This window comes from Watersipora subatra, chromosome 1 (genome assembly GCF_963576615.1).
Source record: "Watersipora subatra chromosome 1, tzWatSuba1.1, whole genome shotgun sequence".
Taxonomy (NCBI): domain Eukaryota; kingdom Metazoa; phylum Bryozoa; class Gymnolaemata; order Cheilostomatida; family Watersiporidae; genus Watersipora; species Watersipora subatra.
The window spans coordinates 47,323,214-47,467,392 of NC_088708.1; the positions used below are offsets into that span (position 1 = coordinate 47,323,214).

At 36.2% G+C, this 144,179-nt stretch overlaps 5 protein-coding genes across 6 annotated transcripts; 2 read left to right on the top strand and 3 right to left on the bottom strand.

Annotated features, from left to right (window-relative positions):
• The first annotated feature begins 3,006 nt into the window (after positions 1–3,006).
• Positions 3,007–8,231, top strand: LOC137404545 (uncharacterized). The gene is made up of 5 exons (XM_068090774.1): positions 3,007–3,368; positions 3,581–3,653; positions 4,141–4,271; positions 4,457–4,682; positions 7,814–8,231. The coding sequence occupies exons 1-5, from the start codon at positions 3,333–3,335 to the stop codon at positions 8,029–8,031; spliced, it is 684 nt and encodes a 227-aa protein (XP_067946875.1). The 5' UTR covers positions 3,007–3,332; the 3' UTR covers positions 8,032–8,231.
• A 502-nt stretch (positions 8,232–8,733) lies between these two features.
• Positions 8,734–22,366, bottom strand: LOC137386732 (actin-related protein 2/3 complex subunit 2-like). The gene is made up of 8 exons (XM_068072858.1): positions 22,246–22,366; positions 16,551–16,698; positions 16,412–16,457; positions 15,881–16,067; positions 15,034–15,127; positions 14,435–14,561; positions 12,038–12,138; positions 8,734–9,092 (listed from the first exon to the last, which is right to left on the bottom strand). The coding sequence occupies exons 1-8, from the start codon at positions 22,317–22,319 to the stop codon at positions 8,967–8,969; spliced, it is 903 nt and encodes a 300-aa protein (XP_067928959.1). The 5' UTR covers positions 22,320–22,366; the 3' UTR covers positions 8,734–8,966.
• A 796-nt stretch (positions 22,367–23,162) lies between these two features.
• Positions 23,163–33,130, bottom strand: LOC137404927 (uncharacterized). Its single transcript, XM_068091156.1, has 5 exons — positions 33,007–33,130; positions 29,063–29,157; positions 28,544–28,732; positions 25,262–25,405; positions 23,163–23,509 (listed from the first exon to the last, which is right to left on the bottom strand). The coding sequence occupies exons 2-5, from the start codon at positions 29,138–29,140 to the stop codon at positions 23,399–23,401; spliced, it is 522 nt and encodes a 173-aa protein (XP_067947257.1). The 5' UTR covers positions 29,141–29,157; positions 33,007–33,130; the 3' UTR covers positions 23,163–23,398.
• Positions 33,131–33,351: 221 nt separating this feature from the next.
• On the top strand, positions 33,352–75,421 carry LOC137397300 (ATP-dependent RNA helicase DDX50-like). 2 transcript variants are annotated; one of them, XM_068083591.1, is made up of 16 exons: positions 33,352–33,480; positions 34,250–34,391; positions 37,333–37,440; positions 41,824–42,016; positions 42,243–42,346; positions 44,378–44,452; positions 47,324–47,438; positions 57,143–57,328; positions 59,600–59,748; positions 60,845–61,051; positions 61,862–61,972; positions 64,714–64,833; positions 65,002–65,075; positions 66,676–66,835; positions 74,636–74,767; positions 74,980–75,421. In XM_068083591.1, the coding sequence occupies exons 2-16, from the start codon at positions 34,299–34,301 to the stop codon at positions 75,235–75,237; spliced, it is 2,085 nt and encodes a 694-aa protein (XP_067939692.1). In that variant the 5' UTR covers positions 33,352–33,480; positions 34,250–34,298; the 3' UTR covers positions 75,238–75,421. The 2 variants fall into 2 exon arrangements, with proteins under 2 accessions (XP_067939692.1, XP_067939697.1); XM_068083596.1 differs by having other exon boundaries at positions 41,827–42,016.
• Positions 75,422–95,124: 19,703 nt separating this feature from the next.
• On the bottom strand, positions 95,125–108,520 carry LOC137410559 (interferon regulatory factor 1-like). The gene is made up of 7 exons (XM_068095995.1): positions 108,118–108,520; positions 105,930–106,118; positions 104,238–104,311; positions 100,175–100,451; positions 98,990–99,159; positions 95,789–95,900; positions 95,125–95,455 (listed from the first exon to the last, which is right to left on the bottom strand). The coding sequence occupies exons 1-7, from the start codon at positions 108,290–108,292 to the stop codon at positions 95,418–95,420; spliced, it is 1,035 nt and encodes a 344-aa protein (XP_067952096.1). The 5' UTR covers positions 108,293–108,520; the 3' UTR covers positions 95,125–95,417.
• Positions 108,521–144,179: the final 35,659 nt, after the last annotated feature.

The following is a 144,179-nucleotide window of genomic DNA, read 5'->3' on the forward strand; positions in this document are numbered from 1 at the left end:
TCCTTTCCACGGCAGTTAACGTTGTTGTTTAGTGAACTGGTTTTTAGAAATTGATACTGTGGTTTGGTAGTCAATTTCCCATTAGTAAATGCTGCCTATAGGTGTTGATTAGCAGCCACTTCCTTAATAGCTGATGCTGCATTTTTGTAGTCGCATTGATTAATTATTTGGTAAGTATTATTTGAAAGTTGATATTCTGATTTGTAATAATTTTGTTGGTAGTTTACTAGCATTAGCAGCGCTACTACCATGACCTTTGTGACCTCAGTCGGAGTAGAGATGGCATCTTAAAACTTTTGATGCGATCAGACATACAGCATGGCCTTTTAACTTCCATAAAATTAATTAAGTAGATGATGTTTCTAAGTAACTTTAGACAGAAATCATGTAACCTCAGCAAAGCAGTTACTTTGAAAACGTTATAGTGTATTTCCTTTGGTGATCATTTCCTAATCTTCAAAATTAGAGTCAGATTGTTTCAACAATGTTCTTTACCATTGTCAGCCTGGTAAGTCCAGCCAGCATTGTATCTGGACTGGCTTTCAACTCGGTTTGACCCAGTACATGTACGGCCAAACTTTTGACAAGGAGACAAAGGAATCCAACTCGGGTGAATCGGCAAAGGCGAATCCTACTTGTGACGTTCGTACATAAGGAGGCAGACGCAGAAGACCCGACTGAGCACCATAGCACCTTGCTTACTCGTACGGAGTGTCGTGTATTATTATATGCAAATCTATATACAAGTATATATTTCTCAAAGTTTGTGTATATATGTGTGTCTAGCAATAGCTATTAAGAGTCCACGTTCGGATGGATGTGAACTCACGGAGAGTGCTACTGCAAGCTTACAATTCGAAGGCTCTACCCCTTAGCCATACAAAGTGTAACGATTCAAGACCTATCATATCAGTATGCACTCGCAAATTTTTTAGCACTGCGCCAACATGCTACAATTCCCCTGTTAAGAAATATTTTCGTAAGGTTCATTTGCTGTATATGGGTCAAGGCCAATTCTTCTCACGCTTTCAATTATAGGAAGAACCGCAACATTCTCTTTGTCATACTATCTTTGTCTGTCAGACAAAGCCAGTACGATATCTCATTTTTAGGCTACATTTGTACCAGTATCGATAGGTACCAGCATCATCGTATTCAACGTTTTGATGGATAGCTTCTGGTAGAACAGTAATCTTTTTTATACACACGCACTTTTATGCAAGAATTGTTATTATTAATTCAACATATTCAGGATTTTCATGTCGTTTTTTCAATTCGTATTAACTGTATCATTACCGACTCATGTTTTACTGTAATCGTAGCAAAACAACTTAATTTAGCTATTACTTGCTAATTATTTCACATCTAAACCCTTTTGTAGTTTTTTAAAAATTTATTTGACCTGCACAAAACATTTCCCTCATGATATAAAGTTTGAAAGTTACAGTTGTTTGGACAAAGTTTGAAAACCTTCACAGTTGTTTTTATTTTCTCTTAAATTATTTCAACTGCACAAAACACTTTTCTCATGAAATGTAGTTTGAAAGGTAGTATGGCAAATGCTGTTATATGTTAAATACAAATAAGTTTTCTGTGTGAAGACTTTTTTATTCTCGGGGCAACGCCGGGTAGTACAGCTAGTACACATATATAGATAAAGTTATCTTGAACACAACTTTGTAGAAGATCAGGAATTGATGTGGTAAATACTTGACGAATCTTCCCAGCTTCCCTTACAATTCTCCGTTGTAAATGTTATTTCACGTAAACAATTAATTAGTTGCTCCTAAAATTCTCACACAGCATATTACCAACTACTTTTCTTACAATCAGTGGTAAACGAGTTTATAACTAATTGTAAGTATTTATAAACTAACTTACAACTGTAAGTTCATTATAACTACTTATAAATTAAGATATAAGTAGTTATAATGATTCTTTACAATTCATCAAGTTAGGCTCACTCATACCTTTAACAGCATTAGTCTAAAGAGTCAACTGTAGTAGCGCATGAGAATCACTCAATGAACGATTGAGTAATGTTAAATGTACCATTTAAAGCATGTTTATGACCAACAAAGTTATTAAAATTTTATTTTATAGGTTTTCCATTATTTTAACGAGTTACAAACATCACATAAGAGAGATAGTGTCAATAGCACAACATTTATAAAGTCATTAAAATGACCTCAAAGAAACATATATGATATATATTTATTCCTTTTACCAATGAGTTTTTACTTATGGCTATTTGCAATTTATTATACATTGTCAACATGAGAATAACTTTATATGCAATTATTGCTCCAGCTGTGTATAGCTGTAGGGGCTATAGGCAAAAATGAGCACTAATGATGTAGTCAATGCATTTAAAATACAACCAGTGTATTTTAAAAACTGTTTGGGAATTTTATATCAGCGTTTGAAAATATGCCACTACTGTCTTAATTTTTGTATCTTTCCTATGATGCTCAAGAATAAAGCAATATTTTTTCGATGTGACAGTTAGGGCTACAGTGGTTGCTAGGTAGATGATTGTACGAGCAAAATAAAGCTAGAGCTTTATAGTTCTTTAAATTATATTATTCGAGGCAGTAGCTTATAATAATTTTCATCTTTCTAGATTTGTAACTATGAATGGATTGAATGATCCATGTTATATAGCCTAAAGCTCTAAATGTATTTATTACATTGTACCATTGACGTTTGGTGCTACCTTGACACCCCAGGGACTTGACACCGGAAGACTCGCGTTCTAAAGGTTGACATACCGGGGTTGTCTCCCCCCGTCAAAAGTCGATGCCATGCCCATCCAACCGAGAGTTTTTCACAAGTCGCCGACACATCACGAAGACAGTTTGCTAATTAGTAAATTTGCGACCGTTCCCATTTTGATCGGTCACACCGAAGCGAACAACGACCGGGTTGAAACACGTTGTTATAATTTTGACGTTCGTTCTGAAAAGTGTAGACGCTCGATCCATCAACGCTGCTCCGCTTGTGTGTGTAAGTTTCAGTTTCCCTTGATGAAGCCAACTCGCGGACACGTATGTGAATGAACTCGACTGAAGGATCGGCATTAAAATTGACTGTTCTTGTTCGGTTCTACATTTGCAGCAGATTTATAGCTGCAGCATTACCGTTTGCGATTTACCCTATTCTAGACTATTGGTGTATCATTCCAAATATTGCCAGTGAGCCCAAGCTTTCACTTCTAGTATTTACTATCCTTGTAGAGAAGGAAAACTCTCGTTATGCACGGCACTTCTTTTTTGTTGAGATAATTGTGATGTTTCGTTCGGTTTTATGACATTTTTCAAGGAAAAACAGCAATGGTGCAGAAATACTGCCCAACATGCAAAGATTTGGTAAGTCATGCAAGGTAGTTAATATTAGTAGACATACATACGCACTTTAAGTGTAATTATTATTCTTGTTTTTTATGCTTTGGTATTATAATTAAATTTAGGCGTTTTTGCATGAAAGCTATTGTACACATACTGTTTCCCCACTGTTTCACGTATCTTGTCAAAGCCTCTGTCTTTGGTATGGAAGTTTTTGAACAAATTTATTTTTGAAGATACCGGTTGCTTGCAAGTCATGTCCTTGTGGCCACAAGTTTGTCAAAACAGTGTTAGAGCCAGACAAATCAGGTTAGTCATATTTTTTAAAACATGTGGTGTTAACCTATTTTGTATAGCATAAACAATATATTGTATGATCATAATTTCCCTGCTCTTTTCATCTTTTTTATAGTTACACACATACCTGCCAACTCTCACGCATTGGGCGTGAGACTCACGCAATCACCCCAAAGAAAAAATGAAAATGCGTGAGATTTTTGCCCCAATTTCCACAATTTTATATATACTATCATTGATACATCAATTGCCCCAAAACCAAATCTCACGCATTGCCCCACTCTTGGGTTGGCAGGTCTGGTTACTCAGAACCATCATTTAATTTTTGTAAATACTAAATAGCTATTTGAACTGATGCAATTTTGGAAGATATGAATTGCTCAGTGATAAAAGGCTTTTACAATATCTGATGGCTTTTTTACTCCTTCAGCACAGTTTTTTTAATCTTTGTTCCGTTCTGATTTATATAACAAACTTATATTGACTGATGAACTTGCAGAACAACCTAGAACGCTAAATGATTCGCCTCTTGGAAGAGAAGCAAGTGGTCGTCCGAGGAGACGGTCGGCCATGAACAGTCTGTACTACCATAGCTCTCTTAACCTTTCCAGTTATACACCGAGCAAGCTGGTAAGAGAGTGCATATGTTTAGGTCTCCATTTTTACACTACACACAAGCTACAGTTGTATATGAAACAAATTTTGATATAAAATAATGCGAAGCATGCAAAAGAGTTTTAGGTAGTTGGACTGAATAGTGATTACTGTCGTTACAAGTATCATACGGTCAATTCAATTGATCTTTTTTGTACTAGGCAAAAAAAGAGGCCACGAGCGGAACTGATTCAACAGGAACACAGCAGACAGAGAATGGATCAGATATTGTCGCCAATCCCGTGAGAGTTAAACGCCGGCGTGGTCGACCACGGCTTACTCCTCTTCCCAAGTTAGAGCACAAGGAGGAGAAAGAAGAGGCGGAGGAAGTTGAAACTAAGCCTAAGGAGGCAGTCTATCCCGCTCTTCAGCAGAGACGGACCGGGTGTAAGTTTTGAGAAATCTTATGTGTGGTAAACTGTAGATATAAGCTGGAGTTCCTTTAACAAAGAACGTTTTAAGGTTGGTTAAAACTAATTATTCTTTGAAGTTGTTTTAATAATTCTAGCTGCTAAAAGGTTAAAAAGTTGGTATTGCCTTTTAACTATAAACTAGTTTGTTAAACTAGGCTGGTCATCAGCGAGAAGTTGCTTAGCAAGCAAGAGCATTACTGCAGGCTGGTCATAAAAACTCTCAAAATAAGCCATGTTGATAGTATTCGAAATATTAGATGGAAAGCTTGCCCATAGTTATACATTTTATTTAGCATCTGTTGAGATTATTAAAATTATATGAAATTGTCGGCTGACTATGTGGAACAACCTAAAAGATTAACATCACAGGAAGTCATTACAGTAAAAGTAGGTAGACCCCTTGCTGAAAATTTAATGAATAAAGAAATATCAACATGTAAAGTAGGGCTGTGCCAACTGCTAGAAGTTATGCTAGAATTAATTTAAGAAAAGTCTCTCTATGAATATATCAATTTGGTAACTCTTTTATGATACATTGGTAGTTGTTGTTTGACATCAAAGTCGTCGTTGTCAATTGTGACAGCATTTGTGAATAACTTGAGTTCTCAAAGGAACTTTATTGACAAATAAAACTAATAATGGTGGGAATTTATGCTGACCTTTCCTAAACATGTCTAAATAAGACTAAAGAATTAGTTTGGTTTTTCTACAAACTGCATATTTTTAAGTTTTCACACCTTGACTTAATTTGAAGACGTTTCTGATAGTTTAGTGTTTGTGTTTTAAATTGAAGTATGTAGGAGTTGTACTGGCTAATAACTCTCCCTGTATCATACAGATAAGACTGCCTGGCCTCACGCTATCCGAGTCACACTTGCTAATTGAATTCCCCTGCTGAAATGTTTTTCTAATCAGTATACATGCCATTGAAATGTGTACATGAGTTAATTAAAAACATTTACGACTTTTCAGTGTCTTGAATATCTGATTTCTGCATTCTGTCATCCAATCAGTTTGCCACGCATACATAGTAGAGTCTTTGACTGTTTCAGTAACTTCCTCATTTGCTTCATATAAACTGACATCAAGTGCCAGCTCCCATCATATTCGTAGTTGTCTAGCTAGCCTGACCAGGGCAAGTGTCAGTTACGGTAACCTACATGGAACTTGCAATAAAGATACTTACTTATAAATTTGCTTTGTATTTAATTACTGCATAAATGCCATACGGCATTGTCATCGATGTGAGATTCTATAATTTTATCACAAAGAGCTCAGAAGTTATGAAGATGTGTATTAAAAAAAAGTTCTAGATTAGGAGCAACAATTTATTTACAAAAAAGTATTTGTAAGTTGTTTCTGTCGCTGGATTGTTTTATAGTTGCCTCTGAGCCCTATTTCTTGGTGTCTCTGTAAATAACTTAGCCTCTCTCCTGCTTTTTGTAATGCTATAAATAAAATCTGGCACAAACTCGATGCCATTCAAATGGAGTGCTGACGCAAAACTGGCAAAAGGGAAATTGGACATGAACATAATAGACACGCATCTGCTGTGTGGTGCAACCACGGTTGGCTGCTCGTTGGCTGTTTGCATGTTGGGAATGTTTGGCTTAGTCAAATTTGTCTGCTACGACCGGTGTCTAGTACCATTTATAGGTGAAATTACATTTTATTTCCTAAATTAAAATGAATCTTTAAATATTCCACAAAGTCGAGGATATATTTATAACAAGTTACCAACATCCTAGCTATTATATTTTCGGTATAGCAACTTTCAATTGATTATGCAAGCATGTTGTTATCAGTTAAAATTCACGGGAAACATACTTGAAAGTCTTTCTGTCATTGAACCTGTAGCTGAGTATATTGAATAATACCGTTCATGCAGCTGTCTATTTGCCAGAAAAGCAATTAGAACATACATTTACATTACTATCTACAGTAAATGTTGTAAATGTATGTTCTATTTGCAATGATTATAAAGTTAAAAAATAAGTTATTGCTGTGACCTTCACCTCCACGAAAGCTGCACAAAACATGTTGGTTTGGCTGAGGTGAGGATTTTCGCCTAAACTAGTTGCGAAAAAGGCTTGTCTATTTAGAAATAACATCCTGCAGCCATAGATGAGAATTTAATCTGGATCGGGTTTTAATGGTATCGATAGTTCATACAAGGATGAAAGTTTATAACCTCGCTAATGCGTGTACGCATTTGGGTACTCAACATATCTAATATCATCATGATGGATGAGAGGGTTCATTGCACATTTTTGTATGGCTGCGTAAGAGAACATATTTCAGTTGTATCTATTGTGTATACACATTTGTATATCCATTTAGTTATACACATTTCTATAATAGGTTCAGGATAATTGGTATTGCCCAACCATCATTGTGTTAAATTGAAAAGCAAAATTGCTGTTTTATTGTTTAGCAACACTTATTAGTTTCACTTTATCATTTGAGGTCCTACAGAGATTGTTTAGCAACACCTATCAGTTTCACTTTATCCTTTGAGGGCAAAAAGGCTGGTACACACTTTGCCACAGTATATTAGCTCTGTCCCCTTTTCTTGGTAATTAGTTGTCGACTATGTGCGCCATAGACCGATACGATCGGAAAGGAGCCGCAGATATGTTGGTAAACAAGCTACTGATATTGCATCACCATCCATGACATGCTGTGCAATGTGCGCCACTTCGGTAATGGGAATTGGCTGTCATGCATTGCTTGATCTATAGATTCCTTCATGATAGCTTCTGCAGGTCTGGTATTTTATCGTTTCACCAACCGTATTGTCTAATGAGAACGCTATGACTCGGAATAATCGCTGATGTAAATGCAGATGGGTCCGTGAGTGTGTGAACAATGTTAGCACAAACGATTGCTGTATTTTGTTTGATTAATGTCGACATATTACATACTGCCATACAGTGTGTACCAGCCCTATGTAAACTCCGTGCTTATTAGTTACATTTTATCCTTTGTTAACTTAAGTAAACTCAACACGTATTAGTTTCACTTCATCCTTTGTGACCATAAGCGAACCAAACACTACACTCGTGCCAGACAACCAGCGGTTCAGCGAAGATTATCGGTTTTTAGTGATATACAATAGACTGAGGTCTGCGAGTGCCCTTTACCACTCATCTCACTCCACAAGTGATAATTCCAAGTTGTCCAAGTCCAACAGAGCAGTCAATGAGTCTGAAAGCTACACCAAGCTTTACCAATCACTTAGTCCAGAGAAAAAGACCCACTTTGCCCATATTCTTACTGATATTAACTTGAAGTTTATGAAAAACTCAAATTTTCCATTATAGCTCATCTTTATCTTATGCACAGCTTTATTTGTATGAATTTTATAATTTTTTATATTCTTGCATTGCCATTCCAGAGTCTGGGACAACTTCCACGCTGTTGAATAATTGTTAGCATTACTAGACTTTTCAAGTGATTCACACTGATCATGCTGGTCTTCCATCTTCCATCAAATACATATATATGTGAAATATATGATTGCTAGAACAATGTACAGGTTTATATCGGATACGAGGATAGCACCATTTATGTTGTGTTTGTACCTGGTGTTGTGAGTTTGCAGCAGCTCAGTCATCATATGAAATAGTCTCATTAAACATTCAAGGTTGCTACTACCTCTTGTTTCTAAAACCACTGAGAAATGTTATTGTTATCTTACTGTATTGTATCTTGATTCTCACTGAGCATAATAGTGGCAACAGAAACATTAGGGTATTTACACACAAACAGGATGGAGAATTGAAATCACCATTTTCCCCTATCAGATGGCCAGATATGTGACAAGCACAAGCAGTGGTGTTTGTTTTTCACAACAGGATCTGTTAGTCTGTTCCACGCAATCAATATTAATGGTCAGCACCAGTGAGAAGGAAAATCATTAATTCATGACATTTGATAACTCCTGCATTGAAACCTTCGATGTCTGGAAACCATACGATACTTAGGAGTCTTTATATGCCTGAGAATTGAATACGCATGTAAAGTACTTTGTTATAATTTATATATTTTAATGAAAATAAAAAAGTAACAACTTGCTGCAGACAATAATTTACAAGCAAGCAACCAGTATTAGTAGAAAAGTATTGTAAGCAAGAGGTGGCTAAACTCTGAGCTGACTGCCACAAAAGCTAATAGAATTTTCAATCAGTGCCTACAGGAATAGCAATGTCTAATCAAGTCAATCGATGTGAAACTACCAGGTGAGTGAGATCTTTAACTATTGGGGGGTCATCGTTTTACCGCTGTAAGTTTTCTTTTCTGTCTTGGGTGGTTCAGGCCGAGCTCTATTTAGAACTTTGAGAAAGTCCGAGGTTTTCACACGCATACATTGGTGAATGTAAGCCTGCAAATATGTGAATAGATGCAATGACATAACAGATGAGTCAGCTAATAGACTGCTCCAGGGTGGTACAAGAATATAGGCCAGCACCATGTGACTGTCGCAGCAGATAGGATGTAATATGGTTTGCAAATGACAAGCTGTTATACTCTGTACAACCTCAGTTTGCGAATGTATCCCAACTCAATAAATTTAGGTTCAAGCAAAAAATTGAGACTTGCTTTGGCTGCCGAACAAAATTGCAGAACTTGAACACCCCCAACTTGAGAGGAAAAGTTTGTTGCCAACAGACACCCTCCCTCATTATCTTTAGCAATCGGTTGATGTATGCAGACATGTTCGCGGTATTTTTAGTTTAAGGTAGAGTATTCAGATTTTATTTCTATCTTTTTTTTAGAATAAGACAGGCTATTTCTACAATTTAATATCAAGAAAATTGAGGAAATTAAGATAGGCTACGAGTTGCTAAAGATACGACAGGGAGAGATGTTCAGTATGTTTTATGCATATGTAACCAGCTCGCTCGATAAAATCATTCTGGTATAAAATAGTATGCAAATGCTTTAAAAAATTATTTCTGAGTCTTAACATGGATTAGAATTATCCACTTTATCAACTATTGGAAAACTCATTTTGGAATTGAACATATTACTTTTTGATCAGTCATATGCGACTGATTGTGGTTATACCTACATCTGCATAATAGTTTGGTTTAAAGAATCTTATTTCCTAATTTAATAATATTACCAGCACCCTGTTTTACAGCTTAGACTTGTTTAATGCACCTTTAGCTTTTTGGAACGGCTAAAAGGCAGCATTGTGTAGGTTCTTCATTCTCGAGATGCTGCCTCTACAGATTGCCTATTCCTAATCATCAACTAGTTGTAACGACAACTCCTATTAGACACTACGCACTCGGTTATGCTAATCGTAAAAAATAACCCATAAGGAATGTGTAACCACCAGATATTACAGAGACAAAAATTAAAGCACCTAAAAATCAACTTTACTGTAATCTGAAAATAGCCTTAATCCTAAGTACCCTAGGACACTTATGTATTCGCGGCATCTAACTTTCGCGTTTTCGCGGCAACAGCCTCTCGCGAAAATTTCATGAGCGAAACTAAACTATCATAACGAACGAGCGAGTGCTATAAATACTTAAATTCTAATATTGGTACAACATCAGTCACTGCGGCAGGGACCTAGACGTCATTGATAGTCCAGGAGACAAACTGCAGCAAGCGATCAAATTGCATTATTGATCTCGCCTACACATTTGTACCTGCGGTTCACAAATACAAACTACCGTACTTTTCGGACGATTAGCCGCTACTTTTTTCTGATGATTTGAGCCATGCGGCTTATAGGTAGGCCTACAAGGGTGCGGCTAATCACTGTGGCTTATTCTTTCACCGCTAGGGCGCACTAACGGGAATCTCCAATTATTGCACTTCTAGCTGTGAAAAACAACGAAACAATGCCTCACGGTACTGTCCCGTTAGGCACTAAGTTAAAAAGCGTCGGATAATACGAAACTGTGCCGTTCTGTACTGTTCCGTTTTAAATGGCAAAGTTGCTACCACGTTAAAAAGCACAGTCCTTAGTTTTGCGGCCTATAGTAAGGTGCAGCTTATGTATTGTTTTATTATCGTTTTTTGGAAAATAAAGCACATGCAGCTTATATAGAGGTGCAGTTTATAGTCCAAACAGTACGGTAGTCCCAAACTGAAAAATATTTCGTACCAGTGAACTGGACCTGAGGAATCTAATGTTTGTTCCACTGCATTTATTTTCACATCACTATATTTTCGCACTCATCAGAGCTGCAAAATTAAACCATAACTGCCACGAACAACTTTTATCGTATTTACTAGGTAAATCAGACACGCTGATTCCGATTTTGTAATCAAAATAAAGATTAGGCCACTAACTTTCAGAGTAATGAAGGATTTTTTATAGCGTTTTAATATCGGTCTCGAAAACAACACGATCGGCATAACAAGCTCCGCCGATAAATACTTGACGTAACCTAGCTTTTTAGGAACAGAAGTTACGTAGGGATGTTTAGACCGATTTAGAATAATAGAGATGGGTGTTTTAAAATCCATTAATATCTAAATTCAGCCTTAAAAATAATATCAGTCTTTTCTGAAAGGTAAATAAGCTATTTAGCATTGCATATTTAAAAAGCGCGATAACAACGCTAGCTCGTGATAAAACCGCGCTTTTTGAGCTAATCTTTCTCGGCGTCCAGCCCATTTAAACGTCATGTAATAAGCTGCGAGCAATTTTAAATAGTTTATATCCCTTTCATAAAAAACTGAAACTATTTTACAGGCTGGATTTAGATAATATTGGGTTTTAAGACACCCATCTCTATTATTCTAAATCGGACTAAACATTCCTAACTTCCGTTTCTGAAAAAGCTAGGTTTCGTCACATATTTATGGGCGGAGCTTGTAATGCCGATTGTGTTGTTTTCGAAACGGATATTGAAACGCTTTAAAAAAGCCTAAATGACTTTGAAGGTTAGTGGACTAATCTTTATTTTGAGTACAAAATCGGAATCAGCGTATCTGATTTACCTAGTAAATACGATAAAAGTTGTTCGTGACAGTTATGGTTTAAGTTCCAGCGAAATTTTACTTTGTATGCTACTCACGAAACTAAATACTAGCGAAATATAAGTGTCCTAGGGTAGCAAAATCTTGAGACACCATTCAGCAAATAAATAAAAACCAGAACAGGCTTTTAGCAGGCATCTAGCTCATATGGGTGTTTGGTGCATACATCTTCTTTCACTGCATGGGGCTCATGCTATCTTAGAGTACTTGATATGATAGTCAACATACCTTAGAACACTTGATGTGATAGTCAACATACATTAGAGCACTTGATGCGATTGTCAACATACATTAGAGCACTTGATGGGATTGTCAACATACCTTAGAGCACTTGATGTGGTAGTGCAAGTAGTTTCTAAGGGTGTGGATGAGGTTGATGGTGTTGTCCTGTGCCTGCTCACTAATGTGTCTTGGGTAAAGAACTGTAAGATCAACAGCAAGAGAATATAAAGCTCTTCCATCCAAGTATTGGTTATACAATACAGTATGACCACATACTGCCATAAGAGCATATGTCATATGCATATATGACCGCATACTGCCATAAAACCATATGTCATATGCATATATGACCACATACTGACACAAAAGCTGCGCAATTTCTCCAAAGGGCCTGTTTCATAACATTTGTACGAATTCATACAACAAAATTAACTAGGTGAAACATGAAAATGTGCTAGTTTAAAATCCAATAGTATTCTTTAGTTAACTATCTGAAGATTTTAAGATTATTTGAACATACAAAATACATGAATCTAAAGCTTCTGCTATAGCGTATATTCTTTTTAAGAACAGATCTATGAAGAATTCCTTCATGCTCGTAATTGCTAATATTAGAAGATTTTAACATCTACAAGACGTGTCCTAGTTACAATCTAGGTGAAGAATCGTAGACAGCATAGCTGTCATTCAGATCAGTTTGGCTGTCATTCAGATCAGTTTAGCTGTCATTCAGATCAGTATAGCTGTCATTCAAATCAGTATAGCTGTCATTCAGATCAGTTTAGCTGTCATTCAGATCAGTTTAGCTGTCATTCATATCAGTTTAGCTGTCATTCAAATCAGTTTAGTTGTCATTCAAATCAGTTTAGCTGTCATTCATATCAGTTTAGCTGTCATTCAAATCAGTTCATTGTCATTCAAATCAGTTTAGATGTCATTCAGATCAGTTTAGCTATCATTCAAATCAGTATAGCCGTCATTCAATTCAGTATAGCTGTCATTCAAATCAGTACAGCTGTCATTCAAATCAGTATAGCTGTCATTCAGATCAGTTTAGCTGTCATTCAAATCAGTTTAGCTGTCATGCAAATCAGTTTAGCTGTCATTCAAATCAGTATAGCTGTCATTCAGATCAGTATAGCTGTCATTCAAATCAGTACAGCTGTCATTAAAATCAGTATAGCTGTCATTCAGATCAGTTTAGCTGTCATTCAGATCAGTTTAGCTGTCATTCAAATCAGTACAGCTGTCATTCAGATCAGTTTAGCTGTCATTTAGACCAGTTTAGCTGTCATTCAGATCAGTTTAGCTGTCATTCAGATCAGTTTAGCTGTCATTCAGATCAGTTAAGCTGTTATTCAAATCAGTTTAGCTGTCATTCAAATCAGTATAGCTGTCATTCAGATCAGTTTAGCTGTCATTCAAATCAGTTTAGCCGTCATTCAGATCAGTTTAGCTGTCATTCAAATCAGTATAGCTGTCATTCAGATCAGTATAGCTGGCATTCAAATCAGTATAGCTGTCATTCAGATCAGTTTAGCTGTCATTCAGATCAGTTTAGCTGTCATTCATATCAGTACAGCTGTCATTTAGACCAGTTTAGCTGTCATTCAGATCAGTTTAGCTGTCATTCAGATCAGTTTAGCTGTCATTCAGATCAGTTTAGATGTCATTCAAATCAGTACAGCTGTCATTCAATTCAGTATAGCTGTCATTCAAATCAGTACAGCTGTCATTCAAATCAGTATAGCTGTCATTCAGATCAGTTTAGCTGTCATTCAAATCAGTTTAGCCGTCATTCAGATCAGTTTAGCTGTCATTCAAATCAGTATAACTGTCATTCAGATCAGTATAGCTGGCATTCAAATCAGTATAGCTGTCATTCAGATCAGTTTAGCTGTCATTCAGATCAGTTTAGCTGTCATTCATATCAGTACAGCTGTCATTTAGACCAGTTTAGCTGTCATTCAGATCAGTTTAGCTGTCATTCAGATCAGTTTAGCTGTCATTCAGATCAGTTTAGCTGTTATTCGGATCAGTATAGCTGTCATTCAGATCAGTTTGATATCAAACATTTCATCCAACAAAATTTTAATGTAAGAATAAATGCATACACAGCTAAGTAGTTAGATGTAAATAACCTAGAGAACCAATCCGTGATGGCAAAGATTACGTTGCTTCACATGAGTACTTCACAAATTCTCAGCCTGTGGACCCTTCCTGTCTTTGCTATGCCGATGCTTATCAAGTTGAGAAATATGGACTACACTGGCTCTTCTCTGATTGTATGAAAATCCTACATACACTTTTTAAAACGCACAAAACCTTGTGACAGCTATGTTAGAACCAATGTGATTGCGGGTTGCAATTACGAGTTGAAACATCACATCAAAAAATTGGACAGGTTTGAATGTGTTCTGAGCATAGACCTATTAACTATACCTATTAACTGTATAGTTAATAGGTCTATGGTTCTGAGAGTGAAGTTTATCTCACCAAATGTGATATAGCCAATATTGTCACCAACAGCAGCATCTGTAGAGGCCAGCTCTGTTGGAGGATCTTTTTGACTAAAGAGAACTTGGGGAGCCTGTTGGAATTGTCGCCTCACCTCCTTGAATTCCTAAAACATTCTCAGACAGTCAATACTCGAATAACTAGACTGGCTGTAACGATGGGGACCAGTTATGCTCTCATCCAAGCTATCACTGTCCTCACCCGATCCGCTTCATTCCTAGTAATATTCTGACAGCATAACTTAATAGTTGCTACATGTTCAATCATACATCACACACCTCATGACTGTTGTGACGGATTCTACCACAAGCAACGACTGCATTAATCAGCACAACAAGATTCTCCAACAAACATTTGAAAAATTTCAGTCTTCTTTTTTGAAACAAAATGTGAAGGAGGCTCGATAATGCCTTCAGTATGTTTTAAACCAACTAAGACCAACTTGCACACAGTAATAAACGAAGAGAGACAGTGACTCAATTTTGCGAGCCCTACCATATGCTGCTGGTGAGCATGACAATCAGGGCCATGTTAGCTATGCATTAATGCAATGTCACACAGACAATTATAAGAATTACCTGCATAAAGACTTTGCCTATGGTCACATCATCAGAATCCTTGAAGACAGTGCTGAATATGACGGTAACACGATCCTTTTGAGCCCTCACATACCTGTGTGAAAGACATAATATCAATTACATAACATATGTGCTTACATACCCATATTCACTATGTATCCATGATGTGGATTTGAATTACGGTGTGATAACTGCTTCAATGGACATAATCCGCGTAATCCGCAACACGCAGGCACTTTGGTAAAAAGGATAAGGAATTCTAGGCCAGGCGTCACAGCGATGCATTCAGAACTACTCAAATTGAAACAAGAACGACTCAAGTGTGAAAAATGTTTAAAATGGAATAGCTTGTGATGCATTTTGTATGCATCATTCGCAAATGCAGTTTCATCTGTCGCAAGTGTGAAACATTCGATCAAAATCTGCGAGTAACAATACTCGCTTCACTTGTAGATTTTTGCAGCTTCCATCTTGTAGTTGCCACAAACTTATGGATTGAAAACATGGTGACTGCCAGTGACAATGTATCAAGGCTGATGACAACTAAAGCTATTTTTAGCGATAAGAAGTCAAAATCAAAAGAAGTCAAAAGGTAGACAAGAAGTCAAACTAGTATTGTGAATGTCATAAAGACATCATACTTTGTGAATTTGTCATCAGGTTAGCTCCTAATACAGACTATATCAGAAATTTAATGGTCTGGGTGTAGCAACAAAGGTACTTAAGCTAAACTGGTTATATTGCCATAGTCACACTGGCTACACCGCCTTCACCCCTCTTCGGTTATAATACATGCATATTCTGACTGGTTATATATTTCTATTTATAACCTGCTAGCGACACTCACATGGTCTCATCATCCCTGTAGTGAATCACAGCCATTGCTTTACCAGCTTCTTCATTCCGTTGAAATTTGAAATATTTTTCAAAAACAGAAGCGAAACAGTTGCGCTTTAAAAGAGCAGCTTTCTTAGCGACTTGTTCATAGTCATCCGGAACATTCTCCAGGTCGTACACGAGGCTAACATCAAATCCTGTGAGAACACAGACAATCGATGTATCTTTGAAAAGTACAAACAGTGAATTGAAGCTAAAAAAGTACATAAGTTATATAATATCAGACCGCCTTTATTATTGAGCAAAAAAATTATGTTCAATAATAATCTGCTCAATAACATCTATCTGAAGCCTCGCTTAGAGCATTAGGAAAAACTCTTTGCACAGGAATTGAACTTTGATAATCAGCTTGATGGACTAACGCGCTAACCACTGAATAATTATACTCATAGCTATTACATGTAATGGTCTCACACAGGACTGCCAGCGTACTAGTATCATTAGAAACTGGAGATGGAGTCTGAAAGAGTGGATAACTTACCATCCTCGGGCGAGGTCAGGTATTCTGAGTACTCTCTCTTGATCAACTAAAAAAATTTTGTAGAACACATTGTACAGAGAAACTAGCTAACAATAAACTTCGTTAAGTAGGAAATCATCAGTTAGTATTGTGATCTTACCTCATCAGCACCATGGTCCTGCAGCTCCTTGTAAAACTTTAAAGAAATACTAACAAGAAGTTTTGATTTATCTCCGCCTGGATTAGATATATGAAATTTTACTCCATCAAAGTCCGCAACAGTCACATTGACAGCGTCTGGTTTGTTACTACAAACATAGTCATAACTTGACAAGGCTTGGGCCTAAAGAGCAAAAAACTCTCTGTAAAGCCAACTACTGTAGACCTTTTATTTTAAATATTTATAAAAAAGTATTGCTTTACTCTTTACAAAACTTTAAACAATACAAACATCAGACCTTTACGAAAGATCTATCAAGCAATTGTTGGTTAAAAAACTCTAGATTTTGTGTGCAATGTTTATGTCGTGTATAATTTGAACACCAAAAAGTTTTAGTTAGAATTGATAAAATTGATTTATCTGAATTATTTCTCCCATTAATACAGCTATCAATAGTACAGTTAAAACCCAACTTAAAACCACCTTCACATACATACCTAACTAATTCAATCATAAACAATATATAATAAATAATATATAAACCAATATATAATGAATAATATATAATAAAGTTAATAATAATCATAACTAGCTGCATTTATCCATCCCAAAATATGACAAACATCGCTTTCCATTTTGTGACACAAAAATACTACATCCACCATTGTACAGTTTATAAACTTTTTGCTATTACAGCCTGCAATTCCCTATCTCGGCTCCTCTGCAACACCGTTAGATTACCAAGTTTTAAAACACCTGTTCAACTCACAATAGCAACAATTAACGATTTTTGTCTTTGACATAATTCATTATTTTGTTGATGATTGCTAATACAAATAAAACGTTATATATAAACCAACGCAAGTTTCTCAAAGCATTGGACGTAATGTAAATCATTACATAAATCCAGTAGATAGTCTGGCTCAAGTTCGCTCCGATAATTCTAAACAATGCTTCACGTTTTCTTTTGTTTTAAAATAATAGATCCACAGAAGACTAGCACAACTGATAACAGTTGTGACAAAAACAAAAAGCAAAGCTCTTCTACGAATTACAACTACAAATAAAAACCCTGAGTGAATACTTCGTCTTAATTTTTTTTAAAGAATCTCCAAGTAAGTAGTTATCGTGAAGAATAAGTGACACAAAAATTCAAAAAAAGTCGAGAGGCTCATTATGATAGTTGAATATATAATTTTTATAATATAAGTTCAAATATTTTACAAAGTTTACATAGTTTAAGTTTGACTAGTTGGGTATCTCTATGATAAGGTATACCTACGCACCAGCCGTCTTGTGTAGTGCCAAGGCTGCACCTCGAATAATCTGTCTATAATGTAAAGGTGATCTGACATAAAACGTGTTTATATTGAGTGTTGCTTTAATTTCTTACATACATAGTTCTGTACATAGCCGTACATGATAAATTTGTACAGATGCTATATTTATTTAACTGAATAATTTGTTACACTTTGTTGCTGTATAATTGGGTTGGTGGGCCCCAGGCTATGCTAATGTTTGAGATCACGGCAGTTATAGGTAGTGAGAGAAGTTAACCGGTAAATCGGTGACGTAGTGGTGACGAAGTAGAGGGAAGGTTATAAAAGCAAGTGCAAGACGGGAAAAGTTCCTTCTTTGCTTCAGTTCATGTAAGTTTATTCATTTATACAACATGGCACAGTTGACAAAACTCTAAATTTTCTTTGTAGTTATCATTGGCAAAAAATTTCTGGTGGTGTTATAAGTTTAACGGTTGACGGTACCCTTTCATGGGCGTGCAGGTGAAGGCTGGTTCACACTATATCGCCGTATCTCGGCGTTTCCCTTTCGGCGTTCATCGTCGATTATTTGAACCGTGAATTGATGGCATCGATGAAGCGTCGCGGACACGTCGGGAAAGTTTGCAGCTGTCAAACTTTCCCGATAGTTCGCGGAGCATCGACGACAGCACGTGTAATGTGAACCATTTCGGTGAAGACAATTCGCGATCGCGGATGGCGTGGTTTCTGTTTATGATAGTTGCTGCGGGACTATACGCCAATCGTTGGACTAGCAGGAACCAGACACACGACAAATTTTTTTTATACTAACTCGTTGTGTTTATGATGAGTGTATGATAATATTCTTGTAAGGCCTATGTATATTTACTCACCAAAAAAACATTTCACGGTCTTCATTGCGCAATGTATAATAGAGTGCGTTAAATTGTCCTTGATTTCTTCTCTTCCAGGCTGAACGCATCCACCATCCTTTTGTATTCCTTCTTCAGGCGTGAAGCTCTGCTGCTTGCTGCTGTTGTCTAAGTCGGTTTCTTCGCCTGAGCAATGTTAAGACAAGTACTTTTCTTAGTTTTAATTTTCTATCCATCTTTAACAAAACAATCACTCAATGCACGCGGTACTAGCTTTTGCTACTAAACCAAAACACGAATGTTCACGCGCGTCCCAATGGTCTGTTATTAATTAGGCCACGCCCATCGCTGACGCTTCGGTGACCGCGTTATATATGGGAACGTAATGTCGACGACTGTTCCCTGATACAAACGCGAACGGATTTGTGCTAGTGTGAACATTGTCATCATCGACAATCACCGAAGTATTGTGGCATCAACGCCGAGATACGGCGACATAGTGTGAACCAGCCTTTAGGTGACGTGGGGTGGTGTTGTGCAGGCGAGTTGTCGTAGCTGTGAATTGTCGAAGCTGTGAGGTGCCGTGATTAAATATATAAGAAAGAGGTGTTTACATTTATTATTTGCGAAAGGGGAGTGAATTAAAAATAAGAAGAGAGGTGTGAGTGGGTTGGTGGCGTAAACTAGATTTTATTGTGACTTGATGGAGCTCGGTTATCCAAAACTGGTGTTTGGTGAGCACAGTGATGGTTCGTGGGAGATATTTGTAGAAGAAATGAAGTTGTGTATTGAAAGTGCAGTTGAGAGAAAATGTTATGAAAATGACGATGGTGACAGATTGCCTATTATGAGAAGTAGAGCTGAGTTAGTGCCGCTATTGAGAGCTATTGGGCACAGTGGTAGAGAAGTACTAAGAGGTGCAGGGTTTGATGTAGATGGTGCAATTTCTACTTATGAAGAGGCAGAAAAATTTTGCAGGAATATTATGGTTGACAGGAGAGTATGTTTGTGAAAGGGCATAAGTTCTTGACGGCTAAACAGGTACTTGCTGAAAGTGATATACAGCTCTTGCAACGAGTTGAGCGTTTGAGCAGATATGCTGAGGTAGCGAATAATGCTGATAAGTAAGGTTTGCTCTTATAGTGGCAGTTAACAGGTTGAGAGATAGAGAAGTGAGTAGAGACTTGATGAAGAATTCCAATTTGACTTGGGATATGTTGAATGGGGCATTGAGGGCTCGTGAGACAGCAAATAATTCAAACAGGTTCTTGAGAGCAGATAGTAGTGGTAGGGACATAAAAAGTGAGATTAAAAAGGAGGTAGCAAGGGTATCAGAGTACAACAGCCGTGCGCAGTACCGGAGTGGTGGTGGTAAAGGATACGATCCAGAATGTAGATATTCTCCTACAAGTAGTCCTAGAAGTGGTAGTAGCCCTTGGAGTGGTAGAAAGTATTATGGGGATAGTAGTGATGAACATGATGTTAGTAGGTATGGGGCAAGAAATCGAGAGTATAACAAGGACAGTAGGAAGTATAGAGACAATAGCAAGGTGAGGTATGTCTTTAGATATGGCGCAAATAGTAGAGAAGGTAGTGGAGATAAAATGTAGTACAATTGCAAGCATAGTGGCCATGGGAAGCGGAGTTGTCTCCCCATTAAATGTTCTTCTTGTGAGAAACGAGGACATGTATCCCAGTATTGCAGAGATAAGGGTAGAGATGGTATGGCAGTCGAGATAGCAGTAGGGAGAGTATTGGTACAGAGACAGTCCTCATGATGTAAGGGATAAGTGGAGTAGACCCAAAGATTACAGTATGAACGGGTATGAGAGAGACAGTTGGTATGAGAAGCGAGAGATGGATAGGCATACTGAAAGGTACAGTGACAGTAGCAGGGGTGGAAGTACAAAATTTTCTGGCCCTAGAAATAAATATGGTGAAGATCAATGACTAGGCCGGGAACTGTGCCGTATTTAGAAGTTAATGCAGTGAATGTTTAGTTTATGTTCGATACTGGGGCTGAGGTGTCAATAGTGACCGAGGCAACAGCCAATAAGTTGAACATACGGTTAAAGAAGCCATCAACAGTTTAAAAAAATGCTGATGGTAGTGAGTAGAAAGTGGTTGGAATTGTGGTATTTCATTTGGAAAGTAAACACAGGATTATGAATGCTGAAGTTTAGGTGGTGAAAGGATTGAGAACGCGCTTTTTGGGCATAACCGAGCTGAAGCAGCTAGAATTATTTGCTGTTGTAAATGTATTATGAGGGAGCAAGTTTGAGCCTGTTAAGGAGTGTAGAGGTATTAAGCCAGTTGGGCCGTCTTTGTTGAAAACTATTACTGGTGGGTTATGTTGTCATGTTTCAGATGAGGTCAAGTTGCAAAACCTGAGAAATAAGTCTGCGAAGAAGAACAGTGCTTCCCGGTATTGCCCGGGTATTAAAAATAGCTTATAAACAATGATGTAATGAGAGTTGCCTGCCACTTGCTATTAGCCTGGCACATTGCCAATGGAAAAATTGTGTACGCTTAATAATGAGAGCTATCAGCTTCTCATGATGTTATGCTATGACCCTGCGTAGTACACAAAGCCGTTGGGTATTAGCTTCCATATAGCGACATATATCAGCTAGCGAACTAATAAATCTCTGTGGCCTAATTGGTACGGCGCCGGATTTGCAAACGGGAGGGCTCAAGATCAAATTTTCTTCAAGCCAACTCTTTATTCCACGATTTTAATAGCCATAGCCGGAATACAGACAAACTTACGACATACATACTTTGAGAAATATATATATATATATTGATGCAACACTTTTTGGGCCAAGAGAAAAATTATTATTACTCAAACGACGGTCTAGGCATATGGCCCATATATATGTAGCAAATAGCGAAACAGAATTACGATGTAGATAGAGGTTTGACAGTACTACAAGCACCCATGCACCTCCCTTCAAAACAGCCAGGTAGATAAGTATTTCATCTTTTAAATATTGTGACAACAACGCTCTTAGTAAAGCTTACATTACCTTCAAAACTTGCTATTTTAGGTGAAATTCAGCAAGCCCGTGTTGAATAAGTTGTAGAAGTACATAGACAGGACGTTTAAATGAACATCAAGGAGATATTCAATGATTGGTCGGCGGTCCATTATACGAACAATAGTTTTATATGCAAAATGGTGCATGAGCATACTAAAAATTCATTTATGAACATATGTAAGCATTTTCGTGCCATATTGTCGTTAATTTCCGTCAACTTTCATTCAAATGCAGTGTATAAACCAATGATACAGTATCGAATGAACCTGCCTGAATTGTAAATCGTCGAAGTGTGGAATTAGCAACCTTAGAAAAATTCTTAAAACAGCTTAATCATTCTTCTATAAACTACCCATACAAATTTCAAGATAAGTGAACAAAAATACCGGTCAAACAAATCCGCGATATTCTTGAACTGTGGTCGTGAAAGTAACGCTGTTCTACACATTTATTATAGGAAACTATACAGATTAGTGAGTGATCACGATTTACAATGTAAAAATACTAAAGCTGGCTTAATTACCCGTTTTTCACATTGGCAAACTTGTTGGTGAGTGTCTCTTCGACAATAAGATTTCTGAATTCCAGCAGAATCATTTTAAAAACCGACAAGGATCTTACGCCAAAGAATAAAACCTGCGACCAACAGGATGTTCCGGGTTTAACTTTTGAGCATATTTATTGTGTTCCGAAGCGCTCTCTACCCCTTCGATAGCGAGATAAAATTTAGCCGCTGTACAGCCATCTAGCAACAAACCGGATACCGACGCATTCTAGTTTTGCTTCCGTTACGCTTCCTGAACGCCTACTTTCTCTATTCATTTGACTCGCATAATGAACGTCGATCACGAAATAACCCTTTTAAAAGAAGAGATAAGGCGTTTAGGGACTCCTAGTAAGTTTTATTTATTCTAATTTTTGCTATACCCATCTAACTAATTTAATTTCTAAGATACTCTACGATTGATTGAAGCAGGATGATTTTTTTTATTCGCCTCCTGACAATGCGAATATTTTTTAGCCGCTAGTTACCTGTAAAGCTAGTCAGTGGAGTTTTACATTTAAAACTGTTGCACAAAAATATATGAATATACATGTATGCACTAATCTAAATGTACATATATTCACAAAATTTAGCCTCTAATCCCTGTTCAACACATTCAACTTGAAAAGCCAACATTGTCAACGTTTCTGCGACACTTAACAAAGGTTAAGATATTGAATGTTTTTGTAGATGCAGATAGCAAATATGTCGTGAAGTTTGGAGTGCTGTTTTCGGACGACAGATGCGCTAACATATTTGAGGCTTTGGTTGGCACTTTGAAAGCAGCCAAAAAACGAAAGATTGTTAGTTACGATGGAGAGCTATTGCTACAAGGTGTCCATGACAATGTTGAAATAACATTGTTAATAGATCACAGTTCATAACAACTTCAGATCTCTGTCATTTAACATATGTATTTCTAAAGAGATTCCAAAAATAAGATCTAGCTTCATGAATTTTTATAAGTATACCTGGCATAGCTCTATTAAAAAATATATTTTGAATGACCAAAAAATATCATAAATTGATGTCTGGACAAGTTTCTACAGAATACATCTCGCAATCTATAATCATAAGTTTAAATAGGCGAGTATTCTTGGCTTGTATTTAGTTTCATTGTCTGACTCATCATTTACTTGCCAGCCTTAGAATTAGGTTTAGACTTTCCTCCATTTCTCAGGCGAGCCAGGCTGAGCTGTATGACATGCATGAGATAGTACAGCATAGCCAATGTAACGAATACCTAAAACAGAATCAATACACTAGCGTAATGTCCTTCATTCCTGCTTACTTGGATGTAAGGAAATGATGATTGCTGTAGGTAGCCAACCTTGCCTCAGTAAACAAGTTCATTTAGTAATGCATTTGTTGATTAATTCATCATAAACTGAATAAGAAACTGTAATCGACATCAGTTCCATCTTCGATTTATGTACATACTAGATGAATGCCCCGCGTTGCCCGGGTAATAAAAAAAGTTTGAACAGAAAATTTATTTGTTTTTAACATATACCAACATTTGCCATTCAAACTTAATATCATGAGAAAAGTGTTTTGTGTAGTTGAAATAAATTAAGAGAGAAAATAAAAACAAGTGTAATGGTTTTCAAATTTTGTAAAACAACTGTAACTTTCAAACTTCATATCATGAGGAAAAGGTTTTGTGAGGGTCAAATAAATTTAAAAAAAATAAAACCACTGTAAAAGGGTTCACATGTAAATGTGAAATAATTAGCAAGTAATAGCTAAATTAAGTCTGCTTTGCTATGATAATAATAAAAGATGACTCGGTAAATGGTAATGAAACAATTAATACGAACTGAGAAAACAAAATAAAAATTTTGAATATGTAGAATTAATAATAACAATTCTTGCATAGAATTGTGCGTGTATAAAAAAGGTTACTGTTCCACCAGAAGCTATCCATCAAAACTTGGAATACGACGATACTGGTACAAATGTAAAAATCAGATATCATGCTGTCTTTTTCTGACCAAACGGAAAGAGAATGTTGAGACTCTTTCTACGAACATAGATACAATGGTCTGCGTGAAAAGAATTGACCTTGACCGCGGATATAGCAAATGAACTGGAAATAAAAGTTACTACTGGAATAAAGTTAATAAAAGTTACTACTGGAAAAAAGCATCATGTTTCATAGAGTTAGTAGCTGTTCATAGAGTTTCAAATAATACATCATTTAGCGTGTGCATACGCCATAGGGTATATGATAATGCCTTTGATCAATACACCTTGTATAGCTCAGTGGTAGAGCGCGTGGATTTAAAACTTGCGGTTACAATCTCCGTGAGTTCAAATCCATCAGAAAATGGAATTTTAAATCCAAGATTCTAATAGGTAACTATAGCTGGACAAACAGGAACACACACAAACTGAGAAATATATATATGGATAACAAAAACCTGGACAAATAATCAATATAGATCTACAGATAATAGGGTTGAAGTAGAATTTCGGTGTGTCTCTAATACTCTCTATCATCACTGCGTTCCAGTACATAGACCTCTACTCAACAGTACATAGACCTCTACCCAGCAGTGCATAGACCTCTACTCAACAATACATAGACCTCTACTCAACAGTACATAGACCTCTACTCAACAGTACATAGACCTCTACCCAACAGTACATAGACCTCTACTCAACAATACATAGATCTCTACCCAACAGTACATAGACCTCTACTCAACAGTACATAGACCTCTACTCAACAGTACATAGACCTCTACTCAACAGTACATAGACCTCTACTCAACAGTACATAGACCTCTACTCAACAGTACATAGACCTCTACTCAACAGTACATAGACCTCTACTCAACAGTACATAGACCTCTACTCAACAGTACATAGACCTCTACTCAACAGTACATAAACCTCTACCCAACAGTATTTATTCTAGGCTTGTTTATTAAATAGATCAACTGTTTCCAAGCTATTACTTGCCACGATGGAGCAAGCCTCAAATACTCACAGCTGTAACAGTGATGGGGGAACTTTCCACCAACCTCTTACGGCCATCTTCTTGGTCATAGATGTACATCCGAGAGCTCCCCAATATGGCGACTATGAGAGAAATGATGAGCAGCACCAGTCCACAGATATATCCAATCCACTCCTGCAAAAACAATCTGATGCTCATGTAGCCTCAAATCTAAAATCTAATCTCAATTGCTTTAGTCTTATAAACTTATCAAAGTGGACAGCTTATAGCTAAGAACTAAGGCACCTTATCTATAGAGGTTTTAAAAAGGAGTGCCTACAGTTAAGGAACAAGGCATTCTGCCTATAGCTAAGGACAAGGCATTCCATCCATAAAGGTATTAAAGAGAACTGCCTATAGCTAAGAACAAGGCATTCCATCCATAAAGGTATTAAAGAGAATTGCCTATAGCTAAGAACAAGGCATTCCATCCATAGAGGTATTAAAGAGAACTGTGTATGGCTAAGAACCATGGCATCCCATCAATAAAGATTTTAAAGTTCTTAGCTTATTGCTGAGAACTAAGGCATCCCGTCCATAGAGGCTTGATACGGTTGTGCTTGCACTTGCAGCTTGCACAAAACTAAACAGATTGATAATGGAAACTTATTCATCATTGCTAGCGTTTTATGTAACACCTTAACAAACTCTACTAGAGCAGGGAAGTCTGCAAGATAAATATAAGCATACTAAGTGAATAATTTGGCAGACAATTAACCTACACTTTGGGATACTAAAGACATAGCAGAGGAAGCCTGCAGCTGCGTTAGCTTGTCAAACAGGCAGCCAATAGACAGACTAGGCAGCGTGTAGCAGACATTAAGAATTTTACAGACATTCGTTAGACGAATCATTACAAGACAGAAATCCAACAACCTTCAGCCTTAAACCTATTCAACTCATGAGCTGGAGAAACAGAAGATAAGAGCTAGTCAGCGCTCCTCGATACTGTCTTAGTGAGAAGAGGCCGGTATCTCTCTGTTGGGGGAGTTTAGAACTTTAGACCACTCAACAAACTTCAGACACTTTATAATATACGCATAGGTGTAAAATGCAAACAATACACAATCTATATTAGTAAATCACACTGTGTGTGCATCTGTCTGTTAGTCCAAGTAAATGTTACGCATTTCAACATTTTTAGGCTGATTTCATCCGAACTTCACACGCCTTCTGCCAGATCACTAAGAATATTTGGTTTCAAAACTTTCGTTCTATGGAACCTCTTAAACACCCACCTGTCTATCGGATTCAAAATGAAAAATCGACTGCATCATCAGGTTACTGCTAATATCTTGATAAAGCATGCCATTATTAACACCCTTAACATTATTAACACCCTTAACATTATTAACACCCTTAACATTATTAACACCCTACTTTTATGACTGTGTGATCATCTGGCATGATGAAATTCGGGAGAAACAAGAAAGCTGAAGTATATGTATATATATACTTTCACCACAATCAATTTTTTTAACTGTTAATAATATGGTGCCACAAACAAATAAATAAACAAGGTAATGTCATGTGGTGTCATAGCGGAACCACAAAAGAATTATACAAGGAAGACTTGAACTAAGCTCATGTACCTAAATTTATATGTACATTATTCCGTGAATAAAACAGATGGCAAAGTTTGCTAGGATATATGTTGATTTTGGATTTGTTGTCAAAGCTATATCTTTGTATTCTGTTACAAATGGAGAGCTATAATTGATGATGTGATAAGAATGTATCAAGTCTAAAGATCTCCACACATCAAACCTTCGTGTACCAAATTTAAAATAAAAAAACAAATATTATATTAACAAGAGTTGCTATTAGTTTATGTCATATCAAAGGCAATCATGAAAATAACATATTCTGGTTTATACCTAAACCTACCATTTTAATAGCAAGAATTATGTAACACAAACCCTAACCAATAGAGGGGCTACTCCAACAACGCTTCTATAGCCAATTTAATTTGAATGGTTAAAAGGAACATAAGTTGGGTGGAAGATTAAAAACTGACAAAACTGAACAATTTAGTAAAAAACTAAGTATTTTGATCAGAAAAAATACATATCTAATGCCCAAGAGAGTTACGATGTCTTAATGAGCATTAGCAGTGAAAATCCCAGCTAAAAAAACCTGTTTATAAAAGCTATACTGGATTTCAATGAAAAACATAAAATATCTTACTGTGTAATATTACAAAGTCACTGATGCGGAAGTATGTTTATGAACAAAGAATGCTGCTGGTATTAGGTAAAGGAAGGGTCATAAAATAGGATGATTTAGAGTGAAGATTTCACTAAGAGAAGGTTTATGGTGAAGTCTTCTGTGTCTCAATAAGTTAAGAAGAAAACATTTGATACAATTAAGTTTAATTGTGACAACTATTGGAATAAGTGTTAACCAATTCTATAGAATCCTCGAGTAGGGTGTTACTGTTAATGGTTAGGGTGGTTAATTAATAGGTGGTCAATAATTAGGCAAAACTGATGGGAAAAAACTGCTGTCAGAGGTCTGAATTGCGCATTTCAGGTGTTCATAACATTAGATTAGTTCACATTACTTGATGTGAACTATTGTGATGTGAACTTGATTGTGAACAAAGCAGATAGCTTTGTTCAGACAAACTTGAAACATTAAGAGATGCAGGGTTTGACACTTTGTAATTTTTTTTAAAGAAGAGTGTTATGCTTCACTTTGATTAACACTTTGGTCCAACACAGAGCTGAAGTGATTTGTATCTTTGGCCCCTTTTTGAGCTATGATTGGATGATTGTCTAGTTACACCAACTTTAGCACAAGCCTCCACATACTATCTGTTGGTGAGTATTGGATCAATTGCTAAATTTTTCTTGGATTTTAATCACAGCCAAAGAACAGTAAGAGTAATAAAAATCCATCTTTGATGGTCAAAATTGGTACCTAATCGGTGCCTACCTGGTTATAACGGCAATGATACGCATACACAGAGGAAATGGTAGAACTATTAAGCATGTTTGATGTGGTGACATGTAGAAGTTTAAAAAACTACATTCTTTTGTGGCATCATTTAACGGAGTAACTCCTAAAACAATTTATAAAATCACTAAAAGCATCGTTTTTATGACAGTGTAATTAAAACTTAACACAACGAGTGCTTATATGGAATTTAAAACAACGAAAGTCTTAACATGATGATGGAGAAAGCCTAAAGCTCGCAAGTAAGTGAAAAAACATCCTTTTTTGCTAGAGGTGATTTTAAATATTAGACTACATGTTATACCAGGTACACACCGCATTTGGAAGTTTTTCTGCCAGTTGTGGTTGGATCCAGTCCTTCTTTTCTTGGATGAGGTGTATAACCATAAACCCGGTAGAAAATATAAAGCAGCAGATAAGAGTAAAAGCAACAAACCCACCGCCGGCTTCAGTCAGCCACACTTGATTTAAAAGACAGCATATTAAACCAACTGTGGTGCTAATCTGCAAATAAAACATATAAAATCAGTGCAGTCACATCAGTGAGATCAAGACAGCAAACATGTTGCCATGTGTTAAGACAGTAAATGTAGTGTCACATGGAACATTAAAAGGTTTAAATAAATACCTATTTGTCTGTATTTGTATACATTTTTATCGTTACTAATGAATGAACATGTTGGTACCACTCTGGGAAAAAGAGGTTTTTACAAGATAGCCGCTATGTTTCAGCATTATATTGAGCCACAGGAGTAACGTAAGGCCTGATGCCCATTCTAACATACTGTAGTGGGACTCCAACCACTGACCTGACGCTTGCAAAGTATTACTTACCATTTCAAGGATTTGTACACAGCCATGGAGAGTGCAGGGGTGGCTAACAGGCCCGTCACCAATGGGCTCTACTTTCATGCTTCGCTCATGAGAACCTACAGTATAACACTACGAATAAACCTATTGTACTATTATAGTACTTTCATGCTTGACTCATGAGAACCTACCGTGTAACACTACGAATAAACCTATTGTACCATTATAGTACTTTCATGCTTGACTCATGGGAACCTACAATGTAACACTATGAATAAACCTATTGTACCATTATAGTACTTTCATGCTTGACTCATGAGAACCTACAGTGTAACACTACGAATAAATCTATTGTACTATTATAGTACTTTCATGCTTGACTCATGTGAACCTACAGTGTAACACTACGAATAAACCTATTGTACCATTATAGTACTTTCATGCTTGACTCATGGGAACCTACAATGTAACACTACGAATAAACCTATTGTACCATTATAGTACTTTCATGCTTGACTCATGAGAACCTACAATGTAACACTATGAATAAACCTATTGTACCATTATAGTACTTTCATGCTTGACTCATGTGAACCTACAGTGTAACACTACGAATAAACCTATTGTACCATTATAGTACTTTCATGCTTGACTCATGAGAACCTACCGTGTAACACTATGAATAAACCTATTGTACTATTATAGTACTTTCATGCTTGACTCATGGGAACCTACAGTGTAACACTATGAATAAACCTATTGTACCATTATAGTACTTTCATGCTTGACTCATGAGAACCTACAGTATAACACTACGAATAAACCTATTGTACTATTATAGTACTTTCATGCTTGACTCATGGGAACCTACAATGTAACACTACTAATAAACCTATTGTACTATTATAGTACTTTCATGCTTGACTCATGAGAACCTACCGTGTAACACTACGAATAAACCTATTGTACCATTATAGTACTTTCATGCTTGACTCATGAGAACCTACAGTGTAACACTACGAATAAACCTATTGTACTATTATAGTGCTTTCATGCTTGACTCATGGGAACCTACAGTGTAACACTACGAATAAACCTATTGTACCATTATTATAATAGTACTTTCATGCTTCGCTCATGAGAACCTACAGTGTAACACTACGAATAAACCTATTGTACCATTATAGTACTTTCATGCTTGACTCATGAGAACCTACAGTGTAACACTACGAATAAACCTATTGTACCATTATAGTACTTTCATGCTTGACTCATGAGAACCTACAGTGTAACACTACGAATAAACCTATTGTACTATTATAGTACTTTCATGCTTGACTCATGAGAACCTACAATGTAACACTACGAATAAACCTATTGTACTATTATAGTACTTTCATGCTTGACTCATGAGAACCTACCGTGTAACACTACGAATAAAGTCAATAAACCTATTGTACTATACTCATGTAACTTCAAGTTGCGGATTTCTTTTTTGCGGAGACTGGCTACTAAATCAGTGAAGTTTTTACTTGGTAATTCTGAATTCATTTATATATTCTAGTATCCTTTATCGGTAGTTGTGTCTTACTTAAAGCAATGATGTTTTATAACTTCTTGCTTTTTGTACCCATAATTAAACATCCTAGACCCGCTACTGCACTACTACACATTTATATGAACACAAAAACTGCCAAGCATTAGCACACAAACAGAAATGGTCAGTTAAATACGTTCAAAAACACTTGACGTTCTTTAACTCGCAAGAAAAAATATCACACAAGCTTTCTCAGAAGCAATCAAGATCACCTTTTTGCATTCGTACCTGGTGCAGCTTGAAATTATTTTTACTAAATACATCTCCCTCAGATAAAATACAATCAAACTTCAACTTATGATTACATCTACATTTTAGCAAATATTTGGTCAGTATGCGAAGTAATTTCAAACATAAAAATCTCTTGAACTAGTATAAGTTTGTAATTGACCTTAACAAGCTGATGGGGTTAAAAACAAAACGTAAATAATAAAAACTGGATTAATTCAGGTAACTTATCTTGTGTCTATAAAATAAAGTAACTATAAAACATCTTTTTACCAATTAATATTTCACCAATCGTTATTTTACCTATAATTTTTTTTACATTTAGCTTTTTACATAATCAATGTACGGTATAACAAAAGTATTTTAATGGAAGTGTGTTAGATGACAAACTTTGTTATGACCTGAGGATAAAATTAAGCTCGCCCTGAACCTGGATTGAAATGAAGAAAATAATGAGATTGAGAGAGTTAATGTAGAGATTAAGAGATTGAATTTAGGCAATGCTAAGATTAAGAGATTAATAAATTTAGACAATGCTGAAGTTAGGAGATTGAACTTCGACAATACTGAGATAAGGAAATTGAATTTAGACAATGCTGAGATTAAGTTTAAACAATGCAAAAATTAGGAGGATTTTAACTCAGCTAAACATTACCTATGTTTCTATACATTGCAAAGACTATATATATAACTTTATTTGACAAATACTTTCATTCGAAGTCAATAGGAACAAAGTTTATTGATGAGGCACTTTATTGACATTAGCTACTTCATTGAGGTTTGCTGAAATTACAAAAAGTTGATGTCAGTAAAACACCTACACAGGACATTAGAAAATTATGCCGATATGAGTCAGTTACAAATGCTAATTTGGAAACAGTTTAGGGCTTAGAGTAGAGCATAACCAAGCTACCGAGCTGAGCACAATGGCTAGGCTGAACAATTGTTCAGTCAATTGTATGGCTCATTGGTCATGTTTCAGCAGAGCACAATGGCTCAGTTGGAACATGTTTCACAACATGTTGTAAACAATAAGTTGTCACGTATTGTCCTATTTGAGAACCAAAAATTTGTTTACCAAATTTTAATGTTTTTTATATTTTATGACAAAAGGTCATTATAGCAATAATGACAGTAATAATAATAATAACAAAATGGCACAAGACTAATGGTTGCTAATTAATTGAATGTGAATCATTGATATGTAAAAAATTTTTAAATTCACTCAATGTTAACAATGATTTATTATCCTTTTTTAACCTTTAGATTGCTGAAACAAAACTGCCATTCAAATAATTGTAATTAGCTTCTGTAGCATCCAGTTCTAAAGAATTATTAAAACTCATCGAGTAAGCAATAAAAAAAATTCTTCCAGCTAAAGAGGTAGCTCCATAGGCCTAAATATCTTTTTCACAAATATTTTCTTATCGCATTGTGAACTATCAATGATAATTGTTGAATAGTTGCACACAACTATGTTTGTTAATTTTGACGATTTGATACATTTTAAAACTGAGAACGCCTAGCTAGTGGTCTGATAGAGTCATAACAAATAGGTAGGAAGCCGATGCAAGCATTTGATAGAGATAAGTAATATAAGTTTGTACTTTAAATAGATATGTATAATATATTTATGCCATGATGCAAAATATAGTAGCTAACACCAAAAACAAAAACTGCAATAAATCTTCAAAATTGCACATTCTGAACTCATATCATGCAGCGGGTCAGACTGACTCTGGTAAAAAATAGAGCTGACATCGGTTATAAAAAATATTTCATCAAGATTAAAGCTTTGAGCAGTAACATTTGTTACACTGTACTTTTTTAATTACTGGAAGCAAAAACAAAATTAAATGTAAAACTGCGCTGAATGTTTTGGACTAGCATTACTTTGCACAAAACTATGTGGTACACACTTGTAGGAACAGGATTTAAATTAATCCTGTTCCTTCCACAATCCACATTCAACAGTTTATTATTTAGAAAAACATACGTCCATATTGTTAATCAATAAGCAACACAACGACCTTATCAAAATACAAGCTAACACATGCTTCAACTTGATGCTTTTTTCAGGGCTATCTTCCGGAGATATTTTCTAGAAACTTGATCGACTCCAACCATCCGCATGTTTGCCTACCCAGTATCAATAATATACATCAAATTCAGCCGCTAGCTCTATGAAATGTTTAAACTGTTACGTAAAGTTCAAGATCAGAAAATTCTCTCAAACATAGGTATGCTTCTAATTTTGCTATGACATTATGACCTACAGGCGGATACTAGCACACAAACGGGTTAACCTGAATGGTTACAACAGATCGCTGAGATCGAACCGCTGATTTTCGAGTCAAACTTTCTCAATGATTTTCATTAAACTCGGGCTACTTCTTGAGCCAGACATGATCTTGCATTAGAGCTTCCTTTTATCGCCGCACGACAGTTTTTCGGCGATCTACATATGACTTGTATACCTGGATCGCATGTCCAACCCACGTGGATTGATTAATCATACTCACCGCGTTAGCTTTATCCAACGTTTTGTTAGGTTAATCATTTTGTGTCGCCCGGTATTAATGTTAATTTTGTTGTAATACACAAGTTTGAAGTTTATGTGAGCTATATGAAATTTAATTGTTTGTATAATCATCTAATTCACTATTTGAATTAATATTCTTGTAACTGCAATTCAATTTAATCTCCACCGATAAACATCTTAATCAATTTTTTTCTTGCAGCTATTATTGTTTCTACTGTTCTACCAATTGTTTTGGAATATCTTGTTAATATTTTATAGTTGCACGGATATTTTGTGTCGTATATTCTTAGTGAGGATTAAATTTGAAGTACCTTTTTTTCAGGACAGATCCTGAGATCGTCAAAACCTACAACCTAATATTTTAGCGTTGTTTCAAAGCTTATACACACACTAATATTTATTAATATTCTCTTTTTTGAATAATAATCGTACTCGTCATTGCTAATCTCAGCATTTCCCAGTACATCACATTGTATAATTTTTATGTTACAATCTTGGGTCCTTTTAATTGTTTATCAATTGTTCTATAGCTGTTTATGTTCTACACTTGATCACTAACGAAAACCAATTTACGATGATTACTTGCATCAATTAACCACCAACTGAATGGCACCAGTTGGCTACACCTTGTATTGTTATTTATTGAATGTTTATTTTTGTTAAGAAACTTGAGCATTTGTTGCTGGGCCTTACATGCGGTTTTGCAGAGGACGTAAAAGCCTGATATGTTTGAGCAAATTAGTTGAAAACTTTAAAAAAGGTTGTTTATAATAGTTTGGCTAAAGATCGTTTATGGTATCCATGGATTTCTGTAATCGCTAATCATAGGCCTACCAAATTGCAGATTACTTTGCCTGCCAAGTTCTACAGCTAGACATTCTAGTACCTTCAAGATGAAATTGACACAAGCCATCCCAGATGCGAGTGTTGTTTCTGTTAAAGCTGTCAAATCCAAAAAAGTGAAGTCTTCAGCAAAATCAAGTTCTGTGGGTATACAGTAGAAATTCATCACCATTAGTTATTAGGCATTGTTTTTGTCAAGCCTCTGTATGCCTCACATTGATATATCACCAGTTAGCATTGCAATACGAGTAGAATTATTTTTTTAAAGTACCTGACTACACTTTTCAAAATTAGTATTTTATGCAATTGTGAACATGCGATCGTTACCACACATCTGCATATGGCAGTACTGTTAGAACTAGCAAGGTAAGACAAGTATTGCAACTATTTATACTTTTTGCAATCATTCGAGTATCAACTGTAGGGGAGAAGTGGGTAATATGGACAGTTTTTGTTACAGTTACCACTATTCTATTCACTTTAGAATACTCTAAATTATATATTTAGCTTGCAGAGTTTGTTGGCTCTCTTTTCTGAATTGCATGTTTTGTAACACAAGCAATATTTTTTCTAGAATCCATCATATCGTAAACCACAAAATTGTCCACATTACCCACCATCGGTGGTAATGTGGACAGGTGCACTGAGTAATGTGAACATGTCATTTTTTTAATTAAAGTAAAAGTTTTTCAGATATTTAAATAACTACAAGTAATATATTCATTTGGTTATATTCAATTTATCGTAAACTGTACAGGAATAATTCAAATCTGACAATATAAAATAATAATTCTACTAAGTCATGGTAATAAATCAGATTGTCTTTTAGTGTTGTTGGTATAACAAATTATGTCTATCTTAAATTGAATGCTGATGGCTTAAAACCAAATAGGAGTCCACTTCTGGTTCTTTCTGTATTTCCCTGTGACAGCGGTTTAGGTAAGACTAATTCGAGTTCACTGCGACTCACACATTTACAATCTGGTAGGTCTGGCTTGAAAAACTTTCCACTCCTGTACCGGTAAAAGCCTACTTCCAACTCTTCAGAGGCAATAGTTTTATTTAAAATTTAAGGCAGGTAATTTAACATTCATTTTCTAATTACAACATTTAAAAAAAACTCATGTCTACTTATCACAGTCAATAGATGGTGCAAAACAACATTCACTTTTGCATTCATTGTTATTGGCAAATAATTGTTGGACTGAGAAATTTACATGTATCTATATTAGTAAATTTACTAGTAAGCCTAGTAGCAGTAGTAACAATTTAGACTTAGCATTGAAATTAGCAAATTAAGCAGTTTATATCATATGCCTTGCAGCACAGGGTAATTTGGGCATGGCATAAGGGTAATGTGGACATGTCTACATTACCCTTATGGTAATAATATATATAAGATGGGGTAATGTGGACATGTCCACATTACCCCATCTTATATATTATTACAAATTTTGATAAACCTCAGTAAAAGTCAGGAGTTGCCTTCTGACAATCAATAGAGATAAACAGCACAATATGCTTTGTTTGTGCACATATTGCCCCAAAAGTTCCAACAACATTTACACTACGTAACCCAGGTAGTAAAATTCAATTAAAAGTTACAATTTGTATGATAAATATTAAAATGCTTACAGATTGATGTATGATGGATAGAGACTTACAAATGAGCATGTGGCTTCTTCTAACATGAAAAGGAAATATTTTATAATATGAAACAAGTGGAATTGGTTATAAACTTTAGCTAATAATTTACCTGTCCACATTACCCAGCTGTCCTCATTACCCACTTCTCCCCTACAATAAAATCAGGCCACTGGCGTATCGGCTTGGTAAGATCATCTGAGATAATAAATGATAAGATCACCTGAGATAATAAATGGATCTCAGGTGATCTATTATAAATATTAATTACATCTTCTCATTTGTATTAATCATGAAGAAATTTTTTTCACTTGGCAGCAATGAAGGTTTCTGTCAATTAACTATGGCAGAGTCATAGTCCGTGGTACAAGTCCAAAGGTTTTGTCAGCTCTCAGTCTTTTGTCTGGTCTTGACCTAGCTCATTAGTTCACAAAGTTTTCCTGTTATTCTACTAGGTAACACGACTCCGTTTCTCTTTATTTTGTTCTGGTGCATGTTAAAGTTTGATTGTATGGTAGCAAAAATTTCTAAATAGCAATACTGAAAGGCTAGTAAAACAGTGCTAAGTGGTCGATGCACAGTGAATATTATGGAGTATTGGTGTCATCACTCATCAATTACAGGCCAAAAGGGTTGATTACATAATACTAAAATACATTGGAATGCAGCAATCTAAATCTGAGATGTAAAATGGTATCTTTTATTTTCTTTTCATCTACTTAGTGTTTCATTTACTTCAGTGTTCTCTCAGTCTTTTCGGCTAATCAAGGCCGGCGCTTTCGCAATAAGTGAAAGTACGTGAAATAGAAATTAAAAAACACATCTAATAAAATAACTTTTTCATTGATCGTAATGTGTTTTCTCTTGTAATGGACAATTTTAAAGACCGTGAGCATTTGAGAAACACGTTAAAGGGTGTCACAAGCCCGTTGTATTTTTACATTTCAAAAAACGTTTTTACTTTTCACCCTAGGCCTTGCTGTCTGAAAAAGATGTGACAAAAATTATTCTAAATTGAAAGTGCATGCGTGCTTTTCACCTAACTTATCATGAGATTACCAATCGTTGAACATGAACCAAGTGTAAGTAATACAAGAAAAGTTGCCGATACAATCCAATAATACTACAGTTACTGTACAGTCATTACATTAGAAAGTTTAGTATTTTCTTTTTTGAAGTACCAAAGATGTGAGTTTGGGAAGATTTTAGAACGGATAAGGCAATTTAATGTAAACGTATTCAATCGTTTGTATAACGTAAGATCCCTACAAGTAAACATTCTCAGAACGGATTATTTACATTGTAGGAGCGTCTACTGTAGTTTATTGCATGTACAATGTACACGTATGTAGATAACGTTTCTCAATTCGCTGTGGCTAGTATCAATGATAGAGAATTTGTGTCTTTCATAAATTGCACTCATCTGATTTCCTTATATAGGAATCTGATGAGAGAGCAGCTCGTCTTGCTGAGGTACTGAAGAAACCACGGACTAGAGCTGTCAGTCTGACTCTTAGCGAGAATGGCATCAATGAGGAGGAACCGGATGTAAATGCTTATCTCTGTTTGTATTCTGCTGCCTTCCCTGTATACTTAGCTATGCTAGTACTTCTTATATGGGTTGTTGTGGCATTGTAATTTTCATCAACTCCTTCACTGTACCATTAACTCCTTCACATTACAATCACATCTCGCTATATGAGCTTAATGCGTTCCGGAACTTAGCTCATCTGTTTATTCTCTGGCATCGTAAATCAATTTTCCTATATAAAATAACTAAAACGTTAATCTTTCCCAGCTTATGAAATACCCCCTAAATACAGGATAGTACAATTAAAAAAGACATATTTTTAATTGTTTTAATTCTCCACCTATACACCAAAAGTAACAAATACCTATATATTGATTATGATCTTCAATAAAAAGTAACATTATTACGTACAGTACTGCATAGAGTTCTTATCTTCTAGACAGACTGTAGCGACTAACGACGGTGTGAAGGGGACTTGATAGCAACACATTTGGTCACATAGCTAAACTTGTGTCACCCAACATATCATGAATTTTATATTTAACTTAAATGAACTTAGCTTACTTACTCAATTGGAACAAAGTTTTTATCCTATGTTACACTCAATGTAATTCTAACTAGGTTTTCATTCTCAATTTTGCATTTTCTTCTTCGTGTTTGGCTCATTTGACTTGCTTTTTTTACCTGCACTGTTAGCTGACCTTTTTAATACTTATTCAAACTGATCTGACGCGAAAGACTAAGCGATGCTGTTCTCGTGAGCAGCCTCTCGCATAATCGACCGCCCAGCGGCCACATCGAGAACCGTCTTGTCTGCTCACGTATCTCAAAGCAAGACTTTGCTTGGAATTTTCCTCGCATCTCAAATTTCTCGTATGTTGAGGTATTATGACTGTAGTAGCAAAACAACATCTCACTTTACAATTTTCGGCAGGGAAAGGGACAATTTTACATTCAATTGAGTAATATATTAAATGATAATCATAAAGCTGGTAATATTAGCAAATAGTTTTGAAAGGTTCAATGACAACTTGACTACACTCCTTTATAACAGTATGTATTTTGTTTGTAGTATACGCTGTATTACTAAACTGCAACAAAATTTTGCAGGAAAGTTTTTAAAGCATATTCGTTACATGCTTTTAATGATTCACGCGGTATTGCAGTGTTGTATGGGTTCCAAAATTTGAGCTTTGTGTACGGCATATCTTATAGCCATCTGTAATAAAAAATATATTCATTTTTTACTATATGGTAGATAAGGATAAAGTTAAACTGTCTGCGTGTGTGCACGTGTGTATCCTGCATAATGTGGTAATGTAGTTCAAATTATTGTTCAAATTACTCCTCAAGCGTCCGTAATGGGGAGCTAACTCCATAAAAATACTAAATATGTGTTGGTCCACAGCCATTGTTATTTAGGGATTTATTAAGCTTATGTAAGTATGTCTGACATCCCTAAGTCGGATCAACTTTATGAATGATTGTGAAAAAGCTTTATTTTAATCTGTAATAGTTTTCTCATGGTTTTCAGTTGTTCAATTTGCGCACTTATGACAGCCTTAATAGAGAGATATTAACAGCCTTAATAGAGAGATATTAACAGCCTTAATAGAGAGATATTAACAGCCTTAATAGAGAGATATTAACAGCCTTAATAGAGAGATATTAACAGCCTTAATAGAGAGATATTAACAGCCTTAATAGAGAGATATTAACAGCCTTAATAGAGAGATATTAACAGCCTTAATAGAGAGATATTAACAGCCTTAATAGAGAGATATTAACAGCCTTAATAGAGAGATATTAACAGCCTTAATAGAGAGATATTAACAGCCTTAATAGAGAGATATTAACAGCCTTAATAGAGAGATATTAACAGCCTTAATAGAGAGATATTAACAGCCTTAATAGAGAGATATTAACAGCCTTAATAGAGAGATATTAACAGCCTTAATAGAGAGATATTAACAGCCTTAATAGAGAGATATTAACAGCCTTAATAGAGAGATATTAACAGCCTTAATAGAGAGATATTAACAGCCTTAATAGAGAGATATTAACAGCCTTAATAGAGAGATATTAACAGCCTTAATAGAGAGATATTAACAGCCTTAATAGAGAGATATTAACAGCCTTAATAGAGAGATATTAACAGCCTTAATAGAGAGATATTAACAGCCTTAATAGAGAGATATTAACAGCCTTAATAGAGAGATATTAACAGCCTTAATAGAGGGATATTAACAGCCTTAATAGAGAGATATTAACAGCCTTAATAGAGAGATATTAACAGCCTTAATAGAGAGATATTAACAGCCTTAATAGAGAGATATTAACAGCCTTAATAGAGAGATATTAACAGCCTTAATAGAGAGATATTAACTTTATTTATACAGTTCAAAACTGTTTAAAGCAAAGTAGACCATGAAACAAAAAAAACCGAAAAATGGGAAAGTCAATTATGTGTATTTAGTGAAAAAGTTTTTTGCATAACACATATCATGTAAATAGGTAAGGTGTTAGAGTGTCTGGTATAAGGTATATCATGTACCAATCATTGTTATGGCTCTGTAAGTCAATTATCAGCTCCACTAACTGGAAACCATGCGATTGGAGATGTGCTGTGGTGTTATCATAATCTGCTAATCTCAGCTAAAGTAACAGCTACGTAGCACATTGTTTAAGGTAAATACTAGTTGAGAATTCAAATCCAACCGCCAGCATCAGTTCAATTTTCTTAAATACAGATTGCTTAGGAGTATAGTTCTATTATGTCCAACTGTTCACCATCACGAGCCATGTTATATGATTAGTGTAATTTATCACTATTAATTTTTAACCAAGTTTTTACCAAACTTGCCTAAAATAACCTTAAAAAAAACCTCCTATTTTTATTTACACTGGGTGTATGTATGAAAACTGTCAGACTGTTGCTATATATGCAACAGTCACTATGTAATAAATGCAACATGCAATACAGTAATACTTCAACTTACGAGTGCTCCAACGTACTAGAAACTTGAGATACGAGCCAGCTTTCAAGCAAGTTTTAGCACTGACATACGAGCCATGTTTGAGATACGAGCACTTGAGTCAGTTGCCAAGCATGCCGGAGGTGTTTTATGAGAACAGCATCACTCTGTATTTTTCAACTGCTCAGGTTATACTGTTGTACCGTGTTTTTTTTGTGCACGATTTTCTGTGCAGAATTATGTGAATTAAACATACTGAGCGTAGACCAAAAGTTTGCCAGTAAAATGAAAGACAATACAAAGAAAAAGCAAATGATAACAATTGATATTAAACGGAAAAATATTGAAAAATATGCAAAATGTGTATGCGTGATTGAGCTAGCTCGGCAATATGACAGAAATACATTCATAATTATCAAACAGAAGGATTATATTCAGGGCATTTCATTCGCAAAAGGACTAACCATAGTTTCTAAATGGTGCAGCAATCTTCACGACGCTGATGGCATTGGACAAACAATTGGCAGGTGACAGCGTAACTGAAACGATGCTATGTGAAAAGGCCGATGCTATCTATCCAAACTGTTTAATAGACATTCGGACAAGCTGGCTAGTGGTCGTGCATTAACCATTTGTGACGACACCTGTGTTCGTCCTAATCGCAACATGTTGCAAGGATGACAAAGGCAAACGTCCTTAGATAGGTTTATCTTAAAACGGCCGGCTAGTTGTAAAAGCGAAAAAAAGGAAAAATTTCTCGCTAACCTGCGAGAAACTTCAAACTATGAACGCCGAAGAAATTTTAATTACGTTTAGTTGAAAATGAAAGTTTGCTTTTAGGTTTGCTTCTGAGTTTGTCTTTTGACACTTTGATAAAATCCAAATTTATCAAAGTCAAATGTTGTAACGAAGGATAACTTATATCTCCCTCCCTGGCAAATGCGAGTGTTAACTGCTATTGTATGTATTTAATTTTACATTTTAATTAATCACATTTCCTTGCATTATTTTTTATTTGTTGCTTTTTGAAAGCATCTAGTACGTAAGGACAATAGCCAACATGTTCTTTCTGTTACAATATCTTGTTTTGAATGTTTTATTTGCTTTTTTAGAGTATGGAAACCAATCAATATATATTTAATTGTTCTATATATAAATAAATTGCACCAACATGCGAGTAAATTGACATACGAGCTCAGTGTCGGAACGCATTAAGCTCGTAAGTTGAAGTATGACTGTACTGATATATATGAACAGTTGCATAAACATCAGTATATATAGTGTTTCGTATCGCCATACCGAGTAAATGCAGGCATGTTCAGATTTTTGTTTTAACCTGCTGTGCAGAACAGAATATGGTAAAGTTATACAAATTTGTAACACTTCTATGTCACAGATTAAACAGCTACATGTGTTTCCTTTCAGCAGCAAATATCAGCAGTAGCTGGTGAACAGAAGAAGAAAAAAAAGACTAAAAAGTTAGACAAAGTAAAATTAGAAAAAACAGTTGAGGAGGTTGAGGAAAGTAAGGTGGAGGAGGATGGAGTACCAGCAGAGCATTCGGAAGGAAGGTTCTCCAATTTTCCCATTCGAGAAAAGACCATCACGAAACTTAAAGGTTACCAAAATTAGGAGCATCATATAGTCTTTGCTATAGATCTCTCCTTCACAATGATTTTCGTTTGGCATGCGATCTCACAACTACGGTAGAAATCAGCCCTGGTTCATGCGTAGAAACTGCTCTATTACCACCCTATATCTGTAGCCTTATATGGCTGGCTTTGGGCGACATTCATGTGGGTGTTTTAGGAGATAGTAGTGCATTTGTTACGCTTGTTTTACAGCTAAAGGTATCCACTACTTGTTCCCTGTGCAGGTGCAGACATTTAAAGTAGTCCTCGAGGGAAAGGATGTGATCGCCAAGGCCAGGACTGGCACCGGGAAAACGGTAGAGTAACTAAGCATCAGTGCATCTATCTATTCCTATCCAGCCAAGTCTGCACGTATTACTATCTTTCTCTGGTGGTGGGACACAGCGGAATTTTATACTTACAGGCTTTTTGAGTTTTCACTGTAAGCATTCATACACCAACATTAAAGATGAACTTTCACTAAATTTTAGTATATTTTATTAGAAAGTATCTGTATTTTTCTATCATTTGCGATTGTTGCTGATGTGTGAGATGATCTGACTGCCAGGATGTTTCAAGATTAAAATCGAGAAAACTAGATCGTGGTTAAAATACTCAGATCAAGCAAAAGTACGATTATGACATCTGCAGTTGTAAAGAGACTGACAGAATAGAGAAGTGTAACGCTGCAACCTGAACTCATTAGCTTATATTATCAATAGAAACAATAGCAACTAGTGATGTCATTACTCATGTATTTTTCTTCTGAGTATTTTAACCGCGCTCAAGTTTTATGCATTTCAATCTTAAAACATCCTGGCAGTCAGATCGCCTCATGTATCAAAAACAATCGCAAATGGTAGAAACATACGGATACTTTCTGATAAATTTTACCAAAATTTCGTCTTAAGTTCATCTTTAAGAGTTCGCATTTTGCGCAACATTACTGCTGCGTTTTACACTTTTTTGAGGACTTTTTCATAGAGGTCAGCTTGCAATGGTCTATATTAATAAATATCTTCAATATGGATGGTGTGTTGGTCGACTCCCTCTGTTTAATTGGACACATCCGGAGCTTTTTTAATGTTTATTCACTCTGGTTGGTTGTAAGCTTGCATTAGAGCTTCGCACATGTTCACAGATCTTGCAATGAAAGCTATCATTGACTAGATCAGACAATCAACTATTAGTCTATATAAATTTATCAGTTATAAAACAAACTGGATTTTTAAAAACTTTTGGTTACTAGCAGCAAACTTGGCATTGCTTGGAATTTTTCATTTTCAGTGCAAATTCTTACACTGCTTTAACGACAACACTCCATGAACTCGTTTATTGAGAACAATTGTACTTACTTCATATGAAGGGGCGTTCTTGAGTTTCTAATCACATTGATGTGCGCAATTTATTTGGCAAATGACATTTCTAAGATTGCCAGTCGAGCGCAGCATACATACATGTATATTTGCATATAAAATAGGCCGTAGGTAACATATGGAGCTCTGACTATTTATTCTTATAACTCTTCCCTCACACGAGAATGGTTTAATGTCACGGAACACCACTCTTATTATAGTAAGTATGTATGTACGTGTGTATATATGTATGTATGTATATACGTATGTATGTACGTATGTATAACATTTTAATGGCATTAGTAATCAACAAAAGGATGTTTTTCGTTATGTGCCAAAAACAAAAATTGGTTAAATATGGTAAAGATTATTCTGCAATTCTGGATGGCAGTTGAATTGGTGCAGTTGGTAGGGTAATCAAAGCTGAATGTTATGAGTTTGAGTCTGGCACAATTTTCATGTTCATAGCTCGCTTTGCAGCGGCTTGCTGGAAATTCCCATTCTATAGTTTGAGTCAGAGCCGTATAGCTTCACAGAGTCCCGCGACCAAAACCGGAAACAACTCTTTTTTCCAAACTAACCCGATCGACATACTGATCTCTAATGGAATATTCATACCTCGCTCTCAATATCTCTCTTGTTTGCATTTACTTTACATTTTTACAAAAAAGTTATTGGTAGCTTCTTGTAGGGAATTTTGTCCTCTTTCAAATGGTGTATAGTACAACAATTAATTTCAGAACGACTGCCAATGGGAGTAATTTTTGTTGGTTAATGTTGCGGCTTCTCCATTATAACTTATATAAAAATAGTGGGAGTGGCCTGTTTGTTTGGAAACAAGCGAGCTCCCATATACGGTATCGTTGGTCGCGGGACTCTCTGAAGCTATACCGCTATGGTTTGAGCCAACTGTTGTGACTCTAAGGCAAGTAGCTGGTAGGCTGGGTGATAAGTGCATGTCAGTAGTTTTTAAATTGAAGCTCGTTTTTTTAGCTGGCATTTGCTCTGCCGCTCATCGAGAAGCTTGAACGGGAAAAGCCTGCGGTTATGAGAGGACGACCTCCAAGGGTGAGTTTTGGTCCAGCCTAGATTTCAATTTGATATTTGTAGTTACTAGTAAAGCTTTATTTAAACTCAACTTCTAATAAAACGCCACTTTAGGAGGGAAGATGGAAAATACAGCATCGCCCTTTAATTGAACGCTGCCACTTGGACATTCTTTGATCTTTATGAACCCAATATAGAAAGTGATCAGTAAAAAGTATCCACAAAATAGTACTAATAATAACAATACTTGCAATACTTATAACAACACTTACAATACTTATAACAATACTTACAATAATTATAATAACACTTACAATAATTATAACAACACTTACAATAATTATAACAATACTTACAATAATTATAACAACACTTACAATAATTATAACAATACTTACAATAATTATAATAACACTTACAATAATTATAACAACACTTACAATAATTATAACAATACTTACAATAATTATAACAACACTTACAGTAATTATAACAACACTTACAATAATTATAACAATACTTACAATAATTATAACAATACTAATGATCTTACATCAATAACAATTAATTCTTTTGTTGTTGCTGTATTAGTTGTCATGATTTTAGTGATGTTGTACCTGAGCAGATTGATTGTCACAATCATCTGAACTACACTCTGATTCGAAGTCGCTAAGATCTAAATCCAATCCATCGTTTTCATATTCATCCATAACGTCGCTTACAATCTGACCTGAAATTTATAAGCGTTTTAATGAACAATGAGAAGACTGTTCAGGAACACCGTGTGACGAACTAGTAGCTGTTGTCTATATCTATTGCACCTAATAGCAACGATCAAATGTAGGCAGACTTTTATTTTATATCTATATTTAACAATGTTGCAAAAAGCTCATTGCACTCATTGATATGTTTATTACAGTTTGCTGCCACAACTGACTTTATATATGCCATACAAGAGGAGTTATGAGCGTCGATCCATCGTAACCTTTGTATAACCACAATGATGCTATCAAATAAGCTATAAACCTGCAAACATATCACTTACGCAATGATAATATACTTATACAATATGTGTCATGATCACGGAAACCATGGTTAAGTCGAGATTATAAGATTTAGAGTTATATGCATTAACAGAAGGAGAAAATTCTCACAATTATTTTGCAAAAAAAATTTTGATTCTAGCTTAATTACAACAGATTTTATGGTCAATAAACTGAATGCATGTTTACCATCAGTGCGAAAACCTAGTTCCGAGAAAACTGGTGTTAAAGTCTGAGAAACGAAAACCGATGCACAGTTTTGTTTGCATTTCAAAACGTCATAGCAACCAATATTAAGAGGTTGTGATATTTATCTAGATTTCTGTATTTATATCAAAAAAATTATGCTGAATTTAAAAATCTAAACAGATTTTGGCTGGTTGTCATAGAAATGGCTGTATATTTATAAGAAAATGTATTACCTAGTTTTGCAGATATTAAAAGTGGCTTGGCAGTGCCGCGATATTGAGCACAACCGTAGTATGATCAACAAAATGTTAAAAAATAATAATAGCAGTAACATATTGCACATCATTGGTCACTCTATACTTTGATCTTGCAAATTCGAATAATTTTTTTTATAATCAAATCTTATAAAATCGAATAATTATTCTTATAATTAAATATTGTAAAAATCTTATATGAATGGTTAAGAATATATCATGGTCATTCCATTTACTTACACTGCTTTTGGCATCAGTTGGAATACCAAAGTACTCATTATAAGTGTCCAAAATGTCAGAATTATCCCTCAAATCGGCAAAAAAGAAACGATTACGTTTTTCGGACGCCATTTATCAGTACTTCCTGTTTAGCATAGCAACGGTTTTAAGGGGTTTTTCCGAGGTTTTAAGACATTTATTATCTAAACTGACTTCAGATTCAGAAAGATCACTCTTTGATTAGTCCAGAAGCATGTGTTATCAAAATCCTTACCAAAATTATAAATTCAGTTAGTGGAACTTTAAAGTCGAATAACTCAACTTCGTGATTTGCGACTTAACCATGGTTTCTGTGACCGCGACCCATATGTCAAATGATACAAATATGTATTCAAAAATATGTGACAGTAAACAAACAATATTTATAATACATGCAGAAACAAAAATTAACATTTTTGAAACAAAAATATTTGCATCGTATGCTCGGCCAGCTGCGTTGTGATTGTTGCTTTTGTCTAAACTGTTCTCTTTTTTTTTGGCATTTCAATACCTCCTACAGTGTCTTCTGACCGCAACTCTTCTTTTACCCTACTGAACTAGTCGGTATTTTTCATGCAATTAAAGATAAACTTTCAGCCATGTGTACAGCATGTGTACAAATCTTAGGCTCAAATAGTAGCACAGATTCTATCGCAATTACTCAGGCCACTAATCGAAGTCCGTTCTGTAACTCCAAAGCTTTACAGCTTTTTAACTTTGAAAACAACATTGAAATACTCAACAACTTCATCCGGCTACTGTCTTACATCGTTTCCCCTGTGAAAGGGTTAAATTTATTTTCCTAAAATTCTGATGAGCTATTCGGCAAATATAAAGCCGCCATCTATTTAAATGTCACCTCTAATACAATGCCACTATAGGGAAGATTTGAAAAATAGAGTGCCATGGCAGTCAAATAGAGGTTTTACAGTAATCAGTTTTCAGTTATGAATATGTCACACAACATATTATTTTTGTTCAACAGTTGTGCCTGTCACATAGTAAGTGGTTCGGCAGCATACCACTGTATAATAGTACAAACACATTTTTATATGCCGAACGATGTCAAGAGAGGGAGGGAGAGAGAGAGAGCTGGTGAAGTTGTATTACTTTTTTCTTTGTTTTATTGCATAAAATTTTGTTTGCAGGTACTAGTATTGGCTCCAACACGAGAACTGGTCAATCAGGTTGCAAAAGACTTCCATTCTCTTTCGTATTTAAGCATACATGCCTTCTATGGCGGTGTGAGCATGCACACTCAAGGTTAGTCAGCAAATAGCATTCATTTTGGAAAATGGAGGTAGCTTTGTGGCACATGCGCTGCGATGACTAGCTTTTGATGAATTGGAAAATAGAAAAACTGTACAAAGACTAATTTTAGACAGATTTTACAGTGTCAAATTCAATTTTGGAGTTATCAGCTCTTACAATGTGACCTACTCATTAACCATGGCGTAAACCTTTTGGGATGGCTTTAAAAAATATTTTTGATTCTCATTGATTACTGTCCCGCAATTGTATTGTAAAAAACGTGACTACATTTGATATCTGTAACACTGATGATTTTTCACATGTACAGTCATACTTCGACCTACGAGCTTAATGCGTTCCGAGACTGAGCTCGTATGTCAATTTACTCGCATGTTGGTGCAATTTATTTATATATAGAGCATTTAGATATATTTTGATTGGTTTCCATACTCTAAAAAGTGCAAATAAAACACTCAAAACAAGATATTGTAACAGAAAGAACATGTTGGTTATTGTCCTAACTTACCACATACTTTCAAAAAGCAACAAATGAAAAATAATGCAAGGAAATGTGATAAATTAAAATGTAAAATTAAATACATACAATAGTAGCTAACGCTAGCATTTTCCAGAGAGGGAGATATAAGTTATCTTTCATTACAACAGTTGACTTTGATAAATTTGGATTTTATCAAAGTCTTAAACTACAAACTTAGAAGCAAATCTAAAAGCAAACTTTCATTTTTAACTTAACGTAATTAAAATTTCTTCGGCGTTCATAGATTGAAGTTTCTCGCTGGTTAGCTAACCTTTCCTTTGTTTCGCTTTCATGACTAGCCAGCCGTTTTAAGATGAACCTATCTAAGGACGTTTGCCTTTGTCGCCCTTTAAACATGTTGCGATTAGGACGAACACAGGTGTCGTCACAAAGGGTTAATGCACGACCACTAGCCAACTTGTCCGAATGTCTATTTTTATAGTTTTGATAGAGAGCACCGGCCTTTTCAAATAGCGTCGTTTCAGTTACGCTGTCACCGGCCAACTGTTAATCTTTTGTTTAATGCCTGAGTGGTCTCTCCATCAGCGGTCGTGAAGATTTCTGTGCCATTTAGAAACTATGGTTAGTCCTTTTGCGAGCTAAATGCCCTGAATGTAATCCTTCTGTTTGATAATTGTGGATGTATTTCTGTCATACTGCTGAGCTAGCTCAATCACGCATACACATTTCGCATATTTTTCAATAATTTTCCGTTTAATATCAATTGTTATCATTTGCTTTTTCTTTGCATTATTTTCATTTTACTGGCAAACTTTCGGTCTATGCACAGTACTTTTAATCCACATAATTCTGCACTGAAAAGCGCGCACAAAAACACGGTACAAAAGTATAACCTGAGCAGTTGAAAAATACAGAGTGGTGCTGTTCTCATAAAACACCTTTGGCATACTTGGCAACTGACTCACGTGCTCGTATCTCAAACATGGCTCGTATGTTAGTGCTAAAACTTGCTTAAAAGCTGGCTCGTATCTCAAGTTTCTCGTACGTTGGAGCACTCGTAAGTTGAAGTATTACTGTATAACCTTAATACAATACCTTATACGTAATACCTTATAACACGCAACAAAATATTGGTGAGAGTTGAATAACGCTTTGTGCGAAATAATTACGAGGGAAATTACATCAGTGAATTACATCAAAAACAGCAATCGGACATTCTCAAATTAATAGGGACTTAAGGACAAGTTTTGAGAAACCATCAGGTGAGTTGTACAAGACATGATTTGAAACTCGGCATATTTTGACATGATGGGTGGTTCTGTCGATTGGTTTAGTTTTTGTGTGTGCTGCTCATCGGATTGGTGAGATATATGGATACATACTTTTGGTTTTGCTCATAACTACGTTGACCTTTGTTGTTTTTGTGTGTGTGTAGCCTATGGCTCGGCTTCAGCAATATCCCACTAAAAGACACCTTTGTTTTTGACTAAATTGTCACAAAACAAGTGCTAACAAGTATTTGTTCTTCAAGCATGTATTATTTGCCAGACCAAATTACAATAGCCACTTGTACCTGTCTTTGCATATCTGTTTGGAGAGGTTTATGACTGCACTACTGAGATATGCACGTTCAGAGTACCATTATTATACATGAGAGCCTAGGAGTGTATTAAAGGACATCTTACACCAAATTTTAGTAGATTTCATCAGAAAGCACCGGTATTTATCTATCATTTGCGATTGTTTTTGATGTTTGTAGTGGTCTGATTGCCAGTATGTTTCAGGATTGAAACTGAATAAAACTTGATCGCTAGTAAAATGCTCAGATCAAGCGAAAGTGCAATAATGACGTATGTAGTTGCAAAGATACTGACAGAATAGAGACACATAATGCTGTAACTTGAACGTAATAGCCGATATCAACAATAACTAGTGATGTCATTTTGCAAGTATTTTTCTTCTGAGCCTTTCAATCGCTATCAAGTTGTGTCGATTTTAATCTTGAAACATCCTGGCAATCAGATATCACTTCAAACATCAAAAACAATCACAAAGGAAAGAAACGTATCGGTACTTTTTGATTAGATCTACTAAGATTTTGTGTGAATTCATCTTCATGTTGTTATCTGTCAAGGTCACACATCGCTTTATGAGCTTCCATTTTGATTAGCGCGACATAACAATTCCTTGCCTAGCCTTTTAGCCACTCCAATTTTTGCCTCAACTTTTAGTAGCGCTGCAAACCTCCCACTGCAATATCTTTTTGTTATTGAAAAGCAATATTTCTGTGAATTTTAACTTGAGGTTCTTTTCTGGCTGAGTGGTACTCCCTCTGATACATTGAAATTAATGTCAGCGCTACATTGTCTGAGAGTATTATATCATCATTAGACTTTATCTGTGCAAATTCTAGGTAATAAAATAATTATATGTTTAAAACACAAAAGTTTCATTCCCCATAAGATTAACAGTCAATTCCAGTAGCTGAATGAGTGTCACGCTATGTTTTTTATCGAAGTAGAAAGATTATGTTTAGTGTCTGGCCTACTTTAAGGGCAAGTTGATACCACTGTGCATTTTCGGATTCTTCCCAGTTCTCCCATCTGACAAGTTGCTATAGAAGTTTTTTCATTAGGGCTTTATGAATTATCACGCATATATGACCACAAATTGAAATAACTACATTCATCGAGAGTTATCTGCTGCCTGAATATTAGCCATAGTTATTATTTTATATAAATAACTAGTCTAATTACTCTATTGAGTGAGTTGTGGTAATCGTTCACTTTCAAAATTAGTGCATATATTTTTGTTTTTGTCTTCTAAATAGTTCATCTTGTGGAAACTCGATAGCATTATGTTCGCGCTAGTGGTTGCATTGATATCTATCGATAAGTATTTGATTATACAATAAGCATCGACCTTTTCTAAAATAGGGATCCATATTCAAACTATTAGTGTAAAATTGAAAGCTTGGAGTGCATAATGCATACTGGCAACTTTAAAGATTAAATAACAGCAATGAAGCAGGCGCCAGCTTTCGCTGACTCAACACTGCTTTTGTAGCATTTACATGTACACTACCACTAGCCAGATTCACCCCTATAGTTGCAAGTTTGCCTTTGCATTATCGAGAGTTGGCATGAGATATTGAGGCTGAAATAACAGTTCAATCTAAAAATAGCTGAAAACAATGAACGTTATTCGGTATGACTAAATTCTCATCCATGTCAAGATAACTCCCACTACTTCCTATTCTCTCATAATTAAACGAATAACTAGTTGTCTTTCCTGTTATATAAGAAACATGATGAACGCGTTAGTCATTTCTCCAATGTACTTGTAGCTAGCAGTTGTCCAAGGTGGTTGCGTATTATAAACAATTCGGTTTAATCTAGATCGGCATTAAAATTCTGCCTGATCTCTGTCCACTGCCATTACAGTGCACCCTCGGGTTACGATGAACATGTTATATGATTTTTTCGGTTTACCAAGTGGAACACGAGGATTTTTCGTCCTCACCATACGAATCCTTTTTCGTCAGACGAATTCAATAAAAAAAATTGGTCGGTTTTTAAATTTGGCTGTCAGTGTGCTTATTATGTCAAAATAACACAGATGCCAATATTCTGTTCACCGAAAACCTTCTCACAACGCCTGAAAGAGATACGATGACTGATTCCTCTCAGTTCTGCATTCCTCGTGTGAAGAAAAGTAGTGCATAATATTTCCTTTTAAAACTAGTAGTATAATTGGAGTTGCGATTCCTTCGAAAAGATGATAAGGGATCAAACAACTTCCCTTAATACGCTAACAAAATCCACTTCATTCCAAGAACAGCATCGTTTGGGCTTGTTTGATTAAGCTGAAAAAGGTGTTAATGAGGTCGGCTAAGAATTATCGTAAAAAGGAGCCGGAAACTAATAAGTAATAACATTTTAGCTATGAAAAAGTTGAAGTTCAGTAAAATAATGGAAAAAATGTACATATTTACTAAAACTTACGTTTAAGCGTGTGTGTTTAGTAAGCTAAATTCATTTTAAGTTACTAATTTTTAATATGTATAGTATTTATATCTATATAAAATTTTCATGATTTTACCAGAGGATGCTTGCATTATATAATTGCTATGGGTTTCCTATACTCTCACAATACAACATTTTCGCTATATGCCAACCCTGAAACAAATTAAAATCGTATAGTCAGGTGTAAATCTCGATTTGCCGTGGGAATATAACTAATTTTATTTATGGATAGTGGTTCAGCAAAATATTAAGTAACCTGATTGAATAATAACTCCTGAAATAGGATTAATTTCTACTGCAGACCACTGCCTGCTTATGTACAGAAACAAAACATAGAAAATTTCTTAATGAACTTGTGCATTCCTCTTCAATTGCGCGAATCATGAGAAATGCATGAGTCATACACTATGTTTCCATGATGCGCAGTACTCCGATGCAGCCCCCTCCGAAGTCGAGGGGATTGTACATTTACATGCTGCGAAGTGGTTTTCAGCACATTAGCCAGAGAAGAGAAATTGTATAAATCGAATCGCTGGATAGAGACATGGAATCGATCGCGGATACCGAACGTCAAAAACGGTCTTTTTATGCTTTTGTCGTCATTATACTTTTATTTACAATACACATTCACAATGTTTTACAAACCTCAGCACAATTTTTACAAAATAATATATTAATGAATATTTATTCAAGTAATATATTATTTAAATGTTACTTTAGGACTTGCCACTTATTTTTCGAAAAGTGTTGGTATTGATAACAAAGTCCAGGAAAGTAATCTCCTCATCATCCTCGTAGGTGCCGACCATAATTAAATTTAAGTGAAAGAAGATCGGAAGAATAGCAAAAACAGGATAAGCAGGATGGATAACTTTTGTACTAGTTTATGGCGATCGAAGAATCTGTCTCCACGGCATGAGAGCTATGCGCAGCCACTGCGCAGTTGCTGTTTCCTTGCTGCGAATTTGCACTGGCTTCGCACCGATCAGTGCGCAGTTATCTCAGGGCGAAGACGCCGTTTCCATGATTCGGAAAGAGCGCAACTCCGAAGTACTGCGCGTCATGGAAACATAATGATTGAGTGGTCATGTACAGAGAATGCATGGTGAGTCATACATTGGTCATGTACAGAGAATGCATGAGTCATGCAGTGGTCATGTTCAGAGAAATGCATGAGTCATGCAGTGGTCATGTTCAGAGAAATGCATGAGTCATGCAGTGGTCATGTACAGATAATATTCGAATAAACTACACTAGCCACAGTAAACCGTGCTATATGTTTACAAACAACACAAAATGGTAGTCGCACACAATAATATTATCAGAAACACAAACAAAAGTGGGTAATAATAAAACTACTTGTACATGTACTATACATGTACAGCTAAGCCTCAAATTTGTGACAACACTTTTTATTGATAAATAGCTACAAATGCTGCAGATACATTGTACCTATTTGCGTTTATTCATTGACTTCTTTGTATACGCACTGCACAAAAATAACAGGCATGTGCTTAGCGGTTGTGAAGGGATGCTAGCATCTGATTTTATAAGCAATTATAAAAATTAACCTATTAAAAAGTAAGGTTTCAATTTTTACCAGTAAAATAAAAGATATGCTAAACAGTTTTAAAATTAGTTTCACACTAAAAATCTCATTCCATTTTTAACAAAGCAATAATTACTTGAGTAAGCTATTCATTATGTCCTTGACTTATTGCTAGTACAGTAGTGCTTCAACACTTCCTGTGAGAAGCAATGGATGTGCGTGATAGCCATTGAGATGCTGTCCATCAGCAAGTCTAATTGGTAAGAGGCCGACACAATAAATATAGCCATTAACTGAGATAGTGTCAGCAAAGAGCGATAGAACTTCAGCCAAAGTAAATTTAAAGTTCGTTTTACGGAAAAATTGTCGTTAGTGAGTCTAAAAAGAGCCAAAATGTAGTCAGTGTCACAAATCAATAAATGTTACTGTTATAAAGTTATAAAATTAATATCACAAAAGTTTTTGTAATTGTAAAACTAAAAAATAGAAGAGCAAAGTAGAACGAATTTTTGAAATTGTGCTATCTATGCTACTGAGCTTGACACCACTCTTGCATGACTGTTACAGTTGTTACTTCAGCTCTCACCAATGTTTATACAGGAACATCATAATCTTATCAAAGTTGATCTTTTGATACGTTCCCAACTAATAGACCAACATCGCTAATATACTTCTAACATGAATTAGGTTATTGTTGTCTTCGTTAGTCACAGTGAACGGGAAACATCTTCATTCAATTTGCCAAAAGTTTTATTGTGGTTTCGGTAGACTTGTGCAGTTCCTAAATAGTAAGAGAGTCATAGTGTCTCACAGTTATTCACTCCGTTACTCTAGGAAACGACAGGGGGACAATTATGCATTTGTATATCATATCGCACCCTATGCAAGGGGGACAATTATGCATTTGTATATCATATCGCACCCTATGCAAACAAATATATGCAAACAAATATATGCAAACAAATATATGCAAACAAATAGAAACACTCAGCCATTGCTTTGTATTTTGCTTCACGTTATCTTGAGTCACCTCTATTGACCAGCCACTGTTCCATAAGCATCAACGCATTCGCTTTCACTGCGTAATCTAAGTAATAGGGTCAACGACCTCACTTTTTATTGTACGTTAGCTTGTTTTGTGCTCGTTCCCTTAAAAATTGGCTTAGACTAATTTTTTTCAATAGCTTTATTAGAGAGATTGGCCAGCAAGTAGTGATGGTGTTTCTATACAGTTATTTTCAATGCATGAACAATATTAGTAGTCTGTATCAACGCACTAGTTACCAGCTGTTTTACGTTTTAAAGATGGAATTGTCTGCTCCACCTCAAGTGGATGTAGAGAATTATTTTACTTGCAACTTAAATTTACAAATGCATTTTTTGAAACACCTTTCACTAGAGCGGTGAGCTGATTAGTTACTGCCAATGAGTTTATATGATAACACACATCTTAGAGGTATCATGTACATTCTAGGTATGTCTGAAAGTCTGATAAGAAAATGTTAATAAAACAATTGGCTGTTATGATATTTTTAGCCCAGCGAAAAATTGGAGATTTTTCATTCGTTTTTTTGTAATATTTAATTATGTCTGATGAAACAAAACAAAAATAGGGCTAATATTGAGACTAGCTAACTTTCAACTTACTGTTTGCAATGAGGATATATAATACTCATATCAATAGGCGGTGGCACTGATTACTAGGTTTAAATTCTTCAGATCTGAAGAATTTAACTTGTAGAACTAAGTGAGATGGCAATTCCTCATAATAATATCAACTAAGTGGTTTCTTTTTGTGATGAATATTAGGCTTTTTCAACAAAGCTTTTCAAAAGCCTTGACCAACAGTAAACTATTTGCTAAAAATGTTGAAGCTCTGTTCTGCTACCATGTTTGGGAAAAATAGACTCTCTCGCTGCCTTGTACCATTTAAAGTGAGCTTCATTAGAGAATTGACTTGTGGAAACAAGTATCACTAACATCTTAAAGGCCCATCCATCATACCTTTGATGTATTTGCTGTTATGATTTCACCAAAATTATAATGCTGTAAAGCCCAGTTCATGTTGAACAGCGTTCTAGTACAGAAATTGGACAAAACTGAGCATAAACATCGGTTTAATAGACGAATTATTGCTTATTGAACAATGTGAGCTCGTGTTGGTCAAGGCCATTTTAATTAACTTTAACAATATTTGCCTTGGTGGCCTTTCAGTTGACGGAGTCACTTTATATCAGCATTGGTAATCATGAACAAAATGATGTTTTCAGTTGCATGCCAGAAAAAATGAACAGACCGAAATCGGGAACTATTAAATGACTTGAACGAAAGAAGTGTTTTTAAAGTTGGTAATCTAACAGTATTGCGGAGGAACCGGGATAGTAAATTGTAGGTTGTAGTAACAGAAAGTTCATGAACTGAAACATTCGCTGGGTAGATGTACTATGTTAGCTTCAAGGAATAGAAAGCGATGTTTGTCATGCGTGGAAGCAAGTTTGGAATAAGGCAATATGTTCAAAGATTTTGTTTGTTAGGTGATTGGTAGAAAAGTGGCAAGCTGGAATATGGGATCTGTAGTACACAAGTCCTAATATAGATTTATTTTCTGTGATAGGAATATCTTTTTCTGCTGTTGGTTTGGTGAGACGGTGTTTACTATTAAACATTCTATATGTTTTAAGGTATATTCTAATAAATAGTTATCAACGGTTTAACAATAGATTTTTGTTCTACATGTTTTAGGATGTGATCTAATGATAAGTTAGATGATGATGATATCAAAACTCGACTGATTAAGCGAAAAGTTTGAAGACAATGTACTGTGCGTAAAGGAATATAGCTATTTAAAATCAATGTTTAAATCGAAGTCATGCATATGCCTGGAAAACCACTTTATCATTGTCGTTTGCACGGGGCTCAGCAATTTGAATCATACCTTGATGCAACTATGGGTTCTTTCATTAATGTCTCACCGCACAATGTAGATGTAAGTTATCAAAGCGAAAGAAAAATCTGTGAAAACGAATCACTATGATGATGACCTTAAACTAGTAACAAGCATGCGCTGAACCTGTTGCAACAGGCGCAGTACTAGGGCCAAGCAAAACTCAAGGCCATTGAAGGTATAGGCGATCTCGTAAATGCTCCTATACAAACAATGTAGATGGCTTTATTATAATCCTGATAAGGCTCAGTGTAGTCACACGCCTACTATGGCTGTCATCTAATAGAAAGCCATAGTTTAATGTTTGTAATATATCCTAGTCTGGCTGGAGTATCCACAATGCTTGGCAATCACTTTTTGCATAGATAAAACACCAAATAATCAATTTGGGCAGCGACTATCTCTAAAAGGTCGGATCCAAGTGGCTAGTAATGGCTTTCGCCGAAGGAAAGTTAGGAACTTCCGGCTTTGCTCTGCTCTGACCATCAAGCTTGTTCAAAAAGCTACAAAGCGTTACTTCCTGTTATCATCTAATGTGAATAAAATGGACATTTTTCTTTCTACCTCGAAGTGGTTGATTAACGGTTGATCCTTGGTGGTTACCATTGCTAGAGTCGGAACCATCTGGATGTGAAAAGACGCCATGACATCCAAGCATCTTCATTTTAAACTCGTTACACATTGCATTCTGTTTGGCAGGAACAGCACTGCGGTCTGGGATAGACATCCTTGTGGGCACTCCTGGCAGACTGCTTGACTGGATTGGCCGTGGACAGCTGGATGTATCCAAACTGGAGCACGTAGTGCTGGATGAGGTTGACCAGATGCTTGATATGGGCTTTGCAGAGGATGTAGAGAACATTATCTCCCATTCATATAACAGAGGTTTGTCTTCTATCTCTATTTGAATCGTCAACTCCTACTTAGCACGAATTGAGTTCATGTGTTTCTGTCTCTGTGAATTGTGGCTATGTGCTAAGGTACTTTTGATTTTGACTTTTATGGCTTTTGGAAGCCCAGAATATAAATTCATAGAGGGCCGTAGATAGAATTATGCGTCTGTTTCGGTTGCTAGCTTCCTTTCAAATCAAATTGTCAGCTTATATATTCTGTGCACGCACACAAAATATTCAAGAAATATTTAATATGGAATTTTTGGGTACAGATTACGCATTCGATTAATCGTACGCAGATTTATCAACTTGGAGCTATCTTCTTTATGCTATCTTCTTTATGCTCAGTTTCAGTGATACATGACGGGCAACAGCACTCTATTAGTTATTGTTTACCATCATGTACTCTACTCAAAGCAAAAACTGCTGGATTTCACCAACATGTACTCCACTCCAGACAAAAACTACTGTATTTTACCAACATGTACTCCAATCAAAGCAAAAACTACTGTATTTTACCAGCATGTACTCCACTCCAGACGAAAACTACTGTATTTTACCAACATGTACTCCAATCAAAGCAAAAACTACTGTATTTTACCAGCATGTACTCCACTCCAGACGAAAATTACTGTATTTTACCAACATGTACTCAAATCAAAGCAAAAACTACTGTATTTTACCAACATGTACTCCACTCCAGACGAAAACTACTGTATTTTACCAACATGTACTCCAATCAAAGCAAAAACTACTGTATTTTACCATCATGTACTCTACTCAAAGCAAAAACTACTGTATTTTACCAACATGTACTCCAATCAAGACAAAAACTACTGTATTTTACCAACATGTACTCCAATCAAGAAAAAACTACTAAATTTCTCTTAAAATGGTGCAAGAAATGTGATTGAAATCTAAGTGACTCACCTGGATCCAAGTCGCGTAGCCCCACTAGCAGGGAATTTGGAAGCTGCCTACGCGATGAGAGAAGTTCAACATTCTGATTGTCACCGCTGGCCTCTGTAAGGTGGTCATTATGCCCTGGCTGTAGTGTTATTGTGCAGAGGAGCTTAGAACAAATCAAATTTATTGTTATGGTTTTTTGCATGCCAGCTCGGAAGTGCCCAAACATGAAACTTGGCCCACTTTGCAAGTGATAGTAAAGTGAACAGTATTATGCAGGAATACAACAATGGCCAACCCAATTGATCATAAATACTTGAAGGCGATCGATTGGTGCAGATGTTCAAGTATCAGTCTACCAATCTGAATATCACAAGTCGGAGTATTGTCGAAAGTTATCTTTTATCCTAACATTGACCCCTGCTACAGATAGACGACGAACAAGCAAACGCCGCTCTTTTTATTAAAAATTATTTTTTCTGCACATCTTAAGTATTTGTTTTATTTTGCAGAATAGACTTTGCTATCTAGAAAAAAATAAGCAAATCGTTGTAGATGAATATCAAAAATATGAGTCCCCATCAACTTATTGTAAAATTACCGCAATCATAGTCTATAAATATAAAGCCAGGGAAATTGACCAAAGAAAGAAAAAGTTGTCGATGCAAACTAATAATACTACAGCTACGGTACAGCCCACAAATTAAAAAGTTATGTCTAGTTTTTATGCAATTTACATGTATTTCACTGTTCGCATAATGTAAACTCCTATGACGTTCCTGGAACTAATTGTTTACGTTGTAGGAATGTCTACTGTAAAACGCTGTAGCATGAGGCTCATCAACTCGTATTCACATAAAACTGTCATCTGTGATCCTTCGGTTGCTATTGAAAGTCAAGGCCATTGCTGTTTGGTTCTGATAACCGCCAACCCTCCACTACTCAGTGCTTTTTGGAAGGTTGCGTTTGTGGTTTGCTGGTGAAAATTGAATAGTGTTCAACTTTTGCAATTACCAGTGGCAGCTAACGACTGTACTCGGAGCATCGGTTCCCATTTCATCACAATAGTCCAACAAGCTTGTCGTCTGCGTTTGTCGCCTATATGGAAGTTACCCTTGAGCGCTGCCTGACTTGTCAGGAAGCTTGTTCAACTCTGTTTAGCTAACATCACTGGTAACTCTATTCTACAAGGTATAGAAGAGCTTTCAAGCATTGAATAGATTCTTCTATATTTGATTAGCTGTATTTCTATCGGCAACAACATTGAGTAGCACATCATGGTCTGTGTCTGTCACCTAAAAGTCGATGTCTGTGAGTATTTCACAACCTACTGCTAGAATAGTGGAATTGTTTGCAGGTGCACTTAATCCCAACCCACAAACGTTGCTGTTCTCTGCCACGCTGCCACCCTGGGTAAAAGCTACTGCCGCCAAGTATATGGAGACGATGCCACCTGTGATAGATCTTGTAGGAAACTCACTCAACCAGACATCCACCAATGTGACAGTGAGTTAATGAGCTCAACTTCCGTTTTCGGCATTTTCTTCTAGCAATTGTAGATCATCTCTCAGAATAAGTCACTGATCTGAGAATTTTTAGATCCTTTTCGATCGAAAAATTCAATCATGTTTTGTATGTAAAATCATCTTTGATTTTGAGAAATTCTTAAAGTTGGCCTTTGGTTCCTGTCTTAGCCCTATAGACTGTTTCTTTGCACCCTTGTGCAGTATTTACCTCTATGGATCCTCTATTTATCTCCATGTATCTGTATACAGACGGTTCCCTACTTACGAACATTCGAGTTACGAACAACCCGAACATACGAACAGGTCTGCGCGTATGTCCGCCGCTAATACCGACGGTATTACCGACGTATTAGCGGCGGAAATAGGCACTACTCAGAAGCCCAATCCAGCATCCACCTTTCTCTGCCCAGTTCGTTGCAGCGCACAAGTGCGTGAACGTATCTCCAGTGCGCAAAGAACTTTTTTATTTTTACTGTACGTATTGTAAAGGAATTTGCCGGCCTTTACTTTATTGGTTACCCTACTAATATAGCACTGAAGCAACTTACGAACAAATTCACCTTACGAACAATCGTTCGGAACGTAACTCGTTCGTAGGTTGGGAACCGTCTGTAATCATTAACGGATGTATAACTTATTGGAATTATTTAGCTTCTGCTTTAGTTATATTAGCATTAACCTGACTTGCATTAGTTGTACATCAATCGTTCGTTCAGATCTAATCAATGAGTATGATTTGTTTAATAAATTATTTATTGTCTTTCCTATTATTAAATTATTGTTGGTTTTAAAATTTATAAAGTTATTTCTATTATTACGGATCGACCATCTCTGACATCAAGAGGTCGGAGAGTTAACCAATGTTTGTGCTACTTGTTTAAACTCCTCAGCTCCTCATTTGACATGGTGGATGAACAATGTGCATCATCTTATCTAATCGCCTCATACTGCTCCTCGTTCAGTATGAGTTTATGACGAATTTTGAGATCGCCGGATTTTATATTCTTGATCTACTCATACTATTTTGAACCCGAAACGTCGACGTAGTTGCTTTAGAATTGCTTTCTTCGTTGAAGCATCTGGCAGTTCGGTCTCATCCAGCTGATCATGCTGAACATATCAGCCGTCTCATCCAGTTCTACAGCGGAGATACTGGTCGTGCTATGGTCTTCTGCCCAACAAAGAAAGATGTTGACAGCCTCTCTCGTTGCCCCGAAATCAAGCAAAACAAGGATAAACTACACGGCGATGTGAAGCAAAGTTCACGGGAGAGCGTACTAGAGGTGAGATGGGTAAAATACCTTTGCCTGATATGTCACGGCGTGTGATGTGTCATAGCGTGTGATGTGTCATAGCGTGTGATGTGTCGTAGCCTGTGATGCGTCGTAGCCTGTAATGTGTCGTAGCCGGTGATGTGTCATAGCCTGTGATGTGTCGTAGCGTGTGATATGTCGTAGCGTGTGATGTGTCATAGCGTGTGATGTGTCATAGCGTGTGATGTGTCATAGCGTGTGACGTGTCATAACGTGTGATGTGTCTTAGCGTGAGATATGTCATAGCGTGAGATATGATATGGCATGTGATATGTCATGGCATTCGATCCTTTACACTTTACAGTGTATCCTATGTCACGTCATTTGAAGTCACGTGGGTCCATCATTCAATTTATTATTCGGTATTAATTTTTTGATTTATTTGAAAATTCTTTAGCAAGGTTGTGTGTATTTGTCATAAACTTGAGGTCATTATCTGTTTTATGACACCAGTTTTTGTCAGTTCTAATAACACAGGTTTGGCAGAATTGTTATAGTCTGGCATGATGTAATAACACAGTTAATTTCTCACCAGCCATCATCGCTCCTTTTTCTTATTATTCATGTTACCTGGCATAGTTTCATGTGCCTGCTTTCATGAGGTTCCAGTGTCTCGTTTCTTTTTCAGAATTCAACGCCGATGTAGCCATTCCAATGTTGATTCCTTGTAGCCTTTGTTGACAGTTGATCGCTTATGCTATTGTAAAGAGCATAAGCATCATAGACGAGCAGTATTTATATATGTAGGTGTCAGTTTACATTATGTATGAACTTTTGCAGCTGTTTCGGCAAGGCCAGCTCAAGGTTTTGGTAACAACAAATGTAGCCGCTCGGGGAATTGACATTCCAGAAGTGGATTTGGTCATTCAAACCTATCCTCCACCTCGTTCGGTGAGTTAGGCATGTCTGTAGTTTCCACCTCGTACAGTGAGTTGGGCAGTCTTTAGCCTTCACCTCGTACGGTGAGTTGGACATGTCTGTAGTTTCCTTTTTCTCCCTGCTGCCTCGTCCAGTCGTGAAGAGTAGTGGATGCAGCCTTAAGCAAGGTAGATAAGTGGTTATTTCTCTCTGCAATGATATTCTAGGACAAAAAGGTTCTGATCCTAAGCGTGTAGCTGCGCAGTATTTAGACTCTCCTGACAAACTTGTGTAATTATGCTTTCAGTATTTACGGTATTTCTGAGACTCATTTATGCCAAAGAGAGCGATTTTAGGCTCTAACGATTTTACTAGAAGAGCTAAGAGGCTGAGTAATTAATACATGTATTTTAGTTTATGTTTAGTTTATTTATTATTATTTTATGTATTTTAGTGTTCTTGAAACAGGCTAGTTTTTTAATTCTATGGATTGTTCACTATCCTCAAGTCCAATGCGATCATTTGCTACTATTGAGTGTACAAATAAATTACTCTATGCAATGTTTGTGCCAAGTCATGATGTCGGTCAAGCATTTATAATTTAGACTGGTTGAGCTTATCAGCACTCGAATGAAAAACGGGCTTTTACAAAATACACACACATACAAAAAAATACAAAATACACCGAAACATCATCATAATATATGCAGACATTCAGTATAAATGATGTTATGTTAGGAGTTGTTCGCCTACAACGAGGTCTCTAGTATACCATCTATATTATAGTATTTATGTTCTCATATCTGTGATATTAAATGTACAGAATTTTACTGTGTATATGTCCATCATTGGAAGAGTGGTCTATTTCAGCCTTCATTTTACTGTGTCTATGTTCATCATTGGAAGAGTGGTCTATTTCAGCCTTCATTTTACTGTGTCTATGTCCATCATTGGAAAAGTGGTCTATTTCAGCCTTCATTTTACTGTGTCTATGTCCATCATTGGAAGAGTGGTCTATTTCAGCCTTCATTTTACTGTGTCTATGTCCATCATTGGAAGAGTGGTCTATTTCAGCCTTCATTTTACTGTGTCTATGTCCATCATTGGAAGAGTGGTCTATTTCAGCCTTCATTTTACTGTGTCTATGTCCATCATTGGAAAAGTGGTCTATTTCAGCCTTCATTTTACTGTGTCTATGTCCATCATTGGAAGAGTGGTCTATTTCAGCCTTCATTTTGCGTTGAAACAGTGCAAAATAACAAAGATTTGGCCTTTTTAATAGTACTTTTTTCAACATTTATCTTTATATTACTCATGACTTGTCGATTAATCGAAACAAGAAATTGTGGTTTTGAGTGCAGCAACTGATATCATGTTTGCATCTAAAGCGTATCTTACATTTCTGACATCGCCAGCCATATCCGTCTGCTACAATAGAAAGTTAGTTTAATGTGTTTTTAAATTAAAACTGAATTAGAAAACTATTTACAACTAGCTTTGTGATATGCATCACCTCTAAAAAGGCAGCGGAGCTTGGTGGATATTTTATTGTGTCTGGAGTAGCCTACCGCATTTGTAGTAGTATGTGTACTATTTCATGTCTATACTATCATATCAACATAATAGTGCCTATACTATCATATCAACAGTATAGTGTCTATACTATCATATCAACAGTATAGTGTTTATAGTATCATATCAACTGTACAGTGTCTATAGTATCATATCAAGAGTATAGTGTCTACAGTATCATTTCAACAGTATGGTGTCTATAGTATCATATCAACTGTACAGTGTCTATAGTATCATATCAACAGTATAGTGTCTATACTATCATATCAACAGTATAGTGTCTATACTATCATATCAAGAGTATAGTGTCTACAGTATCATTTCAACAGTATAGTGTCTATAGTATCATATCAACTGTACAGTGTCTATAGTATCATATCAACAGTATAGTGTCTATAGTATCATATCAGCAGTATAGTGTCTATAGTATCATATCAACAGTATAGTGTCTATATTATCATATCAACAGTATAGTGTCTATACTATCATATCAACAGTATAATGTCTATACTATCATATCAACAGTATAGTGTCTATACTATCATATCAACAGTATAGTGTCTATAGTATCATTTCAACAGTATAGTGTCTATATTATCATATCAACAGTATAGTGTCTATACTATCATATCAACAGTATAGTGTCTATGCTATCATATCAACAGTACAGTGTCTATACTATCATATCAACAGGGTAGTGTCTATACTATCATACATTATCAACAGTATAGTATCTATAGTATCATATCAACAGTATAGTGTCTATATTATCATATCAACAGTATAGTGTCTATACTATCATATCAACAGTATAGTGTCTATACTATCATATCAGCAGTATAGTGTCTATACTATCATATCAACAGTATAGTGTCTATACTATCATATCAACAGTACAGTGTCTATACTATCATATCAACAGGGTAGTGTCTATACTATCATACATTATCAACAGTATAGTATCTATAGTACCATATCAACAATATAGTGTCTATAGTATCATATCAACTGTATAATGTCTATACTATCATATCAACTGTATAGTGTCTATACTATCATATTAACAGGATAGTGTCTACATTATCATTTTAACTGTACGGTGTCTACAGTAGTGTAAAGTCACTCCAATAGGTAAGCGTTTACACTTTTGTTGCTAAATATTTATCAACATGAGTCTGCATGCAGTATGCGTCTCATTGCAGGACATAGAGTCATATATTCATAGATCAGGAAGAACAGGTCGGGCTGGCAAGTCAGGCATATCTGTGTGTCTGTACTCTTTTAAAAATGAATGGGATCTCATTGAAGTAGAGAAGTTTGCGGTAAGCTCTTGTACAGATTACTAGCTTTTTCAACTACAAGATTTATTGTCTACAACTGTGTTAACCTTCAACACCGAGCAAGAAGTATTGGTGCTTGCTGGAGCCTCTTTGTTTATTGAATGTGTAACAATTGCTGATCTCTATATCTGTTATCTACATTTCTTTTAGAAAATCTCCTTCAAGCGTGTGAATGTTCCATCATCAGACCAGCTAGCTAATCGTGGAATAAAGGAATTAACAAGGTTTGTTTTGGCACTCGTTAGTGCAATAGGTCATAAGGTTGTCGGCGCATGTATTACTGTCAGAGTTTGTAGTATCGCTGATAGAGTATACAAGGTTCTCCTATAGGCGGGTTAACAGGGTGTAATAGGTGCGACTGGCCCCAAGCGCAGACATTGCTGTCACACACAGATTTAGGCTGTCACGCACAGATAAGGCTGTAACAACCTAGTCTGTGTTTGCTTACACTTAGGCTTGTCTATTTTTCGGAAGGCAATATATACAGTCAAACATGGATAACTCGAACTTCAAGGGACCGAGCAAAAGTGTTCGAATTATCAGAGCGTTCAAGTTATCAGAGCACTGTCACAAGTCCATATATTTACTTATTTATTAGTAGATACATGTACATATACAAACTATAATATAAATCAAAAGCACAAATGGCTTGTTTCAAATTAAATGCTTCTAATGTAAAGTTTAAAACGTTTTCATGAAAAAGTATAGAGATTTTTCTATCACTTGAGTTTGGTTTGTTGTTTGAGGTGATGTTATTGCCAGGACGTTTTTCAGATTGACATTGGCAAAACTTGATCGTTGTTGAAATGCTCAAAAGAAAAGACATTTTTTTCTTTTGAGCGTTTTACCCACGATCAATTTTGCCGTTTTTTCTTGAAGTTTATGCAGATTACCTTACTTTACCTGGGATTCGTTAAGAGCAACACTCCGAGGCAGTTCAATTAGAAGTTTTACGGTACATTCTATATCACTCACGCTTTTTTAATAGATACTTATTGAATGTACACACGTATTCTGTGTTTAGGTCAAACGATGAATAGTTTTTTGTAGCTCAGACAACGTATACGTTTAATTACACCAATTTTAAGACGTTTTAAACATTCAACATTCCGACGTTGATTCAACACGGAATCAACGTCGGAAAACTATTCATCACGGGCTAGCCGGGTCACGCACTCAAGGATTTTCGCCACGCACATACAAAACAACATGCGATTTTTGTTTTGTATGTGCGTGGCGAAAATCCTTGCGCGCGTGACCCGGCTAGCCCGTGCTATTCATCGTATCGCAGTATAAATCAATTTTCACCAAACTTTTAGAAAAGTCGTTGACAAAAATATTTTGCCGAGTGGTGGTAATAACGACGCTTATGAATTACGAAAAGATGAAGTTTACCTCTATGGCTTTGAATAAAGTGATTTTCTAAAGCGATAACAACCGTTTCGGTAGCCGTTGGGCAAAAAAACAGTTCGAATTAACAGTGTTGAGTTCGAGTTATCTATAGCAATTTATCATTACGTGGGAACGGACCAAAGGAAATGTTCGAATTAACCATGTGTTCGAGCTATCCGTGGACGAGTTATCCATGTTTGACTGTATATCCTTGCATTTCTCTAAACTGAATATTGGATATATATGTATCCGTTCTGATTTTACATTTCGAAAATGATTTAAACGTTTGATTTGGCTATCTTAGATTCAATTAGTAGATGGTGGGCGATGATTGTATGAGCGTACATGATAGAGAAGGCAGCTGTTGTCTTCTGATAACATTGTTCTAGTCTGAGGCGGTTTTTCTGCGTAATGCTTGGTTTCTGTCGACAGCTCTGTCGAAGGCCTGGATGAAGAGGTAGTGGCCAAGTTTAGAGAGTCCGCTAGAGAACTCATCGAAGAAAAGGGCGCCGTTGATACAGTGGCAGCACTAATAGCCCTCGCTACTGGCCAGTCTCGCATTTCACACGAGTCTCTTATCACTTCTAAGTCGGTATGTTTTTTCTCATCTTGTGTGAGTCCGATTGCGTTTCCTTATTTCCAAGATACAATATCCTTTTTATGCTAAATGGCTATGGCTGCATGCTGATCAAGCTTTTTGGTATCCTTTTCTCAGAATTTGTTTGCTCATATAGTAATTTGTCTGCTACTATTAACCCTTTGGTGCGCAAAAACTGTTAAAGAAATGCTTACGTCGTTGACATTAAAACTTTGCTTGTAGGAGAGTGTAAAAAATAGGTGACATAAATGTCACTACGCTTATTAAAGGGTTAAATTATGTTTAAAACATTGACGCATCTATTCCTTGCCCGAGCGGATGACTAGGCTGACATGGTGTCTATTAGTGCTGGGCACGAGTACTTCTTGGTCAACGGGTTTAGACTCGCCCCCTTCTGTTCGGGTTTTTCGAGTATCGGGTAGCTAGTAGTGCTAGGCTCGGGTATTTCTTTGCCTACGGGTTTTTCGGGTATCGGGTTTGTTGATATGGATTTTATGTTTAAATTTTCTAAACAGACATCTTCAAATTTACAAAGCAATTATATTTATTTTCTATTTATTTATCATTTTTCAGTTTTCATTGTCTAACATTCGTACTCGCAGCGTTAACAGGTGGATTGTTAAATAGTCAAGATAGTCTGGGGCTACAGGGCATTTTCGTGTCAACAGGTGGCAGAAGATACGGTCTATGGTAGCTTAATACTTAAGCATGTTTTATGTACCTCTCTGACTTTTTGTAGATGGTGCTCCAAATATCATAAAAAACTTTACATTATCGGCTTTTTCCGTTAGTAAGGCTTGTTGGCTTAGTAAAACTTGGTTATAATGAATTATGTAATCTATAATAGCTAGCTGTGGTAATCAATTTAAACAGAGTTATTAAATTTTCACTGCTACTATCAACGCTGATAGCTGTTTCTAACAAGGCGATAGCGGAAACAGACTAAGGACCTATGTGTTATCGGTGATAGCGAACACGCGCCGTATTAAAAATGGCATAGATTTGTTTACGAAGCCGATTTGGCTAATTGCGCAAATAAAATTTGATGTAAGTATTTCTTCTCACCTTTTAATGACAAGTAATCACTGCTTGACTACAATATTTTTAGTAGGCATAGTAAATAAGGTATAATATATTTTATTCTATCTATTAAATTAAAGACTCGTTAAACCCCATTGTCATGCCTCCTTAGCAAAAATGACACAGAAATGCCCTGTGGTCCCAGGCTAAGAGCGCAGGGTGCAATAGACCGAGTTTTTGTTAACACTACCCGACGGATCCGTGTACCAAAACCCGAACTTGAAAGTCAAAACCCGAACCCGAAGGACCGGAATACCCGAAATCTCTATTACCCGATACTCGAGAGAAGATAAACCCGCGAGCTCAACGAGTATTACTACCCGTGCCCAGCACTAGTGTCTATGACCGATGGCCGACTATGGGATGGGTTGACTATGGCCGACATATCTAAAAATAGTCATCAGATCGTTGCTAGGGTAGATATCGGCTATTGCGTTCAATTTTCAGCGCTATGTGTCTCTATTCCTTTGATCTCTTTGCAACTATAAATGTTATAATCACACTTTCGTTTGATCGGAGCGTTCTAACAGCTATCAAGTTTTATCGATTTTAACCCTGAAACATCACGGCAGTCAGGTCATCTCAAAAATTATTGCAAATTATAGAAAAATACCGTTACTTTTAGATAAAATCAACTAAAATGTGGTAAGTTCGTCGTACACAAAATTTAGGTAGTCTATGTTGAACAATTATTTTGGATTAATGACCAAAAGTTGAACTATTTAGCTATGTGCTGTACCTAACATATTTCAGTCAACTAACTAGCTTTCCAGTTGTTGATGCGTCGGGTTGAAACAGACATGGTGGTCTATGCCAGTAAAGATTCATTTTTAACAAGAGATTGTGTTGCCCAAGTGCTTTTTTTAATGACTTGGGCTGCAGCACTTCATACAAACATAGACTGTTAGATGTGAATGTTAAACAAAGGTATACTGTGGGCTCCGCTACACGGCGTTAATTCGTTATGGTGTTGGGATCATAAGGCAAAAATGTCGTATGGAGAGGTATAGGAACCTATAGTCATTATCTAATGCAAACCCTTGGTAAAAACCATCAAATTTATATACACACGGTACACACTTTTTGGACTATTAGCCGCTCCGTTTTTCTGACGATTTGAGCCATGCGGCTTATATAAGGGTGCGGCTATTCTGTGGCTTTTTCTTTTACCACTAGGGCGCGTTAACTAGAATCTCCGGTTAGTGCGCCTCTAGCGGTGAAAGAAAATTCGAAACAATGCCTAACGGTACTGTTCCGTTAAACACTAGGTTAAAAAGCGTCGGTTAATACGAAACCGTGCCATTAGGCACTGTTTCGTTTTAAACAGCAAAGTTGCTGCCGCGTTAAAAAGCACCGTCCTGAGTTCTGCGGCCTATACAAAGGTGCGACCTATGTATTGTTTTAATATCGTTTTTTAGAAAATAAATCAGATGCGGCTTATATAGGTGTGCGGTTTATAGTCTGAAAAGTGCGGTAGTAACAAAATAGCATATTAACCTTAGTACCTACAGCTACTTATTCAGTGGTTATAATCTGCAATAAAATACAACATGTACGGTTACTGTATGGAGTTGTCACCTTCGAGACAGATGTAGTGGCTAACGGCGATGTGAGGTGAGAAAGACTTGGACAGCAACGCATTTGGTACGCTAGACTTTTGTGACACTGTGCAACATAACATAAACTTTGAATTTACTTTATATGAATTTAGCTTGATAAACACACATACTTGAAGCTAACTTTTGATGTTCTACTAAACTTAACTTTAATTATGTCATCATCTCAATTTCTTATTACCCATCTCCAGCTTATCACTTTTAGCTGACCTCATTAAAACTCTTTTCAAACTAATTACAAAAGATATACTGTGTGATTCTGTTCAAATTTGAATTTCGGAGGGACATGTTGATGTCGTATGGTGGGAAAATGCTGTAACGAAAGGGCTGGAAAAACTTCGTGTTCCACATCGTAAAGCAAAAAACACCGCAAGACAGTCGTCGTGACCCGGGATTCACTGTACAAGGTGGAAAGTTATTCTCACTTGTAACATATCTATAAATCTCAGTCTGTCATTATCCATTCCGATGTCTGTCCAGCTATAGCTATTAAAATTTTGGAATGGAAAGCTCACTTTGTGCTGGAATTGAACTCACGGATATTGTAATCACAGGTTTTAAACACACATTTAACCACTGAGCTACACAGTCCTTGGCGTTGAATAGCTCTAGATCATATACACTATATCCTTTTCTTGATAGCACACGCTAAATGATGTAGTAATTGATACATTGCACCTACACGTTACGATGCTCCCGTTATAAAATATTTTCCGCCTAACTTTATGAAACAACGACGATCTTTCGTTCTTGCCATGCTACGGCGAGTTTGTTTTCCGTCATTCGATATCAACAATAATTTCTCTCAATTAGAATTTGGCGATTGTTGTACTGATTACGACGAAATAACAAATATATCGATATGCTATTTTGCCACTCAGTTCCGCGTCATCCTTTATGGAAAAAGCAGATTCGCAAGCAGATAAGTGATTAAATTTTAGTTACAAGTTTCAAGTTTCCTAACATACATAATAAAACTTCCCGCAAGTATGTGTTTAGTAAGCTAAATTCATGTAAGTTAAATTCAGTGTTCATGTTACACGTCTGTCTTGAAGGTGAGAACTCTCTGCATGTAGTACATTGTAATGTTACATTTTCTTGCAGATCGTAACTACAAAATGTAATAAAGTTATTGTAGGTAACTATAGTTACTAAGGTTAATATATTGTTTTCTTACTATTTTTAATCACGATGATTTTTAGCAGAAGGCGATTGCATTAGATTTTACTATGTGTCTCTATACCACTCTATACGTCAATGCGATATTTCCGCTTTATGATGCCAACACTGAAACGAACTAAAATCTTATAATTGTACACCAAATAAGTTTTCATTGTAATCGTCGCAAAACAGACTATATTTAGTCATTACTTGCTAATGATTTTACATTTAAACACATTTGCAGTTTTATTTTTCTTCCTAATTTATTTCACTAAAATGCTGCTTTCATGATATGACAATTCAAAAATTAGTTGTTTTAAAAAGTCTGAAAACCTTTACAGTAGTTTTTTTGACTTAATTTATTTGAACTGCACAAAAACACTTAAAACTCGGGCAATGCCGAGCATTCAGCGAGTTTGGATATATATATATAAAGATATATAATGGGTAAGTAGTCAGGCTTACTGCTAACAGCACTCCACACTCTGAAATCGGTGGAGTGTTATAAATAGTCTTGGAACAGGTTAATTGCTTATCTTTTTCCAGGTCTATGTTTCTCTTGGGTCACGACAGGTCTGCTTCGCGCTTCTGCGCTTTTCATGTGACTGGGGTGTATGGCTGACGATACACTTAAGGCGTGGTCACACGAGCACCGAACCGACGTAGGATCGGTTCGGAGGCTGGTTCGGTTCGTGGCACATGTCACACGGCCACCGAAGTAACTTCGCTTCCTAGATACCATACGTATAGAGACAGGACACGGTTTCATTAGTAGTTGTTATGTATTTGAGTTAAATATTTCTATTGTAAACAAAAAACTTTGAGGAACAATTATAAATTATAATTACACAGCAGATTTATCAGAAGATCGTTCGGCTGCTCAAAGTAAATCACTCGATACAAATATTTTGCTAACCCTTCCCATCAACATAATTATATTTTTTTTTATTAACATATGAATGTTTTTCTATGCTGAGTACATAACAAACAAAAACAGTCTTTATCATAGTACTGTGGTTTTACATAAATAAATCAGTCAACGATAGTTCATCAGGATGAATATGACACATTACTTATATTCTACACGAAAGAAAATCACAACCATTCCCCTACATTTATGCAAAACTTAAGTGCAACATCTTACATTTATGCAACCCAATCACAAGTCCGGGTGAACCTTGTCGTAAATTGCTTCATGTTGTTTATTTAACGAAATAAAAGTATCGTCCCATTTCTTTTTTAACTTTACTCACACGCACGTAAGAAGAAATGTGACGCGTGCTCGCTAGAATTCTAGAATTTTAACCAGCCAATAAGAGCAAGGGTTCGGCACGAAATTTCGAGCAGTACCGAAATAGTTCGTTTCGGCCAGAAATGTCCTCAGCCGAACTTTTTAGAGCTGAAAACGACGTCGTTTTGCGTCATTTAGTTCGGTTCGGTGCCCGTGTGACCACGGCTTCACATTCACCTGAAGAGTACGGAAGCACAAAGCAGACCTGTCGTGATCCCAGAGAGAAACATCAGTCTTGAAAAAGATAAGATAATATGTTGTCTAGTGTATATATATATTGAATTATATTAGATTATACATTACAATATATATAAATTATTATATATTATTGAACAGCCCCGGTAAATATCTACACTTGGTGTGCGTGCGTCTGCAGCCACAGCAAATATTTACATTATGTTTGTGTATGTCTGTGCGTCTTCAGTCACAGCAAATATTTACATTATGTTTGTGTGCGTCTGTTTGTGTGCAGTCAAAGCAAATATATATCTACACCGAGTGTATTTGTGCCCAGGAAAGTTTTTAGAAGTATACAAATGCATACGAGTCTTCTCTAAATTGGTCATACGTCATCTTAATCTAAACAATTTTTGACAGCGACTTCAAGAAGGTCAATGACTTCCAGTGTAATGACAACTTTACTTGATTAATAGGTTCCTAGGTCCATAGAATGGTAATGCAGTTGTTCATTGTCATTGCATTTATATATTAAAGAAATATCTATTGTTAAAAATGATTAGACTTGACGCATCCTCTGGTGATGCACTTCTCATCATTTGTGTATTTGGCAAGTTACTAGCAAAGTGATCCGTACTGTTTAGGAGTTTGTAAGCGTTATTCAATTTTAATGAGTCTGTGATGAGCAGATGCCATCAGAATTTTGGGAATGATTAGAGACTGCTGTAACCTTGCCAAGAGAAAGGTACCTGACCTTCTAGTAGGGTTTAGCATTGATCTGAAAAGAGCATTGTAACAGCTGTTTTATTTATTAACCCTGCAGTTTAAGAATAAGTGAGTGCTATGGAGATTTATTGAGATAATTTCACACACTTGGTTAGTTTTCAGTTTTGCCATAGCTGTCTGTTTGCAGCTGTTATCAACTGACAAAGAGCTGCAGATTAACTAACATTTATGTATTTAATTCAAAGTGTTGCATTATCTTATGTACTATATTATCTTATGTACTAGATAGAGTAAAAATGATGCAGGTAAAAAATTTCAAGTGAGCAACTGTGGAGCTCTCAGCAGTCTTCCTCCAGTTGATTTCAGTGCTGTTCCTGCTAATATTACTGCTATAAAATAAAAATGATTTCATTTTGCAGCATTGTTTTTGTTGAAAAAATATAATTTATATATAAAATTATATTTATAAATCATAGGGTTTGTTTGACGTTTGCATGTCAAGTTGTAGTGAAAAGTTTTTAGGAAATACCAAAATTGAACTCAGAACCGAGGGTCTGCAAACAGGCGTGTACTAACCGCATTATTATAAGGACAATTATGAACACAAGCTGGTTTCAGACAACTTTTAACACGGTTCTTATTGTAGTAAAGATTTAGATTAGCTTTAGTTACTAGCTTAAGTTACTCAACTTCTTTGGGTAAAGAATCTTAGTCAACTTGGCAACTACATTACCTGCAACTGTTTGTAAGCTGTTTTTTTATTACTCGTGCAGCGCCGGGTATTCAACTAGTCTCTACTGTAATAAGAGCCGTATCTGTTTGGCTAAAGCCTTGTTAAAAGCATGAGAAAAAGTATTGCACCATGCGGAAATTCAACTTGGGTATCTACGTCTTGCAGTCAAGCGCCTTGCTTACTTCACCATCTTAAAGTTTCATGGAATAGTTGTGCACATAATGTTTACACATGATGAGGATCACTCATGGCGTATGGAACTGCCAGACTAGTTATAACTAAAAGCTTTACTTTGTATCAAAATATAGGATCTGTTGTCCTTTATAAATGTTACATTCCTATGATAAAGTTGCAAATTTAATAAAATAAAGTGATCTCTCACTACTTTGTGTGCCTTTGAAAGCTTAGGTGCATTGCACATTCTTAGATGGTTGTAAGTCTATTGCGCATGACCTCAAGGGACAGGGTGGCGTAAGCTTACATCCAGCAATAGTTTTACCAAAGAATAAATTGAGTGATCAACTTATGAACCTCTCAAGTTAGCAAGTAGATTTGGGAAACAAACATTTTGGACTGGCTTGTTGTTTATCAAAAGCAACAAGTGATGATTGTTCAAAAGAATTGTTTTCCGTATTTTGGAAATATGGACTGACCAACCAATTTAGATGTTTGTTTTTAGGTGAAGGGGCATGGCAAGCGTTGTATTTTAATTCTAAGCTTTCTAATTTTGATTCTAATCTCTAACTACGATTGATCAGCGTAACGAGCGAGGGTTGATGCTGCTTTGTCGTTTTTCACTTTGCCCATTCAATGCTAGTCTCCATTAACCGTCATCTGTACTGTACTGCATCAAAGCAGTTACATATGAAGAAATTTTAGCGACATATAGACGTGGCTTGTCTGGGTGTGTAGACATCTGTTGAAAGTGCTACTTACTACCTATCAACTCCGATAATATAGCACATAAAATAGTGTCTGAATTCTCATAGCTGCTCATTTCTACATTACAGGGGCATATCACTCTGCACTACACAACGACAGCTACCATTCAGTTTAAAGGTTATGTGTACAATGCTATAAAGAACAGGTGTGGTGATATTGGAAGTTTGGTTATGAACATGAATCTATCCAAAGATAACAAGGTATTGTATTTAAAGTTGTTATTTATATCTCTCTCCTCTACCTCTGTTATAAATATCTCTCTCTTGTTCAAGATTGGGGTCAAACAATCGGATATGAAAGGCCTAAAAGTTCAGGCAAATATTACAGTTTTTTGCATGATTTTTCTGATTAATTTCTTCAAGTTGTGACCGTATAGACGTTGCAGACCAACAACAGTATGTAAATTTTGCAGGGTGCTGTCTTTGATGTGAGTGAAGAAACATTTGAGAAATACAAGTCAAAGTTGCTGTTTAAAACCAACAGTGATAGCCTCGTGGTAGCGAAAACGCTGCCCGAGCTATACCCTTACCAGCAGTGTAACTTTTCAAACCCTAACAAATCAGCAGCAACTCGATTCAACAATGGTGGTCGGTTTGGCGGTTTCAACAAGAGGAGGTCGTTCCAAGGTAGCAACGGGAGCAGCATGAACAAACGAATCAAATTTGATTGAATTTTGTATTGGTTTTCTTCCTATGTATGTCTAAATGTGTGAATTCTGTACTAGTTTCTCTCATTGCTAATAATGACCTTCCATCATCCTTAATCTTTAACATCAAGAATACTACAAGTCTATGCCTACTGTTGACTGCATAGCCACATAATTAATCACTTCTCATAAAATGTTCCTAAGTTTATTTTTATGACTTATACCACAACTGCTGAATAGTGCTCATAATCTTTAGAAAAAAACACGCTGCCCTGTCAAGAAAGGGTTAACAGGTTTACATTTTAAGTCAAGGTTTTTGTGCCTTTTTAAATTCTATTATTAGAGATTGTTTATTCTTGAATCTTTGACACACTGTAATTAAAGATCGTTATTACTAGGATGTTAGTTTCAAGTACTTTATGTGTCTGAGATGACATTTGATGAATAGATGCTCGACTCCTCAGCCAAATAGGTCTTAGCCATTACAATCGGTATGCCATGTCCAGAAAACTTCATTAGTTGACCCCTTTAGCGCATACAATGCATGACTCAGTGACTTAGGCTAACATCGTGTCACCAAAAGGAAAAGTGCTCCGACAGCTTGTAAAGTTCTATATACTAGTGTACCTCAAGGTTAGACAGTATTACAAGGAAGTAGGAATCAGGTGACAGCGGTTGTGGCTCTGTGTCTACTAGGTCAGTGGTTTGGATCAAAAGAGGCCACCAACCACAATTGCTCCTGTGCCAAATTTCATGAGCAAATAGTCATAATTCCTATACCGGGAAGAAGACCATTTGTGGTGGCAACGCCTAACAGAGAAAGCCAAAAGAAGTAGTGATTCATTAGGTCTGTAAATAATATAGTCTGCCATGGCTTGATCATATATCATTATTATTTCATTATTTATGTTATTCGCCAGTCAGAATGTCTTAAAAGCCATATTGTTTAAGAATTTCAAGACATAGTAAAAGTATCTAGGGGATGCTAAATAGAATTGGTAGAATCGGTAAGCCATTAATCATTGCTTGCTAAGAATAGTAATTCTGTATATAATCCTATGAGAATAGTTCAGTTTGTACACATGTAGTGTTGCAACCCACCCTTTATTTTGGGAGGACTGTCAAAGATGTAAAATTTTGAAATGTGTTAGCCGACATGCGGTATAAATGTAGTGAAATCTTTACTATAATAAGAGCTGTGTCCATCTGTCTGCCCGAAGCCACGGAAAGAGCATTAGGATGGAAGTTTGCATCGCACATCGATCAACCCCGATTGTTTGGATTCAGACACTCGGGACTACTACTGCATCACCCGACCACGGTTCCACATCTGAGAACACCTGTGCTCATATTTATTACGAAATAATAAATTTTGTGATATTTGTGAATAAATGTCCAAAGGATTAAGCGTATGATGTTCACCTCAATCCTTCCTTTTGTTGATAGATGACTTCCCTCCGATAGGTTAATCATCAAGAGTATTGTGGTAGGGATGGCTTGCAAGGTCATGTGCGGTTTAGATCTAATGTTGGAGCAGTGAAATGGCAGATATCTTGATTAGAGCTCATGCATGCTCCACATTCGTAAATAACTGCAGATTACAATGAATCAGCCTGTCCGCTCAGATGTCAAGTAGTTTTCTGGCTGCAGCCAGCTCACTATGGTTGTTGTTTGCACTTTTAGCGGCATAGTAATCATCGAGACTTTTGTCCTTTGCTCATCAAATTTCCTTGCTCCTAACATTGGTTCTATGTGAGTATTCTTTAATGCATGGCGATATGTGACTCTCTCCAACATGCATTAGGCACAATAGCTCAAGAAAAAGTGAATTATATACACGTTATAAATACAGAATACACATTGCAAGCTAGAAGTTCATCTCTTACCTAATCATACATAACCAATAGGCACTCAGACAACATCAACTATTACATAATGAGACAAATACTAACAAAGGCTACCCATGCTCTATAGCATGCAATGCTCAAAATTAAATAATTTTAACCTAAAAAAGCTTTTCTTCTAATTTTTACCCTTGAGAAAATGGGTTATTTGACATGTCAAAATGGCAATCTTCCAAGGTTTTAAACAAGTATGGTTTAAATTAACGGCATGTCATAGTTTCTACTATGGTTGTTCATGCAAGTCTGTGATCATAAAAACAATTTAGCATAATTGCAATTTGAAATCAAAACACGTATTAGTAATCAACTTTCACATGAAAACAAACTCAAAATGGATTTGTTAACAATAGATTAATAACGCTAAACAAAGTGAACTATAATGAATGTATTCAGCTGTTTCAGTTTGTCAACATCCATGGCATTCGACTTATCAGCCTAACGCTCTCTCATCTTGGCTAATAGCCCGCCTTCCTCATATCTAGAATAGTGTGAATATAGAATTTTGTTTTTTTAAATAAAAAACATCCTATGTGACTAAGATTTGAACGAAAAATCTTTCCTATAATACAAGCAGTGTCTATACATCTGTCCAAAGCCTAGGTTAAAGGTCAGGGTTAAAGGTTGGGGCAAATGATTGACTCATATGGGTTTTGAGCACATGACATCGGTCTTATCAACGCGACATTCTAACACATGGGTTAATCACCCGCTTTCCAACTTTCTAGAATAGTTGTGCACATAGCTATTATCTGCCCTTTATTGGCACATTTAACAACCTCTCATGGCACACGAAGCTGCCAGGGTGCTAGTAGTAGTAATGTACGAACATGCAAGAAATTTTTACATCATAAACATTTAGCGTTTTCTTGCATAGCGTAGAATATAGTGATGCAAACAGTTGAACAGACGCTATTGTTATCTGTTATTGATGTGCCTTGATAGTCCACGGCGCTATACAAATACTGTATCTTGGCAACATTCCAATACCTGTATTGGAACCTTCAGCAAGGACACGATAGTCTTCATACAACTGAGAACAAATCTCATTGGTCAATATACATGTATATATTGACATATATATATACGTCAACATAACTCCATAGCATTGATGTGCATAGCCAGAGCTAATAGGTATCTCTAGACACTAGACATAAATAGATGGATTGTATTTGTTCAATGTACTGTAGTCGCTATTCGTTACCTAGAATTGTTAGACATGGTTTTAACATTTCATAAAGCTCATTCAGCAGAAATTCAATAGTTTTATTGAACAAAAGTTTGCTTTATAGCATATTTAGTTAGTATTATTTGTTGACACTGTAACCATGGTACCATAGCAACACGCGTGCTCTATATAAGCCTAGTTATTGTGTATGATTGCACATTTATAATTACTAGCTACATGTATATACATTATGTATATATATATATATATATATATATATATATATATATATATATATATATATATATAGTTATATATACATGTATATACATTATGTATATATATATATACATATATATATATATATATATACATATATATATATAGTTATATATACATGTATATATATATATATATATGTTATATATATATATGTTATATATATATATAACTATATATATACATGTATATATAACTATATATATACACAATACATATATATAATAAACAACGCAATAGCCGACCGCAACTATAAAAACTAGCAACGCCATTTCAAACGTATTTTTCTTTCTGAGCATTTGAACCGCGATCAAGTTAATCTTGAAACATCCTGGCGGTAGATCACCTCAAACATTGAAAACAATCCCGAATGATAAAAAATATCGATAATAGCTGATAAAATTTACTGGAATTTTGCGCAGTCATCTTCAAAGGGGCTAGTACAGTCAAATGTATGTACAGCATTTCTCTCTTGCGCTAGCAAAGTATGACTATAGCTAACCATCCCCCTCTATTACTGCTGACGCAGAAAGACTGCTAACACTAGCTACTTTCCTGCAAGCGCATTCTCCTCTGAGTCTCGCAGAATAGTTCGGCTTGTTCATAAAACTTGATTGCTATTCAATAAAATGATCAAGGACGCATTCACTGTTATTATAAGCATTGTTACTACCAGCGTGCCTAGTAAGCTGTTACAGCATTCTATAGGATAATCAATCAGTGCATTATTATAAGCATAAAGTGACTTGAACAATACATTCTTTATGGAGACCTATTTCCTGTTAACTCAGACTATTGACATTTTCGCTTCTGCGCTATGGATTAGGCTGTAATCAACCTAGTGGAGCTTGTTTAGTGTCTGTTTGATTTGTGATTAGAAACGGGTTGTGGGATTTTTTTCTAATATGGATAAAAGATGTTTATGAAATTGCTAAATGACTTTTAGTAAATTGCTCACAATTCTTATTTATATTTACACTAGCTGTCCTCAGTGTTCGAAATAGGGGGATACGCAGGGATACGCAGGGATACGCAGGGATACGCAGGGATACGCAGGGATACGCAGGGATGCGCAGGGATACGCAGGGATACGCAGGGATACGCAGGGATACGGCTATCCCTAAGAAGAAATTATGGGGTTATTCTCTGGAAAGCGTATCCCCTAACATTAGTTTGCTCATATACTATTAAAATGCGATAAAATGCTACCTAAAATGCTAATCAACTATGCTACCTTGTGAAAAGCGTAAATTCCTTCAACTTTTCTTCAAGCAACACAATCAACAGGCATCCTTGCCACCTGTCCAAAGACATCATCAAATAGCTTGAGATTATTCCATGTGCAGGCATTTATTTGGTCTTTTGCTAATCGAAGTAAACTTTCTCAGAAAACTTATCTAATTTAAGTTTTAAAGCAAATTGTTTTTTCATTATCATTCTTATTTGATTAACGATGAATCGTCATGGACCAATTGATAGTTACTTCAGAGGTGAGTGAGAGTATGTGATGGTTGATTTACCTTACCAACATTAGAAATGATTGGATCATACCTTTTGCGCTACAAACTTATAAATCCCTTACTTATCATGACCTGAACTAGAAATGATAGCTGATTACAGCCATGCCATTAAAAATGATGGAATTATGGCAAAGAAACGGTAGAATCATTTACCTTCATTGCGATGCCAACTTGAATCTCTCAGTTTATTTAAAGGTGTACCCCAAATAGCTTTCAAGTGGTAGGGATAGCATTTTCACATCAGGTGCACAGGCTATTATGAAACCTCAATTAATCACAAAGCTTTTTCCAAAATAACTGATGAGGAGTGAATCACACAGCTGTTTTGGAGCTGTAAATCACAAAGCTCCAAATATTTAATATCATGCAAGGCAATGCTTGTAAATTAATGTATTATGTATAACTGTATAACTGTATAACTATGCTAATACTACATCAAGCCTAAGCTTTATCTTAGATGATTAGGAATCATGAAAGTCTGAGGCCATTAAATTGAAATTTTAGACCGGCGCGGGTTTCTTAGCTATTTGGGGCACACCTTTAATGGGTGATATTATTGAGATTTAAGGCGATCTCTGTTTGCTAGGTTTCCTTTTGTGTCAATGTTAAAAGATGAAGCAGTATGTGCTTTTCCATTCTCCATTCTCATTTTTCCTGGGTAGTTGATTTCCTTGGGAAAACTTGAAATTTCCCTTCTTATTTTTGTTGCACTGATTGTTTCTTCCAAACTCATTTCATTTCCATTTTAATGAATATATCTGTGAAGTTAAGCACTCAAGATGAATTTACTGTGTAATAAAATATTACCAATTATACCATTGCAAAATATTTGTTCTCTCACTGAAAAGCTGTGGAAATTAGGTATAAGACAGACTTTCTTACAAAAGAATTTCGCGGTTGAGTTCCCCCGCACTCCCCCCTCTACCAAGGGGCGCTCCGGCGCCCCTCTCGCACTCTCCTCGCACCGCTACGTGGCTTGGGCGGGCCGCTGGCCGAGAGTCGTCTCGCCTACCTGTCACCATAGAGTACCCCCATAACAACCCTTACACTTTAAACAGTGGCTGTGCTACCCAGCATTGCCCGGGTATTAAAAATCAGCTTATAAACAATGAAAGGTAATAAGTGTTGCCTGCCACTTGCTATTAGTCTGGCCCATTGCCAATGATAATGTCCCCATTATTATGTTATTACATTAATTTCATATTAATATAATGACATAATAAAATATTATTAATGTTATAATATTAATAACATAATACCGTAATACGCTAATAGTACTACATAATATAAATTAATATAGAATAAATGAACATAAAGCCATGTTTAGATGTTGGACACAGCGATTGTATCACGCCGGCTTCAAACTAACATTCATCTTGGTAGACCAACACTGCAACATCTGCACCGATTGGGCACCTTCTGGCGCTTTGATGTTTTAATTGGTGGCAGATAAATTTGGTGGCACAAATATATCTGATATGTTTCATAAACCATTTGAATTTATACTACATGTAGCGGCTTTCGGACAACCATTTCATGTTCTCCTGGCTGTTCAATACCTTTTACGGTGTCTTCCGACCTCAACTTTTTTTGCACAGCTAAGCTAGTCAATTTTAGTATCCGAACAATTTTTAGCAAAGCAAAACTTAATGCGACGGGCTTTAGAATATATATTTCTTACCCAAATAAAGGGATAAATAATTTTGGAGATCGTTATTCCCCTGCTCTTTATTGACCACTTAGAAATCTCTCACAAGACACAAGACTGCCAGGGTATAGTAAAAAATAGGAAGACCTGTGGTATTCGTGCTAACTTTTTTAAGCAAATTGATGTAAAATAACACTCCATTTAATTATGGTAGATTCTAGTATGAAATAATATTAAGAAGTAACATTTGTGAAACTGCACTGCTATTGCTGTCTAAGGTCAAGCAGCTAATAGTGACATCTTAGGACACTATTATCAGGAAGGAATCATGAGTTTATCAAGTGATGTTCTAAATCTGTAGTTTTTTATTATGCAGAGTTCTGTGATCAGTATACAAATATTTACGGAATAATCTTCAAGCTGAAAACTGTTTACATAATTGTAAAGTTGAAATTAAAAAGTATATGAAAAATGAAAAATGATATGTTTTCAAGAATAGCAAAGATATAGAGATAATCTTTTTAATTTCAAGTTTATACTGTATAACAAGTAGCTAGTTATGTAAATGTGTATAACAAAGCATTTATTTTCATGCACATTCATTATATACCAAATATCCGTCATGACTTGTCCTCTATAAAATAGTGATAAGCTGCTGTGGTCGATCGCACAAACTGTTTGCAAAGGCACCTCTAAATTAGTTAAAACAAACATTCTTATAGTATCGTAAAATTTACTAGCACAAAGAGAGAGTAGAAAAGCAGAAAATTTTCATTGGTGGTTGTAACTCTTTGCTATTTTGTTAACAAAAGGTAATCAATTAGCTTCTACCAATTTTATTGTATTTCTATTTAATTGTTGAGAAAATGTAATAAAATTTAATTGCCAGCTCGCAAAATAAATGCACAATTAGTCAAAGACACCATCAAAGTTGGGTAATTCCATAATAATTTTGCTTAATTTTAATTAAATATTACTTTTAATAGATTTTTTAAATCCTGCTGATGGGTGAAACTATTTGTGACATTTGTCAATTATCAACTAATAAAGTCACCATATTAAAATTACTCCAACTTTTAGGCCAAAATATCTAACAGTTGTCTAATTAAAGTTCTTATTCGTTGAAACAAATCATGCAATGATATGTTTTCAAGAATAGCAAAGATATAGAGATAATCTTTTTAATTTCTAGTTTATGCCGTATAACAAGTAGATATATTGAATGTGTAGTGCAGAGGATGAGGTACACAAGCCAATTTCTATAAATATATATCTACGACTTTAAGCTGCTGCAGGACCTATCATCACTGTGCCAACTGTTGTTGATCGAAAACCCAAAGAAACCCAGCAAATAGTATCTTGCCTCTCGATGCCGAAAATAAGAGCCCAAGCTATTAATTTTACACTCTAGGTAAATTTGAAAATCAATTTTGTAGAGCTATATATATTTAAATCTTGAGTCCTCACACAGAAGTGTGTTACAAAAATGCGTCCACACGTACAAAGTTTGTACGCGTATCGGTATAATTCCGCGACCTCCCCATGCTGACCCACTTTCACTGTACATAGAGGTTGTTGGCCGCAGCCGAGTCCATAGCAAATCTTTGAATAGCCCTTTTAGACCACATCGGATATGATCGCCTTTGTTGTTATCAGAAAGCAGATAATGAATTCAGCGAAAAAGAAGGGGACTCCCCGGTTTGAGAGAAGGTAAAAGGAATCCATTGATAAGATGAGCTAGCTAGATTAGTCTGTAGGCTCTCAAATAGCGTTTGGATAATTGAGATACATGTACATGTATATCAGTTGCATAGATCTATGGTTTCAAAAAGCGAGAAAGATAATCGGCTATCAGTTTTGGCCCTACATAATGAGAAGAAATTCACAGTAGCTTGTTTTATAATGTGAATTTTTGTGTAACTTTTGAAATTAATCGATGTTTAGTATAGATAAATCGTGTTATACAAATGAAAAGTAATAATTATTATATATACATTAATATTATATATAATAATATATATTATTAATATAATGATGAATAAATAATATTACAATTTAGAAATTATATTTTCTGAATTACTAGTTTGGTACAGTTCATAATTTTCTGTTTGTTTTTTATCTTGGCATCAACAAAAAGAAATTAATAGCTAAAATATTAATTCGTAATTGTTCCTTTTTTAATATTGAAATATTATTTTCAATTTTGGTTATTTCACATTATTTAAGATAACCTAAAGCATTAAAATGAATTGAAAGCAACAAATGCATTAAACGGTTTTGCTAATTAGGCAGACGACACAGATTGATTTGCTATTATCCTGTTTAGAACCTTTGCATCCATTGTCTAGAGCCATAAGCTACATGATAGAGCATTCCGGAAAAAAAGCAAAATAATGTTTTATTAAAGATAAACTTGCACGAAATTTCAGAAAGTTTTATTAGAAATTATTGGTATTTTTTTTTCACTTGTAATTGTTTTCAATGTTTGAGGTGATCTGAATGCCAGGATGTTACAAGATTCCCTTGATCGCCGTTATTGACAAAATTGACAAAACTTGATCGCCGTTAAAAACGCACGGAAGAATAATACGTGCAAAATTACTTCACCGATTGCTATAGTTGATATCGACTAGCACATTCAAATAGCAGCATTAAGGAAACTTAAACACAAGCGTAAGTCTATAGTTACAAGTCTGCCTATTCCGTCGGCATCTTTGCAACAATAGATGTCATACATGCACTCATGCTTGATCGGATCGGTTTAACCGGAATACAGATGTGTCGATTTTAACCTTGAATCATGCTGGCAATAAATCCTCTCAAACGTTCAAAAACAATCCCAAATGGTAAAAAAAAACATTGACAATTTCTTGTAAAATCTACTAAAATTTTGAGCGAGTTCATCTTTAAGATCATGTACTGACTAAGCAGGAACTGAACATGGTAATTGGTGATGAAGCTGAGTGGTGAGATCAGCTACTTACATGTATGAGTAATGAGATCAGCTACATACATGTATGAGTAGTGAGATCAGTGACATACATGTACATGTATGAGTGGTGAGATCAGCTACATACATGTATGAGTGGTGAGATCAGCTACATACATGTATGAGTGGTGAGATCAGCTACTTACATGTATGAGTGTTGAGATCAGTGACATACATGTATGAGTGGTGAGATCAGCTACTTACATGTATGAGTGGTGAGATCAGCTACACACATGTATGAGTAGTGAGATCAGTTACATACATGTATGAGTGGTGAGATCAGCTACATACATGTATGAGTGGTGAGATCAGCTAAATACATATATGAGTGGTGAGATCAGCTACATACATGTATGAGTGGTGAGATCAGCTAAATACATGTATGAGTGGTGAGATCAGCTATATACATGTATGAGTGGTGAGATCAGCTATATACATGTATGAGTGGTGAGATCAGTTACATACATGTATGAGTGGTGAGATCAGTTACATACATGTATGAGTGGTGAGATCAGCTACATACATGTATGAGTGGTGAGATCAGCTAAATACATATATGAGTGGTGAGATCAGCTACATACATGTATGAGTGGTGAGATCAGCTAAATACATGTATGAGTAATGAGATCAGTGACATACATGTACATGTATGAGTGGTGAGATCAGCTATATACATGTATGAGTAGTGAGATCAGCTATATACATGTATGAGTGTTGAGATCAGCTATATACATGTATGAGTAGTGAGATCAGCTATATACATGTATGAGTGTTGAGATCAGCTATATACATGTATGAGTAGTGAGATCAGCTACATACATGTATGAGTAGTGAGATCAGCTATATACATGTATGAGTGTTGAGATCAGCTATATACATGTATGAGTAGTGAGATCAGCTATATACATGTATGAGTGTTGAGATCAGTTACATACATGTATGAGTGGTGAGATCAGCTACATACATGTATGAGTGGTGAGATCAGCTAAATACATATATGAGTGGTGAGATCAGCTACATACATGTATGAGTGGTGAGATCAGCTAAATACATGTATGAGTGGTGAGATCAGCTATATACATGTATGAGTGGTGAGATCAGTTACATACATGTATGAGTGGTGAGATCAGCTACATACATGTATGAGTGGTGAGATCAGTTACATACATGTATGAGTGGTGAGATCAGCAACATACATGCATGAGTGGTGAGATCAGCTACATACATGTATGAGTGGTGAGATCAGCTACATACATGTATGAGTGGTGAGATCAGCTACATACATGTATGAGTGGTGAGATCAGCTACATACATGTATGAGTGGTGAGATCAGCTACATACATGTATGAGTAATGAGATCAGCTATATACATGTATGAGTGGTGAGATCAGCTATATACATGTATGAGTAGTGAGATCAGCTATATACATGTATGAGTGTTGAGATCAGCTATATACATGTATGAGTAGTGAGATCAGCTACATACATGTATGAGTAATGAGATCAGCTATATACATGTATGAGTGGTGAGATCAGCTATATACATGTATGAGTAGTGAGATCAGCTATATACATGTATGAGTGTTGAGATCAGCTATATACATGCATGAGTGGTGAGATCAGCTACATACATGTATGAGTGGTGAGATCAGCTACATACATGTATGAGTGGTGAGATCAGCTACATACATGTATGAGTAGTGAGATCAGCTATATACATGTATGAGTGTTGAGATCAGCTATATACATGCATGAGTGGTGAGATCAGCTACATACATGTATGAGTGGTGAGATCAGCTACATACATGTATGAGTGGTGAGATCAGCTACATACATGTATGAGTAATGAGATCAGCTATATACATGTATGAGTAATGAGATCAGCTATATACATGTATGAGTGGTGAGATCAGCTACATACATGTATGAGTGGTGAGATCAGCTACATACATGTATGAGTGGTGAGATCAGCTACATACATGTATGAGTGGTGAGATCAGCTACATACATGTATGAGTAATGAGATCAGCTATATACATGTATGAGTAGTGAGATCAGCTATATACATGTATGAGTGTTGAGATCAGCTATATACATGTATGAGTAGTGAGATCAGCTACATACATGTATGAGTAATGAGATCAGCTATATACATGTATGAGTGGTGAGATCAGCTACATACATGTATGAGTGGTGAGATCAGTTACATACATGTATGAGTGGTGAGATCAGCAACATACATGCATGAGTGGTGAGATCAGTTACATACATGTATGAGTGGTGAGATCAGCTACATACATGTATGAGTGGTGAGATCAGTTACATACATGTATGAGTAGTGAGATCAGCTATATACATGTATGAGTGGTGAGATCAGCTACATACATGTATGAGTGGTGAGATCAGCTACATACATGTATGAGTGGTGAGATCAGCTACATACATGTATGAGTGGTGAGATCAGCAACATACATGCATGAGTGGTGAGATCAGTTACATACATGTATGAGTGGTGAGATCAGCTACATACATGTATGAGTGTTGAGATCAGCTATATACATGTATGAGTGGTGAGATCAGCTACATACATGTATGAGTGGTGAGATCAGCAACATACATGCATGAGTGGTGAGATCAGTTACATACATGTATGAGTGGTGAGATCAGCTACATACATGTATGAGTGGTGAGATCAGCTACATACATGTATGAGTGGTGAGATCAGCTACATACATGTATGAGTGGTGAGATCAGCTACATACATGTATGAGTAATGAGATCAGCAACATACATGTATGAGTAATGAGATCAGCTACATACATGTATGAGTGGTGAGATCAGTTACATACATGTATGAGTGGTGAGATCAGTTACATACATGTATGAGTGGTGAGATCAGTTACATACATGTATGAGTGGTGAGATCAGTTACATACATGTATGAGTGGTGAGATCAGCAACATACATGCATGAGTGGTGAGATCAGTTACATACATGTATGAGTGGTGAGATCAGCAACATACATGCATGAGTGGTGAGATCAGCTATATACATGTATGAGTGTTGAGATCAGTGACATACATGTATGAGTGGTGAGATCAGTTACATACATGTATGAGTGGTGAGATCAGCTACATACATGTATGAGTGTTGAGATCAGCTATATACATGTATGAGTGGTGAGATCAGCTACATACATGTATGAGTGGTGAGATCAGCAACATACATGCATGAGTGGTGAGATCAGTTACATACATGTATGAGTAGTGAGATCAGCTACATACATGTATGAGTGGTGAGATCAGCTACATACATGTATGAGTGGTGAGATCAGCTACATACATGTATGAGTGTTGAGATCAGCTACATACATGTATGAGTGGTGAGATCAGCTACATACATATATGAGTGTTGAGATCAGCTACATACATGTATGAGTGGTGAGATCAGTTACATACATGTATGAGTGGTGAGATCAGTTACATACATGTATGAGTAGTGAGATCAGCTACATACATGTATGAGTGGTGGGATCAGCTACATACATGTATGAGTGGTGAGATCAGCTATATACATGTATGAGTAATGAGATCAGTTACATACATGTATGAGTGGTGAGATCAGCTACATACATGTATGAGTGGTGAGATCAGCTACATACATGTATGAGTGGTGAGATCAGCTACATACATGTATGAGTAATGAGATCAGTTACATACATGTATGAGTGGTGAGATCAGCTACATACATGTATGAGTGGTGAGATCAGCTACATACATGTATGAGTGGTGAGATCAGCTACATACATGTATGAGTAATGAGATCAGCTATATACATGTATGAGTGGTGAGATCAGCTACATACATGTATGAGTGGTGAGATCAGTTACATACATGTATGAGTGGTGAGATCAGCAACATACATGCATGAGTGGTGAGATCAGTTACATACATGTATGAGTGGTGAGATCAGCTACATACATGTATTAGTGGTGAGATCAGCTACATACATGTATGAGTGGTGAGATCAGCTACATACATGTATGAGTGGTGAGATCAGCTACATACATGTATGAGTGGTGAGATCAGTTACATACATGTATGAGTGGTGAGATCAGCTACCTACATGTATGAGTGGTGAGATCAGCTACATACATGTATGAGTGGTGAGATCAGCTACATACATATATGAGTGTTGAGATCAGCTACATACATGTATGAGTGGTGAGATCAGTTACATACATGTATGAGTGGTGAGATCAGCTACATACATGTATGAGTGGTGAGATCAGCTACCTACATGTATGAGTGGTGAGATCAGCTATATACATGTATGAGTGGTGAGATCAGCTACATACATGTATGAGTGGTGAGATCAGCTACATACATGTATGAGTGGTGAGATCAGCTACATACATGTATGAGTAATGAGATCAGCTATATACATGTATGAGTAGTGAGATCAGCTATATACATGTATGAGTGTTGAGATCAGCTATATACATGTATGAGTAGTGAGATCAGCTACATACATGTATGAGTGGTGAGATCAGCTACATACATGTATGAGTGGTGAGATCAGCTACATACATGTATGAGTGGTGAGATCAGCTATATACATGTATGAGTGGTGAGATCAGCTACACACATGTATGAGTGGTGAGATCAGCTACATACATGTATGAGTGGTGAGATCAGCTACATACATGTATGAGTGGTGAGATCAGCTACATACATGTATGAGTAATGAGATCAGCAACATACATGTATGAGTAATGAGATCAGCTACATACATGTATGAGTGGTGAGATCAGCTACATACATGTATGAGTGGTGAGATCAGCTACATACATGTATGAGTGGTGAGATCAGCTACATACATGTATGAGTGGTGAGATCAGCTACATACATGTATTAGTGGTGAGATCAGCTACATACATGTATGAGTGGTGAGATCAGCTACATACATGTATGAGTGGTGAGATCAGCTACATACATGTATGAGTGGTGAGATCAGCTACATACATGTATGAGTGGTGAGATCAGCTATATACATGTATGAGTGGTGAGATCAGCTACACACATGTATGAGTGGTGAGATCAGCTACATACATGTATGAGTGGTGAGATCAGCTACATACATGTATGAGTGGTGAGATCAGCTACATACATGTATGAGTAATGAGATCAGCAACATACATGTATGAGTAATGAGATCAGCTACATACATGTATGAGTGGTGAGATCAGCTACATACATGTATGAGTGGTGAGATCAGCTACATACATGTATGAGTGGTGAGATCAGCTACATACATGTATGAGTGGTGAGATCAGTTACATACATGTATGAGTGGTGAGATCAGCTACATACATGTATGAGTGGTGAGATCAGCTACTTACATGTATGAGTGGTGAGATCAGCTACATACATGTATGAGTAGTGAGATCAGCTACATACATGTATGAGTGGTGAGATCAGCTATATACATGTATGAGTGGTGAGATCAGCTACATACATATATGAGGGGTGAGATCAGCTACATACATGTATGAGTGGTGAGATCAGCTACATACATGTATGAGTGGTGAGATCAGCTACATACATATATGAGGGGTGAGATCAGCTACATACATGTATGAGTGGTGAGATCAGTGACATACATGTATGTGTGGTGAGATCAGCTACATACAAGAATGAGTGATAAGATCAGCTACATACATGTTGGAGTGGTGAGATCAGCTACATACATGTATGAGTGGTGAGATCAGTGACATACATGTATGAGTGGTGAGATCAGCTACATACATGTATGAGTGGTGAGATCAGCAACATATATGCATGAGTGGTGCAATTAGTGACATAGGCCTACATGAAGAATTGTTTCGGTTGACATAGTGGAATGATCTTTAAGAACATATGAAAAGTTGAAACTGTCATAATTATACTTGAAATATAGCTCAGCACTAATCTTCTTTTTTAGTATAATAAGAGTAGTGTTTGTTTGTCTGTCTGTCTGTGTGTCAGCCTGTCTGTTTGTCTGTTGGCCTGTCTGTTGGCCTGCTTATGTGTCAGCCTGTCTGTCTGTTTGCCTGTCTGTCTGTCGGCTGGTTCAGCCTGTGTGGCTGTTTGCCTGTCTGTCTGTCGGCTGGTTTGTCTGTCGGCCTGTCTACCCGTCTGTCGGCCTGTCTGTCTGTCCGCCTTTTTGTCTGTCCGCCTGCCTGTCGGCCTGTGTTTCTCTCTTTCAGCTTGTCTGCCAGCCTGACTGACCCCCTGTCTGTCCGTCTGCCAGTCTGTCTGACCGCCTGTCTGTCCGCCTGTCTGTCTGCCTGTTTGTTGGCCTGTCTGTCTATCTGTCTGTCGGTCGGCCCGTCTATCTACCTGTCTGTGTGTCGGCCTGTCTGTCGGCCTGTTTGTCTATTTGTCTGTCTGTCAGCCCATCTATCTGTCTGTCTCTCTGTCTGTCTACCTGTCGGCGTGTCTATCTCTCAGCCTGTCTGTCTGCCTGTCTGTTTGTCGGCCTGCCTAGCTGTCTGTCTGTCTGCCAGCCTGTCGGTCTGCCAGCCTGTCAGTCTGTCTGACTGTCGGTTTGCTGACAGGCTGACAAGTTAGAGCCAAGGTTAGAGGTTAAAAAAAACATTCCTCAAACTCGTGACATTCACTTTGCTAGACTAACATTCCAATACTTGAGTTAATTAACCACCTTCTGACATTTCTCAATAATTTTGCCAGTAGTTACTCTCCGTTCCTTATGAAGGAAAAAGAGAATAGAAAAAATGTAGACGAAATTTGAAAAAATTCCATTTATCGATAGGGTCCACCATCACACCTGACAATCTGTCATGGTACATTAGGATTCCCTACTAGGTAAAAGATAACAGTAGCACTATGAAGACATATAATTACTAGACTTGAGATATAATCATACGATAACTAGAATAGCTGATAGCAATCAGAATGTAGGCTCTCGAAATCTGCTTGAGATGCTATGCTCACCATATTCACAAACAACAACATTTTTAAGAGACGAAACAACTCCTTTTGCTGAAGCTTACTTTTAGCAAGCGAGTTGCTCTGTAATAAGCAGGTTTCTTTTTGGTGAGCAGGACGGTTTTTGGCAAGCAGTTTGCTTTTTAGCGAGCAGGTTGCTTTTTAGCAAGTATGTTGCTTTTTAGCAAGCATGTTGCTTTATAGCAAACATGTTACTTTGTAAAGAGACTTGTACTTAGTTACTTTGTACATCTTACTAATGTAAAGAGACTGTCTAGATTAGTGCTGGGCACGGGTAATAAAACTCGTCGAACTCGCGGGTTTATCTTTTCTAGTGTCTCGGGTAATAGAAATTTAGAGCATTTTGATCTTGCGAGTTCAGGTTTTAACTTGCGAGTTCGGGTTTTTGTACACGAATCTGTAAAGTGGAAAAACCTCGGTCTATAATTGCGCCTTGCGTTCTAAGCACTGTTTAACAACCCACCTGTTAACGCTGTGAGTAAGAATATCGGTTGATAGAAAATAGTAAAACATAATAAATAAATTGAATAGAATTATAATCGCATTGTAAATTTTAAAATATTGTGGCGGACGTTGCATTTACTTTATTCACTCCTATATGCCTAATACTGTCTTGTCCTTTTAAATATCGTGATTCGTCTCCCCTGTCTGTTGTATATGCTTATTTCTTATTACTCTGTACGTTTTTAATCGGCGACGCCAATAATTATTTAATCATACTTATACTTCTTTTTATATTATTATTATATTCAGTTTCGACCGTGTGCTATGTTTTTACTTGTTTTTGTACATATCCACCTTCTTTTTATATGGTAGTAAATTGGGTGACTTGGCAAGATGGGCCAGGCTCCCAGTGGAGTTGTGAATGCCTCTGTTGTACATTGATTGTGGCGCTTACAGTCAAATACAAACTTATTCACTTTGAACTTATACACTCTTTCTCTGCCTGAAACAGGGGTGGATTGTGGGTAGCCAGTTAAGGGAAGGCGCTTGACCTTAACAATATGTTTGATATTTGGGAAGTTCAGACATAAAACCCGTATCAACAAACCCGATGTTCGAAAAACCCATTGGCTAAGAAGTACTCGTGCCCAGCACTAGTCTAGATGGCTCGTTTCGCTGTGACAATGATTTTTGTTAGACGGAGTCAATAGCTATGCGGAGTTAGCAACAGTACTTATGAGAAAACAGGACTCTCTGTTTGCTAAAGCATTTAGTACAATGGCACGTTCCAGCCTAGTGAATGCAGTGCTAGCATTGTCCATTACAGTACTCACATCAGAAGCTGATCGCTCTCAGCTAACGTACAGTACAATGCATTAGTCTTGATTCTCATAAGGCGCTTAGTGCCTAGCTCAAATACTCAGCTGTACTTTCTAGGGCCAGTTATTATCTGCTCATCGAGGTTTATAGGGTGATATGCCAACATCTTAATCATAAAAGTGAGGCAACGCCCTCACTTGTCCTCATCTCCCTAGGTTGACATCGGCATTCGAAGCACAATGTATTTTCATGCTCGATGCGTCCGACCATCTGCTGTCTTGCAGGCAGCATTGTGGCAATGCTCTCGCGGCAGCACAGTTGTTTTCTTTGTTTTATAGTGCCATCACTAGCCATGTATTGTTAAAAATGTTGTGCGCTAATGCATAAGTTTATATATCCTTTTATTGTAATTAATAATGGCAAGCATGGTTGATGCTGACATAATGAGCCATGGAGACATGAGTGATGCCGAAGGTGCTATAATAACTGCTAACATCAGAGCTTGTGCGTTATTGTCCACATCATTGTCAAGCAACGGCTTTGTAAACCACAGTTATATGCTGCCAGGCGTTCAAACGCTAACTGCTCTGGTGTTATTGAGAACTGGAAACTTGCATCCCTGAAGGCTTAGTTTCTGGAACACTATGAGATGACATGCTGTTGATAGAGCAGATCATTTCATGGCTTTCCACCAGCCTAATGACTTTCATGATCAAGCTTTAGTTGATGACAGGGTGAAGCAAGCCGTCCGCTGTTGGCATAACTTTTCCGGAAGGTACGCTGTACAGCCCATGCCACTCCGTAAAATAATGATAGCTTTAATATCACAATTGATAAGAAAGTTTGTCCTACTAGTACGGCGACTTCGCACACATTAATTTGAAAGGTTCTTTTATGAAACTCGACAGTGTCAGTAGACTAATTTTTAACACGCGTGTATTGATTTTCGAATGTTGGTAAACACAAGGGGGTCCAATAAACCTCCTCGACTCATTATAACCCTAATTATTACTAATCCTAATTTTCGTATAGCGTGTGGCGACACCATGTACACCAGTGCCAAAGCGCAACACTGGGCTGACAGGCAGATCATGTTTCCATAGGGCGCTATAATAGCCCGATGGATGCCTGACGCCTTATATCAAGGCATATGTCTGTCTGCATATGAAGCAACGGAAAACATGATTTATATGTACGCACAATTGGGACGCCATTGGTCACTAAAGCCGTTTCTATGGCACAAAGATGGCGCGTCGCACGGGTGTTTCAAACAGCAACGCTGAATAAAACAGAATGAGATCAGAACTTCTCTTTCTACACTGACATCGCAGTGCCATATTGGGATGTATCATTATCACTGCATGAAAAATTGTTATAGCTGAATCGTATTCTGGCGCATAAGGTTAACAGTGTTACTACCAGAAAACTAAGGCTAGATTTGATAGTATTTGAGAGACTCGCAGTGCCAAGACTTCGAGGATAGCAATTTTTTTAGAAGTAATGATTGCTGTATAGTATCAATGCTATACAAATTTTACCAAAATCTTAGATCAATTGAGCAAGTATTTTATTTTTGACACAATAACGCAAAGATGTGTTATTGTGAAAAGTCTGGGATAAAATTAGGCGTTGCTGCAAGAGTTGAAATTTCTGATTTTAATCAGGATTAAGCAAAAACTATTGCCATCATTAGCCAGTAATAAGCTGCAATGTTAGCAGTGAGCCAGTTTTCTATCTTGATAGTTAATGACATTGAAGCGGTCAGAAGCTAGTAACTTGCTTGTACATAGCATCATATCATTAAAATACTTGTCAGAATATATGCCGAGGCTGTTCAGTCTTCCTGTTGTGTTCATTTGCAGTGAACCGGGGGAAAACCGTTCGCGTTAGTGAGTCATGCGAGTGGGTGATGATGAGTCAGCTTGGAATTTCCTAGTTGTTGACTAGTCTCATTACAATGGTGCATCTACTGGATTTTACTTTACGACTTTGTCACGGTATTTGCATTAATTAATATTATGGGAAATGTGTTTTCCGCTATGATGAAGGGGAAAAGTCAAAAGTTCCCAAGTTTCCCATGATGAAAAGCATTGGAAAACCAAGAGAATTATTCACCGCGTAGTCAGTCAGCTGTTTGACAAAGCTTCAGAAGCAGTTTTATTTGATTCCTGTCCAATATTTTCATAAAAAATAAAATTTTGATTATAAAATCAAATAAACAGAATAGATATTAAAACCAATGACACTACTACACTATTTTGAGTCAGCAGAACAGCAAAATAATAATAAATTTTGATTGATGACAGCGAGTAGTGAATAACTAAAAATATATATGTATATAAAATAATAACAATAATACTGTTAGCCATTCACTAGTTAAGGTTCTAATGTACATAGCATAAGTTTTACACACGATTTAGACCGGGTTAGAGGTTGAGATATGAGAAGTCTGGTTGCCCATCATCTAAAATATATGATGTATAATATATATATATTATATAATATATATAATATAGGAGTAAAGCGGAGACTAAAATAAGATAGCGCTTAAAAGTAACAGAGGAGACAACAGCCAAACGTTAAGCGCTTTGGAGCGATGAAGTTAAACAGATACACGTTTCACATTGAGTTGCTGCAAGCCATTCGCTTCACCTCATCGAAAGGCCAGCTACGATAATGAAATAATCACGCATAAAATGATTGATTCAGTATGACAAATCAATATATTTGGCAAGGCCTTCAGCCTTGTCAACTGCCTTCATAACCTCGCCGTGTGAAAGTTAGAGTTATTTCTTACCAGGCTGGCCCGTATATATTTGGTATGTGGATTCAGGAGTCCTGTATAATTCGGTGCTTGCATTTTCGGTAGTTGAGATCTCATATGACCTTTGATTGTCATAGAAACACATCTGCAAAAAAATTACAGCGTGTTTTCTCCACTATATGTACTGAAGCCATAGCAAGAGGTCAACTATCCTAGCAAGGAGTCAACTCGCCCAGCAAAAGGTCATCTTAGCCAGCAAGGTTGAGCGTATTCAAGAAGGTTTGGCAAGTATTTGCGACCATGAGACTCTTTGAGGCTTGTCACACTAGTGAGTCCCTTCAAATGTACTTAACGCATAAGATACATGCTGCAACTTGTAACTATAGCCTTATTCTATATGTATATGGGTCTACTTACAATTGAAGACAGTCTGTTAAGCAATTTGACGCAGTCTATTTCTATTAATAGAGAGACTAAATTTAGTTTACGCTTCAGTAGTTGGAAGTCTGTCAAATTCTTCGTAAAATATGACCTATGCTTCTTTCAATGCATACATGTAAGTACATACATGTGAGTACACACGTGTAAGTACATACATGTATGTACATACGTGTAAGTACATACGTGTAAGTACATACGTGTAAGTACATACGTGTAAGTACATACGTGTAAGTACATACGTGTAAGTACATACGTGTAAGTACATACGTGTAAGTACATACATGTAAGTACATTTAAGTAATTTTATTTTTCCAAATTGTTAACAGCCGAGTCAAATGACCAATTTAACCCACTTGCTGCCAGAAGTAAATTGCACAGAAACTCAAATTCGTTTAACTTTAATTGTGAACGAATTGCGATTTTCAACTGCTTAAAAATTATGTAATGCTTCCTAAAACATCGATTTACCATACAGAAATCTAATTTACTATCATGGAAATCAAATCACACACCAATGGCCCGGTTAAAAAGGTATTTCATCACCACAAGTAATTTGTAGTAACGACTTTACCGCAAAAGGGCGTTTGATGTTGAATTACAGTTTTAAAAGGCGATTCAAGTCGTCAAGTACAAACATTTTTGATGTCCAGGAAAACCTTGACTACATTTAAACCCATTATCGTAAAAACAAACTTTTCCGAGCATATTAAAAATGAATTTACACAAAATTAAGCAGACTATTAAAAAGTATCAGTATTTTTCTATCATTTGCGATTGTTTTTGATGTTTGAGGTGATCTGAATGCTAGTTAGTTTCAAGATTAAAATCGACAAAACTTAATCATTGTTCAAACGATCAGAAGAGAAAATATGTGGGAAACGATGTCACTAGTTGCTGTCGTTGATATCAGCTATTGTGTTCAAGTTACGCGTCTCAATTCTGTCAGTCTCTTTGCAACTATAAATGTCATATTCGCACTTTTGCTTGACCTGAACATTTTAATCGCGATCAAGTTTTATCGATTTTAATCTTGAATTTTCATCAATAAGAGTTAAAAAATACCAAGAACCTGATTCGATAGAACTGCCAGACATTTACTGTATGTGAACATGTAACATTTGAATTCTCACCTTTAGGAGAATAGTCATCACTCAATTCGATTGACAGGAATCGAAGCTTCATTTTTTCCTTTATTAAAAAGGAACGAAAAGATTAACTAGTCCAAGAAAACATACTTCTCAAATTTCATGAAACCAGTTTGATTATGTTTCCGGGGTATTTAGAGAAAAATCTATGATAAAATCGTTTAATAAACTTTTGTTATCTTCTGACTGAAGTCTGTTAGAATGGTATAATTCTGACATGTTTATACAAATGACATGTTTAACGCAAATTTCTGCTTAAGCTAAATACACCATGATGAAAAGATAAACAGAAATCTATTGCGCAGCCTGACACTGGATTGAGCCAATGATAAAACAAAAACTAGAGTCTGCGGACAACTCGGGTACCAGCTATCTGGAAGCGTTTGTGTACATGACTGACAGTAGATGGAGCTACAACATGATTTGGTGCTCTATCAAAGATGTTGGCACATTTTCAAATGTCTGCATAGTTTTACCAACATAGTTTAGACAAGGGGGCATCCTACTATTTTTCTGGATATCTGCATGTGACATGCTTTTCATTTTCAGATCTTGACAGCTGTCATACATGGCTTCACTTTTGGCAACACAAATTCGATTACTTCCTTTGACTAGTTTGGCAGCAGTTTGTAATTTACAGCTTTGCACTCATTCCATATGACTGTTTATGCATGTTAAAACTGTTGTGACATACCAGGAAATATAAAGTATACAGCATGCTTTTTGCGATAGTCTCTGCGCAGTATCAAAGCCACTGGGTGGTAAACAAAAGCTGATTGAGAGAATAGCTTGCTGACGAATTTGAAAAATTTGGAATGCAAGTAGGATGAATGAATATAAACTTCCTATCAACATATTTTAGTTACCAAATGTGATATTTTTATTTTGTTTTTGGCATCACACTCTTTCATACAGTGCAAGGCAGCAATGACATGCTCTATGATATTAGCTTTACTAGTTGCCTAAAACCTTCTAATATCCTTTCTATCATGTATTAGTTGTTAGGATTGTATTAGGATTGTTTGAGAATGCTACTCGAATTGCTTTAGCATCACCAAGCCATCGTCCATGACACAAATTTGATTAATCTTCTAAAAGATCGCTATGGCAAAAATGCAAATTTGCGATACGTGTTAGTTGGTCCTTTATACCTCCCACAATCGATCTTTTTTTAATCCAGTTGACTATGTCTTATTACGTGTGTTGGTGAATGCCAAAGTAATAACTGTAGCAGTTATAAAAACGATGTGTCAAGGTCAAGTGTCAAGGTTAGTAACAGATGATTCAGCCACGGCGTCTGCAAATTTTTAGTCACAATTATTGCTTTGTGGTGTTATGGCTATCTTTTGGCACAATAAAGTCGCTTTTTCAAGGCTGAAACTTTCAAGGTCGATACCTTCAGGGCCGATACTTTTAGACCCGTTACTTTTAGGGGAATCCTTTGCCGAATTTTATCAATTCAAATTATGTCGAGCTTTGCTGGCGCAATGATAGCCCTTGGCTGTATTGTATCAGTTTTCTCATGTATCGAACCTTTGTCGATAAAATTTGCGTTATGGATTATGGATTATTGCTACATATATTCTGGACTGGATTATTAGGGCTGCCTTGTTTAGCAAACCCTTTAGACTAACAAGAAAATACTTACAGGGTCATCCATGTCAAATGGGGTATAATCAATGAAATCATCGTCAGCCATCGATACAGTGCGGTGGGCATTTGGCAATGGGCCAACTGAGTAGGGCAGGCTGAGAAAGCTTTCCGGTGGACTTTGTTTGATATATTCTTCGTCAGTGATCAGTGAAAGAGAGTTGGAATCTATTGAGAGAAACTACTGACTGATTTTGTGATAATGTGAAACCAAAATTATCAGCTATATTGACTAGTGGCAAGCGCAGTACTAGTCGGCATGAATGAAGAGATGCTTATCGTCATCTTAAAATTCTTTTAGATTAAATTAAAGGCCTGGATTGGATGATATATTAACGCTGTGCTCACTGTTTGGGATTGCATCGCTCATGTTTTTGTGACAAACTCCCACCAATCGTATAGACAAGAATAAAATTGGACGACATCTATTAAACTAAATTATTTTACCAAACTAAATTTCAAAGACGCACTCTAAAGGGGTCGATTCTAAAATTCTTGATTCTAAAATGTTTGCAAAGGAGAATTTGTAAGCATTTTTTGTAGATTTTACATTGACACAAACGATTATGAAGCATTTGAATGAACCCAATATCTGGAGTCAATACCAGTCATTTGTGTCGATTCCATTGCATTTTAGTTCAAGGTCATCGAGAAGTCAACCTATCTAAAATGACTTTCCTTATAGATGGATACTTGAATCTGACCTAGCAGAAATGTTTTACATCGGCAGGGGAAACTTAAATAAAATATGGCTACAAGTATATCGGCATGGGGTCTCTGGATTGTTTGCCCTCCCAGACAAAACTATAGTGTTTGGATGTCATATTTTGGAAAATGCTCGTCATATCAAAACAAAAAATAGTTCAAATTTCATGTTAAAAAACCGAGAAATTCATCTGTACAGGTGATTTCAAGCCAATGTTAGACTGTATGACCACTTCAATAGGCGTGCAGTTACTAAATAAAAATTAAAACAGACCAGTTCTGTTTAGCCAATCAGAAATCTCTATTATTTATTATTCAAAACTTCGACACCCTAGCTCGAATTTGCGACTTGTTTGTGATTTTTTGTTTTGTTAGTTGATTAAAATATTGTCAATACAATAAAATATAGTAAATAAAGTGAACTATAGCCGATTAAGTAAAATATCGCTGTGTATTAGCCTAGTAAGTGGCCACTTACCGAGCGAATTGATGGACAGAGAATCAGATGAATGATAACCTCCATCCTCTCCTTCGTCTTCTTCATTAAAGTCATGGATGGTGGTCGGAAGTTCGTCCGGTGATACATCAGAGAAAGGGAGGGCTTCACAGCTTTCTTCTCTATAAATGGGGCTTTGGCTATCGGCAAAATTGATAACTTTTGCTGCCTCAGCTGCGATGTACTGTGCCTGAATTTGGGATTCCGTGAAATGCAGTTCCGATTCCTTAAGCTCCTGTTTGACTGCTGGCTTGTTTAACTGCAATTGACAACTCATGGATAAAAACAACTAGTACTGTCATTATACTGAATCTTTGAAAGTTCAAAGACGGACTTGAACAAATTTTATGTACAGTGGAACCTTGGTTCTCGAACGCTTCGGTTCTCGACCAACTTGGTTTTTGACCAAAAAGTTTGAGATTGTTTGTCTCGGATCTCAAACATAAATTCAGTTCTCGACCAAACTGGAGCATGCGCATTGGAATTAAACGTTTGGAACAGCTCCGGAAACAGCTCCGGAAACATTCGCTAACATGGCTCCGATTTTTGATACAACGGATCTGTTGCATTTTTTGCTGTTTTATTATCAATTTCTGCAATTTTTGGTATTGTATCTTATCCTTTAATGTTTTTGATGTTTTAATAGCAAAACATACGAAATGTTTACTTTTTGTTTTCTTTTTTCATTATCATAAATAAAAAAACTTTTATTTAAATTAAACACCATCTGTATCTACCCGTTTTTATTTATAATAGTATGCAGTATACAGTACACTTGGAACGGATTAAAATTTACATACATTAATTCTAATAGGAAAAATTGTTTCGGACCTCGAACAACTTGGTTTTCGAAACAACCTTCTGGAACGGATTATGTTCAAGAACCGAGGTTCCACTGTATATTTTATCAGAAAGTATCGCTATTTTTCTATCATCTGTGATTGTTTTTGATGTTTGAGGTGATCTGACTGCTAGGATGTTTCAAGATTGAAATCGACAAACTAGAACGTTCTTCCTAATCAGTGGCTCTATCAAAGACCTGGTCATTGACACGGCCACAAGTTGTCTTCGTAACAACGATATAAATTCTTGCTCAAAATGGCCAGCAACAGCATGTATGCCAAAACTTGCTGTCTGTTTGGCACTGAGTTTAGTTTGTTGACAGTTAGGCTCAACTTTGATAGCTGCAGCCCTCATGCCTCCCTTGACGACTTGATTAGCTGGATGCTTGCTGTTGAAGGTGGAATTGGCACACAAAATCTTCATTTAGCACTGTTATCCGAGATTAGGTTTTTAGAACTCGACTTATCTTGCCGGGCCGTATTCTAACAATAGCATATTATTGACACGAGGCCATAACCCAGATAGTCAGTGAAGCCCACATGAATGAGAGGCGGTTGTTACCTAGTGATGCCGACAGCATAACTGAGACCAATAGACTATGGCTCTTGGAGAGGCTACTGGGGGTGTGTGTATGGAGAGCGGCTGGGGGAAAAAGGGAATGGAGGGTTGGTCACTGGAAGAGCATAAGACACCAAATTTTTCCTTCTCTAAAACTAACCAATAAGATTAGAATGTGACAAGGATCGGCTGACAGTTAATAGCTGATCCTTGTCACCTTCTAGCAACCTTTAACAGATATAAACCAGAAAAACCTTAAAAAAAACAACAACAAAAATATTAAAAATATGAATTATCAAGCAAGTTTGACTATTTTGAAAAAAAGTTATATATAAAGCACATATATAAAGAAAATAAATAAAATGCACAAAAAATAGTATTGCAACATTGGGCTATCTGATTATGGTGGTCTCTTAAAGAAATACAATCATTTAAACATTTAATAAATCTGTAATGAAGTCAGGACACAGTGATAACTTCTGTATCCAATCACAAAAGGAAGTAAAACGCTTCTTTAAAACAGGAAAAGTAAAAAAAATAGAGAAGCACTTAATTCATTTGTTAAAATGAGATAAAATGGAATAGTTTGGGGTCTACTACAGCATGTGGTCTACCATAAAATATTAATGTCTATAATAATTCAAAATACCCCATATACATACCCCTTATACGTGATACTTTGCATATCTTGTAGGAATACAAGATGAGACTGTAACAGCTGGTGACCAATGTCTTGAATTTTTAAAAAAATAATAGTTTTATCAACCAATCATTATCACTTTACTGTCTGTGTGCGGCCCCGTTTCTGGGCCCAAGTAATACAGCTGGCGGTTCCCAATAGAATGCTGATACCCCATGACATTTAGGTCACCATAAGCAAGCCGCTTAGATGAACGAATTACCAAAGCAAGGTTAAATAGATTACCGAATTATAATTAATAAATAACTTAATAATCAACAAATATATTAGCAATAAATAAAATCATAAATAAATTAATACTTATAATAAATTATCGAATTATAATTAATAATAACTTAATAATCAACAAATAAATTAGCAATAAATTACATCATACATAAATTAATACTTATAGTGAATTACCAAAACTATTGTGCAGTATACCTCACTCCGCTACTCAGTAGGTAACATGTGGTGGGGGACCGCATGATAGAGCCATATTTTGTATATTGACCAAAATTTTAAATGAACAGTTTTCAAGAACAATTGTTTACATGAAATACAATTTAAAACAATGGTATTATAGATAAGTATGCAGTATAAAAAATAGTAAAAAATAAACGGGCAAAATTAACGGGTAAAAATTAATCACTATATTTATATTTAGAAATGGTCTAAAAATTTGCAAAAGGCTAACAGCTGTGATTGGCTCATATGAACCAATCATTGATTGCTATTTGTAGCAATTCAGTTACATTTTGGTTCTTTTTAGGAGCTGTCCACCTTGGCCATTGCATGAGAGAACAAAATACATACAAAACCAAGTTGTCGTCCAACTGCTTGAACACACGAGAGTTAGCTATTTTGATAGATGCCTGAAATTACAGATGATTTTGCAGATAATCTGGTTCAATGATTAGACTAACCTTGCCTAATGAAAATTCTATATTTGTTCTATAATTGGCAAAGAAAATGTGATTGGTAATCACTTTTGAGTACACATCTATAACTTGTGATAAACAATCTGGGTCCACTTTGCAAATAAGAACTTTTGTTTAATTAATAATAATAAAGCAAATAGAATCACTGTGCTACGGTTGACTGCCACAAGACCTTTAGTAGCTCCACATTCTCACTGTTTAAATGTAAACTGAGATTGTCTTACGTTTGATCAGAGTGTGATCCTTTCAACAGCTTTAAGTGTCAGCGGTGACTTCGTCATCGTCAAATACGCAATATTGTCATCGACTTTTTTTGCCCAGGCTTATCAAAATTGTTTTAAGATTAGAAGTCCTATAAGTTGGTATGAATATAAGCTTTGCTTTTTATCAGATAAGTTGTAACTAGAATAACAGTGCAGCTGACCCTCGCTTGTTTGGAATAATACAGACTGGAGAATGTCCGGATAATGAAAGTTGAGTACTGCAGGCCTACGGTAAAGCACATTAAACAGCCTGTATTGGCTCATGCGCATGGTAGAACATGATACAGTATGCAAAAGCAGTACAGTATGCATGAGGGAGTAAAATATGTTTATACCTAGAATAGAGTACAGGGTAATATTAATAGCAGTAAAAATAGCACGAAAGTAACAGTGTAACTCTCAGGCAGGAAACTCACACGCACGCGTCGTCTGTCGCAAGAGCTACAGACGACGCGTGCGTTAACATTTTCACCCATCAAAATTGTCGTTCTTCAGACAGACATGGCTGCATCAGACAGTCATCTAGACCCCAGACATTGTCTAGACAAATAAAAGCCAAGGGAAGCGATGTCTGAAGAAGCAGTGATCGACTGTACACGCAGCCTACATTTAGTTCCTGCTACATTTTTTGCAAATTGAATACACATAAGCTTGCTGTTCATGCTCGGATAAAGACGAGCTATTGTAATTATTTCAATGCCATTCTCAAACTAGCTAGGAGAACTTTGACCTTGCGTGCCATTAAGTTGACCCGAGCTTACCCGAGAGTGGTAGACTCGTTTTTGATTGCTTGGTTTCTGTTTGCTTTTGGCAGCTTTAACATTGCTTTTCTTTTCTGCAAAAGTATTGGTAAAAGTAGTCAAACTCATAAGCCATAAAATATATAGGAAGTGAAACTGCTTCGTAAAAGTAGTCAAACTCATAAGCCATAAAATATATAGGAAGTGAAACTACTACGTAAAAGTAGTCAAACTCATAAGCCATAAAATATATAGGAAGTGAAACTACTATGTAAGAGTAGTCTAACTCTTAAGCCAAAAATGTATACCGGTAGGAAAAGAAAGCGCTCGTAGATAATTGATAAAGAAGGTCTGAAACTACTCAAACTGGGAAGGAAGCGAAACCACTTTTTTGTCATAGATGAATATGAAATGAAACTTGGTAATTTGTAGAACAAGAAATGTACAGGAAGTACAAACAGGGTACGAGTACAGAGGAGTAGAGAGGGAGACTACTCTGCAGGCATTAAATAAATGGGATGTAAAACCGTGGTCACACGATGATTTCAGACATTTTCAAAACACCCAATAAATCATCCTGCAAGGCCACAAAACTATCAGCATCATCACAGATTGGAAACACAGACTCAGATTGAAGTGACAGACTCAGATTGAAGTGACAGACTCAGATTGGAGTGACAGACTCAGATTGAAGTGACAGACTCAGATTGAAGTGACAGACTCAGATCGAAGTGACAGCCTCAGATTGAAGTGACAGACTCAGATTGGAGTGACAGACTCGGATTGGAGTGACAGACTCAGATTGGAGTGACAGACTCGGATTGAAGTGACAGACTCAGATTGAAGTGACAGACACAGATTGGAGTGACAGACTCAGATTGAAGTGACAGACTCAGATTGAAGTGACAGACTCAGATTGAAGTGACAGACTCAGATTGGAGTGACAGACTCGGATTGGAGTGACAGACTCAGATTGGAGTGACAGACTCAGATTGGAGTGACAGACTCAGATTGGAGTGACAGACTCAGATTGGAGCGACAGACTTGCTTGTAAAAACCAACTGTTTGGTAATTTAATTGATAGAATATATTTACTTTTGTTAAATGGATTAACATTGTTTTATTTACAAAATGCAGTATCTGCTGTTAACGAACGTATAAAGCTGAACACCCTATAGTTGCTGGTATGAGCATTGGATATTTTAATAATCCCAAAAGTTGCAATTTCCTAACTTAGCTGGGTCAGTACATAGAGCATGCCACGAGCCAATCACTGCATTTTCGTACATTTAGTTAAAATTGGCCAAAGCAAGTGCAACTACTTTGTAAGCTGTGTGCTTGGAAAATGAGACTGCTTTATCAGCGATGTTTATATAGAAAGTGAAACTACTCCATCAGCAATGCATATATGGAGAGAAAAACCATTCTATAACGATATATACATGGAAAGTGAAACTACTCCATCAACATTGCATACATGGAAAGTGAAATATCTCTATCAGGGATGTTTATATAGAAAGTGAAACTACTCCATCAGCGATGCATATATTGAGAGCAAAACTGCTCTTTAGCGATATATACATGAAAAGTGAAACTACTCTATCAGTGATGTGTAGCCTATATAGAAAGTGAAACTAGTCTGTAAGAAAAATACCTGCATGGAATGCGCAACATATAAAAAGATAAGATAATTCTCGGTCAAAACATACTCACTTTTGAAAACTTTCTGTGGATCTGGTATTTCGAGGAGCTCGTACACTCTGAAGGCATCTTTATCATGCTTGTTTGAAAGTCCCTCATTCTTTGTTTTAATATTAGTGGCAGTATGCAGGGCATTTCGAAAGTTTGTCTTCCAACGTTTTCTCTCGTCGCGAGAGTCCGCTGCACTGTGATCATATCTATCTGTAAAATGGTACCACACAATTTACCAGCTGTAAAAGCATATCTGAATTACCTGCTGTATAAACATGTCTGAATTACCTACTGTATAAGCATATCTGAATTACCTGCTGTAAAAGCATGTCTGAATTACCTGCTGTATACGCCTGTCTGAATTACCTGCTGTATAAGCATGTCTGAATTACCTGCTGTATAAGTATGTCTGAATTACCAGTTGTATAATCATGCCTGAATTACCTGCTGTATAAGCATGTCTGAATTACCTGCTGTATAAGCATATCTGAATTACCTGCTGTATAAGTATGTCTGAATTACCAGTTGTATAATCATGCCTGAATTACCTGCTGTATAAGCATGTCTGAATTACCTGCTGTATAAGCCTGTCTGAATTACTTGCTGTATACGCCTGTCTGAATTACCTGCTGTATACGCCTGTCTGAATTACCTGCTGTATAAGCATGTCTGAATTACCTGCTGTATAAGCCTGTCTGAATTACTTGCTGTATAAGCATGTCTGAATTATCATTTCCCTAATTTCATTTTGCAGCTGTTAAGAGAATTAACTAGTTGAGCTATTGTTTTTTCCTTGATGTCAGGGGAACAAAATTACTACCGTCTTCGTGTTACCTGGGAGTGCTGACCTGGAAGTCAATAAGTGCTGACCTGACCGTGTTGCCAACTACTTTATAAACCTACATAGTTAGCCTAAGGATCAAATGAGCCAAACTGTCTTCCTCATCCCGCAGCCCGACAAGGATGCTTAGGCTATTTCCTTCAACTTCCGGTTTTAATGTTCACTGAAGGGGGCGGTGAGTAAACCTATTCAGCGTTGTCAACATTGATAAGGGCATACTCGTAGTCCCTGTAATCGTCTGGGTAGATCTCATCAGCTGTATAGCAAGGATTGATAAGCAGTGCATGATATGTGGGCCATTAGAACTAAACACTGAGGCCTATGCAGGACAGAATGTGCGTATATCATGGATTATGTCAATATTAGAAATATGGCAGTCAATTTTGACGCTTTAATACTAACTAGCGGTGTACCATTGAATCGCCGGGAACAACGGCTCAGTCAAAGAGAAGGCTGGCAGTGTTTTACACAACTAGGCCAGAACAATAAAGTATAAATAACAGGCTTTGAAATGGAACAAAGGCCACAATTGATTTGTAAGTAGGGCCCGGTTGCACATGCACTGATAAACTGGGCAAACATTGAGAGAGTAAGTATTTCACTGATGAACGCTAATAATAAATCACAAGATATGACAAAGTTATTGATGAACTGTATGACAGAGTTGAGAAAACACTCTCTACATAAAAATCCAACACTCCTAATGCTACCATCCATATCGGCTTCACGACCCTGGCAGAAATTCTACGCAGCAAAACATTGCGACACAAGGCTCCTTAGCTTGTGCTCCACTGAAGTTGACTCACCAGCGATCGCGTGGCCAAACTGTCGAGGAAAGTCAAGATGTATATAAAAGTTAATAACCGTAATACCTATATCATTCGCTATCTCGTACCAACCTTCACTTGTCCAATGCATTTTGGGAAGTTTGTCTCGGCAGTTCGCTCGCAAAAGTCGATTAGTGTTCACCTCTAACGATTACTATTTTTTCATCACAATCATTATGGAAACAAACCTTACCAAACACATATCCTATACACTTATTGAGGAACCCTATGTCAAAGGATAACCGTCATTTTTGCAAAAGGTAGCCATAATTCTGACAACTCCAAGGAACTAGAGAGAGCCTAGCACTCCCTACCCAAACCCAAATGATAATCGGATTGACACGAAATACATCATTGTCGTACACAAGCTTTTCGGTAACTAGGACCATATATTCTCTCTAAGGCCATGTCAGGAGTTGGAACCGTTTTCATGTGTCGTTACTCTCACCCTCTACTATTGATCTCTACATCACATTTGCGGTCTAAAAGCTTTTCCTGTTTACTATTGCATAGACACAGTCTAGTAGCTGTTCCTACTTACTATTGTCAATAGCCCATTTTCTGAACAGCGCTGAATCTTGGTCAGCATAATCTTCATATGATCCATGCTTCCAGTGTATTGCTATGAGACTTCTTTTCTCGTCATGCCACCATATATGCTCCCTGTAGGCTGGATCATGCACTACCTTTCTGAGCCAATCACGAATACGCGGCATAGTTGTGTATCTTTCTTGGCACAATTGAGCAATTGCAGTTCCAATACCATCAAACTTTCGTTTCTATGAGAAATGATTTGAAAATGCTAATGCTAGTGAATTTTGATGTCAAATTACTTTACTCGCATGTGTCAGGTTCCGATAATTGTGCAAATCTTGTGCGGTCTCTTGAAAAATAAATAGAAGTAAAGAGCAAAGACTATCAAACGCTTGTCTTTCTTCGTTCCTCTCTCGAAGCTAAATGATGATCTCATTAAATCTCATTGAAACTTTTAAGCGCAGAAAACTTCCTGGTTGATAGGAGGGTCTTTCCCTCTACCGGGCATCATCTATGGGGAATCCCCTTTTCCTAACTGAATACACGCGTTAAGGCTAGTCGACAACAATACAATGTGTCCAATAAGCAACGCGTTAAGGCGACCAATCATGTAGGGACCCTTTGTTAATCAAAACATACCAGCGTGCATATAGGAGAGATGGCAGTTTTGATGCGCCTACAAGTGACCTCGTGGTCAAATTCTCATTGGCTATTTTATCCTTTTACAGAACCCATTGGCTATTTTAGGTTCACGCACGACTTATTGACTACAGATGACTACTTCAGAGCAAAACTGGAGTTGTGAATGATTTGGGAAAATAGTTCTGCACATGATAGTCAAAAGATCTTGCAATAACGTACGTACGCACCTACCTGCCAATCAAAACTGAGGTTCAACTTAATTGCTCAGACAAAGGTTGACACCAGGAAATATTAACAGCAGATTAAATCGTAAATTAATGTAATCTCATTGTCCAATAACTGACCAATACAGTGTGTTAGCTCTCAATATCAAAACATGCACAATTGTAAAATGTAATGGGGAAAATATGAATCTAACAAGAGACAAGAGAGGTCAGTTGGAGGAAATTGGTTAATAAAAGCATGAAATTTCATCAGTTACAAGGGCAATGCAATGAGAAGCTACAGAAGATACAGTAATACTTAAACTTACGAGTGCTCCAACGTACGAGAAACTTGAGATACGAGCCAGCTTTTAAGCAAGTTTTAGCACTAACATACGAGCCATGTTTGAGATACGAGCACGTGAGACAGTTGCCAAGTATACCGGAGGTGTTTTATGAGAACAGCACCACTCTGTATTTTTCAACTGCTCAGGTTATACTTTTGTATCGTGTTTTTTTTGTGCGACTTTCTGTGCAGAATTATGTGAATTATAAGTACTGTGCGTAGACTGAAAGTTTGCCAGTAAAATGAAAGATGAAATGCAAAGAAAAAGCAAATGGTAACAATTATTAAACAGAAAATTATTGAAAAATATGTGAAATGTGTATGCGTGATTGAGCTAGCTCAGCAATATGACAGAAATACATCCACAATTATCAAACAGAAGGATTATATTCAGGGCATTTATTTAGTTCGCAAAAGGACTAACTATAGTTTCTAAACGGCGCAGCGATCTTCACGACCGCTGATGGAGAGACTGCTCAGTCATTGGATAAAAGATCAACAATTGGCGGTGACAGCGTAACTGAACCATGCTATGTGAAAAGGCCGGTGCTATCTATCAAAACTATAAACATTCGGACAAGTTGGCTAGTGGTCGTACATTAAATGTTGACTTGCAACAAAATTCACATTACAGTTATTTGGTATCAAAAGATTCACCACGTCTTACTCTGTTGTGTTGAAGGTGCAAAATATGTGGAAATGTGATTACAAGCTCTTAAAAGCTCAAAAAGCTTTTAGGTTTGCTTCTAATTTTGTCTTTTAAGACTTTGATAAAATCCAAATTTATCAAAGTCAACTGTTTTAATGAAGGATAACTCTCTATAACTTCCTAGAATATCGCCCTCTCTGGCAAATGCTAGCGTTAGCTGCTATTGTATGTATTTAATTTTACATTTTAATTAATCACATTTCCTTGCATTATTTTTTATTTGTTGCTTTTTAAAAGCTTGTGGTAAGTTAGGACAATAACCAAAATGTTCTTTCTGTAACAATATCTTGTTTTGAGTTTTTTGTTTTTTTTTTTATATTTAATTGTTTTATATATAAATAAATTGCACCAACATGCGAGCAAATTAACATACGAGCTCAGTCTCGGAATGCATTAAGCTCGTAAGTCGAAGTATGACTGCAATGTATAAATATTGTATAAAAACTTCCCTCACTCAAGATGCTCGTAATATGCATAAATATAGACTTTTTCAATGTTTTGTGATCATATGAAAGGCCTCGTTTTAAATGTTATGGTTGTTATATCATATAAAGAAGGCGGGGGGGGGGGGGAGGGGTATCACATTGAAACAAAACTGATTCAAATGGGCTACTTCGTAGCAATTTTGATGAACCTCAAGGTCATTATGAAGTGTTATGTTAAGTATCTTTTGTTATAATAATAATACCATAAGATGAATATTTCAGAATTTATCATCATTTTTCTAATACCTTTCTACTGTCCCAATGCACCCCGATACCAGTGTGCATTGGGACAGTAGTGGGGTGCGTTAGGACAGTAGCGGGGTGCATTGGGACAGTAGCGGGGTGCATTGGGACAGTAGCGGGGTACATTGGGACAGTAGCGGGGTGCATTTGGACAGTAGCGGGGTGTATTGGGTCAGTAGCGGGGTGCATTGGGACAGTAGCAGGGTGCATTGGAACAGTAGCGGGGTGCATTGGAACAGTAGCGGGGTACATTGGAACAGTAGCGGGGTGCATTGGGACTATATATTAAACACTGTAGTAGCACTAAAGAATAATCACAAGTCTATTTGGGATATTTTATTCTATTTAAAGTATTAAACTGTAAGTTGCATGGGTACAAGGAGGCCGATACATTTAGAGTTATATGGTTCCCATCTAAATGTATTGACTTAAATCAACACCAAATGACAACTGTTTTGCTAGTCTCTGAGTCCCACTGAACTTAGTAGGCTGGAAAAGATCATGCTGACTTGGGCGTCATGACATAGCATCTTTCATCACCAACTATGAAGTATCGCGTCCAAGATTGTACTTTTAAGAACCTCTCCTTTGAGATATTCTCAGGTAAATTCCTCTCTTCTATTATTCCAGCATAGTGAACCAATCTCTTTGTTGAAGCATACCGTATCAACACAAAATCCCTACAATATCACTACAATATTTTCTAGGTTTATTTCTTCATTGCACTTCTCTGTCTCAGACTCGCTATCATCATCAACCAGTTGTGCCAATGAAATGTTCGATTCTTCATCAGATTCATCTTCGATTCTCAAGTTTTATCTTTCGTTGATGCTGACTTCTTCGGATCCTTTAGCTAGACTAGTAAGCAGAATGACTGATTTGTCACGATTTCTGTAGTTTCCTTTGCGAGTCGGTGTCTTTGGAAACGGGCGAAGCTGTTCTGGTGTAATCGATTGATCTCGATTAGCTAGTAGGCTAGCCGCCGAAGTGAAAGGCATGTTTGGCTCACTAGCTGGCCGTAAAGGCATTGTTTCCACTGCGCTGTTGGATTCAGTCGCTGGAAACTTTCAGTCAGTTCCACTTGCTGCCAAAAAGTCTGCTTCTGTAAAACATCCAGGTTATATGGCGAATTTCCAGTTGCTTTAAAACCTACAGTTATCTTCGCACATATTCTGAAGATTGGCCTTGTTCAATTGCACTCTTTGCTTTGGCAATATAAAGCGAAAGTGCCAAGTTCTTGAAGTTAAAGTCGGTAGCTGCTCCTCCCGATGTACGTAGATTGTCCATCATACAACAGTTGTACAGCAGCTGCAATATGCTCATTTGTATGACTAATGCATGTGGTTAGTTTTCGATTGCGTGCCATGAGTCTCTGTAATAAAACTTTATAATATAGTTTAAGCATTTTATATCAAATAGCAAGTCCTGACCCCTGTTACTTATTGCTAAAGCTGGCATGGCCTTGAAAAAGTGTATAGTACAGTATTTAAGTTTTCTTGCATTCTGGTAATTGTAAACTAACTATGCAAAAAAAACAAGATAGTTCATGGGGAGCATTGGGACGGTTGGGTGCCTTGGGGCATGTCCCAATGCATCCTGTCCCATAGAGCCCCGACAGCAATCAAAAGCCTTGAACTATTTTGATGTAAAATCTTTATAAGCCTAATTTAATATTAATGTGCCCAGCTGAAATTCAGAATGATATGTTTTCATAAACTTCTGCATTTCTTTCATGCATAATTAACAATTTCAACTCAGCTTAAAAATTTACTTTCACTAGAGAAAAATGAATAAGTACTCACCAAAATTTCCTGCTTCATACAACGTGCGCAAATTTAATCTGGCTGAGCAGTGATGTCATTTCCTCATTCTGTTGTGTGGAAATACAACAACACAAAGTGTTGAAGTTTGAATTTTGGCCCTGTCCCAATGCTTCCAGTGTCTCAAAGCGCCCTGGCCTCCCCTATATGATATATGATATAAATAATATATCGCTACTCCAGAGGTAAACATCAACTTGGAAAAAGATAAGTAACTTCAACCTATTCCAACACTCTATTTATTTAATATTTATTTAATACTTAATTTAATATTATTTGTATCTATTAATTATATATAAAACATATATTATTTATATAATTTATATCATATATTATATATAAAATATGATATAAATATATCATATATTATATATATGATATAAATATATATAGGCCTATATGATATAATAATATATATATATATATTATATCATATAAATAATATATGATATAAATAACATTTATAATAGCCGGTATAATGTATATATGAACATTGTATATAAATTATATTATGTATCATTATATATAATAGAATTATATATTATTCATATATATATATATATATGAATAATAGATAATGTATAAATTGTTCAATATATATCTATCAAGTTATATATAGGCCTACATATATATTTTATACATTACCTAATTACATTCTATATTATATCATATATATAATTTATTATATTATATATATATAATTTAAATTATATATAATGTATATGTATTTCTTCTATATATAAATTATATACTTTATATTCACCGGTAGATATATATATATATATATAATATATATATATATTATATATATATTATTATATATATAATATATATTATATATATAATAATAGACTGAAACACTATCTAACAAGACGTAGAAAGGATTGATCAAGCACTAGCTTGTGTTGAGATTAATTATATTGCAGAGTTGAATGACACCACCATAGCTTGTGCAAAATGGTTCCGGACAAATTGGGCCGAGCCTTTATTATATATTATTATATATATATATATAATATATATATAATAAAGGCATAATAAAGTAGACTGAGGAAGCCATCAAAGAAACAGATATAGCAACTCGTAAACTGCTGACCATGCATGGAGCACTCCACCCAAAATCTGATACTACTAGATTGTATCTTGATAGGAAAGATGGCGGTAGGGGACTCAAAAGTGTACAACAGACAGTGAAAGAGGAGGAGCGAAGCATCAAAGCATATGCAGCCTCCATGGCCATCTCAGATAAGTTGCTAGCTGAATTTCAATCGGCTGCTCTTACAACGGACCTACGCCCTGATGATGTGGAAATTGACTGGCACACGAAACCTCTTCATGGTGCTTACCACCAACAAATATCTAAGGTTGGCGATCTTCACCAGACATATATGTGGCTGAACAAAGGAAACCTAACGGCCAATACAGAATCGCTAATCATGGCAGCCCAGGAGCAAGTGCTCCCAACAAGGCAACTCCAAACGAAAATCTATCACACAAGAGACGATCCTAGATGCAGACTGTGCAAAGATGCACCTGAGATCATCCAACACATCATCAGTGGATGCAGGCAGCTAGCAAGGAACGCATACACTGAGCGGCATAATCATGTCGCAGGTATTGTGTATAGAAGTCTATGTGATGAGTATGGCCTTAATAAACCACAACACGAGTGGGAAGCTCCTGGTAAGGTGAATGAAAATGACCGCGCTAAGATCCTCTGGGACTTCTACATCCAAACTGACAAGCATGTCCTAGCAAACCAACCAGATATAGTGGTGGTAGACAAGGAGAACAAGAGGGCTACTATAATAGATATAGCAGTACTCAATGACTACAATATAGCCAGTAAAGAAAAAGAAAAGGTAGAGAAATATCTCCCTCTTGGAGAAGAAATTGAAAAATGCTGGAATGTAAGAACAACTGTAATCCCAGTAGTCATTGGGGCACTGGGCGCAATAACACCGGCGCATAAAATGTGGCTTGCCCAAATACCAACAACAATCAACTCAGGTGAGTTGCAGAAAAGTGCGCTATTGGGAACAGCTAAGATCTTGAGGCGAGTGCTCAAACTCCCAGGTCTCTGGTAGGAGACCCGAGTTAGAGCAGAATTTACCACCCATACGGTGTATTCGAGGTGAGGAAACAATTTTTCAATATATATATATATATATATATATATAGTTCAACGCATAATTTAGTTTCTACAGAAATTTATTACTTAATTTGATTAGTTGATATAGGTGAAAAATGGAGCCATGTGAAGGAAGCCGTCTTTTTCTGTTTACAATTCCTGCTCTCAGCTGTACGTTTCTATTTGTATTTTTTGTAAGTGAAATATATTGCAATATATAATAAAAGCCTTTTGAGATAACACTTTAATTGCAATTGCTGTTGTGCTTTTGCTCCAGTTGATAAGTACCTTCCGCAATTGTGGAACAGACAGAAACATACAGTATTCAAATGATTAATGCCACCAGCCACGATGTTGTTGTATCTGTTGACTGTTTACCAGCACCTAGCACTGTACACAAACATCAAAACATATAATTCCTCTAAAAGGCCAAACCAGAAACTGATTGCAGATGCAAAACCTATATCAGAATTTGAGCCGTATGGCAATTTAGGTAAGACTTGTGCTTTAAAAGGCTTATCTTATATTAACAAGTTATTAATATCATCTTGTAGGAAATCTCGTCCTCTTTTAGATGGTATATAATACAACTAATTTAAAACAACTGCAAATGGAAGTTATTTTTGTTTATTAATGTTGTGGTCTCTTTATACTCTACAGTTCTAATTTAGTTATGCAGAGCTGAATCATATAGGTGAAGATATTCTCAGTTAAATCAAATGGTTTTACTCAATTGAAATCTAAAGTTCTATGAAAACATATTATTATATACATGTACATTTTATGAAAGCATGTGCCTATTATACACACTTACTTTCTACAACTTACAAAATACCTGTTTTTCACTGGACAAAGTTTTTTTTTAATTGAGCTTAAAAGTACAGCTATTGGAGACAACAGGGATTGTAACACTACCTAGCCTAGTCGGTTTTTTTAGAATCAAACCTGCTCTCCTTGTTGTGACAAATTTGGGGGCAGTCCTATCTTTTAAACACTTGTGTAAATGGGTTCCAACCAGTTGATGCAAACAAGCTTGCAATTTAAAACCTCTGGACCCCATCTGGGCAAGGTTATTTTCACTCGCAAATTTTTTTTATACCATCAACATTAATCCTCAGATCTCCCAGCCTTTCCATGTTATCCGAAATTTGTCTTATACCCTGTCATCAATTCTGTATCAGTGTGATGTATAGTCTTTTACCCTGTCATCAATTCTGTATCAGTGTTGTGTATAGTCTTTTACCCTGTCATCAATTCTGTATCAGTGTGGTGTATAGTCTGCTCTTTCCATATACCTTGCCAAAATACTCCAGCTTCCTTTTGGTCAGATGCCCCATTAAGTTGTTCTCCAATGTCTCATACATGTAGGTGCAGATAAAATCATTTCTGTTTGGTGACAAACTTTTTTTCTGGTTATACTGCTCGTTTCATTTGGTAAACCTCTTCATCCTTTGACTCCTTGCTTTTAGATCTAGTGTCAGTTCACTATATCATGACTTCATAACCCTTGCAACGAGGCTATACTTTCATGTCTTGGTCTCATCGCCTCTTGAAAGTCTTTTTCTCTGCCTTTTTATACTTTATGCAAATCTAATCTTTCATATTTTGCCGCAGCCTTTCCTTCCATCCTAAAACACTACCATACCAGGTCATTTCTAGCTCTTGTCTCGGCCCAATTTGTCCAGAACCATTTTGCACAAGCTATGGTGGTGTCATTCAACTCTGCAATATTATTAATCTCAACACAAGCTAGTGCTTGATCAATCCTTTCTACCTCTTGTTAAATGGTGTTTCAGTCTATGTCTATGGGTCCACATATATAACTAATCACTATCTCTTGTAAAGTGGTGTTTCAGTCTATGTCTATGGGTCCACATATATAGCCGATCACTATCTCTTGTAAGGTGGTGTTTCAGTCTATGTCTATGGGCCCACATATATAGCCGATCACTATCTCTTGTAAGGTGGTGTTTCAGTCTATGTCTATGGGTCCACATATATAGCCGATCACTATCTCTTGTTAGATGGTGTTTCAGTCTATGTCTATGGGCCCACATATATAGCCAATCACTATCTCTTGTAAGGTGGTGTTTCAGTCTATGTCTATGGGCTCACATATATAGCCGATCACTATCTCTTGTAAGGTGGTGTTTCAGTCTATGTCTATGGGCTCACATATATAGCCGATCACTATCTCTTGTAAGGTGGTGTTTCAGTCTATGTCTATGGGCCCACATATATAACTAATCACTATCTCTTGTAAGGTGGTGTTTCAGTCTATGTCTATGGATCCACATATATAACTAATCACTATCTCTTGTAAGGTGGTGTTTCAGTCTATGTCTATGGGCCCACATATATAACTAATCACTATCTCTTGTAAGGTGGTGTTTCAGTCCATGTCTATGGGCTCACATATATACCCTCATGCCTAATGTGTTCACAAACTATTCTCTTAATGAGTTCCTTTTTAATTTCAAAAACCGGTTCCCTTACCAGTCTTCCCGTCAGCTCTATTCATGGTTCATTCTGGTCTTCAACTCTAAATGGAATTTTCCTGATACACTAGTTCTCTGCACTTGTTTGCCTTGGTCATCACTTGCTTGACTTGTACTTCATCACACTCCTCTGTTTGCATCTAACTTACATTCTGAGAACCATTTGTTCTTTTTTGTTGGCCTGAAATAATTTGTCAGCCACTACTCACTGAACAAACCTCTCCTTGCCCAAGCAATATGGTATGGATATTTTTTTATCATAATCCTCACTTCTAGTATAATTATTCTTAGAGAAGTATTCCACCATCATCCTTGACATGCCAGTAACAAGTTGATGACCATGGATTGCCTCATACTCCACACCCTAACTGCTGAACCAATGCTGCCTTGATAAGACAGCCATGAGAATGAGTGTGTGGTTTCAGTCAGGATGCACTACTTTACCCATTTTCTGTTAGTGATGGCTTGATTAGCCTTTCTAGTGAGCCACCTGAAAGTCTATTAGTAAAAATGCTAATATAGAGATATATGCATAAGTTAGCAACAGTAGTAAAAAGGAGCTAACGTCAACACTGTATAAATGAGGTAGTTTATAGTGATAAAATGTTGGACAGGGCTGGTTGTCAAAAGAAAATGTTAGAATTAGCATTAACAATCTTTAAAATGATTTATTTTAGTGTTGCAAGTTTACATTAATTTCAAAATTCAAAATTACATTTTAAAATGAACTAAACCAAATAAAATATAATTAAAAACTACTTGTTATTTATTTTCCAAATTTACAAGATGCTTATAATGATCTGATCAGATTTTGGCCATCAACAGTGGCTTAATGAGGCAGACAACTACAAATCCTGACAGAGAGCTGTGACACAAAACCATGGAAACATAACAACAAACAGAAATACAGAGAAATAGACAGACAGACAGATATAATAACCAACAGATTAGAAAAAAGAGACAGACAACTACCAATACCGACAGAGAGCAGCGCCACAAAACAATGGAAGCAGAACAACAAACAGAAATTCAGAGAAATAGACAGACAGACAGACAGACAGATATAATAACCAACATATTAGAAAAAAGAGACAGACAACTACCAATACCGACAGAAAGCAGTACCACAAAACAATGGAAACAGAACAACAAACAGAAATACAGAGAAATAGACAGACAGACAGATATAATAACCCACAGATTAGAAAAGGGACAGACAACTACCAATACTGACAGAGGGCAGTGACACAAAACCATGGAAACAAAGCTAATTAGAAATACAAAGAAGCAGACAGACTGGCAGATATAACGACCTACAGATTGGAAGAGAGGCAGACAAATGACGGGTAGACAGATGAAAAGTAAGGCAGGTGCACATACAGAAAAACACAGAGACAGACAGAAAAACAATATATTTCAATATAAAAACAAGCCACAATGCTACATACATGAATTATAGGTAAAGCATCAATGCTAACCTTTTATCACCGCAATCAAGGCGTGTAAAATTTTGAGTGTATATAATTCTACACAGACAGTGTTTTCCATAAAGTGACTATTTCTTTAATTTAGCCACCTTTAAAATATTACAGGCACACGAGAACTAAACAGAAAGTCTGCAAGAAGTTCAAGATCACAGGTTTTGCGCCTTTCTCAATAAATTTTAATACCTCTTTTCCTGAATTAACCGTCTGCTACTAGATAAACCTTTGTACTCCCTCTTCTGTAAACTATAAAACTCTGCTTTTGGCTTTAAGCATCTTACTTGTCAGTCTCTGGTTCACAGACATAAGTAGTCCTAATAAGCTAGAGCTGAGATCTAGCAGAAGATTTGGAATGGAACTCTTGAGGAAAATTTTTGTCAGTTGGAGTTGTCACTTCTTTGAGAAAGTGCTGACAACTGCCGCCATCTAAAAGACAATTAAACTTGCCAATGCATTACCTTCTCTTTCAAGACAAACCGTATAGTCAGGGGAAAGATTTATAATGATACTATTAAAGTATTGCGGATGAGTGACTGTTTGCAAAGAATAAAAAATTAAAAAGCGATTTGAAGGACTTCGTCATAGCGACACTCGTATCATTGTCCAATTAGAGTCAACCTAACAAATATTTTTCAGCAACAACCTAGTGTACTTGAAAATTTACAGAAAGGCCTTTTGCCATATAGCTGACTGTCTTGATTTACTCAATTATGCATAGCAATAAAGACGCATCAAATCATTTTATAGAAGACCAAATTGGTGATTTTTTTTAGACATCAGAAGAGTTTTTCTCAGTGCTGAAATACCACTAGATCAACCTAACAACAATATGCGGAGATGAAAAGTATACACAAAAATTAAATAAAAACACATCTCAACATGAAAGTGTTAATCGAAGCTGTCATTTTAACCAGTTAAATTTTATGAAAATGATACACTCTGATAATTAATATCAATTTTTAGTGTTGCTGCAGAAAAGAAGAAAAAGAAATAGTCTAAAAGTTAGTATAAGCATTAAGATTCAGATAAGAGCTTTAAGAGCTTTAGACTTCAAGCAGAAGGTAGTTACATAACCAACATTCAGAACACACCAGTAGCTATACAAACATTCTACCACCTTATTAATCGTCAGAATCTTCAGAGAGTCTGTCTTTGTGGAGACTCACTCTCTCTACACGTGAACTTCCGCAGTTCTTGCATTTCCAGACCCATTTTCTTCGGAGAGCTAAATGGAATGCAGCATAGCAAATTATAATAGCTCACATAGAGAACAGCAGCACGAATTTTATTGTTTTAGCTTACTAACAAAATGAACCTATACACAGAATAAATTAAAATAGTACTATTATGTCTAAAACTATGTATATAAATTTTAAAATTTGTTTTTCTTTTGTTTTCTGTTGTCGCTGTGTCCAGAAATGAAAAATTTGCACCGCACTAAATTTGAACTAGTAATGATTGCAATCACAAATTTGCAAACAAGCACCCCTAACCACAAGGCTAAGCTGATCTTATTATTCTCAGTGATTTTATATACGGTACTTATCGCGATGCGAGTTACACTCTAAAAGGATATATACATTTTATTATTAATTAATATTACCTTTTGTGTTTATTTCTTTTTAATAATTTTAAAAGCCATTAAAATTCCATTACCTATTTTTTAAATATGCAATTTTCCAATGTGTCATTTCAAATTCAAATGTTTAGTTACCAGTGACAATTTCTGGGTCCTCCTTAAAAATATCTGTGAGAGCTAAAAAAATTTTACTTGGAAGGTTTTACATAGTGTTATCTTGAGTAGGATTTGCCTCTACATTCTCTCTTCGTGCAATCAGACGAAGTACCCTCGAGCGCTCCACTGATACAGGCTTGTTTGTACCAGTATTGAGAGGTACCAATATCGTCCATCAGAACTTTGAATACAACAAACTGCTGCAATGGTAATCTTTGTGCCCATTGTTATTATTAATTCAATATGTTTATTATTTTTATTTTGTTTCCTCAGTTCCTATTAATTGTATAAATTTTAAACAATTTTTAATTGTAATAATTTTAGCAAAACAAACTATTTAGCCATTACTTGCTAACTATTTCTCATTTAAATACCGTTACTGTTGTTTTACTTTTCTTCTTAATTCATTTGAACTGCACAAAACATTTTTTCATGATAGCAAGTTTAAAAGTTAGAATGGTAAATGTTGTTCATGTTAAATAAAATAAATTTTTTTTGCAAAGAGTCTTTCACGACCATCTTTCTTTACCATCATCTCTTTCTCACCTTTTTATTACCCAAAGAACTCCAGACATTCATCTAGTTTTTCATATTTCAAATTAGTAAACATTTAAAATTTATTTGTTTCAGAAGTGAAATTATGTTAGTCTATCTATGTTTTGCATTTTATCAAATCATCAAAAAATATGTCTTATACAATGATTTTGTTTTGCTGTATATTTACAAAGCACTATAGATTTGTTTATAAATGAAAACATTGCTCTGAATGATTTTTGTTGAAGCAATTTCCATGAAAGAAATAATCCTTGTTTTTAAAAAATATTGTAGGGGTGATAATTAATCAGACAATTGTTACCTAACTAAAAACTTAGTCCATATTCTTATTCTTGCCTCTAGAGCGAGTGGAAGACACAAATATATCAATCCTAGTATATGTAATTATATATTTACCATCATTTATTTCATCAGAAGTTGTCCTCTCTTTATCTTTGTTTGTTTTCTTCCACGAAAAGCTTTCATCTCCCATCAATTTTTGAGAGTTAATATTTGCTCTATCTTTATACCTTTCGGACAAGCAAATAGTCTGGGAGAGCTCTGTGCAAAATTCTTCCATTTCTTCCAGTTCTTTTACTGATTCTGGAATACGCCAGCTCCCCGCATCGTCTGGAACCAGATGAATATAGATTCTTCTTAAATTTGCTAATACACAAAAAAGTTGACGGCATGGCACTTTATTTAAATAAACACTTAAAATTAACCTCGGCCATCACTTATAGACAAAGTGGTGCGTATAATTTTAATACAATTAATTACATGTATTTTTAAAAGTGCTTTTTAACATTATATCAAAAATAGGGTTACATTACCAAACTCTGCATGTTCTGGCTGTCTTGTAGAAGAAAAGGGACCCTGAGTTACTTCATCTGCAATAGCAACCAGCAGTTAGCATACCTCTGCTAGAAACGACCATTTCTTGTACACCATGTATCTAGTTCTCATCAGAATGAGAAGATGGAGATTGGAAAAAGATTTAAGATGTTGAATATTAACACAAAAAATTAAATTAGTTTACAACTGCGCGGGTGTCCAGCTAGCTTTCATCAGATCATAAAGCTCAACAGTTGGTGGAGTACAAAACATCTATACTGTAATTTCTTAATCATTACAAAAGAAATTCATGATTATCACTGCCTTTTTCAAAACTGTCCATGAGTTAGTTGTCTAAACCAGTCTTTCCAGAACAGATCACTCAGCAACGGGATAGCAGAGTGTAGCAAAATATGATCAATGCTTCATTATTTAAAAAAATCTTAAATCATTTTCGTTTTTATGCCATTGCTTCAGCAAACATTTTTTTTTACTTTTCACAACGAATCAAACAGTACAAATTATACAAATTTGCATACATGATAATCTCTGAAGTAAGTAGTTTTTATTGCATTTCATATTGACAAATAAACAAAGATACTTTTGCATAAACTTAAAAACTGTTCAAACAAGTTTCTATTTTGAAAATGAACTTCCACAAAGTCTTTGGTAAATTTCATCAGAAGGAATTCGTGTTTTTCTGTCATTTAGGATTGTTTTTGATGTCTGAGAAGATCTGACTGCTAGGATGTTTTAGGATGAAAATCGACAAAATTTGATAGCATCCTAAAATTTTGTGTAAGTTGCCATTTTACTGAATCGACTAGCACAGTTTTTATGAACGATCTTACAGAGACTAAAAGATTAGCAGTAGGAAATAAAAAAAGATTTTAGTGGAATTGTTTTCCAAAAGAAAGTATGACATTAACTTATAATTTGAGTGTTTTTCTAAAGGAAAGTCTTAGTGAAGTTGTTCTCCTAATAGAATTATACAACTACCTGTCGATCTAAAGACATCACATTCTATTCATGAAAATAAGAATTTATGAGATCATGATGAGTGGAGCGTGTAGAGTTAACCCTGCAGAGGGAATGTTGATTGTATTACAAACGTTCCTATACTACTCGTATAAACAACACCATTATAGTGATTTGAAAAATCAGAGAGGGATTTGATTCCACGCACCTTGACTCTCAGTGGAAGATCCTAAGGCTCGTCCAATCTGAGTAACTCTACTTTTGTACTTTTTGAGTTTACTCTCTGCCTCTTTTTCTTTTTGCTCCAAATCCTTAATTCTTTGTTCACGCTCCTGTAGCTCCTTTTCTATTTCTGCCCTTTCTCTGACTTTCTCATCTATGGTTTTGTTTACCTTCTGCAATTGATCCATGTATTCTTCTCTTTCCTTTCTTGCATATTGTAGCTGGAGCTTTATGCTTTCTAGCTCCTGTTCATCTTCTTGCAGCTGACGTAACTCGGCAGCAGACTCTAAATATAGAATTTTTGCTGTTCAATAATTGAATAGGAAGAATATGGAATAACTGTCTACCCATTATATTGCTCAATCTATTCCAAGTGAAAGAACTCACAAACTGCAGACAATAAAAGCAAAGTTGATGTGAGAAAGAATCAAGAGTAGATATCATAGGAATGGATATCAGGGGAGACAATTATAGTATAGTTAGAAGTTATGGCTACTGAACAGTTACTAGTGCGGCTTTATTCATATGAATGTAGATTAGACAAATTTTTACAGCAAGTTTTTGATTTCAAATCGCCTTTTTGTAAGTAAGTCAGTATGCAATTTTCAAAAGCGTGTTGCAAACCTCGGTGATAAAAAAAATTCACCATAGATTATATAAGCTTACCAGCAATACATCTTTTCTGGGTTGAACCAATTCTTTCATGAATAACCAATAGCTGCTTGCATCACATTTCAGCATTTATTAGTATATTAAATGACAGCAGTTCTTGCACTTAATGCTTCGTTTGAATTTTATAAATTTTTGTATTCTTGTAAATCAAGGCTTGATGCAATTAATTAACAAGACTTCAGATTAGTGCAGACGGTTGGTCACTCTGATGTAAGTGATACTCTGCCCTTTGCATAACCTCAAAATCTACCACCAACCAGCATCATAGAGCTTTAATCTCAATTAACTACATAATGCAAGATTAATTATGGTTATTATGCAGACTAAATACTGGTAAATTTCGACAGTAATATTTTTGGAGCATTTAGTAAAATAAATATGGCAGTTGTGAAAAACTTAAGAAGCGTAAGTAAAACATAAGTTTAGCTGAACAACATTTTGACACTTTTATGGATCATTTCTCGAGACGTGACAAAGTTATTTAGTTATTATCAAAATAGCTCCGCTCATATTATCAACAAGGTAAGCTAAAAGAACTTTTGTCCACAATACCGCTTTAAATATATTTAACAGCAACCATTTTTGAAAAACATCAAACTATCTCCTAGAGCCTAGAAATTTTTTGCAAAAAGGAAAAGTTTTCATTAATATCAATTTAAGCTTTATATTCAGCTATCTGTTTTAGCGCAACCATAAAAAAGCTGAGTTGCTGGACAACAATGACATGCGCTGACATCAACTAGTTAATTCTAAGATCTATGGGCTCTGCCTTAGATTCCCTCATGCTGTTGGATCCTAGCTTAACATAAAAGGTGGTAAGGACCAATGTGGTTTTACACAAATCTACCAACCTCCAGATAGAATACCCTTAAAGGCATTCCAAAATGATGTCGCTCTCTGTGCCTCTACTCGGAAGCGTCTCTCAGATAGTGCTTTTTCTTTATTTTTCAGGTCCTCTGAAATTTGCTTACATCGGATTTGTGCTTCAGCTTGTTTCCTTTCAACTGCTTCTTTTTCTTTCCGCTTTGAATCAATTTGCTCTTTTATTTTAGCAATATTTTCATTGTCAGCCGCTGCAGCTTTCTGGTGTTTGTCACGTTCTTTGCGTGCTTTTTCTTGAAAAGTTTCAATACGCTCGACTCCTTGTCTGTATCTAGTCTGAAATCTTTGCAGGTCTGTAACTATATAAACAACTTGTAGTAAAAAGGAGATTGTGATGCAGCGTTATCTAGCAGCATCATTTTAATAACCTTTTACATTGATCAGTGCACGTCCTGTACACGAGGTGGGAGAAAATAACATATTAGTTGTGTGCAAGTGGTGAACATGAGAACATCACTTGATGAAAAATAGTAACAAGTTTTTATCAGCTGCAGAAAAAGTTTTTCTGGTTTTTAGTTCTGGTTCAAAAAGCATTTTTACATTATTAATAGAAGTTGTATTTGGTATTAAGGATTTGAAGTGTTTGTATATGCCTGTGTCATAGCAGAACAAAAAGAATTAAAAAATTGTCAGAACTGTTTTGTATTCATGTGGTGGGGAGTCATGCAGCTGATCATAGCCAGACCAATACACATTAATAGCCAAATGAACTATAACCGAGCCAGGCTTATCTAAAGCAGCCCTCCGTGACATGTCGAACCGGCCTACAACTATCGACAGAGCCTAACGAATATAATTATTTAAGCTGACCAAAAGCAACTCCACCACCATGATAAACATCTTGCCAGTTGGGTTCTCTCAGACCTTCAACTCACCCTTGAGAGGTCTGTGAAGTTGCTACATTTATTTAAACTCCCCCAAGTTCGATTTTAATGTGAGTCAACATTTTTTCCTTAGCGTGACATCAGACAGACGGACATTGCTCTTATTATAGTAAAGAGTACTAAAGACTAACTGAATGCCCGGTGTGGACTAGATAATAAAGATTTCTTCACAAAAAATTCATTTTTAATTAACTGATACAACATTTACTAACTGTTAAACTTAATATCATGAGTAAAGCGTTGTGTGGTTCAAATAAATTTAGAAAAAAGTGGAACAGCTTTAAAAGTGTTTAAATTTAAAATGATTAGCAAGTAATGGCTAGATAAATTCTGTTTTGCTACTATGAAAAATAATTTGATTCTGATATTATTAATATGAGCAAAAAAACAAACTAAAAATCATGAACATGTTGAATTAATAATAACAATGAGTACATAGGAGTGTGTGTATAAAAAAGTTACTGTTGCAGCAGCATCTTGTTGTATTCAAAGTTTTGATAGACAATACTGGTACAAACACACAGCAGTGAAGCCCACGAAAAGCGGTTTTATAGATTTTACAGATTTAGCGATTGACCTTAAGAAGAACCGAAAATAGGATTGTACTGGAATATTTGAAATGGCACATTTTAAAATTACAAATAAAAAAAATAGATATTGAATTTTCAAATGGCTTTTACAAAATTTTGAAAAGGAAAACCAACGTAAAAGTTAATATTAATCTATCTATATGAATCTCAATATTTGTTTGTCCTTTGTTGGCCTGTCACCCCTGTGTCCAGCTACAGCAATTAAAATTTAGCAATGGAAAATCTGCATGGCACTGAAATTTACATATTTAACATTTTACTAACATCTGACTGACTAGTATAGTTCAATACTTACTGACCATAACTAAGCAGTATAATATGCATTCAAACAGCTTGTACATCTGTGTGTACTTCTTTTTGTGTAAAATTTTTAACACTTTCCATTAGCAGCGTGCACCAGTACACTGCAATGGATGGACACCATCTCTACAATTTACTCTTTTTACGGAGTCCCTTCAACTTGTCATCACTTCACATAGAGCTGTCATCTCAACAAAGGTTACACAACTCCTCCAATATAACCCTTAGATAAGCCATTTACAAATATTTTGCTACTTACACTTTGAATACACTTGCATTTACCTTCAGTATTTGGCATCTCTGGATTTTTGCATGCATAAGCTATAAATCGCAGAAATTCAACTATTTCCTTGTGGCCTTCTTGCTCAGCAAGCTGATCCGCTGTATTTCCTAATGAATCTCTCATGCTCAACAAACGTTGGTGTGAGCGAATAGGGAGATACCGCAGGAAACAACGCAAACTTTCAACATGACCCTCTTTTGCTGAATGCATGATTGCTGTCTCCTGGTTGCTATTTCTGATGGCTAACAGCTCACTCACACACTCCTCAGGTAGTTTATCGAGTAGCATTTCAATGAACCTGGTTGCATTAATGCTAGCAGCATAGTGAAAGATTGTCGCTCCATACTCATTTTTCAGCTTTGTAAGGACATATAGCTCTTCTGGTGAAACATGCTTTAAGAAGCATTCTAACAGATCAACATTATCAAACAGAGCAGCACTTTGCAGTGCAGTGTGATGGTCAAGGTTTTGCTGCCTTAGCAGCTGCATCTTTTTAGGACTTCCAACCAGCTTGTTCAACACATAGTCTAATAGCTCGTGATTGCTGTAACAGACTGCGTGGTGAAGTATGCTGTTGTTACCTTTCGTCAATGAACACAGAAGATTTTTCTGTTCTTCCGGTGATTCAATAAGTTCTACGAGGTTTTTTGCAAACTCAACCTCTCCATATTGAACAGCTTGATGAATTACTCCTTCCCACTGGCCATTTTCTTTTTCTAGCGCTTTTAGAATGTTTAGCACATTAAATTGGGATAAAGTCTTCAATTGACTCAACACTTTATCAGGCTGACGCTTATATACGTCAACCCGAAATTTATAATATTTTAGCAACTCTCTTAACTCCTGCTTTACGCTCTCTGTTGTGTTTCTGCTCATCTTCTGTTTTCGTTCAATCTACGATAGAAGTTTTGATAATATGTAACACTTGCTCACACTAATCACTTGTTCTTATCTATTAAAGCCATTTAAACAGAACAAAAATTATTTAGCAAAAATGTTCCTGTAAACCTCAAACACCTGAAAAATGATTTTTAACATTTTGAATTTATTGGATTGAAAGAGCTGCTGAGATCATTTGATTGGACAATGCAACCGTTTTGTAAGACATTTCTCTCTTAAAAACACATTTACCAATTTTAGTAAATTTTTAAAACCACTCACTCATTATACTTAAGTCACATGCTCATAATCAAGTGTTAATTTTTGAAAACTGGTAAGAGCTGCCATTGGCCTTTTAAAGCACTTGCATTCACAGTTTAGCAAATTCAGCGCAAGTCTAACTGAATGAGCACTAGACCAAAGTATTAATGTCCTTTGTAATCAGCAACCAACAACGGTTTTTGCATATTAATCGCTTAGCAGGGCCGTATCCTTCTATACTGAAGCTACTGCCCTGGCAGTACCATTTTTAGAGGCTCAAAATCCTAGAATACACGTCATTTTTGCTTGGTTTTAACATTTTGGCTGGGAAAATGACAAAAATGTCGTTTATCGGTTGCGTGGGGGAAACAGCATTTACGCTTTCGGTAGACGTTTATTAAGCTGTCATCCCGTAACGTCAAACAAAGGATATGAATGCTAGTAAGTTTTAAATATCATCAACAATATATTAGTCGATAAATTAAGATATGAAAGGATTATCCGAAAGGCGTTGCTTTGTGCTAAAGAAATCGCGCCTCCTTGGAAATGAATAAAAGCTGGAAATACCAGTCAACATCGGCTTGACTTTCAAAATGGTAAAATAAAATATTATTTGATCCTCTGATCGTAAGTGATCTTTGGTGTGATTGGTATAACAATAATTCAGATGATAGAAGTGATGTAAACTTTTAGACTTTTATTATACTTGGAATATACAGAGAAAAACGATCGTTATGGTTGCTCGCACGGCAACGTTATAGCATTGGACTCTACCGAAAGGAATGCTTCCAAGCATTTCATACAGAGACAATGGTACATGGTTGTATTTTTTGTAGTAGTAGATATGTAAATGAATGCTTATGTACAAACGATTTTGTTCATAGAAATAAATTTAAGTTTGAGCTATGCATGTAACATGCATAACACAAACTTAAATATACTACTACTTGCTCAGTATTATAGACTATAGTATAAGTGCATTATTTTTAACATGGTGCTCTATTAATTTTACTTTTTAACCCTACAATATCATTTAATTAAATTATTTCATAGGAAACTACTCGTCTCCTACACCATTCAGCATTGTACCCAGTGATAATTCTACCTCATGCTAACTGTGTTCAACCCCTTTAGCAGCTCTCATTCACATTATATTTTTAATAAGCGTTAAAGCGTTAATAAGCGTCCCCCACCAAGAGGGCGCTCGGTACCCCTCTTGGACTCTCTCTGCAGTACCATTTTCAAACAAGTGGATACTGCCCTGTCGCTTAGTAAATTTACCGATTAATTATACTGTGATAAAGGTATCAATGACTTCTGGTAAATGGTATCGATGACTTCTGGTAAATGGTATCGATGACTTCTGGTAAATGGTATCGATGACTTCTGGTAAATGGTATCGATGACTTCTGGTAAATGGTATCGATGACTTCTGGTAAATGGTATCGATGACTTCTGGTAAATGGTATCGATGACTTCTGGTAAATGGTATCGATGACTTCTGGTAAATGGTATCGATGACTTCTGGTAAATGGTATCGATGACTTCTGGTAAATGGTATCGATGACTTCTGGTAAATGGAATCGATGACTTCTGGTAAATGGTATCGATGACTTCTGGTAAATGGTATCGATGACTTCTGGTAAATGGTATCGATGACTTCTGGTAAATGGTATCGATGACTTCTGGTAAATGGTATCGATGACTTCTGGTAAATGGTATCGATGACTTCTGGTAAATGGTATCGATGACTTCTGGCAAATGGTATCGATGACTTCTGGTAAATGGTATCGATGACTTCTGGTAAATGGTATCGATGACTTCTGGTAAATGGTATCGATGACTTTTGGTAAATGGTATCGATGACTTCTGGTAAATGGCATCGATGACTTCTGGTAAATGGTATCGATGACTTCTGGTAAATGGCATCGATGACTTCTGGTAAATGGTATCGATGACTTCTGGTAAATGGTATCGATGACTTCTGGTAAATGGTATCGATGACTTCTGGTAAATGGTATCGATGACTTCTGGTGAATGGTATCGATGACTTCTGGTAAATGGTATCGATGACTTCTGGTAAATGGTATCGATGACTTCTGGTAAATGGTATCGATGACTTCTGGTAAATGGTATCGATGACTTCTGATAAATGGTATCGATGACTTCTGATAAATGGTATCGATGACTTCTGGTAAATGGTATCGATGACTTCTGGTAAATGGTATCAATGACTTCTGGTAAATGGTATCAATGACTTCTGGTAAATGGTATCAATGACTTCTGGTAAATGGTATCAATGACTTCTGGTAAATGGTATCAATGACTTCTGGTAAATGGTATCAATGACTTCTGGTAAATGGTATCGATGACTTCTGGTAAATGGTATCGATGACTTCTGGTAAATGGTATCAATGGTAAATAAATTTGTGTAAGTTTGTAAGTAAATTTCATTAAAACTGAACATACAATGAGTGAACCCAGTTATTATCGTTAACTGTAGCTTGAGATGTTACAATCACTATGTGATTTGTTGGTCGCAATCTGTTGATCTTACTTGTATGACTGCACCAATTTTTTAAATATCTCTTTCGCTTGTTATCTAAACTAATGCTGTTATCCAGTTTTGTCAATTCCAGTTTACCATTTTAAACTTTGAAATTATTACCCCACTTATGGGTTTGTTTGTTCATTTCGCCAATAGGAAATAAACAATTGTTTCCTGTGGCTTCTGATTAGACGCACAGCTATAGCTCAAGTCATATGATTGCCCTGGTAATGTAAAAACCTTCAAACGCTGAGACAGATGTGTTCTGAGTCCTGACCCAGAAAACACAATTGAACAGGATGCTGCTCTATTGTTTACAAGCTTGTTTCTCTCTAATGAAATTAATAAATTTTTTTTTACATGTAACATGCCTTTTCTGGAGTGCCGGTTAACATTTGATGCGAAAATAAGCACTATTAGTGTATCAGCTGACACATCTTCCATGAGCCATTGAAACTAAATTCAACCAAACATGCACCAAATTGTGTATTTGTTTATGGATTATATTTGTTTATTTGTTTGCATGGAGACTATGATATTAAGTCTAGTTGCGAATGTAACTCTGCGACTTCTAGGTACAGTTATATTTAACTTTTGCACCATTCTGCAGTGTAGGCGTAATAGAAAAAGTAAACTGCTAACTCTCCAACATTGAATGGCACAATGACGCCGATGAAATTTGGTCACGTAATCATCAGTCAGTAAATTTATCTGTAGATTAGTGTCTGTATTTTATGTGTCTATTAGCTGAATGCCCTGCGTTGCATGTGTAATAAGAAACATTTTATATATATTACATTACCTTATCTACTACATTACCTTTACACTATTTGCAAATGTTTATAAGCTGTTTTTATAAACTGCGCAACACTCGGCATTCGTTACGAGACTATGAGGCCAGCTGGTAAAAGTTCACTACGTGTGTGACACAACATCGTTATGCATATTTTAACTGGTGTAAGTGTAACAGCACCCATGACCAGGATTGGTAAGACCAATCATGTGACCGACCCAACAGCCGAGCTGAGTTTTATTATTACAGTGAGAGACTTGGCCACCGATGCCTATCGATATATAAGGAACTTGCTAACATCGACCCAGCAGAGCTAGTGCAGTATCTCTGCATGATTGTTCATTTTGCACACACACATTGACTTCATGTATTTATAAATGAAGTCGAATAAACTCGGCGTATTTATTTCTGTAGAAAGAAAAAAGAGCCAACAGTTTTCTTTACATTGGCGGGAGCAGTGGGATAGCGGAACCCAGCTCCGCAAAAAGCTGCGAGCCCTGAATAATCTTGCCAGGCTGTGTTGGTGGAGCAATGTCGCCTCTGATGATTGGCAAGCACTCAGCTAAGTAGACAGAGAAGACAGCATTTCCGATTTCAGGGGTCGTATTGCCTAGAGCAATGCTACCCATGCAATCGCCAAGCACTCCCAATGGCAGAATTAACTCGCGACCTACTAGGAGCGTGGACTATGGCACGAATTGGCTAGTCGAGGTGCTGGAAAGAATGATGCTGATACTATGGGCCCAGGCCTAGAGTAACCAATTCAAGTTGCCCAAGTACTCTAGATCCAGAGATGTAGAACATTTTATTAACCAATTTCAAAAGGTGGCTGAAGCTAATAACTGGACCAAAAGTGTGAGCTGCTGCACCCTACAGTGACTAGGTTTTTCTTGGAGGCAAAGCAATCTTTTAACCACAGCTACCATTACCAATAGACCTTTCAGCTATACTGTCAATATGGATAAATCAGGAGAGGCAGTTCACTTTTTGGCTAACATGCTAAATCTGATAGAGGCTATGGAGACAGAACAGGAAGCGCTTATGGCTGCCATGCGCGGCTCGGACAAGAAGTCCACATTTGTGTGTGAGAGCATGGCCCTGGCTATCTCAGATGAGACAGCAAAATTCCTTCATAACCACGAAAGAAAGTGTTCTGGCCAGGCTACCTCCCTTTCAGAATCTGTTCCACATAGAGATGCTCAAGTTAAGTCACATCTGGCCGACACTCTGCCTGTGATCGACCAATCAATACCTGCTCAAATATTGAAAAGGTATTGATTGGTCCTTGGTATTGGTATTTTAGCCCTTCAAAAATGGTGTTAAGTAGCCAACTGTCAGAAACACCTTTGAAAATTCACAAGTGTCTCAATTGGGTGAAAGAAGTAGACAGAGCTGAGTTGGCCGAGCCGGTTCGGATATTTTGTTTATCAAAGACCGAGACTATTCAGTCACCAGCCTCTGCTTAGACACCACCTCGGAAGCTGTGCTTCTAATTGGAGAAGCTTTCCACAGAATGAAAAAAGACATCATCCCTACCGAGCGCTACATCAGTGGCCGAAGTGGCCCAAATGAACAAAGCCTCACGGGATCTCTGCACTTACGGCCTATGCAAAGTTATCACCGGCACTTGTAGAAAGCGGCAGCACATTATCCCGCACTTCGCTGGTCGAATAAATTAAAAAACAGATTAAAACAACTATAATAGTGTTCAAATGTAAATGTGAAATAATTAACAAGTACTAGCTAAATTAAGTCTGTTTTGCTATGATTACAATAAAAATGATTTAGTAATGAACAATTAATACGAACTGAGAAAACAAAATGAAAACCTTGAACATGTTGAATTAATAATAGCAATTCGTGCATAGAAGTGCGTGTATAAAAAAGGTTACGGTTCCAGCAAAAGCTATCCATCAATACTTTGAACACCACGATACTGGTACCTCTCGCTACTAGTACAAATGTAACAATGAGATATAGGACTGTCTTTGTCTGGTACTTTGTCTGACCGAATGGAGAGAGAATGTAGAGGCTATTCCTATGCGAGATAATATTATGGTTCATGTGAAAAGTATTAGCCTTTACCGATTCAACAATCAAACCTTACGAAAAACCGGAAATAGAAGTGTAACGGCACATTTGAAATTGAAACAGCACATTTGAAACTGAAACAATCCATTTAAAAACTGAAAATTAAAAAAATAGGTAATGATAGAGAAAAATTAATTTTTAAAGAATTTCACAAAATAAAAAATGCAAAAAGTAATATTAGTTAATAATTAAAAGTGTACATTTAGCGTGTGCATATGGTATATGATGAGAGCGATAGATTGCCAAGGACTGTCTAGCTCAGTGGTTAAATGTGTGGTCTAAAACCTGCGGTTGCAGTCTCCATAAGCTCCAATTCAGCTTGCAGCGAGCTTTGCAATCTAAGAATTTAATACCTATAATAGCTATAACTGGACAGGCAGACATTTGAACAGACGATGGCAGATGATGACAAACTCTGAGATATATTTATAAAGATAGACTAGCTGTGCTACCCGGCGTTGCCTGGGTATTAAAAATCAGCTTATAAATGGTGAGAGGTAACGAGAGTTGCTGCCACTTGCTATTAGCCTGGCACATTGCCAATGGATAATTTGAGTAAGCTCCCTAATATGAGCTACCCTTCCCATGATGTTACACCATGACTTTGCATTGTAACCAAAAGCACTATTTGCTCCCAAATAGTGGCATATATCGCCTAGTGAATCTATTAAGTGGAGCTCATGTGAAGTAGTTAGTAAGGTGTTGGACTGGTGAATAGGAGGTGCTGAGATCAAATCATTTATTTTACGGATTCTATATTCCAAGATTTTAATAGCTATAACTGGACATATACAAAGATGGACGACCAACTTTGAGAAATATATATATATATTTGTATAATCCTAGTTTAATTTACTTTAGATAGTTATTTGGATAACACATACGCTAATTTTATTGCGGCTTTTAAAACAGAATATATTCAAAGTCCTCATTAGCCGCAAGCAAAAAAGATCGGGAAAAGTTTACGCCGCCTGAAACAGCTTGTGCAGCTTTCGCCTGCAACAGCGATTAATCTGAGTTAATTTTAGTTTGGCAATTTTTTTTCTCAATATAAACATAAAAACAGCATAAATATTGTATGTGTGTGAATATGCTATAATATTCCGGTAATCAAATGCCTGGCTGTAATTATTACATATTTTCTGGCAGATAGGAGCTCTTGTCATTCTCAAGTCAGGCTCACTGCGCAAATGCTCTTTCTTGATGCTTGTTTTTTTAGATTAGCAGGCCATTTATGAATGAAAATGGTCTAAATGAAAAATCCCTGTGAATTATCTGCATTTTAAAAGTACAGAGAACAACACAGAGGAAGAAATATTTAGCAGTTTGAATACCCATTCCCTGTCATCTGTGCTATCAGACATAATCTACTATATAAGAGTATGCATAATATGAATTTTGTGTATATTATACCCAAAATGATTCAGCAGTTGACTTGTGTAGAATTCATTGAACAACTGATGGCAGATTTTCTCCATTCTTCACTCTCTTTATCAAACGCTACTTCTGGAAGATAGACCACAGGGAGTTTATATCACCCACCAACATATTCGTTCAACATGCTCCAATTGGCGGAATGAATATTCCGTTCAATTGCCACCGAGAGATGATTGTACTGCTCTTCAACTTTAGCTAAGTTGCAAATTATGAGAGATTTTCTTCTCTTTTAAAGAAACAGCTTAAAAAAAGTATTTATTAAGAGACAATTTCTCTAAAAGAAACGACCGTTTTACTGAAATAGTTTTGTCTTTTCTTATGGAATGACTGTCAGAAAGCGTATGACAAGCTGCCCATTTATTGATTTTGAAGATATTGGAACTACCTGGCATGACAAAAAATTTAAGTGAATTGATAGAAAAAAGTACAGGAATTGGAACATTGAGCTAGAATATCTCGGTGAAAAGATTGCGGAGGTGGACATCAAAAGAGGAACCTTCAAAGAGATATTTTATTTACTTTTCTCCTTGTCATTACTATTATCCCTCTCTCAATTCTAATGAAGAAAGTTACTCTGGCGTGCGGTCATGACAAAACGAAACCGTCAACCATCTTTCATACAAGGCTGATCTCAAGCTTTATGGAAAGTCTAAAGGAAAGCTAGAACCCTTGTAAATATATATATAGAATATTTTCACATAATATACATATGAAGTTTAGGTTGCAAAAGTGTGTCATGCCAGTGATGAGAAAAGGAAAGAAGATAAAGGATTCAGGAATCAGTATGGTGAAAGGACAGGCGTTGCAAAACATATGAGGGGTTTCTTACAAGCCCCTAGGAGTACTAGAGGCAGATGGGATCAGAATAAAAGATATAAAAGAGAAAGTTGGAAAGAAATACTACAGAAGGATAAGAAAAGTGTTGGAGTAAAACTGAATGGAGGGAATATAATTAAAGCAATGAACACATGGGCAGTGACAGCAGTGCATTACACAGCAGGAATAGCTGATTGAACTATTGATGAGTTGAAAGAGATGGATAGAAAGACAAGCAAACTAATAACAATAAATGTGCGCTCTATCCAAAAGAAGATGTAGACAGACTGCACATTAGCAGAGATGTAAGAGGTAGAGAAATGGTTTCAATTGAGGATTGTGTGCAGATTGAAGAATACATATTGTCAGACTTCATAAAGAACTTTAGTTTAGTTGCTGATTCAGCTTTGGATGATTTTTGAAAAAAAGACAAGTAGAAAGCAGAAAAGCCGAAGTAAGATAGGAAGATTGAGGGATGGAAGAAACAGGCTCTTCATGGTTAGTATCCTATGAAGATAGAAAAAACAGACAGCCACTCTTAAAACTAGTTCAATACTGGGTTGCTGGAGAAGGTAACACAAAAATTAATTCTCCCCAAGAAATTACAAGGTGAATATCATGAAAGAACCGAGCAACAAGGAGTGTGAGGTGTGTGGTGAGCAAGATGAATGATGATACAACTACTCAGTGAATGTGAGAAACTCGCACAGGAAGAATATATAAAGAGACATGACTACATGGTTTCAATTGTTCACTGGGAACTGTGTGCTACTCATGGATTCGAGTGTCATAAAGACTAGGAGACCTGATATTGTAGTGGGGGATAAGCTAAGCGCAGACACACTGATCGTAGATATTGTGTTCCCTAGTTTTTCCAAGTGAAAGAGAAAAAATCAGAAAAGACTGAAACCAGGACCTGGCATTGGAGGTAGCTTAGATGTGGAAGACAACAGCAAAAGCTATACTCATTATAGTAGGAGATATCGGCACCAATAACGGCAGATCAGGTGACTGGTCGGATAGCTCTACTAAGAATTTATGCAAAGAAATACCTGCTGGTACAACAAACAGCCCTTTTAGAATTACCTAGTATCCTTAGGAAGAAACTGTTCATCCCAGCTAGTAGAACTAGGTCGACGACAGGAAATAACACCAGAGGAAAAAGCTATGAAAAAACTTTTCATAATCTTAATAATCACAATAATAATAAATTCAATAACAAGACATTTGAAGATAATAACTCTAGCTTGAAAGCAACCGAGAGACTGTATAATATCAATTATCTTGATTTATCAAAAAACTGACAAACTACGCTACATCCCCTAAACCGATAAACCAGTTTACTTGGCAGTAAACTTTATGTCTTCTGAGTAATGAAATTAAATAATATTATTGATGAACTCACCAAAGTTTAATGAACTTAGACCTTTGCAAAGGGTGGATGGGTTGGCGACTGTTCTGATTAATCATGAAAAATGAATGAGAGACTACTGCGAATCTAAATTTGAAAACTTTACTGTGTAGCTCGTGAAATTCAAATATTGCAAAATCAAAACAATTGAAATGTATCTTAATTGTGGCCTTACCAGAGAATGAGTCTAGACCCCTGCGCAAAATTTCTACCAGTGTTTAAATTTCCATTGACCTCCAATGAAGTCATAAAATCAGAAGCTTACATTAGTAGCTATGTTACTGCACCGAAGCTTACATACTTTTACATATGCACACATTTTCATTGAGTATTTGTGTACAGAATGCCTCTATGGTTCGATAATTCATTGTTAGCAAACATTTATTACAGCTATGCATTATTGATGTGTATTCTATTCAATACATTGTGTACAAGACATGCATCAATACTGCATTGATGCAATATTGATTCAATTATTGCATTGCACGAGTCTTAAAACTTAGCTTTGTGTCATTACCAGCTGTACTTCTGAAAAACCAAACTGCAATACCGACCAAATTGTGCAATTAAGCAATATTACATTTCTTCTAATAGCCCACATGCAACCATTGCTATAAATTTACAGCTATTATAAACAATTTGACAATTCATTAGATAGTTATACTACTAATGTTAGAGAATATTTAAACTGACTTTTGAATAGCAGCATCTTATTCCGTGCTGAACGGTTCTGTTGAGCTAGTTCCAAAAAGGTATTGATGAAGTAGAAATACAGAGCAGTTATTTTTACAGAATTATAGCTTCTTTTAAGGTGCATACCTTTCTCTAATGGTGTTGCTCGGTAAAATATGAGGCTCAAGTATGAGTCTGAAATCTTACTTCACAGCTTCTTTACCACTCCCACGACTCTCTCAGCCTCTCCATTAGCTTTAGAGTAAATGGGGATCTGGTAACATTGAAAAAAGCTATCTTCCTAAATAAAGTTTTGAAAGTCCTGAGAAGAAAATTGAGGCCATTGTCCGATACTAGCACTTTGCACACAAAATGTGTGTCAAAGATCCATTTCAGAGCCTCAAAGTTGGTTCAAGAACCCGGGAAAGATAGCTTGTTAACTTTGATCCAATTTTGGTCAAACTATTTGTGCTGAAGTAGTAGACAAGCATAAGTAGTGGTCATTGCTCAAGGTGAATAGGTTGGCACCTAACCTCGCCCAGGCTCACTCTGGAAGTGAAAAAGGGCAAATAAGTTTCACAGGTGTAGGTAAATTTTTGGAATTTTTTTAGGACATCTGTGGCAACCAGATTGATTTTTTTGTCTTGTGCAACATTTGACAATACCTTGATGGGTTTCACGCACTTGGTCCAACATTGACAGCCGCTGACTCATCGGGATGGCAATGCGGTTGTCATACAGCTTTAGATCATCAATTTCGATCAGATAGGATTAAGTTTCCTAAAAAGGCTGTTAAGCTAACTAGACATTATTCCTATATGCTGGCCAGCTGCTCTTGCAGTACTCAACTATTCATCTATGCAATTAATCTTTTTGTTGTGTTTCTTGCAGTCTAACAACCAGCAGATTAGTTGAAGAGATGTGGTGAGTAGCCATTTCTAGTTCTGTGATGAAAAGCTCATCTGTTTGTCGAGGCTTCACAACCAGTGCTTCAGACAGAGTGTGTGCCAGGTGATGATGATTTCCAGGCACATCTTGGAACCTTGAACCTTGGAATCGAACTACCCTTAGCCTCATGTGTAGAATCCTGGCTTGCATCCGATGCCCATTCATAGTCATCAATGGCCTAAGGGGTTTGTAGTCTGTCTCAATAGTGAAGGACAATTCTCCGACAAATTAATCAACCTTCTCTATAGCCCACACAATTCCTAGTACTTTTTTTCTATCATTGGCATAATTCCTTTCAGCATTTGAAAGGCGTAAGCATAAGCGTGAAGCCTAGATTGCTGGTCAGCGTGAACCACAAATTTGAATCTATAATAGCGTCGCAATTAGGCCGGTTTGCTGATATCTGTAGACACAATGGTCTTCAACTTAGTGTTGTGATGTGCCATGACTTACAAAAATTCCAGAGCATCTTTTATTTTTTCAAAAAGGCCATTTCTTGATCTGGTCCACAGATCCAATCATGCTGCTCCTTGAGAAGTTCTTGCATGGGCCATTTAAAATAGCCAGATGGTGTATGAATTTGGCCATCTGATTGAGCATGCTGTTAACCCTTCTCAACTATGTCTTGTCTTTCGGTGTTAGGAAGTCTATGATCACTTGCCCTTGGACTGGATCAGGCATTATCTTATCACTGTTGATGCTACGACCCAAGAGAGAAATAGAAGTTTTCCAGAATTCACATTTCTTGTAGTTCAGAGTAAGCCTTGATTCTTGTGGAGTAATTATCATTGCTTCAAACGCCAAGCTCTGAGTGTCTTGACCATGAACAAGGATATCATTTATGTGGCAAATTTTGCCTTTGTTTTTAATAAGCATTCGCGACATAACCTTCAAAAAAATTACTGGCGCGCTGGTACACCGAATGGCAATTGCTTGAAGCCATAACTCTGAAATGGTGAGAAAAAGGTAGTCAGCTTCTGCGATTCTTTACTCAAATTGAATCTGCCAGAGCCGCTGTTGGCATCAAGTTTGGAAAACATCCTACTATTTGCAAGTCTGCTCAGACTTTCTTTGACTGTCGCCATAAGGTGGACATTTTGATTTACCACGTTGTTTAGCCAAGTGAGATCAACACAGATTCTAACATTCTCTGAAGGCTTGCGCACGGTGACTAGACCTCTGCACCACTCTGTCAATTTTGTTATAGGTGATATGACGTTTTCTCTAACCATCTCATACAATTATTTTTGCTTTATCTCATAATGGAAGTGGTATGCTGTGAGGTGTGTAAATACAGGATAGACTAACCTCGATTTCAGAAAAGTTTATATGTGTGCTTCTTGAGCAATCTTAATTCACGGAACAAGTTGGGTTAATCCATCTGGACATTATTGTTGGTCTCACTGACACCTATCACATTACAGATAATCAGTCTCAACTCTGAGCCGGAATTACGGCGGAAAAGTGACATCGACTCTTGATGACATAGATGGCACCCGTGATCTTCTTTCCGTTATAGCTGATATCAGCTTGAAACATGCTGACAACCTCCAAAGATTTTTTTCATGGCTCAACAAGCTTGTCAGAACATTTAGAGAAAGGCGTGTGTTTTATCCATTGCTTCGTGGTTTAGTGCTACTGATTATAGTTCCATCTGCTCCAGTAGTATTCAGTTTGAACATACATATGGTATGTTCAAACTGGTTGTGACTTATGCTTTTATGCTTTCTGTTTTATGCATAAATGCACCAATCACCAGATCGCCAGTAAAAAAAGATTCATCTTCAGAATTTGAGTCTTGTTCGTTATGTGCTTGACTTATTTTTTTTCTTTTTTGGCTCTATCAACAGGCTTGAAAGTGTCCGTTTCTCTCGCAGCTTAGTTTCAGCATTCTGTGTCTTTGGCAGGATTACGATTGCGAGAATGTAGGCCTCTCAAGCAAGTACTGCATGCGGGTGTGGTTTTGCCTTTTTTACAAGATTTTCCCTTTGAACGCCTTGGCACAGTGCCTTCCCTAGTGTAGTCCACAGAAACATGTTTTCTAGCTGATTTCTGGGCCACCACATCTACAGCTTGGTGAGGGGCTACAATCAATTTTACTGCTTCATTTCTCAATCCGGCAGATACAAACTGCTACTTTAAGTGTTAGATTGTTGTCCATTGAGAGCAGTTTTTTTTCTCAAACTATAACTATCTTTTCTGATGCCTAGTATAATTTGTATTACTATCCTATTTCTCACTATTTCACTGAATGGCGACTGGGCATGGGTAATAGCTGGTTTGTAGTTAAATTGGTACTTGTTCGTTAGACTACGCAACTGGGAGTAAAAGCAATCAAAACTTTCTCCAAGTAGCTGTGATTTACTACTGAACCGGAATATTTCATGAATGACATTAACTTCACCAACACAGAACTGTTCAAAGATTTTCAAAATTGAATCACAAGACTTGTTATCCCCACATTTAGCGGACGACTCAATAATTTTAGTAGCATTCACCTCAACAGTGTATTTTAGCATAGATTGTTGATTGATGTTTTTTCTTCTTCTGATAGTCCAGATAATGTAAAATAGGCCTGCCAGTGACTCTTAAAGTCTTTAAAATGAGACTCTATCTTCATCTAACGCTGACTCCGACGAAGGTTGAATATAAGAGATAGGTTTTGCCATCTCTACCACTGCCAATTACTGTGAATCAGCTAAAGTGTGTGCCTCAAATTTTTTTTCATTGTGAGAACCAGTGTTAATCAGAGCACAATTTAACTGCTGCAACCATGTTGTTTTACCACTTTTTGGATTTTCAGTTCCGTATTTTGTACTTTTTAAAAACACTCTACGACAAGTAGTCTCACACTATGGGCAAGGGAGAAACAAGATATTAATACTATACAGTAGCAGTAAGTCAAACACAAACAAATTTGTTCAAAACGAACAAATTGAGATCTAGCAGGTTGCATCACATATTCTGCAAAGGCAAATTAATAAAAAATATTTTATGCGTTTACAATAAAATAAAAACCCAAATATACTTTTGCGTAATAATAGCGTTGTTTATCTGTCTCTTTGTCTTTTGGGTTCAAGGTGAGAATAAAAGATAACTTTTGATGGTGCCCCAGCTCTAAACATTCAGGTTGTTAAAAGGACACTCTAACACTCGCATCAATTGATTGCCTTCAAATATTTCTAAATAGCCTAACTGCGCACCCACTGACTCACTATGCTTTATCGACACGCCTGACATCATATCTCATGGCAAACTAGACTGCCAGGAGATTTGCATATATAATAGAGATACATGTGAGTTTCTCTCCCCAATGCAATAAAAGAGAAAGCGATATTTAATGCCAACTATGAGGTTTTTGTTATTCAAATCGTGTTTGAGAATTCAAAACCTACTTGACATTTTACGTTATATGAAATATTTTATGTAGCACGAAGTGAAAGCTATACATGAAACCTATTTATGTTATCTGAAATTTACATCATAGGAGGTACACATTATAGAAGCGTCTACTGTGCTGCTGTTGATAAAGGTCAATTAGCTGATTTATGAGCTGAATAAGTTTGAAAGAAATGTCAGATTTACACATCTACAGATGGAGCAAGCAGTTTCACACACCATGATAAGTACAAACAATTACACACACAGTATGGTAAGTACAAACAATTGCACACACCATTATAAGTACAAACAATTGCACACACTATGATAAGTACAAACAATTACACACACAGTATGGTAAGTACAAACAATTGCACACACCATTATAAGTACAAACAATTACAGACACTATGATCAGTACAAACAATTGCACACACTATGATAAGTACAAACAATTGCACACACTGTGACAAGTACAAACAATTGTGCACACTATGATAAGTACAAACAATTGCACACACTATGATCAGTACAAACAATTGCACAAACTGTGGTAAGTACAAGCAATTGCACACACTATGATAGGCGCATATAATTGCACACACTATGGTAAGTACAAACAATTGCACACACTGTGATAAGTACAAAATATTGCGCACACTATGATAAGTATACAAACAATTGCGCACACTATGATCAGTGCAAACAACTGCACACACTATGGTAAGTACAAGCAATTGCACACACTATGATAGACGCAAATAATTGCACACACTATGGTAAGTACAAACAATTGCGCACACTATGGTAAGTACAAACAATTGCACACACTAAGGTAAGTGCAAACAATTTCACACACTATGGTAAGTACAAACAATTGCACACACTAAGGTAAGTGCAAACAATTTCACACACTATGGTAAGTACAAACAAAGTAACACCACTTCCTGAAAACATAGTGTTGAATATTCATAGCAAATACCATCTCTGACTGTTATAGATTATCATACGTAGAACTTTGGAATGTTGGCTACTTAAATCTATCTATATCTTTTGCATTTTTACTAGGAGCAAAATAGCATAATTTGAAAAAATGCTGCATTGAAATGCTTTGTAGCATAACAGGCATTATGTTTTGCTAAATAAAAACAGCTGTAAACAATATATTTATTGCTACAAGGTGTCTATTGGATACAGCCAATCACAACTGTGATTAAACGCCACAAGTTGAATATACTAGTATATATTAGTATTAGATTATGCCGCTAATCCTAATCTAGGTTAGTTGCCTACATGTTGGCTACTTCTGAGCTACAAAAACACCACAACCTAGATATACTCTAGACTATGTACATGTAGTTTCTTATTCGGATATTTATGCTGATAGAATTTAATATTGTAGATTTCAGAATCGCAGTATACGTGTTTCAAGCTAAAAACACTTAGATATATTTTTCAACTTTCTGGTACAATATTACTTGTTTAAACTCTGTAACCAGAAATCGGTTTTTAATTAAAATTGGCTTTAGATGTCAGAATATTAGTTGAAAATCAAACAAATTACAGGTTTTGTTTGTGAATACACCCTCAAGGAATGTCATACACACATATAATCAAACACAACGTTTGTTTGACATTATAATATTATCGTTATCTTTTGTGACCTTTTAATACCATTGTGATCATAAGGTTTATGTATTTATAGAGCACAAGCTATTGTGAGTCTTCAGTGTGTGAATTGTTAGAATTTTTATGCAGTCTCGGATAACTCTTCTAAGTTAATTTTATAAAAATTTATCACAGAGCTCTCCTCAATCAGCTGTATGACAATGCCTAAAAGTTCTGCTCTGCTAAAAAAATTTTTAATGCCCATATCGACTAGTTCAGCAGTGCAGAAGAAAAGTTAAGATCAGAAGACACTGTGGAAGGTATTTAACAACCAGAAGAAAATAAAATGGGTCCACATGAAAGCAACAACTAGAACGCAACTGGTCGAGCAAATGATGCAAATATTTTTGTTCAAAAATGTTATTGTTTGTTTCTGTATGTGTTATAAATAAGGTTTACTTATATCACTTGTTTTTCAATATATATTTGTAGCATTTGATAAATTGCTATTAAATATCTTTACAATTTGCAGATTTATAACATATAAGTTGATAGCATAATTGCGGCTATCTAAACTCGGCTTACAATGGATCGACACTCATAACTCCTCTTCTATTGCACATAAAATGCCAGTATTATGCATATATACTGGCAAAACTGCAGCAAACTGTAGCAAACATATCAATGAGTGCAATGAGCTTTTATGCAATATTGGTAAATATAGTTAGTTATCAAAGGGAAAATATGCC

What these genes read in the sequence shown, in the direction of transcription:
- LOC137397300 (XM_068083591.1), top strand. Translation starts at nt 34,299, where the DNA reads ATGAAATTGACACAAGCCATCCCAGATGCGAGTGTTGTTTCTGTTAAA. An exon ending in TGAGAGGACGACCTCCAAGG is followed by an intron (nt 44,453 to 47,323) that starts GTGAGTTTTGGT and finishes TTTTGTTTGCAG; the next exon opens with GTACTAGTATTGGCTCCAAC. An exon ending in TTGAAGTAGAGAAGTTTGCG is followed by an intron (nt 64,834 to 65,001) that starts GTAAGCTCTTGT and finishes CATTTCTTTTAG; the next exon opens with AAAATCTCCTTCAAGCGTGT.
- LOC137410559 (XM_068095995.1), bottom strand. Translation starts at nt 108,292, where the DNA reads ATGCCGCGTATTCGTGATTGGCTCAGAAAGGTAGTGCATGATCCAGCC. An exon ending in AAAATGGGCTATTGACAATA is followed by an intron (nt 106,119 to 108,117) that starts GTAAGTAGGAAC and finishes ACCATTTTACAG; the next exon opens with ATAGATATGATCACAGTGCA. An exon ending in AATATATACGGGCCAGCCTG is followed by an intron (nt 95,456 to 95,788) that starts GTAAGAAATAAC and finishes CATATATTTTAG; the next exon opens with ATGATGGGCAACCAGACTTC.
- LOC137404545 (XM_068090774.1), top strand. Translation starts at nt 3,333, where the DNA reads ATGGTGCAGAAATACTGCCCAACATGCAAAGATTTG. An exon ending in GTTAGAGCCAGACAAATCAG is followed by an intron (nt 3,654 to 4,140) that starts GTTAGTCATATT and finishes ATGAACTTGCAG; the next exon opens with AACAACCTAGAACGCTAAAT. An exon ending in TCAGCAGAGACGGACCGGGT is followed by an intron (nt 4,683 to 7,813) that starts GTAAGTTTTGAG and finishes ATCGGTTTTTAG; the next exon opens with TGATATACAATAGACTGAGG.
- LOC137386732 (XM_068072858.1), bottom strand. Translation starts at nt 22,319, where the DNA reads ATGATTCTGCTGGAATTCAGAAATCTTATTGTCGAAGAGACACTCACC. An exon ending in TTTGCCAATGTGAAAAACGG is followed by an intron (nt 16,699 to 22,245) that starts GTAATTAAGCCA and finishes CTATGTTTGTAG; the next exon opens with TAACAAACCAGACGCTGTCA. An exon ending in ACCACATCAAGTGCTCTAAG is followed by an intron (nt 9,093 to 12,037) that starts GTATGTTGACAA and finishes ACATATTTGCAG; the next exon opens with GCTTACATTCACCAATGTAT.
- LOC137404927 (XM_068091156.1), bottom strand. Translation starts at nt 29,140, where the DNA reads ATGAAAGTAGAGCCCATTGGTGACGGGCCTGTTAGCCACCCCTGCACT. An exon ending in GTGTACAAATCCTTGAAATG is followed by an intron (nt 28,733 to 29,062) that starts GTAAGTAATACT and finishes TTTTATTTGCAG; the next exon opens with ATTAGCACCACAGTTGGTTT. An exon ending in CCCCCATCACTGTTACAGCT is followed by an intron (nt 23,510 to 25,261) that starts GTGAGTATTTGA and finishes ATTCTGTTTTAG; the next exon opens with GTATTCGTTACATTGGCTAT.